Here is a 144,179-nt window from a genome sequence, read left to right on the forward strand (position 1 = left end):
AAGGACCAAACTTCTGGAATAAAAGGGAATCATGACATGTCACACATTAAATACTCCTTAACAGCTAGGATTATCATTTATCAACTGTTTACATGTACTGTATTGTGTTCCCTGATCTGTGTCTCAAACTGTAAGTGATCTTTCTTTTTCCATTAACTCTTTAGTATATATTTAAAATCTATATTCATGTCCAGTTCCTATACTCCTATAATATAACTCCTTGTGTATGTTCTTTTTTTTTCATTCCCCCCTCGGGTTTTCTGCTCATTTGGTTTAGTTTGTAGTTTTACAGCAGCTGCTGAGCTGATACAACAGTCACAGCTACAAAATAATATTAAAAGGTGGGAATTTCAATACAGACATCGTAAACTCTGTCTCAGTCCCACAATAAGGGCTTTAATCCCCCTACCCCTCAGTCCCACCGAGCGGCACACCTGAATTTAAACATGAAACATATCATTCCTGGAAATAAAGAAGTTTTTATTAATTCCTTTATTATCAAGTTACTTTATGAACCCAACTGATTCCTCTCTTGCAACTGTGACTAGTCTAATACTATCCTTACCTTTTGTGTCACTTTACCCCACTCCCTCTAGCATGTAAGCTCATTGAGCAGGGCCCTCAATCCCTGTGTTACTGTGTCACAATACCCCACTCCCTCTAGCATGTAAACTCACTGAGCAGGGCCCTCAATCCCTCTGTTACTGTGTCACTATACCCCACTCCCTCTAAAATGTAACCTCACTGAGCAGAGCCCTCAATCCCTCTGTTACTGTGTCACTATACCCCACTCCCTCTAGCATGTAAACTCACTGAGCAGGGCCTCAATCCCTCTGTTACTATGTCACTATACCCCACTCCCTCTAACATGTAAACTCACTGAGCAGGGCCCTCAATCCCTCTGTTACTGTGTCACTATACCCCACTCCCTCTAGCATGTAAACTCACTGAGCAGGGCCCTCAATCCCTCTGTTACTGTGTCACTATACCCCACTCCCTCTAACATGCAAACTCACTGAGCAGGCCCTCAATCCCTCTGTTACTGTGTCACTTTACCCCACTCCCTCTAACATGTAAACTCACTGAGCAGGACCCTCAATCCCTCTGTTACTGTGTCACTATACCGCACTCCCTCTAACATGTAAACACACTGAGCAGGGCCTCAATCCCTCTGTTACTGTGTCACTATACCCCACTCCCTCTAACATGCAAACTCACTGAGCAGGGCCCTCAATCCCTCTGTTACTGTGTCATTTTACCCCACTCCCTCTAGCATGTAAACTCATTGAGCAGGCCCTCAATCCCTCTGTTCCTGTGTGTCTAACTTGTCTGGTTACAACTACATGGCTGTTCGTCCACCCATTGTACAGTGCTGCGGAATTTGATGGCGCTATAAATAACATAATAATAATAATAATGAACAGGGAAAAAATAATAAAACAGAACTTTTAACAGTAGTAATGCAATGGTCTAATATATCCTGTGGAGCCATTGCAGCCAATCACATTGCCACAATGTAATTTAATTTTTATTCCTATTATGACAGGCAGGAGATAAGGCGTTTCCAAGCTGGATTTATTGAGCTGAAATTATTTTTATGAGAATACATGACTTCCCACAACTTCATATTTTAGGGGCATAAGGGACTGAGGGACTTTTAGATGATTCCATAAAAACCAAACCCAGGTCTTCTCTGGTTAATAACCCCCATGACAATTTTTAGTAATCCATTCCCTTGCCATATGGGAGACGAAGGAATAGGGGAATATATTACGTCTCCCCTCGTTAATTTGGGGCTGATTGATCTCTGCTCATATATTTGTGGCTTGGAGAATACAAAGCAGTGCATACTGAAATCAGCTCTGTGCTCACAGGTTTTTGTACTGAGAGTAAAATAAATGTGTTTATTTTGAACTTTAGAATTCAATCACCATAGCTTATATTATCATATATAGCGCGATACAAACAGTAACGCATTTCAATCTTCTGGAATCCAGTCTATTTCACAAATTTTCTGGATTTATCACAAGCAATGGATTATGCGTATCATTTCAGATGTGTCAGTAGGAGCTATTTTTGTAAGAGTGCTTTGGTTCTGCTCATACTAGTGGTGTCCTTATCACAGAATAACCTGTACAGATACATCTGACATTCTGGGGACACATAGTAATAAAGGAGTGGGTCAAGACAACAGCTAATACTGCCAACACAGACACACAGGATACTGACAAAATGCAGATTGTCATTGACAATGTCATTCAGTAAATTCACATAGTGAGATAGAAAGATGACATTGGTTGTCCCAAAACACATCACAAAAATGCAAAACACGATAAGTGAAAGAAACACAGCTTGTCTTCTCTTTAAAGCATTACCGATAGTTGAGGATCTGAGGCTGCGAATGATTCCAATATAAGACATGGTTGTGAAGATTAAGGGAATGAAAAAGAAAAGAAAACAAAAAGTGTCTTGTCTTTTTAAATCTACCACATCGTGACAGGTGATGATGTTCAATACCGCAATGTTTTTTGTTTGCTCGGTTATGAATACGGATACTGTACTAGCTATTGAAATCGCCCAGATTAGAATGCAGACCACCCAGGAACGACGCACGGTGCGCCAGGAAAGAGATTGGATTGGAAAGACCACTCCCAGGAACCTGTCCACGCTGATAGCCGTAATGAGCAGAATGGAGCAGTACATGTTATAGTAAAAGGTCGCTGTGACAAAACGGCACATTCCGGAACCAAAGATCCAGTTGTTTCCAGAGAAATGATAAATTATTTTGAAAGGTAATGTACTAGCAAACAATACATCAGCAACTGCCAGGTTCAACATATAGACCACGGCCGGCTTTCTGATCTTCATCTTGACGAGGAAGATGATGATTGCCATTATATTCAGTGGCAGTGACACAATGAATACTACTGTGTACACTGATGGAATAAACTTAGTCATCCACACACTGGTCAGATAGAACGTTCCAAGTTTAGACACTGTATATAAGTTTACTCCAGTGTTTACTACTAAATGATCGACTGTTTCATTTTGATTGTCAACTGTCTCATCTGTAAAGAGAAATAAGAATACTTATTAAAAAGTTAAAATAAAAGTAGAAAACAGCAACAGTCGGAAACATAGAATAATTATTACTTCAACGTTTATTGTTGTATTTTAGTTTAATTGAGCAACCTCTTTTAAAATCAGAAACATACCACTAAGTGACAACAATACTGCAGGCTTCAGTTGTCCCTGATTTAAAAAGAGTAAGAGTAAAGAAAAAGACTTGTTTGCACAGTTTCTTGATTGCAGTCATGAAAGTGGCTGAAGCATTTTCAGCCGGTCAATGCTGAAGTACAAATCTATGGAAGTTGCACTTGTTACCATGACACCGCGAGTGGGGACACAAATTACAGATTTTAGTTCATTACGTGTAGACTCCTCAGACTGTTTAGTCTGTTGTAACAGGATTTCAGCATCACCCATTGGCTATAAATTGGGCCTTCAGATTCTGGATGTCCTAAAAGACAGACCTGCATTTTGTCCTGTCATCTACAACTTGAATGGGAAGCAACATCAGAGGTGGTGTCAGACAGGGACGGACTGACAGCCTTCTGGGCCCTCGGGCAAAATTAGATCCTGGACTCTTCAAAAACCATATTAAGTATTAAAGGGACACTATAGTCACCAGAACAACTACAGATTAATGTAGTTGTTCTGATGCCCATAGCTGGTTCCTGCAGGCTTTTTAACGTAAACACTGGATTTTAGAAAAGGAGGTGTTTACATTGCTGCCTAGGAACACCTTTAGTGGCAGTCATTCAGACAGCCACTAGAGTTGCTTGATAGGTCAGTGCTGCTGATGTTTAGTATCTCCACACTCTGCATGGAGACACAGAATGCTACCATAAGGATTGAGTCATTACATCTCAATGCAGAGGTGATAATTGGTGTAGTGTGGCATTTTGCTGCGCATGTTTTTCTATGAAAAATAATTTGTGTAGTGCCAGAGAGTATAAAATGCAGACGTCCATGTAAATGGGTAAATGCATTGTTCCATGAGTGAGTAGAGCAGATGTTTGTAAAAGCAGGAGTGTATTTGTATGGAATGTTGATGTGTGAATGTAAGGGTGTATTTATGTTGAATGTGAATACAGGGGTGTAATTTGTGGAGGACTTGTGTGTTGGTGTATGAATGCCAGTGTGTATTAGTATGAAATGTCTGTGTAAGAATGTAAAGATAGATTTGTATGGACTGTTTGTGCGTGAATGCAGTATGTTTGCACAGTATATATGTGAATGCAGGAGTGTATTTTTATGTGTGCAGAATTTAAGCATGTGAATGAGGGGTGCATGTAACATTTGTGTAAGAGTGTATGTGTGAATGAGAGGTGTATTTGAACCTGTGTCAATGTATGTGTGAATGAGAGGTGTATTTGAACCTGCGTCAGTGTATGTGTGAATGAGAGGTGTATTTGAAACCTGTGTGTGAATGAGAGGTGTATTTGAAACCTGTGTCAGAGTGTGTGAATGAGAGGTGTATTTGAAACCTGTGTCAGAGCGCGTGAATGAGAGGTGTATTTGAAACCTGTGTCAGAGTGCGTGAATGAGAGGTGTATTTTAAACCTGGGTCGGAGTGTGTGAATGATAGGTGTATTTTAAACCTGTGTGTGAATGAGAGGTGTATTTTAAACCTGTGTATGAATGAGAGGTGTATTAGAAACCTGTGTTAGAGTGCGTGAATGAGAGGTGTATTTGAAACCTGTGTCAGTGTGTGTGAATGAGAGGTGTATTTGAAACCTGTGTCAGGGTGTGTGAATGAGAGGTGTATTTGAAACCTGTGTCAGGGTGTGTGAATGAGAGGTGTATTTTAAACCTGTGTCAGTGTGTGTGTGAATGAGAGGTGTATTTGAAACCTGTGTCAGTGTATGTGTGAATGAGAGGTGTATTTAAAACACCCTGTGTGCCTCTGCCCTATCTAAGCCCTTCCTCCCGCCTATTCCTCTCCCCTTCTCTCCCCTAGCCTGCTTACCTGCACCAGTTTGATGTTTCTTTTCCTTCCCCCAGCTTTCTCAAGCAGCACCTGGGGGCTTGGAGGGATCTACTGTGCCAGGTGCCAGTCCTCACTATCCTTCCATGCTGTGAGAGCTCCGTGTGAGAGGAGAGGAGAGCAGGGGTAAGATGTCACTTCCTGCCCCCTCCCATCCTCACACGGAGCACTGTGTACTGATCACAGGCATAGAGATGAGACCTGGCAGTGAGAGCAGATATGCTGCCAGGTCTCACAATTAACGGGGGATTTATTTGCAAGTGTGTGTTGCAGGGGCCCTCCTATGTCATCATGGGCCCCTGCAACCTTCCTTTTGACTATGGAGATCTCTGATCTCCACTTCAGAATCTTGTGTGCAGCCAGCCGGGCCCCTGACTCACTCGGGCCCTCGGTCCATGACCGATCTGCCCGAGTGGTCAGTCCGCCCCTGGTGTCAGACCTTGTTAATGTGATAGTTGGTTCCAAAAGACATATATCTACAGGATTACAAAGTTCACCTGGGCATAACATCTAATTGATTCAGCCAGGGTTCAGCATATGGAGTTAGGTGGGCAGAGATGTTTGTCTGTAAGTGTTAGTACTGTGTTAAAGTGAATGTCTTTGAGGAACATTTTTAAAAATTATTGAGTGTGTTTTAAGAGATTATATCATAAGCAGTGTTTTCTATAGTAAAATTATATTCTATGGAGAGATAACGATTACACGAAACTATAACGAAACTGCTATGTTTACACTGCAGGGTTAATTCAGCCTCTAGTGCACTGCAGGCTTAATCCAGCCTCTAGCCTCTAGTGGCTGTCTCCCTGCCTGCACATTTGTTTCGAGCTGTACGGTCTTTGTCAAGCTTGACAAAGACCTTTCAGGTTAAAACGTTATGATTGCCGGTGGGTTTAATAAATTTACCATCTTTGTATTCTGGAGTGCCTGGACCTCTTTCTTAAGTATTTGGTTCTTGGTACTGGGACCGGCCTGGTTGCACCCAGATTCAAATCACCATGGGGATTGAGTGCAGTTCCACACCCCTGTTTCTTGGCAATACCATATGGCACACTGACATAGAATTCCAAAACCACACAATCTATCCAATAACTCTCCTAGATATGTCTTAAAATGTTGTTGGTCCTCCTGCATAAAATATTTAATATTCAAATCAATGAGAGAAATGGTGTTGCAGGACCCATTTGACCAATATTAAAATGTTTCTAGATTTTTCTTTTTAGACAAGAGCTAAAAGAAGATCCTTCACTAAATTAACAGAGATTCTCAGAGTCACATAAATATAGATGACGTTTTCCTATGACAATCATTCTGAATATAGATGCCAAGTCTTTTGTTTTTGACACACCGAAAAAACTGAAGACTTGGCTAAAAGAAAAATATCTAAATGTTATTTGTAAATGAAGATCTTAGAATTTGTTTATGTTGCATGTTTTTGTTTTTTATTCCTCTCACAAAGTTCTGAGCATGTAACACGGTTCACACCATCACGTTTTTCAACTGTAATGCTCAGGGCCGGCCTTAGGCATTTGGGCGCCCTGTGCGAAAAATCTTCACAGTGCCCCCCCTTCCTGTCCCCCCCTCCCCCACTCCTTCCCCCTTCCCACACACCCTGTCACACACACACACAGGCAGACAGCCATACACACAAACACACGCAGGCAGTCATACACAGACAGCCACACACAAACACACAGACATAGAATGTGACGGCAGATAAGAACCATTCGGCCCATCTAGTCTGCCCAGACAGTCACACATAGGCAGACAGCCACACACACAGGCAGGCAGTCACACACACAGGCAGACAGCCACACACAGACACACAGGCAGGCAGTCACACACACAGACAGACACACAAACACATAGGCAAACAGTCACACACACACACACAAGCAGACAGCCACACACACAAGCAGGCAGTCACACACACACAGGCAGACAGTCACACACACAGGCAGACAGCCACACACACATACAGTCACACACGCACATACAGTCACACACACACATACAGTCACACACACACATACAGTCACACACACACACATACAGTCACACACACACAGACAGTCACACACACAGACAGTCACACACACACAGACAGTCACACACACACAGACAGTCAAATACACACACAGTCACACACACAGGCAGACAACCACACACACAGACAGTCACACACACAGAGAGTCAAACACACAGTCACACACACACAGGCAGACAGTCACACACACACACACACACACACAGACAGTCACTCACACACACAAGCAGACAATCACATAGTTACCTCTGTTCCTTGTGGAGGCAGTGCAGGTCCTGGATTCTGGTTGTTGGGGGAAGCAGGGACTCCTTCCTGTTTCCCCTGCAGCAGTTACATGGCATTTTAGCTCCGCCCCCGCCACACCGTAAGCCCCGCCCCCGCCTCACGGTAAGCCCCGCCCCCGCCTCAAATATTTATTTATTTTTTATCCCGGCCGGCCCTTGTGAGCTGTGCGGCCGCCCTGGTAATGCTAGAATTAAAGTAATGACACGGAAAAGTGTAAAAAAAAGAATGGGGAAAGGAAAATTAAGGACAATGTAACCGTTTATAATGTATTAATAATGTTAATATTCACTTAAATTAGGCAGCCATTTCTCACGTTATAAATATTTTATGGAAAGGAGAAAATAAATGTATTTGTTTGATATAGGTGTAATTAACATCTGAAATATTTCAATATTTATTTTTTCCATTAATAGTTTATAGGCATTTTGAGGCAATTGTACATTCAATTAAATATAGTTAATGCTTCTTTGATCCGTACATATACAAGCAATTGGGCTATACAGTTACAACATTGCCATTTTAGCGAAAAAAAACTAAAAGAAAGTAAAACAGTAACCAATGAAGGAACCAATGAAGGAACCAATGAAGTGCCCTGGGTTCCATGCTAGCAGAAGAAGTCATACCATACCGCTACCGGACCTGGTACAACTCTGCATTGTAATTGCATTGTAATTGCAGGAGCTCCATTAATAAGAGAAGGTTTTCCACCTCTCTCCAGAGTTCCCATTTTCGACATGACCACCAGATGTGGAACATGGTTCCTTCTTCCAACCCACATCTTCAACGTATTGGAGGCACTGAGGTGTAGATTTTGTGTAGGCAAGCAGAGGTTAAGTACCACTGATATATTAGCTTGCTGTGTGCTTCAACATGGTGATAGCATTGGGTCACCCTCTTTAGGGTGTTCAGAGACTCTAGCCAGTCCCCATCTGAAAAGGCCTTGCCGGAAGTTGTCTCCCACCTTTCTTGGAAATAATATATTTTTGGGGCAGTCAGTCTTTTGGGTTTAGGGGGCACTTCCAACATCTATCTATGAATAGATATAGTTCAGGTGGCATTTCCCTGTGGAAGTATTGAAGCACAGCCAGGTGTGAGTAGGCCCTTTATCTGTATATACCTGAATATGTAACTAGAAGGGAGGTTGAATAGGGTTACATGATTTGGAAATGTGATGATGGTGTTGCCTACTAATAATTGGGACATTTTATAGATTCCTGCTTCTCACCATTTTTGAACATGTAACCAAGGGGATATGGACTGTAGAGACTAGAGAGGAGCGTCTGGAAGAAATAATTTACCTAGTTTTGGAGCAGTGTGTCCCATGTGCATCGCATAAGTGTAGTAGTGGGGAATAGGGTAGGCATCGCTAGCCTATAGTCTTTGGGTGTCCAGAGATACTCAATTAGGGAGATGCCTGGTGTGTGTTGTTTTTCCATATCTACCCATCTCAATGTGCGGTTCGACGCATGAATAGTGGTCACTGCCTGCAAAATGGAGGCCTTATAATACAAGGAAAAGGCCCATGCAGTCTTTCTGGGTTGGCTGTTGAAGTAGAGTCAATGGGAGTCTGGCTTTTTGTCAGCCCAGATAAATTGTGTGAGTTCCTTCTGCAGTAGTTTGCAGTTAGAAGGGGGGCCAGAAATGGGGAGTAGTCTAAATATATAAAGATCCTTGGCAGTATCATCATCTTTATTGTGTTGATTTTTCCTGCCCATGATTTTTAATTTATTAAAGGAACACTATAGTCACCTAAATTACTTTAGCTAAATAAAGCAGTTTTAGCGTATAGATCATTCCCCTGCAATTTACTGCTCAATTCACTGTCATTTAGGAGTTAAATCACGTTGTTTCTGTTTATGCAGCCCTAGCCACACCTCCCCTGGCTATGATTGACAGAGCCTGCATGAAAAAAAAAACTGGTTTCACTTTCAAACAGATGTAATTTACCTTAAATAATTGTATCTCAATCTCTAAATTGAACTTTAATCACATACAGGAGGCTCTTGCAGGGTCTAGCAAGCTATTAACATAGCAGGGGATAAGAAAATATTAATTAAACAGAACTTGCAATAAAGAAAGCCTAAATAGGGCTCTCTTTATAGGAAGTGTTTATGGAAGGCTGTGCAAGTCACATGCAGGGAGGTGTGACTAGGGTTCATAAACAAAGGGATTTAACTTCTTAATGGCAGAGGATTGAGCAGTAAGGCTGCAGGGGTATGTTCTATACACCATAACTGCTTCATTAAGCTAAGTTGTTCAGGTGACTATAGTGTCCCTTTAAGCTCAGTTTTGCACATCAAGAGGAGCGGGTTGACGTGGTATTAGTGAGATTTATTCCTAGGTAAGTGATATATATTGTGGCAAGGTCAGAGAGGCTTTCTATGTTAGTAATAGATTGGAGCGATCTCTATTCCCAGCTTGATGGGGTTAATTTGGGGGAGTCACCCCTTGAATGTTATCAACCAGGTGAATGTAATTAACCAGCCCAAGGGTTTTAAAAGGTTAGCCTCTGAAGACATCAGGGAGTCTAACAGCTGGGAGAGAGGAGGTAGTTAAGCCTGAGACTCTGAGAAAAAGGTACTGTGTGAAACCTGCTAAAAGTGGTGTATTTCATTTTGTTTAAAACTGGGAACTAGCTTAGCTGGCCAGTTGGATAGTTAGTGATACTGTTGTTTAGTAAGTCTCCAAGTTGGAGTAGGATTTATTTTCTTTTTGTTTTATTTTGTGGGAGAGCACAACCTTGTATAAATTGTGGAAAGTGACAATAAACTGCAGTACTATTTTATCCTGACTGTTGCACTTGAAGTTTATTGTGAAGAGCCTGGCCATCCTGCCACAAGTGGTGTTAGAAGTGGGATTAGCTGTTTGAACCCTGTATTAACATGGAGGATGTGTTAAAGGCCTTGCTGCATGCTACCACAGTGCAACAGGAAGCTAACCGGCTGATAACTGCTCAAATGGGGGTTGTGTTGCAGGCACAGCAAGAGGACAGGACTGTCCTGAAGGAGATTGTGCAGCAACTCTCAAAAACTACCAGAGAGGAGCAAAGCAGCGGTTCAAAGCCAATACGTGCAAATCAGTATCTGCAAAAGATGACGCCACAAGATGATGTGGAAGCATATCTCATTGCTTTTGAGCGAACTGCTATCAGAGAGCAATGGCCTCATGCTCAATGGGCTGGCATAGTTGCACCTTTTCTGCTTGGTGATGCTCAAAAACCTTACTTTGACCTAGTGGAAGAGGCGGCTGCAAGCTATGAGGTTCTTAAAGCAGAGATTATTGCAAGGACTGGCGTGACTCCAGTGATCCGGACCCAAAGGTTCTACAATTGGAAATTCCAGGAACAAAAGGCACCCAGGTCACAAATGTTTGACTTGATTCATCTGGCAAGGAGATGGTTAAAACCAGAGAGTTCAACACCTGCACAAATAATTGAGACATTAGTTTTGGATCGGTTCTTGCGAGGATTACCCCATGGTCTGCGACAGTGGGCAGGACAGGGTAGCCCTACCACTTATGATTCAATGGTGGCGCTGGTTGAAAGATATACAGCAGTGAGAGAGTTAAAATCTACAGCACCACCTGCAGTACAACATAACCAAGGACTGATTCCAGGCTCAAAGACCTTGAACTATGGCACAATTCAAAAGCCTTTGATACAGACCAGGAGAACCCCAGTTACCTGCTTTGAGTGTGGGGAGCTAGGACACATAAAGGCTGTGTGTCCACATTTGCAAGAACCTATGGAATGTGGGTATAATTCTGTAAATGAGGACTTTTGTGGACTGATCTGTTTGGTGGGGAAACATACTGAAACATGCATATATGATAAAACTGTTTTGTTAAATGGGAAGGCAACCATGGCTCTTGTGGATTCAGGTAGTGACATTACCCTAGTGACAAGCAGTTTGATTCAGCCTTCTCAATTGATCCCAGAAAAGAAGGTTTAAGGTACTTTGTGTGCATGGCTGTACTGTATCATACCCTACTACCTCTATAAAAATAGGCTGTCTTGGCCAAACATACCCAGTATTGGCAGCAGTTGTGCCTAAATTGCCACATGCTCTTATTCTCGGGCGCAATTTCCCAGGCTTTGAAAGCCTTATTCAGACCCAGTGTGAATCCATAAGTGAGAGCCCTCTATGTATTTTTCCATTTACACACCCTGACTTGTTTTATGATCAATGTAAAAGGCGCAAGTCAAGGCGTGAACGAAGGGAAGATAAGCATAGGGGAACTATGAATTTACAAATGGCTTTGATTAATGAAGCTAAGAGTAATGAAGGTGTGGTCTTACCTAGTCCAAGTACTAATTCCACACCTTCAACTGAAATATTGATTGAACCCCATGTCCAAACCCTACAACAGGTTGATATTGAGGACTTGGGCATTGGTTCAGGTCAATTTGGAAGGGAACAAGTTAATGACTTAACATTGCAAAATGCCCGTAACCAAGTTATAGAAATTAATGGTACTATGGTTGATGGGAAATCCAGAGAGATGTATCCCCGTTTCATTCTTAGAAATGACTTGCTTTATAGAGTGATCAAAGATGAGGGGCTAGAGATTGAACAGCTTTTGGTACCCAGATCTTTCAGAAGGAAGGTGTTAGATTTGGCTCATTCTCACTTATTTTGGGGGTACCTGGGGGTTGAAAAAGCTCAGGAAAGGATTCTAAGGAGATTTTTCTGGCCTGGGGTATATGAAGAGGTCAAGAGGTACTGTTCCTCATGCCCAGACTGCCAACTAGCAGCCCCAAAACCTAACTTAAGAGCACCCCTAATCCCATTGCCTATAATTGAAACCCCTTTTGAGCGAATTGCTATGGATTTGGTGGGACCATTGGAAAAGTAAGCTAAGGGTAATCAGTACATTCTGGTTGTATTGGATTATGCCACACGCTATCCAGAAGCTATTCCGCTTCGCAATACTGCTTCCAAAACCATAGCAAAGGAATTGCTCCAGGTATTTTCTCGGGTAGGGTTACCAAAAGATATTTTAACTGACCAAGGTACCCCTTTTATGTCCCGACTAATGAAAGAGCTATGCCAATTATTTCAAATAAAAGCCTTGAGGACATCAGTGTACCATCCTCAAACCGATGGCTTAGTAGAAAGATTCAATAGAACCCTAAAACACATGTTGCGCAAGGTTGTAGGTCGAGATGGGAAAAATTGGGACACTCTCTTACCATACTTGCTGTTTGCTATTCGGGAGGTTCCCCAATCTTCTGTAGGGTTTTCCCCTTTTGAGCTCCTTTATGGTAGACACCCAAGGGGTCTATTAGATATAGCAAAGGAAGAATGGGAAGAACAAACAGTACCTGGAAAGAATGTGATTCACTATGTAGATCAACTCAAAGAGCGCATTACACAAATTTCTCCAATAGTCAGGCAATACCTGGAAGAAGCTCAAAGGAGCCAACAGGTTATCTACAACCGTCAGGCAGTAGTAAGGTCCTTCTAACCTGGGGACCGAGTGATGGTACTTGTCCCCACAGCTGAGAGCAAACTCCAGTCTCATTGGCAAGGCCCGTACGAGGTTATTGAACAAGTAGGGCCAGTAAACTATAAAATTAGACAGCCTAATCGTAGGAAAGTTGAACAAGTTTACCATATAAACTTATTAAAGCCCTGGAAGGATAGGGAAAGCTGTATGATTGCTGTAGACAAATCCCCAATTGTTGACGTTAGTATATGTGCTGATCTCACCCCTGAACAGCAGATGGAAGCCAAAGAAATGATATCCAGAAATAAAGATGTATTTTCTAGCATTCCTGGCAGAACTAGCGAAATCTGCCATGACATTATCACAGAACCAGGAATTACAGTAAAATTAAAGCCCTATAGAATTCCTGAGGCAACAAGGGGGGGCGATACAAACAGAAGTAGCAAAAATGCTTGAACTAGGAGTTATTGAGGAGTCACATAGCCAGTGGTCTAGTCCCATAGTTTTAGTACCTAAACCAGATGGGTCAGTGCGTTTTTGTAATGATTTTAGAAAACTTAATGAACACTCTAAATTTGATGCCTATCCTATGCCCCGAGTGGACGAGCTTATTGAGAAACATTTTATTATTGAGAAAGGTTTTTAAGTGTTCTAGACCATAACAAAAGGATATTGGCAGATCCCGCTGACAAAATCAGCTAAAGAGAAGACTGCGTTTGTGACCCCTGAGGGTCTATACCAGTATATGGTCTTACCATTTGGGCTTCATGGAGCCCCAGCAACCTTTCAGAGGTTAATGAACAAACTGCTAAGACCTCACTCCAGGTATGCTTCAGCATACTTAGATGATGTAGTCATCTATAGCCAAGACTGGGCCTCCCATTTGGAAAAGGTAGAAGCAGTATTAAACAGCATAAGGAAAGCTGGTCTTACTGCTAATCCCTCCAAATGTTCCATTGGTTGTATGGAAGCCAAATATCTTGGCTATACTGTAGGGAGAGGACTGGTAAAGCCGCAAATGACTAAAGTTGAGGCAATTGAAAATTGGCCACGCCCTCTAAGAAAGAAACAGGTTAAAGCTTTCTTAGGATTAGTTGGCTATTCTAGACGCTTCATTCCCCACTTTGCAACCCGAGCTGCCCCTCTCACTGATTTGATTAAAGCAAAGGCACCAGATACAGTAAAATGGAATGATAATGCAGAAACGTCTTTTACAGATTTGCGTACAGCTCTATGCATGCAACCCGTTTTGGTAGCCCCAGATTTTAAGAAGCATTTCTTTTTGCAAACCGATGCTTCCGATGTAGGCCTGGGGGCGGTACTATCTCAGATGATTGGTGATGAAGAACACCCAGTGCTATTTCTAAGTCGCAAGTTACTGCCAAGAGAGCAAAACTATGCGACAGTAGAAAAAGAGTGTCTAGCCATTAAATGGGCAACAGAAACATTGAAATATTATCTACTGGGCAGATCTTTCACCCTTATCACGGACCATGCTCCACTACGGTGGATGCAGAACAATAAAGACAAGAATGCTAAGGTCACCCGTTGGTTCCTCTCTCTGCAACCATTTAAATTCTTTGTAAAGCACAGGGCTGGTCTACTGCATGCTAACGCGGATGCATTATCTAGAGTGCATGACTTTTCGGCTAAGGCCGCTTCACACACCAGTGTTAAGCTGGGGGGAGGATATGTGGCAAGGTCAGAGAGGCTTTCTATGTTAGTAATAGATTGGAGCGATCTCTATTCCCAGCATGATGGGGTTAATTGGGGGGAGTCACCCCTTGAATGTTATCAACCAGGTGAATGTAATTAACCAGCCCAAGGGTTTTAAAAGGTTAGCCTCTGAAGACATCAGGGAGTCTAACAGCTGGGAGAGAGGAGGTAGTTAAGCCTGAGACTCTGAGACAAAAGGTACTGTGTGAAACCTGCTAAAAGTGGTGTATTTCATTTTGTTTAAAACTGGGAACTAGCTTAGCTGGCCAGTTGGATAGTTAGTAATACTGTTGTTTAGTAAGTCTCCAAGTTGGAGTAGGATTTATTTTCTTTTTGTTTTATTTTGTGGGAGAGCACAACCTTGTATAAATTGTGGAAAGTGACAAAATGCAGTACTATTTTATCCTGACTGTTGCACTTGAAGTTTATTGTGAAGAGCCTGGCCACCCTGCCACAAAATATATATATATATATATATATATATATATATATATATATATATATATATATATATATATAAATACAAAGTAGATGGCTGCACTCACGGTAGTTTCGTTTAAAACATAGCTTTTATTCCAATTCCATAAAAATCGACGTTTCAGTCCCTCTTGTGGACTTTCATCAGGATTCTGATGAATCCTGATGAAAGTCCACAAGAGGGACTGAAACGTCGATTTTTATGGAATTGGAATAAAAGCTATGTTTTAAACTAAACTACCGTGAGTGCAGCCATCTACTTTGTATTTATGGACATTTGGCCCTGGTAATGCACCCGGTTTTGATTTGCTGGAAAGGTTAGCTTGTGTGCAAGGTACAACATATATTTATATATATATATATATATATATATATATAATGTGACATTCTAATTAGAAGGTGGATTTCAAATGTGTGAGTTCCATTGTAGTTAGCTAAATGGGCATCACTTGGGATTTTGAGTGGCTTAACCTATACAATGAGACTGAGCCATATAGAGCCTGGAGGGAGAGGCTAGCTGGTAATGATTGACTTGGGTTGCTTAAAGTGAGAATGATGTCAACAGCAAATAGTGAGAGCTTGTCTTCTGTGTTTCCTATGGTAATTCCACAGATGTCTATCTCTAATAGCCTGTGCCATGGTCACCAGGGATACGATAAACAAAAGGGGGGACAAGGGGCATCCCTTTATATTCTTGAAGTTGGGATTGTAGGGAGAGAGGTTTGGCAAGTTTGTCCTGAGTTGGTTGTAGGTTATTGTCATGGGAAAGGTCGTTTAGCTCTTTAAGGTTGTTTAGATATTTCTCTATCCTTTTCTTTTTTGCGGAACTAGTGTGTTTGATCATGACTCCGCGAATGAAGACCTTGTGAGCCAGCCAAACTGATGTGAATTGAACATCTGGTGTGACATTAGAGTGAAAATATGTTTGCAATTCATGCTTGATATCCTGTGTTACTATCAGATCTGACAGGAGTGACTCATTAATTCACCATGTTCCAGAACCCCTGCTAGCATAGGCTTCGGAGATGGTGATAGTTATAGGAGCGTGGCCAGACCATATAATCAAACCAATAGTCGACTCCTGGATCCTGGCTAGTAAGGAGGTATGTGTGAAAAATCTGTCAATCCTAGTGTATGAGTTGTGGACTGTTGAATGGAAACAGTGTGCAGTCCACCGCTGGCAAGCAGGGTCGGATTAACATAGGGTTGATAGAGCTGCAGCTCCAGGCCTATGCCCATGGAACAGGCCCATTGATTTAAAAAATATATATATATCACAATGTTTTTTCTTTACACACTACTCTTAGGGTTGCCACCTGGCTGGTATTTCTCCGGTATTTCTCCGGTATTTGAGGCTGTCTAGCTGGTGCCGGTATTGCACTAATACCACCAATACAAATGTCAGTCTCAGTATGAACAGAGATTATTCTGCAATCCCAGCGCCGGCCAGTAAGGGTTGCTGTGTATGAGGAGAGACTCAGGGATAGGACGATACAGCATCTCCATCCCTGCTTCTCTCTACTCACTGATCCCCAGGGGAGCAGCTCTGCACAGAGAGTCCAGCCAGCAACTCAGAACCTGCAGAGCCTGCAGCTCAGGTAAGTGAGGAATGGGGGGAAAGGCTTCAGGGAGACATGGGGACACAGACACTGGGAGACACTAGGGGACACTGGGAGACATGGGGATACTGAGACACTAGGGGACACTGGGAGACATAGGGACACTTGGGGACACTGAGAGACCTGGGGACACTGAGACACTAGGGGAAACTGTGAGACTTGGGGACACTGACACATGGGGACTCAGTGTCCCCATGTCTCCCAGTGTCCCTAGTGTCTCTCAGTGTCCATAGTTTCTCATTGTCCCTAATGTCTCAGTGTCCTGAGTGTCCCCTAGTGTCACGTCTAAACATTTGTTATGTTTGTAACACAACTGCAGATTTCTTATAGTTTGAATATTTATTATAAAAAGTAAAAGGTATTGACTTTAAGTCCAATTTACAGGTACTGTAGCTTTAATTAGTAAACGATAACTGAAGTCCACAATTACAGGCACTGTAGCTTTAAGTAGTAAACGATAACTGAAGTCCACGATTACAGGCACTGTAGCTTTAAGTAGTAAACGATAACTGAAGTCCACAATTACAGGCACTGAAGCTTTAAGTAGTAAACGGTAGTAATTAGCAGACACTGAATCAGAAAGAGTCTCTTAGTAGTATTAGGTGATAAGAAGTTACAATAGCTGTTCCATAGGATTTAACTGAAGCAAGACAGATGCAGCTAACTGATATAGAGTATGAGTTGAAGTTAGCTCTAACTGGTTTGTTTTATCGAAGGACTTTGGAGACAGGAAATAACAGCTTTGAGATGCAACGCTTATCACAGAGGTTTTGCTTAGCTTCCGGCACATAGAACACTGGTTCCCGAGATCTCCTCAGAGGCGGTTATCAGGAGTGAAGAGAGTTCAGCTTTAGTCGTGGATGAGGAGAGGTGAAGGGAACTTGAAGTCTTCCAGTCCGGTCCGGTAACAGAGGGCTTTCACAACGATGTTGTAGCCGGTTCGTGAGTACGGAACGTAGTTCAATAATCCAGCGTCGGTCAGCTGGTGCGGTCGGATTAAATAAGGAGACCGTGTCATAAAGGGGTGTGGCTAGGCTCCGTGGAACCAGGAAGTAAGAGGATACCATAGTTAAGGCATGACACCTAGTCTCCCAGAGTCCCCATGTCTCCCAGTGCCCCACAGTGTCTCAGTGTCCCCTAGTATAAAATAAATAAAATCTCAGGCACTCACTGTGATAGATTTAAGCAGGTTTATTGGACACCGCACGTTTTGACCTGTACCCAGATCTTTATCAAGTATTCAGTGTCCCGTAGTATCACAGTTCTTCAGTGCCCCATGTCTCCCAGTGCCTCCAAGTGTCTCAGTGTCCCCTATTATAAAAGAAAAAAATCTCAGGCACTCACTGTGATAGATTTAAGCAGGTTTATTGGACACCGCAACATTTGACCTTTATCATGTCTCCATTGTTCCCTATGTATCACAGTGTCTCAGTGCCCAATGCCTCTCAGTGCCCCCTAATTTTTCAGTCACCCAGTGTCCCCATATATCTCCCAGTGTCTCCCAGTGTCCCCAAGTGTCTCAGTGTCCCTAGGTCTCCCAGTGTCCCCATGTCTCACAGGGTCCCAATGTCTCTCAGTGTCCCCTAGTGTCCTAGTGACATGGGGACTAGGGATCAACCGATATTGATTTTTTAGAGCCGATACCGATACCGATAATCTGTCAACTTTCAGACCGATAGCCGATAACTTGCCGATATTCTGTACATTTACCATTTGGAAAAAATAAACTATTTCTGAAGGTAAATGCACAAAATATACATGCCACATAGTGGATGCAGTGTGCTTAGACAGTGGAGCTGTGTGCTTGTCTGGTGGATGCAGTGTGTATTTGTGTAGTGTGTATATAATGAATGCAGGGTGTCTTTGTGTAGTGTGTATAGTAAATGCAGTGAATGTTTGTGTAGTGTGTGTATATATAGTGAATGCAGGGTGTGTTTGTGTAGTGTGTATATATAATGAATGCAGAATGTATGTAGTGTGTGTGTGTGTAGTGAATGTAGTGTGTAGTGTGCGTAAAGTAAATGCAGTGTATTTGTGTAGTGTGTGTATATAATGAATGCAGAGTGTGTGTGTGTTTGTATAGTGTGTGTGTATATAAATAATTCGTTTTAGATTAAAATTATTTTAAAAAAAAATATATATATATATATTTTTTTCTATTTTATATTAAATTATGATAAATAGATAAATAAAAAGGAATAGGGATGGCTGAGCCACAAATCATATCAAACAAGGCACCTTAACGTCTAAAAAAATCTTGTAATAGCAAAACTATATAAAGAGAGACAGAGATAAAGAGATAATCAACACTACAGTAGATGAGAACAACTGGTCCCACATATTCAGCAAAATGCTGAAAACTCACCCGAACATCCCATTACAAGAAACTAACTACAAATTTCTTACGAAATGGTATGTCACGCCAGTAGACGCAAGCAAATATGGTACCCAATACTCACCTTTATGCTGGAGGTGTGGGAAAGAACAAGGTACATATCATCATATCTGGTGGCACTGCAGAAGGGTAGTGGGTTTCTGGAGGGAAGTACCACGAATAACTGAACAACTTAGCAAGGTGCCCCTAGTATTCAAACCCGAGACAATACTTTTCTTTCACATTCCAATCTCACAAAACAAATTTAAACATTCCCTCCTATACTATCTTTTGACAACAGCAAAGGCTGTGGTGACAGGGAATTGGAAATCCCAGATCAGACCCTCAAGGAGAGAATGGTTCCTCAAAATAGATAATGTACACAAGATGGAGGAACTGAGAATGTCGAACTTAGGCAAATATCATCTGTTTCAATTGATGTGGCACCCTTGGGTGTCATTCACACAGGGTAGGAAAGACGCACAATATGGGAGTACACAAAGGTGATATCGCTACAAATCGAGACATCACGACAGAAGGATGCACACCCATTGTCAGAATTAAAGTCCTGTATGAATGTAGCGGCTCTATAAAGTGCTCAATACTTAGGTACACACATTCTGAGTCAATGGAGAGTCGGAAAATCTCGCTGGCATACATACATTAGGTTGAGGGGATTTATGCAAACCTCATAAAAACGTTTTCCAGACCAACCGGAATGTAATCTTGCCCTTCAAATGTATTAAATTGCACAGTATGTTTACCTGTTAAATGTATTTGTTATTATACATGAACGATTGTAAAATGTATATTCTCGTGATTCTTTGTATGCGATCTGAAAATACCTAAATAAAAACATAATCAAAAAAATAGGAAAAAATAAAAAATAAATCTCATATATTGCACCAGGAAAAAAAATAAAATAAAAAAAAGAGATAATCAACAGATTTATTTTTGAAACTGGTAATTCCAAGTGACTTCAAATGAATTTCACATTTTCGGCTAGAGTAGCCAAAGTGAAAGCATAGCGGATTTAAATAATTTTTCCAGTTTAGCTATTTGATCTTAAATTTGAAATTTGCTTTGAATTAATTTTGAATTCTCACTTTTCTGAATTACCCTGATTATGTAACAGAGGGGATATGCACTTGACCAGCTTTAACCCAGCATTGATATTAATTTATCACTTGCTGTCAGAGTTATACAATTGTAATCAAAGTTATTCAACCCCCATTAAAAAACAGGTTTATTGTCAATATTTACAGACTTTCAGCTGTTTTCAATGAACAAATCAAATAAAGCAATTCAAATAGTTCAACACAACGATTGAACTGAAATTCTGGTCTTTCCTCCCTCAAGTGTTGTTACTTCTGTGTCTGTCTCCACCACCAGCTCCACCACGCAGGCTCGCTGCCTAGGTGTTCTCTTTGACTCCGACCTCTCCTTCAAGCCTCATGTTCGATCTATCGCCAAATCCTGTCATTTCCATGACATTTCCGCCCCTACTTAACGTCCATTCCACTGTCCTTTCTCGCATTCACTACTGTAACCCGCTTCTCAGTGGTCTTACGTGCTCCCAACTTGCGCCATTACAGTCCATAATGAATGCGGCAGCGAGGCTCATCTTCCTGTCCGCCCGCACCTCCCATTCCTCATTCTTCTGTCAGTCCCTACATTGGCTTCCTATAAGATATAGAGCTCAATTTAAAATTCTGGTTCTTGCTTTCAAATCGCTACATAATGCTGATCCCACCTATCCCACCCATCTATGCTCCCTTATACACAAGTATGTCCCGTCTAGGCCTTTACGATCTGCTGAAGACATACGTCTATCTTCTGTCTGTACTCCCACCTGTGATGCTCGCCTTCAAGATTTCTTGAGGGCTGCACCGTTCCTGTGGAACTGCTTCCCTCTTCCGTTAGATGCTCACCCAGTCTCCACTCCTTCAAAAAATCATTAAAAACCCACTTCTTCATAAAAGCGGATCAATTAAACTGTTAATGGCTCCTGACTGATTCCTCTTCTGCAACTTTCACTAGTCTAATACTATCCTTACCTTTTTGTGTCATTTTACCCCACTCCCTCTAGCATGTAAACTCATTGAGCAGGGCCCGCAACCCCTCTGTTCCTGTGTGTCCAACTTGTCTTGGCGCTATATAAATAACATAATAATAATAATAATAATAATAAGTGGTTTCCCAAATTCAACCGAAAATTCTACTTATAGTGACTACTCCAGTCTCAAAATAATTCAACTGCCTGAATAGAATCCCTCACAATATCACAAATGTGCAATCCAGGTGTTGTCTCAAGCACACCTGATGCAACTAATCAAGGGCTTCATTAATTGCACCAAATGTGCTTGAGCTGTAACACTTGAAATACCTGGACTGGCTAGACCTTTTGTCAGGATCCAAACCCTCATTTTTGAACTTTATGCATTTTTATTCAATTTTGTTCCAGTCTGCTTTGTTACAAGCCTGCTTTGTTACCTACCTGCTTTACTTTACCAGCCAGGTACAAACCATTACTACCTAATCTGCATAACCCAACACCTGAAGGCTATAAGGAGTTTCTTTCCTGATTCTACGAATAACCAGAGACTCCCTAACATAAGTCAAGTAACTCTTCTACAGGTTATTATATGTATGCATGTGATCCTAAATCTGTACCTAGATTTCTTTATTTCAGAGTAAATAAATTACCTGTATTATCAGTACGTCTCCCAAACCAATGGACTGATTGCCTAAACATCTATTTTACTTGCTTTTCTGAAACCGTACTGTAATGTTCTGTTCTGTTCTGTTTTACTTGTCGCTCTATAGAACCTATACTTTCATCTATAGGTTTTCTTCTCTGTCTAAATATTTTGTTATTTACCTGTGTGGGGCATATTACCTAAATCGCTTTTTCTGTTCTCCCTTTTTACTTACCTCCTCTTTATAGTTTCTCCTCCCTCTTTGGTTTGTTACGTATACTAATTTTGTGTAACCATGTCTAAAGTTCCCAATAAAGAGCCAAACGTTAACCCTGTCATAAGTCTCTTACCTGACCTGCTCAAGACCGTGACACCTTTGTTGAGTGTCACATTTGAATGCATGTTAGAAATATGGCTAAATCAAAAGAAGGGTCCACAAAGTTTAGAGAATAGACCATTGCTCTTTACAAACAATGAACAGGAAACAAAAAGATAGCGAGGGGCCGTGCCGAGAGTCTTGGTCAAATGGCTATCTGTTTACCAGGCAAACAAGTTGTTCAGCTCAGAGACTTCCTGCCCTCTACTTCCATCCCCCAACTAGAAACATACCTTACCACAAGCAAGACCTCACATCTTTACAGACCAGTTCAAACACCACCACTTAGTCCACTATCTTCAATCCTTTTGAACCCACAATGACACATTATGACAACTTAGAAACTTTGGGAAAGTGTGTATTGCTCAAGGTAAATGTAAAAGACCACTTTCTGGCTCATATAGACTCTTAAGAGACTCACAAGAAAAAACTCTCCCTTACTACACTAAATTATGGTAATGAGATTTAAATATATCTTTATCTCCCAGTTGAACCCTATGGTCCCAGATATCTGCCTGAGATGTGGTGCAGACAAAGGCACCCTTTTGCACACCTGGTGGCAATTAAGCAGTATTGGGAGACTATACGCCTGGTTTTATGCACCGTCTGTGGGCTCTAGATATCCTTTGAGGGCATACCCCCTTGGACAGTGAAAGGGAAAGCAAGGTCCTCTTACAAAACTTCCAGACATGGATAGCGGAGGGAGAGGCCTGAGGTGAGAGGAGGCAAGGCCCAAAACCCTTAGAGCACAGGTAACAAGAGAAAAGGCGCCCACCACAAGAAAGGGCACTCAGGGCAGGGATACACCAGGAGAACCCCAGGAAAAAACAGACACAGAATGCAATCAGTTGAACCAATATGAGAAGCAAAATCAGGCATTAATAACAACAAAAACAAGAGGGACTGCAATACTCTAAACTGATCCAGTAGTGGAGCAGCAAAGAAAGAGGAGGGGCTTACTTCACTGTCTGAAATATATGTGCTGTTACTGTTTCGTGATTGGTTATTCTGTTCCTATGTTAATTTCTTTGTTGCTCTAAATATGAGCCTCCTGTCGTCTAGTAGAATTATAGTTTAATGTATGTATACTCTGCAACTATGTAAAAAATATAAAATATAAATACGCATAAATATCAAGAAGTTGGATTAAAAGAAACAGAATGAGAGAGGAAGAGGGCTATACTATAAAAGCTGAAACAAATATGTACCCACAACAGCCGCAATAAGTTCCTCTTGTCTCACATATGTTTGTAAGAAATCAAGGATTGGTTAGACCCAAATAGTGATGTACCGAACTGTTCGCTGGCGAATAGTTCCCGGCGAACATAGCGTGTTCGCGTCCGCTGCCCTGGGCGAACACATGGGCGGTTCGATCCGCCCCCTATTCGTCATCATTGAGCAAACTTTGACCCTGTGCCTCACGGTCAGCAGACACATTCCAACAAATTAGCAGCAGACCCTCCCTTCCACACCCTCCCACCTCCCTCCCAGCATCCATTTTAGATTCATTCTGAAGCTGCATTCTTAGAGAGAGGAGGGAAAGTGTAGCTGCTGCTCATTAGATAGGGAAATTGATAGCTAGGCTAGGGTATTCAGTGTCCACTACAATCCTGAAGGACTCATCTGATCTCTGCTGTAAGAATAGCACCCCAAAAAGCCCTTTTTAGGGCTAGAACATCAGTCTGCTTTTTTTTTTTGTGTGTAATGTAATTGCAGTTGCCTGCCTGCCAGCTTCTGTGTCAGGCTCACAGTGCATACTGTGCCCATTTGCCAAGTGCCACCACTCATATCTGGTGTTACAATAGCTTAAAGGGAAACTCCAGTGCCAGAAAAACGATCCGTTTTTCTGGCACTGGAGGGTCCCTCTCCCTCCCACCCACCAATCCCCGGTTACTGAAGGGGTGAAAACCCCTTCAGTGACTTACCTGGGACAGCGGCGATGTCCCTCGCCGCTGTCTCCGCCTCCGCGACGCTCCTCCTAGTGTTTACGTCGGCCGGTGGGTGAGACTAATCTCGCTCACCGGCCGAGGAGACCTAATGCGCATGCGCGGGAATTCCGCGCATGCGCATTACGTCTCCCCATAGGAAAGCATTGAAAAATCATTTCAATGCTTTCCTATGGGGTTTTGAGCGACGCTGGAGGTCCTCACACAGCGTGAGGACGTCCAGCGACGCTCTAGCACAGGAAACCTGTGCTAGAACCCAGGAAGTGACCTCTAGTGGCTGTCTAATAGACAGCCACTAGAGGTGGAGTTAACCCTGCAATGTAAATATTGCAGTTTATGAAAAACTGCAATAATTACAGTTGCAGGGTTAAGGGTAGTGGGAGTTGGCACCCAGACCACTCCAATGGGCAGAAGTGGTCTGGGTGCCTGGAGTGTCCCTTTAAGCTTGACATTTAAAAATAAAACATTTTTTTTCACTGTAATAGATTGAAGAGCAGTTAGTTGTCTGCCAGCTTCTGTGTCAGGCTCAGTGGATACTGTGCCCATTTGCCCAGTGCCACCACTCATATCTGGTGTTACAATAGCTTAAGCTTGACATTTAAAAATATTTTTTTTCACTGTAATAGATTGAACAGCAGTTAGTTGTCTGCCAGCTTCTGTGTCAGGCTCAGTGGATACTGTGCCCATTTGCCCAGTGCCACCACTCATATCTGGTGTGACTATAGCGTGCCTTTAAAAACAAAAAAAGTGTTTCACTGTAAGCTAATAGCAGTTAGTTGTCTGCAAGTGTCTGGGTGTCAGGCCTTCAGTGTGTGCTCTGCCAACCTCAGCAAGTGTAATTTGCCACTCATATCTGGTGTCTGTATAGCGTGCTTTTACAAAGAAAAAAAGTTTTTCAGTGTAAGCTAATAGCAGTCAGTGTCCTTAAAGCGGGTGTCAGGCCTTCAGCGTGTGCTCTGCCAACCTCAGCAAGTGTACTTTGCCACTCATATCTGGTGTCTCTATAGCGTGCCTTTACAAAGAAAAAACTTTTTTCACTGTTATAGATTGAATAGCAGTTAGTTGTCTTCAAGCGGATGTGTCAGGCCTACAGCGTGTACTCTGCAGACCTCTGCCATTGCACATTGCCACTCATATCTGGTGTCACAATAGCGTGCATTTAAAACTCAAAAACTTTTTTCACTGTTATAGATTGAATAGCAGTTAGTTGTCTTCAAGCGGGTGTGTCAGGCCTACAGCGTGCACTCTGCAGACCTCTGCCATTGCACATTGCCACTCATATCTGGTGTTACAATTGCGTGCATTTAAAACTAAAAAACTTTTTTCACTGTTATAGATTCAATAGCAGTTAGTTGTCTTCAAGCGGGTGTGTCAGGCCTACAACGTGTACTCTGCAGACCTCTGCCAGTGTACTTTGCCAGTTGCCACTCATATCTGGTGTCTCTATAGCGTGCTTTTACAAAGAAAAAAAGTTTTTCAGTGTAAGCTAATAGCAGTCAGTGTCCTTAAAGCGGGTGTGTCAGGCTTTCAGCGTGTGCTCTGCAGACCTCTGCCAGTGTACTTTGCCACTCATCTGGTGTCACAATAGCGTGCATTTAAAACCAAAAAACGTTTTCACTGTTATAGATTGAATAGCAGTTAGTTGTCTCCAAGCGTCTGTGTGTCAGGCCTACAACATGTACTCTGCCAACCTTTGCCAGTTTACAGTGCCACTCATATCTGGTGTCCCAATAGCTTGCATTTAAAAACCAATAAACGTTTTTCACTGTTATAGATTGAATAGCAGTTAGTTGTCTCCAAGCGTCTGTGTGTCAGGCCTGCTCATCTGCCCACAGTCAGGTGTCTGTCAAGGACATGTTTGAGCGTAAGAAGCCAATGTCAGAAAGTCACCCCCTTGCCCGGCGTCTGACAGCTGGCTTGTCTGTACTATTAGCCAGCCAGCTTTTACCATACAAGCTGGTGGAGTCTGAGGCGTTCAAAAAATTTGTAGCTATTGGGACACCGCAGTGGAAGGTACCCGGCCGAAATTTCTTTTCACAAAAGGCAATCCCCAACCTGTACTCGATTGTGCAAAAGGAAGTAATGGCATGTCTGGCACACAGTGTTGGGGCAAGGGTCCATCTGACCACTGATACCTGGTCTGCAAAGCATGGTCAGGGCAGGTATATCACCTACACTGCGCATTGGGTAAACCTGCTGACGGCTGCCAAGCATGGAATGCGTGGCTCTGCAGAGGAGTTGGTGACACCGCCACGACTTGCAGGCAGGCCTGCTGCCACCTCCTCTACTCCTCCTACTCCATCCTCTTCCATAAACTCCTCGGCTGAGCCCTCTTCTGCTGCTGCGTCTTGCTCCACATCAACGGCACCCCCAGCTCCCCAGGTACTATTCCACATCCCGGATACGGCAGTGTCACGCCGTCTTCTGTTTGACTTGCTTGAAAGCAGAGAGTCACACCGGACAAGCACTCCTGTCCGCCCTGAACGCACAGGTGGAAAAGTGGCTGACTCCGCAGCAACTGGAGATCGGCAAAGTGGTTTGCGACAACGGAACAAATTTGTTGGCGGCATTGAAGTTGGGCAAGTTGACACGTGCCGTGCATGGCACATGTGTGTAATCTGATCGTACAACGCTTTGTGCATAAGTACACAGGCTTACAGGACGTCCTTCTTGTCTCTGTACTTAACTGCCAACAGCTCCTCTTGGCGCAGAGCTGAGGTCTCCCCCCTTCGTAGCCGGGTGCGTGCAAGTTGTCCTGGGAAACCTGTGCTGTTCTTTTTAATTGTGCCGCAAGCTACTGTATCAAAACAGTACAGTAGCTTGAGCAAAGGGACACTTGTATAAAAATTGTCAGTATACAAGTGGTACCCTTTGTTCATCAGGGGGAATATCAGGTCCCAGACAATCTTGCCACTGGTTCCCATATGTTCTGGGCAACCTGGAGGGTCAAGGTGGCTATCCTTTCCCTCGTACACCCGGAAGGCCTGAGTATACCCAGTCTCGCTATCACAGAGCTTATACATCTTTACACCATACCTAGAGTGCTTGGAAGGAACATACTGCTTGAATCCCAGCCTTCCCTTATACTTCATCAGGGATTCATCCACGCATATATTCCTTCCAGGTGTATAAGCCTCTGCAAACCTGGCAGCAAAGTGGGTAATCAGGGGGCGAATTTTATACAGCCTGTCAAACTGGGGATGCTCCCTAGGGGGGCACAGGCTGTTGTTGCTGAAGTGCATGAAATGCAGAATCATTTCATACCTCTTCCTCGACATACATTGGTAGTAAATTGCGGTAGAGCAGATGGGGCTACTGCTCCAGTAGGAGCGGATGGAGGGATTCTTTATGATGCCCATCAGCATAGTCAATGCCCAGAATCTTTTAAATTCTGGCATAGTGTGTATCTTTGCCAAAAAAGAGTCCAGATTTGTAGCTCGGAATTGATGGGCATATAAATTAGTTTGGGCGACAATGTTCCCCAATACAGGGATTCTAAGAACAGGTGTCAATCCATACCTGCCAAGTGACCCGATGTAGGGGGAACAGTCTCTATTCTGCTCTGTGTCAGTGTGTATCATGGTCTCTGAGGACAGGTGTCAATCCATATCTGCCAAGTGACCCTATGTAGGGGGAACAGTCCCTATTCTGCTCTGTGTGAGGAGTATGAACAGGAAATGAGTAGCTCGGCATCCAACCTTGTGCAAATGGGGTCTTTCATGCTGTCGTGCCTGTTGAGGGACCCTCGTATAAAAAGGCTGAAGGAGAACGACCTGTGCTCGGCGTCCACGCTACTAGACCCCCGGTATAAGCAGACAGTGGCGGAAATGTTACCGAATTACAAGTCGGAAAGGATGCAGCATTTGCTAAATAAATTAAAAAGTATGCTTTACACAGCGTATAAGGGTGATGTCACAGCACAACGGGAATCTAACAGGGGAAGAGATGAAAGTCATCCTCCTCCTCCCACGACCACGCCATATCTGCCAAGTGACCCTGTGTAGGGGTAACAGTCTCTATTCTGCTCTGTGTCAGTGTGTATCATGGTCTCTGAGGACAGGTGTCAATCCATACCTGCCAAGTGACCCTATGTAGGGGGAACAGTCTCTATTCTGCTCTGTGTCAGTGTGTATCATGGTCTCTGAGGATGGTGAACAGTCTCTATTCTGCTCTGTGTCAGTGTGCATCATGGTCTCTGAGGAGAGGTGTCAATCCATATCTGCCAAGTGACCCTATATAGGGGGAACAGTCTCTATTCTGCTCTGTGTCAGTGTGTATCATGGGCTCTGTGGACAGGTGTTAATCCATACCTGCCAGGTGACCCTATGTAGGGGAAACAGACTCTATTCTGCTCTTTGTCAGTGTGTATCAGGGGCTTTGAGGACAGGTGTCAATCCATACCTGCCAGGTGACCCTATGTAGAAGGAACAGTCTCTATTCTGCTCTTTGTCAGTGTGTATCAGGGGCTTTGAGGGCAGGTGTCAATTCATACTTGCCAAGTGACCCTATGTAGGGGGAACAGTCTCTATTCTGCTCTGTGTCAGTGTGTATCAGGGATCCTTAGGATAAGTGTCAATCCATATCTGCCAAGTGACCCTATGTAGGGGGAACAGTCTCTATTCTGCTCTGTGTGAGGAGTATGAACGGGAAATGAGTAGCTCGGCATCCAACCTTGTGCAAATGGGGTCTTTCATGCTGTCTTGCCTGTTGAGGGACCCTCATATAAAAAGGCTGAAGGAGAACGACCTGTGCTGGGTGTCCACGCTACTAGACCCCCGGTATAAGCAGACAGTGGCGGAAATTTTACCGAATTACAAGTCGGAAAGGATGCAGCATTTGCAAAATAAATTAAAAAGTATGCTTTACACAGCGTATAAGGGTGATGTCACAGCACAACGGGAATCTAACAGGGGAAGAGATGAAAGTTATCTTCCTCCTCCCACGACCACGCCATATCTGCCAAGTGACCCTATGTAGGGGGAACAGTCTCTATTCTGCTCTGTGTCAGTGTGTATCAGGGTCTCTGAGGACAGGTGTCAATCCATATGTCAGGTGTCAATCCATATCCATTGCGATTTAGGAATGTTAGGTGATTTCTGCCCTTTATGGATTAAAACCAGACTCTGCATCAACTGTGTAATTTTCCATGGGAGTTTTGCCATGGATCCCCCTCCGGCATGCCACAGTCCAGGTGTTAGTCCCCTTGAAACAACTTTTCCATCACTTTTGTGGCCAGAAACAGTCCCTGTGGGTTTTAAAATTCGCCTGCCCATTGAAGTCAATGGCGGTTCGCACGGTTCGGAAACGTTTGCGGAAGTTCCCGTTCGCCGTTCGCGAACCGAAAATTTCGTGTTCGCGACATCACTATACCCAAATATCAACATCTGGATTTTAATGACACAATTGTATAATATAAGTATATATTTTATTAGAAAATGTATTGTTACTAAGGGACAAATCTTTTCAGACTGTAATTTGAATTTGTTTGTTCTCTTAAATGGTCTCTATAGGTACCAGGGACGTATTAGCCACGAGGCAAACAGGGCATTTGCCTTGGGCAGCACTTTCCAGGGGGCGACAAAAAAAGCTGCCCCAAATAGCCAGGCAAATGTCTTGTTAGCCTAGTGGCTAACTAAAAATCTGGTCGGGCGGGCGGCGCTGGCGAGGGAGCACTGATTAGTGAGCTCTCTGCTCAGCTCCCTTGCGCGCCTGGAGCCAGAATATGATGTCATATTCCGGCTCCCAGCAGCCCCACTGGACCCCAGGGAAAGGGATAACCCCCCCAAAAAAATTCCCCAAGGTAAGGAGGCTGGGGGGATTGAATTTTTTTTTTAAAAAATGAATGTGTATGTCTGCTAGTGACTGTATGTGTCTGTTAGTGAGTGTGTATTTCTGTTTGCTAGTGTATGCGTGTCTGTCAGTGAATGTGTGTGTGTGTATTTAGAAGGCGGGGCAGGGGGGAAGCGGGCGTTTGAGTTTTGTCATGCCTAGGGCAGCACAAGACCAGACTACACCACTGATAGGTACCCAGACCATTTCAACTCATTGAAGTAGTCTGGATGACCTGTCTCTGTCCCACTTAGTTCTGCAATGATAAACATTGCAGTTCCAGAGAAACCGCAATGTTTACATTTCAGGACTAATTCCAGGAGTTTTATGCTCTGCATGAGGACATCCAGGCAGGGCCGAACTTGGAATAAAAAGCAGCCCTGGAAAAATGTTATACCAGCCCTATCATTAATTGTGCCAGCTGTGACAGATATACAGTTACAATTATTTAACCAACAAGAAGGAGCGCACTCACAGAACTTAAAATAAACAAAAGAGCTGTTTTATTCTAATCAGATGTGCAACATCTTACTTCAACGTTTCATCCTTATAATTTTGAAAGGTCCAGTAATGGGAATGAAACATTGACTGAATGCTGCTGTACGTCTGATTTAAATTAATCTTATTTTGTTTAGTTCTCGCGAGCAGCATTGACAGTCCACTTTTGAGTGCTTGCTGCTCGCGAGTGCATAAAGTACAGTGCCGATCTAAAGCTGAGAGGGGACTTTCACTCCTCAGCTCATCAAGCCCCCGACATGACTGTATGCAGGGCCGGTGCTAGGATTTTTAGTTACACAGGCGAAGATGCATTTTGGCGCCCCCAACCCTCATTAAAAAAAAAAAAATGCATCTTCACCTGTGTGTCTTTCCTCCCAAGCCACAGGCACACAGGCATAATTTTTCAGTCACACAGTCAAAGTCATACAGGTACACTGTCATACAAAGACAGAAATAATCATACAGAGACATACAGACACATACAGTCAGAGACATACAAGCAGAGATATACATGCATACAGAGACATGCAGGCATATAAAGACATACATGCATACAGAGGCATACCGTCATACAGACACATACATACAGACAGGCATACAGAAACATACATACAAAGACATTCAGGCACATACATACAGACATACAGGCATAAAGAAACATACATACAGAGACATACATGCATGCAGACACATACATACATACAGAGGCATACCGTCATATAGACACATACATACATACATACAGAAACATGCATACAAAGACATACAGGCATACAGAGACACACACATACGTACATACAGAGACATAAAGGCATACAGTTACATACATGCATACAGAGACATATATACAGACATTCAGAGACAAACATACATCCAGTTACATACATGCATACAGAGACATACAGAAACATACGTACAAGACATACAGACACATACATACATACGGAGGCATACCGTCATACAGATACATACATACAGACAGGCTTACAGAAAAATACATACTCACACACACACACACAAACTCACAGACACATACTCGAACACACACACACTGACAGACACACATACTCACATGCACACACACACTGACAGACACACACACACACACACTGACAGACACACATACTCACATGCGCACACACACACTGACAGACACACAGACAGACACACACACACTCACTGACAGACACACACACACACTGACGGACACACACAAACTCACAGACAGACACACACACTCACTGACAGACAGACACACACACTCACTGACAGACACACACACACACACTCACTGACAGACACACACACATACTCAAACACACACACACTGACAGACACACACACACACACACACTGACATACACACTCACACTCAAATGCACACAGACACACACAGTAATTAATTAGCTAAATTAAATTTAAATTTCCCACCCAGCCTCCCTACCTGGTGTGCTGGCGTGGGTCTTTCATTGGTGGTCCTGTGGGGCTGCTGGGAGGCGTGCGGCTGAAGTTCATTAGGAGGCGGCGAGGGAGCTCTCTGACCTCTCTGACCGGCTCCCTCGCAGGCTGTTTTCTGATGCCGCGGGAGCCGGAATATGACGTCATATTCCAGCTCCCGCGGCATCAGCAAAAGGCGCGCGAGGGAGCCGGTCAGAGAGATCAGAGAGCTCCCTCGCCGCCTCCTAATGAACTTCAGCGCCGCTCCGGGGATCCAGGAGGTGACCAGGCAGGAGGGAGCACTTCCCTCCTGCCGGTCACTGGAATTTTGCGCCCCCAGAGCCGGTGCGCCCTAAGGCGGCCGCCTGTGCCGCCTTATGGACGCACCGGCCCTGACTGTATGTTCTGGGTGGGGGGAGGTGAAGATTCTGCACTGTGCGGCCCCAAGTGCCCCGGCCCACCGGTAAATTTCCCGGGATCCCGGTGGGCCAGTCCTATGAGTGCACTCTTTGTTGTATGTAGTTTGATACCAAATTTAGGCTACACTAGTCAAGCTGTCACTATACCCAAGTTGAAATTTTGTTTCAAATCCGCTATTTTGGTTTAAATTATGAAATTAATTTCCAAGTGTATTATGCATGAATATATTATAAACATAATTATGTTTATAATATCTAATTATTATTGTGATATATATATGCATACACACATACACACACACACACACACACATATATATATATATATGTATATATATATAGTGATATAATACCATTTCTTCCACAAATCACATAGATAAAGCAAAGCTATATTTAATTTTTTTAATTCAACATGTCATTTAAAAAACAAAACAAAACATATATAGGCATACACACAGATTTTTGATTAATGGATACTCACTGGCACGTACTGATGCCCACACATACACACACTCTCATACACTGGGGCACAATGATCCATACTGACACACATACAATGATCCATACTGACACACACATTGACACATACACATACAGTGACATATACTGAAACACACCGTCATCCATACTGACACACACATTGACACATACACATACAGTGACATATACTGACACACACCGTCATCCATACTGACACACACAAACAGTGATCCATACTGAAACACACAGACAAACACAGTGACCTATACTGACACAAACATTGATCCATACTGATTGACATACACAGTGATCCATACTGACACACACACATACATGGATCCATATTGACACATACATTGATCCATACTGACACTCTCACACACACACACAAACTAACCCATACTGACACATACATTGATCCATACTGACACACACACACAGTAATCCATACTGACACATACATTGATCTATACTGACACACACACACACACACACACAGTAATCCATACTGACACATACATTGATCCATACTGACACACACACACAGTAATCCATACTGACACATACATTGATCCATACTGACACACACACACACACAGTAATCCATACTGACACATACATTGATCCATACTGACACATACATGGATCCATATTGACACATACAGTGATCCATACTGACACTCGCACTCTCACACACACAAACTAACCCATACTGACACATACATTGATCTATACTGACACACACACACAGTAATCCATACTGACACATACATTGATCCATACTGACCCACATATTGATCCATCATGACACACACACACACTAATACATGCTGACACACTCATAATACCTTTAAAAACACCTCCCACACACAGTTACACACTCAAATATACCCACCCTAAGAAACTTGGAAATGAACATAAAATACCTGGGTGCCACTGCTCACTGAGCCCACCTTGCTCCCAGATCTGTGCTCAGCATCTGGCTGAGAAACAGCCTGAGCGCAGCTCTGTCTGGCCCCTGCTCAGTCCTCTCCCTGCCTCCCAGCACTTTACACACAGGAAGCAAAACGTCAGGACCCGCGTGGGCTGCCCTGCTCTGCCTGATTACCAGGTCACATGCTTCCTGTGTGTGAAGGCTGTCAGGCAGGCACCAGGACTACCTCCCTCCCTCCCCTGCTCCTTAGGCTTCACTCGCGAGCAGCATTGACAGTCCACTTTTGAGTGCTTGCTGCTCGCGAGTGCATAAAGTACAGTGCCGATCTAAAGCTGAGAGGGGACTTTCACTCCTCAGCTCATCAAGCCCCCGACATGACTGTATGTTCTGGGTGGGGGGAGGTGAAGATTCTGCACTGTGCGGCCCCAAGTGCCCGGCCCACCGGGAAATTTCCCGGTATCCTGATGGGCCAGTCCGGCCCTGCATCCAGGGTCCTTGCAATGCTTTCCTATTGGGAGGGCATAATGTGCTTGTAGCACTCGCCGCACATGCGCATTAGGTCTCTTTGTCGGATGACATTGGTGTAGGTATAGCGCAGTCCCAACACAGAGGGACAGATTTTGTACTCCTAACACTATAGAATCCCATAATTAAATGTAAAGCAAATAGTATCAGTTTGATAACATCTTACCTGAATAATTAGGAGGGCTTTTTTTAAATTCAGCCAATGAAAAAGGATGTGCTCGATATCCGGCAGCTGAAAAAACACAAAAATAAGGAAGAATTAACTTGATAAGAGAGGATCCTACCATAAAAGTATATTCAATAATAGTAGTAGAACTTAGATACTGTTTTTATTTTTTGTTCCCATAATTATTCATATTACTTATATCTACTTTCTGAAGTCTTACCTCCTGGAAGTCCATAAATTTTTGTGCGGTTTCTAAATCCTGGACCTGAAACAATAATAAAACAAAAATTTATATAAAACTGGTACTTGAAACAAGAAAAATAATCAAACATTGACAGAAAGAATTGTCAGAGATGAGAGATAAGAAAGATTACGCCAGTAATAGTGACAGAAATTGATAATTTGGTGACCAACGAATATAAATAGTAGACATGTGTAAATATATCAACAACACGGTAATTCATTGAATTGAGAAAGTACATTTCAAATTCAAGGTCAGAGTAGCTGAACGTAAATCATAGCTGACTTAACCCCTTCACTACCAACTGATTTGCAAATAAAAAACACATGCAGAATTTGAGTATTTTACATAAAATTAGCTTGCCAGATTCCCTGGTGTCTTCCTTTTTCCCCTCGTGTGACGAAAAGAGTTCCAGGCACTCGACGACCAAGTGCTGCTGCCCACATTCAGGAGACAAGATGGCCATTCCTTGGTCGACCAAGTGCGTTCGGTTATACGAAATGGCGGCCACCCAGGGGAAGCATTCATTAATTACTTCCCTTGTGGTTTCGCACTTAAGTTGCTGGTGTGAATGATTTAATGGGGTACAGGGGTGGTCCTCATTTGGGAGATGAATGGATGGAGTTCGTATATAAAAGCTCCCAAACGGAAAAGGGAAAAAGCACACGAAAGAGGGCGAAACTGGTGGTAGGTTCCGCCACAGGAAAGCATTGTGATTGGCTGCAATTATCTGTTCTGAATATGTCAGTCAAGGAGGTGGATTGGGGGTGGGGCCACTGCCGGCGGACCCAAGCGGCGCTGGAATTAAGATACATTTTTAAGGAGGTGAAGGGGGGCAGGAATACACTTTGTGTTCCTGACCCTGTAGTTTTCCTTTAAGATGATTAAGTCACCCTACTCTTTGTTTATCTTTTGCCAGGAAGTGGAAAGGCTTAAAATATAATTTCCTGCTCCCTCCCTCAACAGCTTCCTGATATATTGCAGGGTGCAAGCCAGTGCAGGCAGGCAAGTACAGACCAGCTTCTTCACAGGGTTTCAACAATTATGCAGGCAATCTCCTAGCCACCTGCAAAATTATCTGATTCTCACCACCTATGCTGGTGCTTCCTTTCCCTCCCTTGAATCTGCAGCTGTGTTAGGAGTGCCTTGCTCATGCGGCTCCTTCCCCTCTACTGCCTGCCTCATGCTACAGGTTCTGCTCTCCAGTTAGGTTAGTTAATGAGCCGCAATGCTCCAGTGAGCGAGAGGCTTTAGACAGCAACCTACATTGCCTAATTAGAGATTAATGAGATGGTGGCTGTAGTGTGTGTATTTGATGATGTTTTGGTATGAAAAATGGGTCTGCAGTGTATGTGTTTACGGAACAGGGACTAAAGACAGCTCCTTCTGGCCGTCGGCGGAGGATTGTATAAGTGTTGCTGCGGTTACCTGCAAAAACACTGATACAATGTTGAGTTCCAGCCATGCTGAAGACCTCCCGTTGAGATCTTTGATCTCCCCATTGGCTGTGCAGCCTCTAAGCCATGGTCTCATTCAAATTTGGCCCTGTTACAGTTAAGGTAAAAGTGTTGTTAGTAAATAAATATATATGTATTGTATACTTATAATATATGTTGTCATGTTAGAATGACATTGCCCATACTAAATCACTTTCATTGCAGCCATGTTGCCTTTTTGGACACACACACATACATGCACACGCATATTTCCTGGCTAATCATGGCTGCATTTAACCAATGGGTTTGCTCTTCCCTCTAGCCAATAGGAAAGGAAAAAAACCTAATGAAAGAATTAAGCGGGCAGGTATACAGTCCCTCAGTCTTTTTTTCCTGTCCTCTTAGCCAAGGATAGACCGTGTAATCGGTTAAAAATTTTATTTTTGTTCACATGACTATTTATATACTCTTCACCCTTGGCAGGTCAGCCTCCCTGCCAAGGAAGCTCCAGGTAACATGTAGCCCACCTCTGTGTAGATGGGAACCCCTGGAGACTACAGGGCTTAGCATCTCTATAGTGCAACAATGGGATCATATGGATTCAGAATGTCCACAGCGTGGGAAAGTGTTTAGGTTCACCTCCCATTTCAGCAGGGCTCCGGGACTCGCAGATGCAATTTCAGGTGTTCTCGTAAGTTGGGCATTTTAAATGCTTATTTTCTTGTTTTATTTGGCTACTTTGGGCTTATTTTTGGTGATTGATAATTAGTGTAATTTACATTTATTTTTCATTTGAGAGGGGAGGTTGTCTTCGGAAAAGTTAAAGGAGGCTTTTTGGGAACACGGAGGAAACGTGAGAATTGTGGGAAAGTTGCTCTGACCACCGGAAATGAAGCACACTTTGCTACTCCGCTGGTCAGAGATGGTCAAGCGTAGGAAACCTCCATAAGACAAATAGTCCCTACTTTGTCCTATTTTTTAAAGAAACTTAGAGCAAACAGGAAGAAATGAAGAACAGATCCTGACAGTGGGAGAGAAGAGGAATCAAATAAAGAAAGGTAAGTTCGGCATGACAGTGCCGCTTTAATAGATTTTAAGTCCCCATGGCATGAGTGCCCCAATAAAATTATTAAATTTTCCAAGTCCCTTACATCCCTAAAATATGAAGGTGTGAGGAGTTGTTTATTATATTTTCTTGACCCATAATAAAAATAATTTAAACTCAAAATCTTCTGCCTATTATAATAGGAATCTTTAAAAATGACATTGTATTCTGGCTAGAATGGTTCCGCTAAAATATTTGGCCATTGCATCTCTCTTACATTATAACACTTATAATATATATCACATAATGCTGACATTATAACACTTATTATATATGACTAAATTGTAAGCCTGCTAATATTTCTGAATATCTAGAAAGTATAAGAAGACAAGAATACGATGTTAGCTGTTAAATGCCCTACACAGGTATCTTGCTACAAATAAAATAATGATAAAAGGAAAAAAATGTTTAATCATTTCCTCGCTACACAGTATCATTGTCACAGAGAAACTGGTTAGGCTCTATTTTTATGCTAATAATTTTATCAGCTAATTCTGAAATGTCCTGTTTTCTTTCTATGTTTTTAACTATCATTCACTATATGGTTGATGTTTTTATTTTGACAATATATAGTGGTATTGGCAGAGGGTGAAACCATAATTTATCTGTAAACTAATCCAATGTATCGTAAGTATTTGCTTGTTGAGATCAGTTTCCATTACTCCATTTATTCTACAGGTTTTCAAAATGGTCACTTAAAATATCATATGACTTTAGACACTGTCAAATAATTAGAATGTATATTTTGTAACTCTCTCATTGTATTTGTAATGTATATTGAGTTTTATACAATGTGGCATTGTGCATGTAATTTTGATCATGAAATGTTAAATTGAAGTTTATAAACAATTGTGTATTTTATTATATAATAAGTGAGCTATCTCTTGGTAGGGTGGTCTATATTTCCGCTATAGGAAGGGCGAAAGCGTCATTACTTCTCTGTATCTGCTCAAATCGGCAGTGGGAATCGGATATATTGTCAGGTATTTTGCCAGACATTTAGTGATAAGATTGAAATTAAAAATGTATACTGTAAAATTACTACTTAGCAGATGTGACTCCATTTTATAACAGAATGCAACAACCCAGACCCTTTTTTGTCTGTGATAATGTATCTTCTTACAAGAAACCTAAGTGTTTGGAACAAGGGGGGTTGAGAGCCCAGCCCACACATATAGATATATATCAGAGATACATATATATCTATATTATACTAACTATATAAGTATGTCTATTCATATACAAATAGTACCATGTTAATAATATTGAATATTCATAGATAGAATATAATGAATACATCTCATATTATTAAAAACTAATACTAGCTGAATGTCTGTAAAAGACATAAACTTATCACATGTTGTCACATATTATGAATACAGACACATTAGCTTCCTACAATAAGACAGTGTAACTGAGAAAACCAGACACAGAAGAGATATTCCCTAAGTAATTAATTTTACTTTTCAAATTTAATGGGATTCCTACAAAAACCCACTGTAAGAGCAAGTTTAACAAAAGTCCAAATGCATCAAAAATATACTTTATGGCCCAAAAATGAGACTGCAAGTCTCACAAAATCCCTTGAAGTTTGACAGTTAGCTTGATGGATGCGCCATAGCGATAAGACATTTTTGAAGTCATATGCATCACAAAATTCAATTAACCCCTTAGATAAAGTGGTAGTTGGAATTTGTAATGAGAGGTTAGTGTGATGCTACAACGCCATTTACTGATCAATGTCTATAAGTAGAAGGGACACCCACGTAATCCCACTGGTCAATTTAAATTAGTGACTTACAGAAATTTAAGATAATAAATTCTTTAAATTAGGAACAAAGGAGGAAAAGAAAATATAGAAAATTAAGGAGATCCGGTCAGTTCCAGAGGTTTGGATTCAAGATCATCAGATGAAACGAGGCAAAGAAACACTCTGGACACCCTTAAAACTCGATATTTCCGAGGGACTTAGTTAAAATTCTTTGCTAGTCAGAACTGTCTATATGTCTACACTTCTCTATGCAAACATTTTCTACTTGCATTCACCATCACAGGATTATATCTCAAAGCCTAAAGAAATTTTGTACCAATAAAGCTGGTAAAAATGCTGTGTAACGGAACCGCTGGCACCCCGGCCGGGTACCTTCCGTTGATGGATGCTCCTAGTGCTTCCCGAGGACTCCAAGCACTCCACCAGACACTATAACCACTGTAGACTCCCACGAACCGCCGCAGCTTGGTTGGGGTCTCGCCGTCTCCACCCACTCTGGACCCAAGACCAAGTCCAGCTTCCAGTAGGTCAACCTCTCCGAATTCCAGAGAGCAGGAACAGGAACAAGCTCTTAGCAGAGCTTAGTGATTATACCCTGGGGAGTATAGTGATTATAGCAATCCCCAGAGTGTAGTTCTCCAATCCCACATGAGCCGAAACTTCATGAAGGTACAAGATGATCTGATTTTAATGACCATAAACTGGCTTTCATGCAAGTCCCCATGCAAGGGGAGATCCCACAGGGTGGGACACAGTACAACCAATCATTTACAGGAACACCGTAAAACACACCCAGCACAAACATACAATCCCTCCCCTCTGCCTGTGATATAATTACTGAACACAATGGGTTAATGTAATTTATCACAGGCAGGAAAAATACACTTTTTATACATATCCAGAATCAGCATACTTTAAATATAAACATAACCAAAAATCATACAAATCCCCCCAGTACATAAAAAGTTAGGTGGAAGTCCTTTATTACCAACCGCAAGCACATTTTCCTGCCCAAAACAGTTCCATAGATTTGGGCTGTTCGGCCGGTCAATTTTATACAGAAAAATGCGTTAGTTCGAACTGCCGAACGGGACTTGCAGCTTAAAATTCAGTGTAGGAGAAGGTAAGGGTCAGCGGTGTTCGGTGAAATGTGTAGCCGATTTCAGTTCCATGGATTTGGCTGCACATACCACTGACCTCGTTCGAATGAACAAAGATGGCCGCCGCCACGTGTTGGTTTGCACGAACAGCTGCCACCCAGCGCTCGGCAATTAACCTGCAGTAACCTCACAGCCTGGGAGGTAAATTAGCCGCACCCTTCCACTTCTGGGTGGTCCGCCTGTGTGGTACTTGGTTCAGTAAGCCCCATTTACTGAACCAAGTGGGAGATAGCCAGGAACAAAATATTTTAACTAAGTCTGGGGACACCATTTTAAAGGGGCATTGTCACACAGTCTCAATATGTCCCCAGACGGTTCTTAAAGGGCCAGTATGGTCCCATACAAGTCCATAAGCCACAATGCAGTTCTTAAAGGGCCAGCAGCAGCATAATACAAATTCAGTAGCCCAAATAATGCTTGTAAAGGGCCATACAACCCAGGGCCATAGTCATGAGGCAGGAGACTGGCAATCATGCTCCTCCAACAGCCAGGGGAAAAGGGCAGCTTGTCACCTAAATATCCTTTGACAAAAGGCGTTTCGTCACATTTACATTCAGACACTCCCATACAGTGTACACAATCCCTCCCCTCTGCCTGTGATACAATTAACGAAGACAATGGGCTAACTCAATTAACTCTAAGCAGAAAAAAACATAATTTTATACAAACCCAAAAAAGTATCCCAAAATACAACATATCGCCCCTGATAGCCCTGATTTGGGTGAACAACATATCCAAAAATCACCCAGATCGGTTCAGGGGTCCAGGAATTCCATGGAAGTCTTATTTTTGCCCCACCGTGCACATAGTCCCATGCCCAAAACAGTTCCATACACTCAACGGCAAAACACTGCTGGACAATTTAAGATGGCCGCCGCCACATGTTTGAATCAGTTCCAGTTAAAAGTCCAAGGGGCAGAAACAGTACTTTTGAACATGGGTTATCACAGGGCCCATAGTCCCAGGGTAGAAGGCTGGCAAGAAGGCCCCTCCAAAAACTCATGGCAAACTCCCTTAAAAAGGGGAGTTTGTCACACTATGTTTCACTCTTCATTCTCTTTGTAAAACCAGTTGGCATTCTTTCACTGTCTGGTATTATATAAAAAAAATGTGGCATTATTTTATAGTGACTCAGTATCATTCATTACCTTGAAAGGTTCTGTTAGTGATGTAAATAATAAGACTGTTTGTTCTTGTCAAAGGTAGTTTATTGTTAACACAACAGACTTAATAAAAAAATCGCTTTGGTGCAAATTCGGAGGAATCATAGCAATACCATTTATGATATTGTAGATAGTTACAATTATTAAAAAATATAACTAAAAGAAAAGAGAATTTTCCTCAGCTTGCTGGTACCCAGTACAAAGTTTTCCTGGCTAATTACAAGGCTGTTCTAATTTTTAAGAGCTTGAATCAGTCTCTAATGGTTTAATATTTAAGATCTTACTTGTGGACAGATGAAAATTATGTAAAGGAACACTCCAAGCACCGACACAACTCCCTATCCCCACATCTGCTCAGTGAGAGCTGGGAACTCTTATCACTGCAGTGCAGGGCTTAGCTTATTGGCTGAGAACATTCAGCTGGCTCTGAGTATGAGCTTCTGGTTAGCAAAGTAGTGGAAGCAGGGAACCAGTGGACATCAAACTGTTCTTTAATGGTTTGATTACTTACAATGGGTGGGGGTAACCCTTTAAATTTGGGCACAAATATTAATCCATTTAAAAAATCTGAAAAAAAATGAGAAAAAAAAGCCAATTTTTTTCACAGTTTCGCTTACAATACATTTTACATATAAAAAAATAAATAACAAAATAAATGTGTGTGGAGAGGTAGATTGGGCTATAACATTTGTGAGGGGAGTCTGCTTGCTCTCTCATATTTAAAAAAAACAGCTACAACAAACGCTTTAATCCTTGTAAGTTTGGGGGTCATTTAAAGGGACACCACACACCCCTAAAACACTTCAGCTTGTTAAAGGGATATATGGGTGGAGCGTATCTCTTTTTATATCTTTACAAAAAGTGCAGGTTGCAATAGAAATTATCCCTGTTACAATCAGACAACCAGTCCTATTACTTACTGGTAGTTTATCTCAGTGCCCAGAGCACCTGCCTTGCAAAGACTTCTCATTGAGCTGCATTGGGAAGTCTGTGATTGGACAGCCACAGAAAGTCTGGGTGGGGTTAGAAGGGGATGGCTTGCAAAGGATTCTCTGCAGCCAGAGACAGATTACCCATTAGACAGCCAAGGTGGGTGACAGGTGTTTGGAAATGAGATAATATTATTTTGAAAGTACTTTAGTTGGATGTATGTGTGCATAATACAAAAATATGTTTAATATTATATTAAACATAATATGGTGGATATAAGAAACAATGTCATATTTTCCTGTTGCTGTATAAAGTCATTTATCTTTTTTTATTATTATTTATTTCCTTTCCATTTTGCATTGTACTAAGAATTACGGTATATTTTATTAGCAATGTGACCGATAAGACTGTCAGCTCTGTCATGTTGGAATAATATGGATCAGAATGCTATTATTTATTTCTTTTAATTTTCCATACCCAGTTTCTTCCCATATAATTTTGTTCAAATATTTTTTATTCAGTTGGTCTAATAGAAACCATCCTGTTTCCCTCAACTCCCCTTTAGTTACAGCCTGTATATGGTAAACTATACTGGCTTCATAATATTTTTTGATATTTGCGAAATTTTCTCCTCCCTGGCTTGGGTTATTACTCAAGTAGTTTAGTCTAATCCGAGATTTTTTCCCCCTGCATACAAAATTTCTAAAACTTATTTGGATAAGTTCCAGCCAACTATCAGGAATTTTCAAGGGTAGCATCTTAAAAAGATAAGTCCATATAGAGAGAACGTACTCATTTATAATATTTATTCTACCTAACCATCTCATAAATACATTTTCCCATTTTGTTAAAAAGTGCGGTTAGTTGATCTAATGGTTCTCAAAAAATTAACTTCCATTATTCTTTCTACTTTAATGGCAAGCAATATACCCAGATACTCAAAGCTCTCTTCTACGTCAGGAAGCCTATAATAATCCATAATTATTTTTTTATTTTTTTTAGTTCTTTTTAATTAAGTTTTTCCTCTCATATCATGTATATGAGCACTGGGCACTGGTGGTTTTAGCACCATGTTAATCACCTAATCTATATTCTATTTCTTTTTTTTCTATGCCTGTCTAGCTAGATTAACAGGGAGAGAGGTTTTCTTAAATTTAAAACTAGCAGTCCGAATTTGACTGCTATTAACACTTTATACCTTCCTCGATCTCCCTTTACCTCTGTACTAGCTCCATTTGGAGCCTCTTTTTACTTTGTATCTATTATTAACCTTTTTTAGGAGGTATTTATGGTAGGGACTTAGGGATTTATACTTATCTCCTTATAGTGCATTATATTAAAGCTGATAATTAGGGGTGAGTTGTTGATGTCATATGGCATAATTTATCCCTACCTATATGTACCCCTTTATGGACGGGCATGGAACTCTAGTATCACTTGTATATACTTTATTTCTGTATTTAGCAGCATTATTATGATTTCTTCTGTCACCTTTAGCGGTTCACAGTGACACCTACAACCTACAGCCAGGATTGTAATTTTAGACACTACCGCTATAGATATTTCCAGAGATGCGGTTAGTTTCAAGTTACCTTTGAATCTGACCACATTTTTTCATTTTGTTGTTTGACCTGTTATAAACTCTGCTTTAAATTATTGCAATGGATTTTATATGTCTATATTTATATTTTTATATAATATCAAAAAGACAAAACTATTGCTTCCAAGACAATCCTTATTTTATATTGTATTTTCAATTATTTATATATTTTAAATAGAGGATCTCTTACACAAACTATATAAAATTATGGCTAAGATATCTGTATGGTTAGCCCTGCTAAGTTCTATGCTTTAAGACGTTATAGTGGTTGGCGACCACAAAGGGACCTTGTACTTGGAAGCTTTAATTATAAAATAATAAATACCTAGGTAACCTCTTATACGTTAGAGAAGACACAATACTTTGTCATGGCACAAGTCTTGAAATATCAAGAATCTAATGAGCTGTTTGTAGCCCAGACTCAGAGAGAGATCTTCATCATTAGAGAGGATTTTAATGTGAACTTGTAAAAGGCCCTTTGAGTTCAGGTGCCAGGTACATTGGAATTTAGCATACAATGCTGAAATTGTGGATCTTAATATCATAAGAGAACAAATATACATATTTGGTAAACTCCCTAATATGCCTAATACACCAGCATAGCATGGTCCATTAGTTCCAGGACAGTGGATTGCAGGCAGGGGGATTTGTTCTCTTTGTAGCTGCTTAGTATGCATGTGCAGGAAAAAGATTAATTCCAATAATGCAAAGAAAATTGCGTTATGGCTTAATGAAAACATTCATGACACACACAGCGCGATCCCTCGAGACCCGAGGGGACCCAGGGGTGCTGAAACATATCTCACCCTCCTACTCCCTCCTTCCCTCCCCCTTTACTCTTTTTTTCTTCTTCTTCTTTTTCTTTCTCACCACATACATTCACAACCTCGCGAGCCAATGCCGAAGTCAGTCTAATAAGTGTCCGGGGCGGCCGTGGCCGGGAGGTACCGAGATCTGTGAAACGTGTCATATATCCAGGACACACCTACACACAAATTCAAATTGAGCAATCACATACACACTGATGAAGCAACAATAGACAAGGGAGGACTACACAACAGAGATCTACACACAGTCCATTTGGAGAAGGGGAGAGGACGGAGACACAGACAGACTATCACAGGCAAATTATGAATAAATAGACTCATGTAACATAAGCTAGGAAATGTAACAACACACTCTCACACAGACGAGCAAACCTAAAACAATATAGCCTGAGTGAATCTGATTCAACCCCAGAAGGGAGCTTCCGACAGCGATAAACACCCAACCGTAAACATTAAAAACCAGAGACGATACGTACGCTTAGACGCAACATCTGAAAACACACCAGACATAGGGCAAGGGAACGGAGACAAGCTCGACACGAGACATATCCCAGAGACCCAAACACAACAGACCCCAAACGACCAAGGAGGCCATCCGGCTCCACATAACACAAACCCACTCACGACTTCATAGATATTTGCCAAGTTACTCCCACGGGCGGGGACAAAGGATAGACTGTAGGGCAAAATACGAACAGTGAGGGACCAACCTCAAGCAGATACACGCACAACGCAAAGTACTAACGCGTTCCACACTCACAAGCTCCAAAAACACTAGAACACACAACGCTAGCAAACGGGGAACAGTCAGTTACGTAATTAGGACCTGCGTGCCCATCAACATTGTGGGCCTGTGAGCCCGTATAACCATTTGCATTAACATAGGGAAGGGAGAAAGGAGGGAGGGGAAAGGGAGAGAAGGGAAGAAAGAGAGAAGAGGGAAAGAATAGAGAGAGGGAATAGAAAAAGAGAGAAAGGGAGAAAAACTACTCCTGCACAGGTGAAATGGGCGGTATGGGAGAAATTAAGCTTTGATAGAAATGAGAGTCTTGAAGCTGCCCATCCCTGACAAAGGGCGCACTCACTTAATGCACATATGGCAATTACAAATGTTACAAGACCTTCATGAATCAGACTAAGCAAAGGTCATACAAGCTCGGACAAACACTCAATATTGCATAACTTTGTTTCCGCACAGATTGTACATGTTATGATATGTATTACGCTGATGGGGACCTGCGAGTCCCATGGTTATTGCTCAACCTTGTTACCACGAATAAAAATCGTATTTACAAAAAAAAAAAAAAACATTCATGACACATGCAAAGCGACAGACAGACAGGATTTTAACATCCACTATATAAGAAAGGTTTTATAAAACAGTGATAATTTCCATATTGTCAGTTACGCTAGCTGTTGATTGAAAATCAGGAATTTTAACAGCATAACTATTTTTGGAGTCTGGAGTTTCCAGCCAAGGTTGCAGAGATAAACATGTAAACATTGCTTCCATTTCAAAGAATTGAGAAGTCGTTTTTTTTATTAACATTATTACATACAGCCATAAATAATGGCTTTTAAATACATTCAGTGCAGTACAATGCAGTACAAAGCAGCATATATTTTATATAATATATGATAACTAGCTCAAGTTTTTTCCTAAACAGAGTTGAAATTACACTTCCCTCCTAGAAAAAAGCAACAGGTGGCTATACATCCTTTGCTTCTCTAAATGCTCTGCAAAAATAAATATGTATAATATGATTAATGTAGAATATTGCATATTCTATGTTTCTATTGATTATATATGGATGTGTGGATTGACATAAGTAACAGATGGTATCAATAAGTCACACGGCTTTCTTTGTCCGAGAGCTCTGGAATGTGGATTTGGGCGTCTTGTCCTTATATAGCAAGAGTTATGCTCTGACGTCAGTATGGGCACTTCTACATAGTAACAGAGGGACACGAGGTCTCTCTATCTTGGCTCTTGGCTCTCTCTTGTCTCTCTCTCTCGGCTCTCTCTGGCTCTCTTATAAATGTAAATATGTAAGGATGTAAAGAAGTCCAGCAATTACCATCTGCTGTTGAATGTCCATTATCCTGTAACATCATTTGTTGTTTTATTATGTATCAGTAACTAAGAATAAACCTGAAGAAACTGTAAGTCAGATTGCGTATTAGTACTTTTCATTAATATAGACATATATTATTGTGGCGAGCATTTGGCCCAAGACTATATACACAAGACGTGTATATATATCAATCAACTGAAGACAAGAAGAAATTAAGAAGATTTAACAGTGACGATCGATTCCAACCAGTTTTTACATTGGCTAGCCAGCCAGTTTTCTATTCAAGTTTTGTTCCCACTTCAAGGGGGGAGAGAGAAGAATCGAGTTACAAAGCTGTTTTGGAACTGGGAAAACAAACTTGAAGAGGAAAAAAAGAATCTAGACTGTCACAGAAGAACTGTCTTTGTAAGAAAAAGAGTTTTCAAATCACAAAGACTGTACAAGATTATTTTCTACAACTGAGACAAAAAGCACAAGATACAACGTGAATTCTAGAAGCAAGCACGTGGCAGAGATTGGCAAGCATCCAGAATCAAGCCCAGAACTGCGCAGCTGTGTGGATGAAGCAACGAAATAGACAGAACTAACTGATCTGGTAAGGTGACAGATCCTTGTGGCAATAAATCAGGAAAGCATTCCTTCAGACAACTGGACATCGACTGTTTGAAAGAGACTTTTCATCTGATCTGCAAACTGTGATGGAAGATTCTACAGAGTTCATTCGATACAGAAGATTAACAGACTTACAAAGAAATAAAAGATTGACACTAACATACATATATATTCCTAAATATTAACGGAAAAGAAAACAGACAATGAAAAGTTATTGAACAGTAATGAGTATTAATACCAAAAGAGTATTCATAAATGTGTAACACATTAAGTAAAATTATGATAGGATAGTATTATGAAGAGAACTATTACATTATTACCTATACATAGAATGAGAAGTATCAGAAGTAGATAAAATATGAAGTTGATAACACAATAAGGATCATGGTTACTTAATACTACAAAGATTGAGTTCAATAGTATTTCATAGATTCACTCGAATAAATATTTTGTTTATAATCGAGTTGAAGTTAAACAAACTATGGTAACATAAGGAAGAAAACTATGGAAGGATAATTTATATTGATTAATATTAAGTAATGGTATACATTAAAGGGAAACTCCAGTGCCAGGAAAACGATCAGTTTTCCTGGCACTGGAGGGTCCCTCTCCCTCCCACCCCCCAATCCCCAGTTGCTGAAGGGGTGAAAACCCCTTCAGTCACTTACCTCAGGCAGCGACATGTCCCTCGTCGCTGCCTGCTCCTCCCCCGCCGCTCCACCTTCTTCCTCTGTCGGCCGGTGGGCGAGACTGATCCTGCCCACCGGCCGAGGAGACCTAATGCGCATGCGCGGTAATGCCGCGCATGCGCATTAGCGCACCCCATAGGAAAGCATTGAAAATGAATTTCAATGCTTCCCTATGGGGAATAGAGCGACGCTGGAGGTCCTCACACAGCGTGAGGACGTCCAGCGACGCTCTAGCACAGATAATCTGTGCTAGGGACCAGGAAGTTCCCTCTAGTGGCTGTCTAGTAGACAGCCACTAGGGGAGGACTTAACCCTGCAAGGTAATTATCGCAGTTTATAAAAAACTGCAATAATTACACTTGCAGGGTTAAGGGTAGTGGGAGTTGGCACCCAGACCACTCCAATGAGCAGAAGTGGTCTGTGTGCCTGGAGTGTCCCTTTAAGAATGCCTTGGATATAAGAGTTCAGAGATCCAAGAGGAATTGAATTGAAGTTTAGTTAAGAGTATAGTACACAATTATATTTGACCTAAGTCCAGGGCCGGATTAAGAGCCCAGTGGGCCTGGTGCTGACAATTATGATGGGCCTAATTACGGAATCTTATTGACCAAAAACACTAAAACAGTCATACCTCCCAAAAAGGGGGCATGTCTGTCCAAAAAATTTGAAGGACAGCCTGGCATGAATGCATGTCAGGCTGCCCGCCAACCCTGCAGGCTGTCCAACTAAGGGCATACAATGCAGGCAGCACCCTGAGCTTGACATAAATGCGTCTAATGATGCGCTCACTCGATGCTTTCTAAAGACTGTCCCCTAGCACTCACATGTCCACTTGTCTCCTTACCTTCTTACTAGCAGGCAGAAGTTCCTGATATATAGTCTGAGAAAGAGAAAAGGTGTATGTAGTGAGTGTAGAAGAAAGGGGACATGCCACAGTGCTAGAGAGACCAGCGTCTGCATTACCTAAACTAATTTTATTGTCAGAACGCCACACAAGTTTTGTTCCCATACATCCCTCTTAAGCTTCCAAACTTAAAGGGACACTATAGTCACCATAACAACTACAGCTTATTGTATTTGTTCTGGTAAGTAGAATCATTCCATTCAGGCCTTTTGCAGTAAACACTGTATTTTCAGAGAAAATAACTCCACTGGCCACTCCTTAGATGGCTTCTAGAGGTGCTTCCTGGGGCAGTACTGCCTAATGTGCAGCACTGCCATTCAGTGTCTCCACCCTCTGCATGCAGACACTGAACTTTCCTCATACAGATACATTGATTCAATTTATCTTTATGAGGAGATGCTGATTGGCCAGGGCTATGTTGGACTTGTGCTGGCTCTGCCCTGATCTGCCTAGTTGATAGTCTCAGCCAATCCTATTGGGAAGTATTGTAATTTGCTCAGACCACCACTTCTGATGATGTCAGCAGACAGTCAGTTCAGAGGCAGAGCCAGCAGCTGCAGACTTGAATACAAGTTATATTTTACTATACTTAGGGAGTACTTGCCACCTTTCTTGGAAAAAAAATACCAGCCTTAATCATTTGTATAATCACAAGGAGTGACATCAGAGAAAATTCTGTAAAATCACCAACAAACTACTCACAGTTTGATTCTGCTGTATAGATGGATTGCCCCCAGTGTCTCAGTCTCGCAAGTCACTCAGTGTCCATATGTATCACAGTGTCAGTGTCCCCATGTCGCCCAGTCCCCTAGTCTCCCAGTGTCTCAGTGTCCCCATTTCTCCCAGTGTCCCAATGTCTCTGTGTCCCCATGTCACTAGGATACTGGGGACACTGAGACATTTAGGGAAACTGGGAGAAATGGGGACACTGAGACACTAGGGACACAGACACTGGGAGACATGGGGACACTGAAACATTTGTGGACACTAAGACACTAGGGACACAGAGACATGGGAACACAGACACTGGGAGACTAGGGGACACTGGGAGACTAGGGGACACTGGGAGACTAGGGGACACTGGGAGACTAGGGGACACTGGGAGACTAGGGGACACTGGCTGGGAGACAGACACTTGGGGACACTGGGAGATATGGGGACAGTTGTGGACATAGACATGGGGACATATAGGGACACATGGGGACACTAGGCACACTGAGAGACATGGGACACAGACACTGGGAGACTTGGGGACACTGAAACTAGCGACACTGGATGGGGGACATTGGGAGAAATGGGGACATAGTGTCTCCGTGTCCCAATGTCTCAGTGTCTCCCAATGTCCCTATGTCTCACAGCATCCTCATGTGTCTCAGCATCCCCATGTGTCCAAGTGTCCCCAAGTGTCTCAGTGTTTCCAGGTCTCCCAGTGTCTGTGTCCCCAAGTGTCTCAGTGTTTCCAGGTCTCCCAGTGCCTGTGTCCCCATGTGTCCTAGTGTATCAGTGTCCCCTAGTGTCTGTGTCCCCTAATGTCCCCTAGTGTCTCAGTGTAGGGGACACTGAGAAACTAGGGGACACAGACACTAGGACACATGGGGACACAGACACTGTGTCTCAGTGTCCCCTAGTGTCTCAGTGTCCCCCTAGTGTCTCAGTGTCCCCCTAGTGTCTCAGTGTCCCCCTAGTGTCTCAGTGTCCCCTAGTGTCTCAGTGTCCCCTAGTGTCCCTGCTGCCTTTCCCCTCATCCCTCACTTACCTGAGCTGTAGAGCTGCTGTCTGGACTCTGTGCTGTGTTGCTGCTCCCCCGCGGATCAGTGAGTAGTAGAGAGAGGCAGGGATATGCTGTAACTTCCTGTCCCTGCCTCTCTCCAGTGACAGTGACCCCTACTGGCCGGTGTTGGTATTGCTGAGTAATCTCCATTTATTCTGAGAAAAATACCTGCATTTGTATTGCCAGTATTACTGCAATACTGGCACGACCAGGCAGCCTCAAATATCAGTCAGGTGGCAAACCAGTAAAAACCCAGTCAGGTGGCAAACCTAACAGTAGTGTGTAAAAAAAAAATAAAAAAATTTTTTTTTTTTTTTTTTTTTTTTTTTAAATGGGCCTATTCCATGGGCCTGGGCCTGGAGCTGCAGCTCCATCAGCCCCTATGTTAATCCGATATATACAAAACACAACGAGGGAACCGGCTGGTAGCCTAAATTGAGATAAATACAAAAACAAAATATAGTGTAATAAAGTTTGACAGAAATATCATTTGCGCAATATGAAATGCACTCACAGGATCTTGGACAGTTCAGGCATATATGGTGCCTCCCCTGATGGTATGGGGGGCTGGGGGGAATTCCCCTGGACACTTCCCTGGATCTTTCCACCAAAAAGCAGGACTCCGGGTGAAGGTATGAAAAAGCGGCTTTAATTTTCAATCAAATATATAAAAAATAAATACAATAGAGGTCCTACGCGTTTCGTCCCTTCTATAAAGTATGGGACTTCCTCAGGGACCAACAATATTAAAATTACAATTAATGCAGTACAAAAAAGCAGCCTATGTTAATCCGGCCCTGCCTAAGTCTATAAAGGTATGGACTAGGGAGAATAGGTTTCTGGATATGGTGATATCCAATGAATGAATACGTTATTTGATGATTATCCTGAGTTTGTAAGACACAGAATAGGAATAAGAGTTTCTGGGCAGTATGCCCCCAAGTTTATTTTATTTTAATTTAGTCAGTTGTAGTGTACTAAGGAATATGGATTGGTCAGAAGAAATGTTTGGGTTACATTAGGACAATCCTACCTTTAATTTAAGATGTGTTACATTAATAAGTCATCACAATTAAGGTCTAATGAGAAGAGTGATGATAATTCATTTATATTATTCTTTCCAAGTTATTTTAAAGTAAACTATGTTTCTGTTGAATGAAAAGTTTGTTACTACAAGGTGGAATTTAGTGAAAATTATAATTATGTAAACAAAAACAAATCTATGATAGAAAGATTTCCGGGTGGAGAATTTCTAGAACAATAAGTATTGTCAACACCATGAACATTATTTGAAGAATTATTATGGAACTTCATGGTTGATAACAACACATCCTTTGAATTAGTCTTATAAGTAGTGTTGGTATATTTTAGTTAGTGAGAGCCTACTGAATATACAAATTAAATACTATGATTGTAAAGTACTGATACAATCATCACTAGGTGGATTAATGGTATAGGAATGTAATTCATGAATACAAATGACCTAAAGAGTTTAACTTCACTAGAAAACATATGATTCATGGAAATATAATTGGACAGGATATTATAGTAAAACATGGATTGGTGCTTAAGTAATATCAGGTATTGAGAATGAAAATACTATGCTGTATATATCTGTAGGAATATGATAGTGATACACAGTTATTATTTAGAAAGTTACGATCTTGATTTTGTTGTCTACAAAGACATGACTGTAGCTGAGCAGGTTGATCTTTCTCATTGCTTTACATTGTTTATTGGATCAACATTTGTAAAGATTTTTTTTATTCATTTATTATTGTTATATATATGTATATATTATGTTCAAGTAGTTATGATGTAACATGTATATGGATATCAATACATAGCTGAAACAGAGGGAGTTTGAAGTGAAGTAAGCAGTATAAGGGATAGAAACACGACCTTCTAAGAACTCTCATATAATAGAAAGTTGTGACTACATCTTGTTCTATGTTCAATGACTGTGATACGAGTGATGTATGAATGGACAGGTTAGTGACATTGTGTTATGGTTTTAAGACAAACCATAAACAGAGAGAATGTAGAATATTGCATATTCTGTTTCTATTGATTATATATGGATGTGTGGATTGACATAAGTAACAGATGGTATCAATAAGTCACAAGGCTTTCTTTGTCCGAGAGCTCTGGAATGTGGATTTGGGGGTCTTGTCCTTATATAGCAAGAGTTATGCTCTGACGTCAGTATGGGCACTTCTACATAGTAACAGAGGAACACGAGGTCTCTCTCTCTTGGCTCTTGGCTCTCTCTTGTCTCTCTCTCTCGGCTCTCTCTGGCTCTCTCTCGATGTAAAGATGTAAGGATGTAAAGAAGTCCAGCAATTACCATCTGTGTTGAATGCCCATTTTCCTGTAACATCATTTGTTGTTTTATTATGTATCAGTAACTAAGAATAAACCTGAAGAAACTCTAAGTCAGATTGCGTATTAGTACTTTTCAATAATATAGACATATATTATTGTGGCGAGCATTTGGCCCAAGACTATATACACAAAAGACGTGTATATATATATCAATCAACTGAAGACAAGAAGAAATGATTTAACAGTGACGCGTCCAAACCAGTTTTTACAATTAAAAATAATATATATGTAAGATAAATCAGGGCAAAGTAAAATTGTAAATATATAGGATCTCTGATAACTTTTAAACTGAAATTATTAAAGGTTTATTTAAATAAAATGTTAAATACATTTACAGCTTTAAATGTGACCAAAAGATACTAAATGATGTGTTAAGCAGCCAGCCCAATTCACTAGAATAGCTTAAGTATTCTACTATTTAAAGTGCACAATTCCTGCACATGATGACTTTGCTTACTCAGGTACAGTCTTTAGTCTATTCCAATGGCAGGATTAAAGTCCACCAATTTTGAAAGGGAAAGCTTACTTAAATCAGTGGTACTATCCTACTGTACCTGTAGTGCCAGCAGTAAGGAAATTAGAACAATGGTATTGTACTACTGACTGTAATCAGATCAGACACATGTAATCTCAGTGAATTTCATAAACTAGGTTTTCATAAAATATAAAATTAAATTAAATATCAGAGTTGATTATATATAAATATATCAATGTTGTTTGTAAATAAATGTATATACAAGATGACAAGATAAAACAGAGGACGACAGAAATGCCACCAGAATCATAGCCACTAGAATCATAGCCACGTAACAGACTGAATCATGATCTGACATCTGAACCTGCAAATGTGAAGGAGAAGGATGAACAGACAGACGTGATACATTCACAGTTAACATGGAATGTATGAAAAATGAATCATCAACATCATTATAAGAAAGACTCTGGAGAAAACAGACTGAACCTGAATTATCTTATACAGTAAGAAAGAAATGCAAAGATGGAAGCAAAAGGATGCTAGAAAATTGGTTATGGTGTCTCCTTCTTACAACCGGCAGCATTATCATAACATCAACCCTAGCTGTCGTTTTAAAACTGCATTGGAATTATGTTAACAAGCAGGAAGCACCTGAACTGAATTGGACTGCACATTATACAAGTTCTTTGATCGTGAGGACTACCTCCAAGAACCATCTCAAAAGGAGAGACATAGCTCACAGTGAAATGATTGCTAATGTGACCTACACTGGTATTTCACAAGGAACCTATTGAGATCATTCCAAAAACCGATTATACATGAGAAAGATGTGATTGGACTATTACAAATCCTAATAATGGACTCAATGAGGATGGCAAAGCATGCTGAAAACAGAAAAAGATGGGATGCTTGTGTGAAAGACTTTGGATGCACTTATGAAGGTGATTAAGAAAAGACTTTGCCATATAGTTTATCATTGAGTGACTACTGCAAACAGCCTTCTTATGCTGAAAAGAAGTGCTATGCTAATTCTGGACATTGCTATTTTGTTTCCAGACAGAAGATGACCGGAAAAATAAATAAAGGCTGATAACTGTCAACACCCAGCTGTTTCTCAAGATGGAACATGGTACTGAGAAATTCTGATTGACTATCAAAGCACCTCACAGTACAAGACACAGATTGTTACCTACAACTCAGAAAAAGTGGTTAATAGGAAGGAGCAGAAGAAAAGGAATCTAGATGTCCTACTGAAGTGAAAAACCATCCTGTAACAATATTCTGTAACAATGAACTTTACAATGACATTTGGTGGCATGTGGATTTGAATTCGGCAGAAACATATCAATTAACGAAAGAAACCTCTATGCAATTAATAAATAATAAGACCAGCCTACTAAGAGCAGATGCCCTGCCAAGAGAATGGAATATAAAAGGCCAGCAAAATCTTTCAGAAACCTGACATCATGGCACACTTGTACTAAAGCACGATTTGCAGCTTTTCTTAACCCCTTAAGGACGGAGCCAAATGTACAAGTTGTGATCAAAACAAAACTTAAACAAACCACAGAATTTGGCTCTATGTCTGTTCAACTATAATTTACCTATTTCATACTAAGTGCACCCACACTTATTATATATTGGTTTGTTCAGGGGAAACAGGGCTTTGATTCCATATCAAACATTCATATATAGAACTACATTTTATATGAATAAAATCTAAAAAAGTTTGAAAAATTAAGAAATTTTGATATTTTTCAATTTCTGCATGTCAATTTAACTGTTAATGTCACAATACTGTTTGGTTTTACTGCAATAAAACATACATATTTGTATTCAGAAATGTCTCATGAGTAAAACAGTAACCCCCATGTATAGGTTTTATGGTGTTTTGGAAAGTTACAGGGTCAAATATACGTCTTGTCTATTTATTTATTTTTTACATAGAAATTTCACAGATTGGTTTGCTGGGCCTAGGTTGCCTTTGAGACCGTATGGCAGCCAAGAAATGTAAGTTACCCCATCATGGCATACCATTTGAAAAAGTAGACATCCCAGGGTATTCAAAATGGGGCATGCCCAGTCTTTTGTAGTAGCCACTTGGGCAAAAACGCTAGCCAAAGTTAGTGTTCATTTTTTTTTTTTCATTTTTCAAATAAAAACTGTACTTTTACTGATAATATTATTGTCAGTGTATAGTTAACCATAGGCGTGCGCACGGGGTGTGCCAGGATCCCCCCTGTCGGCTCATGCAGAGCCGGCTCTATCCAAACGCCGGCTCTGCTCTCAGCCTCCCTCCCCACCGGCCCACAGGCAGTGAGGGAGGCAGGAGAGGACCGGCGGAGCTCTTGCCAGCAGCTCCGCCGGGTTACTCTCGCGAGATCTGAGCGTTGCCGCAGCAACGCTCAGATCTCGCTAGAGTGAACTCTAGCCCCGCAGGCTAGAGTTCACTCACCACTGGACCACCAGGGAAGGATGGCCGAACAAGGATCCCCCTCCCAGGCATAAGGTAACAAGGGAGGGGGGATATTAACTGATCTGCCCCCACCTCCACTGGACCACCAGGGAAGGCAGCAAGGAACAAGAATCCCCCTTCCCCACATAAAGTAAGAAGGGAGGGGGGATATTGAGTAATGTACCCCCACCTCCACCCCCCACAATCACCCACACACATACAGCACCCACACACATACAGCACCCACACACATACAGCACCTACATACATACAGCACCTACAGACATACAGCACCCACAGACATACACAGCATCCACACACACATACTACACCCACACACAACACACACACACATACAGCACCCACACACATAAAGCACCTACACACATACAGCACCTACAGACATACAGCACCCACAGACATACACAGCATCCACACACACACAAACAGCACCCACACATAGCACACACACACATACAGCACCCACAGACATACAGCACCCACACACATACAGCACCCACAGACATACACAACACCCACAGACATACACAGCACCCACACACATACAGCATCCACAGACATACACAGCACCTACACACATGCAGCACCCACAGACATACACAGAACCCAAACACAGCACCTACAGACATACAGCACCTACAGACATACAGCACCCACACACATACACAGCACCCACACACATACACAGCACCCACACACATACAGCACCCACATACATACACAGCACATACACACATACAGCACCCACAGACATACACAGCACCCACAGACATACAGCACCTACAGACATACAGCACCCACAGACATACACAGCACCTACACACATACAGCACCCACACATACAGCACCCTCACAAAAACACACAGCACCCTTACACACATTACACAAGCAGCACCCTAACACACAGAACACAAACAGTACCCTCACAAACACAAACAGGACCCTAACAAACACACACAGCACACTACCAGTACCCTCACACACAGTACATTAACAGCACCCTCACAAGTGCACACACACACACAAACAGCACCCTCACACACAGTACATTAACAGCACCCTCACAAGCGCGCACACACAAACACGCTCACCCACATAGTACACTACCAGCACCCTCACACACACATCACACTAACAGCACACACACACACAGCAGTGTATGTGTGTGTGTGCATATATGTGTATATGTATATATACACATATATATATACATACACACATACATATATATACGCGGCGTGTGCTTGTGCTTTAGGGTGCACACCCTAATGCAATAGGCTGCGCACGCCTATGTAGTTAACTACCCTGAAACACTCCTACTTCTATTCAGTGATGTTTCACAAGCGCCACGGTACCCCCCATGTATAGGTTTTATAGGGTTTTTCAAATTTAATGGGTCATATTTACGGCTTATCCATTTATGTTTTTTCACAATGGAATTTGTCAGATTAGTTTGCGGTGTCTAGGCTGCCTTTGAGACCGTATTGCAGCCAAGAAATGAAAATTACCCCTTAATGGCATACCATTTGAAAAAGTAGACATCCCAAGGTATTCAAAATGGGGTATGGACAGTCTTTTGTAGTAGCCACTTGGGCACAAATGCTAGCCAAAGTTAGTGTTCCGTGTTTTTTTTTTGCGTTTTTCACATAAAAACTGTACTTTTACTGATAATATTAACATCAGTATATAGTTTACTGCCCTGAAACACTCCCAGTTCTATTCAGTGATGGCTCACGAGCGCCACGGTGCCCCCCATGTATAGGTTTTATGGGGTTTTCAACAGTTACAGGGTCATGTATACGGCTTATCCATTTATGCATTTTCACAATTAAATTTGTCAGATTAGTTTGCTGTGTCTAGGCTGCCTTTGAGACCGTATGGCAGCCAAGAAATGAAAATTACCCCTTAATGGCATACCATTTGAAAAAGTAGACATCCCAAGGTATTCAAAATGGGGTATGGTCAATCTTTTGTAGTAGCCACTTGGGCACAAATGCTAGCCAAAGTTAGTGTTCCATGTTTTTTTTTGCGTTTTTCACATACAAACTGTACTTTTACTGAGAATATTATTGTCAGTATATAGTTTACTGCCCTGAATCACTCCTAGTTCTGTTCAGTGATGTCTCACGAGTGCTATGGTACCCCCCATGTATAGGTTTTATGGGGTTTTGGAAAGTTACAGGGTCAAATATACGCTTGTCCATTTTTGGTTTTACACATTGAAAATTGGCAAAGCGATTTTCTGGGCCTATCTTGCCTTTGAGAGAGCATGGCAGCCTGGGTAATAACATTTCCACTATTATGGCATACCATTTTCAAAAGTAGGCAACCCAGAGTATTTCAAATGGTGCATTTTAAGATGTTTGATCTAACCACTTTATCAGAAATGAAGGTTCCACATAGCGGTAATAGTTTTATTTGTGCTTTTTTCCACACATGAACTCACTTTTCACAGGACATTTCTTATTCCTGGTATGAGTTATTGCAACAAAGCCTCACAATTGTTTTTTAAGATTGTCTCCTGAATATAACAGTACCCCCATGTACCGGATTTTCTGATTTTTGGGGGAAGTCACAGGGACAAATATATTAGATGTCAATTTCAAAGTTGGAAATTTGACAAGGTGATTTCCTGGGCCTATTTCGCCTTTGAGAGAGCATGGCAGCCTGGGTAATAACATTTCCACTATTATGGCATACCATTTTCAAAAGTAGGCAACCCAGAGTACAACAAATAGCAGACCTTCAGATGTTTGGTCTAGCAATTTTAACAGAAATGATGGGCCCATGTAGCAATTTCTACTTTTATTTTTGTCTTTTTAATCACATAAATTGCATTTTCACTAGAAATGTCATAATCCTGGTATTAGTTAGTGCACTAAAACCTCAGTATTTTGATTTAACACTGTCTTCTGAATATAACGGTACCCCCACGTATCATTATTTCAGATTCTTTCCGATAAGTACAGGGCGAAATATATTAGATTGCCTTTTAGCTTGTAAGTTTGACAAAGTGATTTGCTGGGCCTATGTGGCTATTTAGAGAGCATGGCAGCCTGGGTAATAACATTTCCACCGTTATGGCATGCCATTTTCAAAAGTAGGAAACCCAGAGTACAACAAATGGCAGACCTTCAAATGTTTGGTCTAGCAATTTTAACAGAAATGATGGGCCCATGTAGCAATTTCTACTTTTATTTTTGTCTTTTTAATCACATAAATTGCATTTTCACTAGAAATGTCATAATCCTGGTATTAGTTAGTGCACTAAAACCTCAGTATTTTGATTTAACACTGTCTTCTGAATATAACGGTACCCCCACGTATCATTATTTCAGATTCTTTCCGATAAGTACAGGGCGAAATATATTAGATTGCCTTTTAGCTTGTAAGTTTGACAAAGTGATTTGCTGGGCCTATGTGGCTTTTAGAGAGCATGGCAGCCTGGGTAATAACATTTCCACCGTTATGGCATGCCATTTTCAAAAGTAGGAAACCCAGAGTACAACAAATGGCAGACCTTCAAATGTTTGGTCTAGCAATTTTAACAGAAATGATGGGCCCATGTAGCAATTTCTACTTTTATTTTTGTCTTTTTAATCACATAAATTGCATTTTTACTAGAAATGTCATAATCCTGGTATTAGTTAGTGCACTTAAACCTCAGTATTTTGATTTAACACTGTCTTCTGAATATAACGATACCTACATGTACAATGTTTCCAGGTTTTTAGTATATCACAGGAATAGTACAGTACCCCCACATACACTTTGATCTGAAGGCAGAGAGAGGCAGATTTTTTTTTTTTTTTTGAGAAGGCACATTTCAAGTACTACAAATGTAGTACTTTGAGTTGTTTGGTGTAGCCACTTTAGAATGGCTAGCATAAACAGGGACAGGCCAAGGTCAGGGGAATACAGAAATCAGAGTAGTCGGTAAAACAAGCCAATGGGTCGGTACAGGCAGCTAACGAAGCATAGTCAGGACAAGCCGAGGTCAGGGAATCCAGGGAAATCAAGCAAACAAACTGCCAAAGTACCATACAGAGTGATTTAGTAGTTCAGCTCTGTATGGTAGACTTTGAAACAGTCTGTTATGCAGAGGGCGGGTAGGGATGGATAGGAGGGGCAATAATAACTGGAGTCCTTTCAGACTCCTCTTTTCCAGCAAACACGGCATCTTCGTTGGGGTGACTTTTTACAGGGTGTGGGGGGGATTCGGGAAGGGAAATGTTTGCTGAAAAGTCGTTGGACATCTTCTGATTCCAAAGAAGGGTTAGGATTTGGGGTCTGGGCAAATATAATTTGGGACAAAATTTGGACCATAAACTCTAGAAATGGGCATGGTCTACCTATGGCTTCCTTTTTATAAAGCACATAGGCATTGAAAATTGCAATCTGGGTTATGTAGACTGCAATTTTCTTGTACCAGGTCCTACTCTTCTGGTTCACCAGATAGGGCTGTATGCACTGATCAGCCAAGTCTACTCCCCCCATAAACTTGCTGTAATCCACAATGCACTTCGGGTTCTCCAGCTGCTCAGTTCCACCTCTCACAGACACTGGCACTGAAGTTTCGTCGTGCATTGTAGACAACATGTACACATCTTTCCTATCGGTGAAGCGAAGGGCAAGCAACTCATCCTGGCGGAGCGCTGAAAGGGAGCCTCTACTGCGTCTACCTCTTGCCAGGGTTTGGGGGAAACCTCTACGATTCTTACGCATTGTGCCACAGTGTAATAGTTGTCGACCCATAGCCTGTATCCCTTATTTAACAAGGGAAGGATTAGGTCCCATACTATCTTGCCACATGTACCCACAGAATCAGGGCATCCTGGTGGGTCAAGATGGCTATCCTTCCCCTGATAAATACGAAACGCCCATGTATATCCAGATTTTGATTCACACAATTTATAAAATTTTACACTGTATCGGGACCGTTTAGAAGGGATATACTGTTTAAAAAGTAATCTACCCTTAAATTTCATTAAGGACTCATCTATACAAATATTTTCTTCAGGGACATAATTTTGGGAGAATTTGTCTGACAGGAGTTCAATTAGGGGCCAAATTTTGTACAGCCTGTCAAACAATGGGTCGTTTCTTGGGGGGCACAGTGTGTTGTCGTTAAAGTGGAGGAAACGCATCAGCTGCTCATAGCGATCCCTCTTCATAACCCCAGGGAAAAGAGGGGTCGCCAGGATGGGGTGCTTGTACCAGTAGGACCTGATACTCGGTTTTTGTCAATGCCCATAACTAGAGTTGGGGCCCAACATTTGCACATTTCTGCGAGATCCGTGGGGTGCCACATATTACGCCGATTGTAATGTGACCCCGGATTCGCAGTCAGATATCGGTTGGCAAATAAATTGGTTTGCTCAACCAATAACTGAAATACGTCCTCTGACATAAACAAATCGAAATATTTGAGGGGCTCCCAAGCATCCACTATAACCATGATGCCAGGGGTCGCCGTAAATGGGGGAATATCTGGGGCCGTCAGGTTTGGGGGCACCCAGTCTCCATCTGGCATTGGGGTTGCTGAGCGTCCTCTTGGTGTTGGTGGTGGGGCACCATCACTAGAGGAGTCAGTCATAGCCTCAATGTCAGAGGCAGTGATAGTGTCACTGTCTTGCAGAGTGTCACTATCACTGCCTGCCAGAATGCCGTACGCCTCCTCGGCCGAGTAGCGACGTGCCATTCTAGGGGGGGGACTACTCAATAATTAATTTTAAAAAAGGGGGAAATTACTGAATTCCTACCTGCCTAACACCCTACTACCCACCCTCAAAAACCCACAAAAAATAAAATAAATGTACTGATCGCAGTTTAGGCTGCTGCGACCAGTACAGAAAGGGTTAATTTTTATTTTATTTTCTGTTTTTTTAATAAAAATAACCCCACAAAAAAGTCAGCCTGATCAGAGAGCCCTCTGATCACAGTGATCACTGGTACAATACTGTACAGTAGCGATACTGTACAGTACAGTGATCACGGCAGCGGGGAAAGGGTTAAGGGTGATTTGGGTTGCTGCGGCTGACAAAGGGTAAAAAAAAAAATGTAAAACATTTTTTTGACCCTAAAAAAAAAATGAATAATAGTACAAATGTACTAAGATCCCTAAACAGGCTGATCACAGTGTAAAATGCTGTGACCAGCACTGGAAGGGTTAATTTTTTTCTTTTTTTTAACTTTTACTTTCTTTTGAACAATTTTCTATCCACAGCACTCTCCAGCTACGGTCTCTCTGCCACTCTCTCTCAGATCGAAGTGAGGTGAGGAGAGGGGCAGAGACAATGTGTCAGCCAGTGATTTAAAATCATTGGCTGACACATTGTAACAGTGATCGCAGTGACTGGCTGTCACTGTGATCACAAACTGCAGATCACTGCGGATTGGCCACAGGGGACCTGCCTGGGTTGCCAGGCAGGTCCCCCAACCGTGATCTGCAGTTTGGGAGGGATCGGGAACATGTGGGTGGGCTTAAACGCCGCGGCGTGCTATGCCGTCGTGAAGGCGTTTAAGCCCATAAACGCCGTGACGGCATAGCACGTCGTGACGGCACGAACGGGTTAAACTCTACATATTATGTACATATCTGCAAAGCAAGGAACTCCTGTAAACAGAAACACAGAGACATTGATACAACAAGAAATCTGTAATGATTCTGTTGCAGATGTGATTTACCGATGTACTCCTTGCTCTTTTGGTATAACTATACCAATCAAAACGTTAAATGGCTCCATAGAATCAAACGACAAAGGATTCTTGCTATATTCTGGACTTCCAGGAATGTGGTGCATGGACAGAAAAATTATAATTACTAAAGCAATCATGCTATTTTTTTTTCCTGCATCAGAAATGTGTCAGTGGCAATGTGTAATAACATAATGTGTTAATTACAAAGGTGGATAGACTTTGTGAATATCTGAAACGCAATTGAAGATTATTGCTAAAATGCCATATGCAGCTGCAGTCTGGCCTACAAACAAATATAGCATAACAGCTAGCATAATTACCAAGATGAATAATGGAATCATGATAGTTAAAGATCATATGATTACATTAACAACTGCAATAATGAATGTTTTAACCTTAAAAGAAAATGTGAAATGTTTTTATTAAATCAGAAACTACTCGATATTCATTTAAGTTTGCAGAGTGGTATAATTAATACAATCTAATTAATATAAGTGAAGTACTTCAACAGTTAAAATTTAACTGAAAGACAGGCAGAAACTTTACTTCAACTATCACAAAGTTTATTTATAATGATAAACATATTCAGTCTGCCAGAGCCAAGGCCAGTCAATGGAAGGTAAAAGAGTATTATGGATTAACCCATCCAGATGATATACATGATGATTTTGGAAATTGATCATTTAGGTCAACTATTGCAAACTGGTGAAAAGATGTCAAAGATATAAATTCAACATCCATGCCACTCTATGTATATATATTAAAATACACATAATCAAATATTTTATCGGTGTTTCAAATACCAAGAAAATTTTATTTGGTTTGTGATGTTTAAAGGTACATATACCTGGTGGCAATGATCCTGCCACATCTATTGATTGTTGAATCAATACATCATGCACGTGATTATTAATTCATATTCTGATTGTAACATACCCCAACTTCAACCAGTTATATTTATAACAGATTCTGATATCTATTGTTATGGAAGTGTTAAAACCACTTTTACAAAGGTAGAGCTAAAATATAAATACCTTCAATATTGTATCTGAGTGCTTTCTTAACTCACTTTTAGAAATAATAAAAAATCCAAATCATCTTAAGTTACACCCAACAGCCGCTGGTAAATATATTTAAACAATTAAGATTCTCATTGTTAAGCATCCAATCTCACGAATGTAACTTTACACAATAGCTGTCAGACCTTGGTAAAAAAATATGTTTTTAATGTTTTTAAGACAATTTGTGGGTGTTTCTGGTATTTTAAGCCACTAATAACTGTAGTTATTATATTTGCTAATATAGGTCTTCTACCTAACAGGACAAAGAAAGATGAATAATGTCATATTTCCAATTAGTAACTATTCTAAATATATTGAGAGATTTTGAATAAAGGAGTATTTTTAACATTTAAAGAGAATTTTTGTAATTTTATATACCATTGTGAACAAAGGCTGTAAATACTTTGCTGCTTCAAATTATCCTTATATCATATACAGTGGGACCTCAGTTTACAAACGACTCGGTTAACATAATTTTCGGTTTACAAATGAAAATCCATAGAAAATAATGCCTCGGTTTACAAAAACATTTTGCAATACAAAGCAAGTTTCCCCAGGATGCATTGCACCTGAGAGGTTTATATCACCTCCCCCTGCATGCTGGAGCCTGTGGGTAGCACGTGGCGTGGAGTGTGGAGGTGTTGGAGCGGCTTTTGCATTTAGTTTATAGCCATTCTGGAAATTGTTTGCAGTTGTTTTGGGACTTTTTGGTGCATTTCTCAAGCTGTGGAAAGGTAGGGAGCTGAGCTTCATCGTTTGCATGCTTTTTATTGTGTGTTCTGCATTGTGGGTTGGTTTCCATGCCAGCTCATTTTGACTTTTTTCTGACTTCCAGAACGGATTAATTGGTTTTCAATGCATTCCTATGGGAAACCGTGTTTATGTTTACAAATTTTTCGCAATAAGAAATGTCCCGGAGAACGCATTCAATTCGTAAACCGAGGTCCCACTGTACATTAGTTTTTATCTTTAAAACAAAACACTAGAAAGATTAACTATGTTACTATTTCATCTATCATTATTATACAAAGTATAACAAATGTAAAGATTTTTCCACAGATTTTACCTGTTAACATTTTTAGCACAACAACACCTGATGTCATTGAGATGTCTATCACTGAGATGTTACAAAGATTCCAATACAGCAAAAAGAGGCCTTCTTGAGTATCCACTTCGATTGCTGTATCAACATAACATTTACTATAATGGGATCCATGTCACTTAAGACAATGTCTTGGAAATGCTGTCAAATTTATTCCGTAAAAGAATATCGGAGAGTATCCAATCTATACACATCATAAACGGTGTAAAAATGTTTCATGGAAAAAAAAAAATAAAAATAAAAAACCTAGACTCTTGGAGAACTTTGGTTTACTAATTTAAGGAAGAAATGCGCTACAATTCCCACAGTTTAATGGAGAGGGTGTTATGGGCAAATGCAAATATTACAAGTTTTAGAATGAAATGTTTTATTTCTTAAACTGTGTACTTTGTCTTTAAGAGATATTGCAAACTGACAAGTTGTTATAAATGGAACATATGGTTTTTCATAGATGTTTCTTTAAGCAATAACCTCAGTGCATATTATGTTTACGCCATTTTGTCCCAGACGAATTACAATAACAATCATGCATAAACAAGCTTCAAGGCTAAGCTACGACTCTTTCAGTACGTAATATACTGTGATAACCTTAGTAGATAAGGACGTTCAGACTTTAAGATGCCATCTTGAACCAAGTCAGGAAAATTTCCATGACGTATACACCCTTTAGTTATGGCCTTGTATGTTTGCCAAATTAAGGGAGGTCCTAAAATGAATAAAGTAAAAGAAGTGTTACTTTTTCATATATGAACTACGGTGACCCTAAAATGGAGACACCTAAGGAATAAATAGGTGTACTTTTAAAATGTTAAGACACAGAGGAGAGACTTGGAGACAGACGCTGCTCCATCTTAAAATTACAGAGAGGCTGACCTATTAATGATATTTGCAAGCATTTAGTTTAATCTTATAAACTCTGCTTTAAATTATTGCAATGGATTTTATATGTCTATTTATATTTTTATATAATATCAAAAAGACAAAACTATTGCTTCCAAGACAATCCTTATTTTATATTGTAATCTCAATTATTTATATATTTTAAATAGAGGATCTCTTACACTAACTATATAAAAATATGGCTAAGATATCTGTATGGTTAGCCCTACTAAGTTCTATGCTTTAAGACATTATAGTGGTAAATAAGGGAACCAGCCGCGGTTACATTACGATCTGCTGAAGACTTACGTCTATCTTCTGTCCGTACTCCCACCTCTGATGCTCGCCTTCAAGATTTCTCGAGGGCTGCACTGTTCCTGTGGAACTCGCTTCCCTCCTCCGTTAGATGCTCACCCAGTCTCCACTTTTTCAAAACATCGTTAAAAACCCACTTCTTCAAAAGTGTATCAATTGAACTGTTAATAGCTCCTGACTGATTCCTCTTCTGCAACTGTCACTAATCTAATACTATCCTTACCTTTTTGTGTCACTATACCCCACTCCCTCTAGCATGTAAGCTCATTGAGCAGGGCCCTCAACCCCTCTGTTCCTGTGTGTCCAACTTGTCTGGTTACGACTACATGTCTGTTCTTCCACCCATTGTAAAGCGCTGCAGAATTTGATGGTGCTATATAAATATAATAATAATAATAATAATAATAATAAAGGTGAGAATTGTGGGTGCTCTGACCACCGTAAATTAAGCACACTTTGCTCCTCAGCTGGTCAGAGATGGGCAGGCGTAGGAAACCTCCATAAGACAAATAGTCCCTACTTTGTCTTATGTTTTAAAGAAAACTAGAGCAGACAGGAAGAAATGAAGAACAGATCTAAGAAAGGAAGAGAAGAGGAATCAATTAAAGAAAGGTAAGTTCGGCATGACAGTGCCGCTTTTAATGGGGGGGGGGGCTACTTACTGTGGGAGAAACTTAGAAGCAATGTTAGAGGGGTAATGAGGCAGACCTGACCACAAGGCCCATACTACAAGAAAAGGAACCATAACCCAGGTCTCCTCTAATTAACCCCTTAAGGACCGAGGGCGTGCTATGCCTTCCTTGGGCTCTATCTACCAAAAGGCATACTTAGCCGGTCGCCGGCGATCCCATGCTGGCGATCGCGGTATGGGGACTCACCTGGCAGTCCAGGGAGTCCCCCTCCATGCATTCCTGCCCCCCTGGGCCATGTGATTCCGAGGTCTTTGCGAGGACCTTGCAATCTCATGGACGGCATAGCCGTCCATGTCAGTGCCAGCAGGGGGAGTGCCTCTAATGACAGGTACTCCCCCTGCTGCCTGAAAAAAAAAATTAAAACAGCTTAAAAACTATTTAAAATTAAATTATATATACTTAGATCATATATATATTTATTATGTGTGTGTATATATATATATATATATATATATATATATATATATATATAATGTACAGGTAGAATGATATTGAGTAAATATATATATATATATATATATATATATATATATATATATATATATATATATATTAGAGAAAATTTATTTATACTTACCGTAATTTTCTTTTCCTGGCTATTATTCATGGCAGCATTTAACATATGGGTTTAGCTCCTCCCTCTAACCCTCAGGACAGGAAACACAATCAATCAAACAATTAAGCCTACCTTCCCCTACTATATTAGGTACCCCAGTATCCTCCACACCTCAGTCCAGTAACAAGACAAATAAACCAAGAGAGGGCGGGAGACCAAATGCTGCCATGAATAATAGCCAGGAAAAGAAAATTACGGTAAGTATAAATAAATTTTCTCTATTCCTGGCTAATCATGGCAGCATTTAACATATGGGATTCCCAAAGCAATAACCACTCAGGGAGGGTAAGTCATGCTACAAAAATTGTTTAATATCCACTTAAGGCTTATAAGAGTTCAAGACCGAAAGGCCAAACTCTGAATCAGAATGAGAAGAGACATCCACTCTGTAGTGACGTACAAAGGTCTTCAAAGACGACCAATTGGCAGCTTTACAAATGCTCTCTGCAGAAACCCCTGACTCTGCAGCCCATGAAGTAGCAATGGACCTTGTGGAATGAGCTTTGATGTCCTTGGGAACCGGAACCTGTTTCGACCTGTAAGCTCTAGAAATAGCCTGAACGGTCCAGGAACGAAGGGTAGCGACAGAGGCTGCTTCACCTTTACGAGAACCCCAAGGAATCACAAACAATTGGGGAGACTTTCTCCAATTAGCTGAACGTCCAATATATGTGGAAAGACACCTCCTCAGGTCTAGTGTATGGCATCTTACTTCTTCAGGAGAAGATGGATCCTGAAAATACCCCGGCAGGACAATCTCTTGATTTAGGTGGAAGGAAGTAACAACCTTAGGAAGGAACTCAGGTCTAGGGCGTAGCACAACTCTATCATCGAAGAAGGTAGTGAACGGTTGCTCAGAAGACAGTGCTCTGATATCTGACATTCTCCTAGCAGATACCAAGGCCAGTAACAACAGGGTCTTTAGAGAAAGAACCTGCATAGGGACATCATCGATAGGTTCGAAGGGATGTTCCGTCAAGGCCTGCAGAACCAGAGGCAGATTCCAAGGAGCCGAGAATCCCTTGATAGGAGGTCTAATCCTAATGACAGCTTTGAAGAAACGAATCACAATAGGATTTAATGCCCAACGAACACCAGAAAGAGCTGAAAGAGCCGAGCAGTGCACTTTAAGCGTGTTAAGTTGAAGGCCTCTCTCCAGGCCTGCTTGAAGAAAACCCAGAACCTGAGACACGGAAGGGGAACTTAAATCTTGAACCGTGGAATTACACCATCGTGCAAAGGCTTCCCATACCTTATGGTAAGTAGAAGAAGTAGAAGGATTCCTGGAACGTAACAGGGTTGAGATCACCTGGTCCGAAAGGCCATGTTCAACTAGAGACTTCCTCTCAATAGCCATGCATGGAGCCTGAATTTGTGAGGCTCCGGATGAAACACTGGACCCTGAATCAGCAGGTCTTCTGATATTGGAAGTTCCCAAGGCAGGTCCATCGATAGTCTCTGCAACCGGGGAAACCAAGGACGACGAGGCCAGAAGGGAAGAACAGCTATCACCTTGCAACGTTCTTTGGAGATCTTTCTCAGAACAGCGTGTATGAGCGGAATCGGAGGGAAGACATAAGCCAGATTGAACACCCAACTGATGGATAGAGCATCCTGAGCAACCGCCATTGGATGGTATCTCCTTGACACAAAGCATGGAACCTGCGCATTCCGATAGGTTGCCATGAGGTCTACTTGGGGAAGACCCCACTTCTGGACCAACTGGGCGAAGATCCTCTTGGAAAGTTGCCATTCTGAAGCTTCTATCAGGTGTCTGCTGAGGAAATCCGCTAATACATTCTCCTTCCCTGGAAGATAGGTGGCACACAGGCCTTCCACATGATTCTGAGCCCAGGTCATAATGGGAACGATCTCTCTCATCAGGGCTACACTCCTTGTTCCGCCTTGATGGTTTATGTAGGCAGCAGCTGCTTTGTTGTCCACTCTCAACTTGACCCAGCAATGCCTGATGACCTGTTGAAAATGAAGAAGAGCCAGGAAAGTAGCTCTTAGTTCTCTGATGTTGGAAGGCAAGCATTGAGTTTTCGGTGGCCATTTTTCCTGAAAAAATCGATTGCCTAAATGTGCCCCCCAACCTGTCAGACTGGCATCCGTCGTAATGACCACCCAGTCTATTTCTCGTAAGGGGAATCCTCGGGAGATATGTCCCCACGACATCCACCAAAGGAGCTTCTGTTTCAGAGCCGAAGGAATGTGAATCAGTGACTCCCAATCCCTCGAGCTGGTCCTGAAATTTTTCAGAAAAAATTGTTGAAGAGGGCGAAGGTTCCACTGCGCCCACCTGACAAGCTCTATCGTGGAGGAGAGAGTCCCCAGGAGCCTCATAAACTCTCTTGCCGAGGCCGAAGTCTTCAGTCTGAAGTCTCTTATCCGATCTTGAAGTACGATCTTTCTGTCGTGTGCGAGAGATACGATCGCCGTGTCTGTATTGAAATTCGCTCCCAGGAATATTAGTTCTCTTGAAGGATGCAAGTGACTCTTCTCGTAGTTGATGAGCCAACCGAAATGAGAGAGAGTGTCGAGGACTAGTTGTCTGTGTTGAAATATTATTCCTAGGTCCGGGGCCACTACCAGGATGTCGTCCAGGTAGTGAAACACCGCTACACCTTCTTTTCTGAGCAAGGCAATGATGGTGACCAGAACCTTCGAGAAGGTCCTTGGGGCCGTGCTTATACCAAAAGGAAGGGCCTGAAATTGAAAGTGTTCTTTCCGGACACAAAACCTGAGAAACTTTTGATGGGCGATCGTGATAGGGACATGAAAATAGGCATCCCTGAGATCTACTGATATCATCCAATCTTGGTGATGAACAACAGGGATGATGGAGCGAATGGATTCCATGCGAAATCCTCTGACTCTGAGGTAAAGGTTGAGCTGGTGGAGGTCTAGAATAGGTCTCCATTTTCCTTCCGGTTTCTTGACCAAAAACAGGGGAGAATAATAACCCTGGAATCTTTCTCTTATGGGTACAGGTACGATGGCCTTTTCCATAAGAAGATTGTAGACATAGAGACTCAGAATCTCTCTTTTTTGGATGTTGGCAGGAAGCCTTGTGCGAACAAACCTTGGTGGAGGCGGATATTCTTCAAATTCCAGATGATAACCTCCGCTGATAATGGATCTGACCCAAGCATCTGGAATGATTTCCCAGGCCCTCTGAAAGAATGAAAGACGTGCTCCCACTCGAGGAACCTGGAGTAAGCCACCTTCAGAACTGCTTGTTGGGGCGAAAGGAAGAAGTCTGCGTCTTGCCCCTAGAGGATTTTACATTCTGGCCGCTCTTCCAATTGGAATGCCTAGAGAATTCTCTGCCTGGTCTGTAGGTCTTACTTTCTCTAAAGTAGCCTTGATCCCTAAAAGGTCTGCGGTCCAAATGAGGTCTCTTAGGACGTCTATCTTGAGGCAGCATGACCTGTTTAACCTCCGCTGCTTTCTTAATAGCTTCATCCAGCGGTTTCCCAAAAAGTACTTCTCCCATAAAGGGAAGTGAGCATAAATTATTCTTAGAGGAAAGGTCTGCCCCCCAGGACCTTAGCCAAAGCGCCCGTCTAGCGGTGACTGAATGGGCCATAACCTTCGAAAGAATTCTAATAAGGTCAGTGGAGGATTCCAAAAGCCAGTCACTGGCGAGTTTGATATCCCTTAAGGATTCTGCCATCTGACGTCTACTAACACCTTTATCGATGTCATCCTCCAAGTCAAGCAACCAGGAACGCATGGCTCTAGACAAAGCAGAGATGGATACGGCCGGGTGGCAACCTAAACCCGCTGTCATGAAGGCTTTAGATAAATCAGCATCTATCCTTTTATCCATGGGCTCCTTAAGGGAAGCATTGCTATCAATCGGAAGCGTAGATCTTTTAGCAACCTTAATGATAGGAGCATCCACTTTAGGGACCGTAGTCCACAATCTGGAATCCTCCTCTTTGATCGGGTATAACTTTGAAAGCCTTCCCTGACTAGTAATCCTTTTACTAGGAATTTGCCACTCGTTCCTCATCAGGTCTTTAATCGAGCTGTGAACTGGGAAGGAAGGTCTTTTCTTATGCAAATCTCCAAAATGTCTGTCAGAAGCCGAACATTCTTTGGCCTCTTCCGGCAAATCTAATGTACGTCTAACAGCCATAATCAAATGCTCCATAGCTTTGGAGTCCAAGGAGCAAGGTTGTTCCATATACTCCTCTTCGCTGGAAGAGATTGGCTCTAAATCCTGGTACGCTGAAGGTTGTCTGTATTCGTCTTCAGACTGATCTGAATCCATGCCGAAGGTCTCACCTCTTGATCTCTTATTCTTGTGAGATTCAGCAATTCCCTCTACCACTGCTTGCTTAATCCAATACGCAATATCCTTTGCTGAGGAGGTAGAGGCTTGCGGTGACTTCTGGCGATCAGATTCACCTGCGACCATGGCTAAGCATCTTCTGCAGAGCCTGCAGTTATCCATAGGCCTTGCTCCACATCCCGGGCAGGCTGCCGGTTTTTCCCTTCTCCTCGATGGGGATCTGGGACAGGACCGGTCACGAGGGCTGTAAGAAACAGAAGTCATAAGACTGTACCCTCTATGCACTCTTTTTGTAACGTGAAGAAAACATAAAAAACATTGCTCACCTATGACCTATAGCAGATCTTGTTGATTTTGCAGAAGGGGATGATGGATCCATACTGACTGTAGGGCTAAGAACATTAAAAAAAAAGGTAATGTATTCCCAGCCCAATATTATGAAGATTTTAAAAGAAAAGTAATTCACTTACCTGCAGAGATTTAAGAACAGTCTACTAGAGCACTGTATCTGTAAAGGGAACTGAAAACAAGCGTTTTTAAGTCTGAAAACCGCCATTTCAAATTTCCCGCTCTGAACCTTTAAAGGATCGCACATGCGCACTTGGTCGCGAGATCGCGAAACCGCCATTTTGGACATGGGCAAATTTCACTCTGAGTCCGGTCGGACGCATTGCGCATGCGCGAGCGTCTTACCGTTATGCTGATCGTCTGATCGAGGTCTGAAGCACACACAGGACGCCAGAGGATTCCCACAGCCTGTGGAACTAACCACCCAGGCTCCCAGGGGTTCCCAACTCCATGGAGATTGGGCTACATGTGCCTGGGCTTCCTGAGGAGGGAGGCTGACCTCCACAGGGACAAGACCATATCAAACATGGTCAGGTGAGCAAAAAAAAAAAAATATTTCAGATAAACTGAGAGAAAAAGAAAAAAAAAAAAAATATATATTAAACTGTCCTAGGGCTAGGAGGACAGGAAAAGACTGAGGTGTGGAGGATACTGGGGTACCTAATATAGTAGGGGAAGGTAGGCTTAATTGTTTGATTGATTGTGTTTCCTGTCCTGAGGGTTAGAGGGAGGAGCTAAACCCATATGTTAAATGCTGCCATGATTAGCCAGGAAATATATATATATAATATAAAATAAATATATATGTATATACTGTGACCGAAAGCAAGGAATTGTGCTGGAAGGAACCTATATACCTCCCCAGATTTTGCAAGGTACTTACTTTGTGTAATTAGCCCCAGGGAAATGTGTTATGTTATAATGAATGTTGCACTTTAAATATGTGTATATTTGGGCCCTGGGGTGGAGCACTTGGAGAGTAGGGAGGGCCAGTGCTCCACTCCACATTTCGGAAGTTGCTTGTAACCTACAGGTGAGAAGTCCAGTTCCAGAGTTTGAATCCTAATCTAACTCACCTGAAAAGGATTGTCAATTAGCAGTGCTTTTAAGTACTCCCCTGCCAAGGAAGGAGGGAGATTGTGTTTGGTTTCTGTGAGTGGAAACAGAGAGCTGAAAACCCTGAAGCAGTAAGGTTGTTTATGTTTATGTTGGGAAATGGACAAGCCATCCAACCCAGTTAGCTGATTATTTTGTTTAGTTAGTGCTCAGAAGAGCAAGGCTTTTGTTTGATATATTTTTGTTACCTTTATACCTTACTGTGCATTTATTTTGGAGCCTCAATAAAAGAGCAAGTCAATTTACTTCATCCAGCGTGTGAAGTGTCTCTAAAGCCTGAAAAGACTGTGTGTAACACCCCAATCCCAGGACAAAGTACCAAGGGAAAGGAGTACTTTTGTCACAATACGGAAAAAAATTAAATACAATGTAAATGTAATTTCGTTCTAACTGTATTTTAAAATATATATATATATATATATATATATATATATATATATATATAGATATAGATAGATAGATATCAAAATACACATAGAATGAAATAAAATATATATATATCTATATACATAAGTATATACGTTGATATCACTATATATATATATATAGCTTTACATAAATAAAAATAGTTTAAAAAAAAATTATGTACATATATATACACATATATATATTTATACACACATTTATAAATATATATATATATATAATAATTCTACATATATATTTATGTAATAATTTTACATAATTAGGTCATTTTATTAATTACAATTAGCGGGACCTGCCTGACAACCCAGGTCGAAAGTCCAGGGAATTTAATTTGCTAGCACTATATTTAACCCTGTAACTTTCTAAGACACCATAAAACCTGTACATGGGGGGTACTGTTTTACTCGGAAGGCGTCGCTGAATACAAATATTAGTGTTTCAAAACAGTAACATGTATTACAACGATGATATCGTCAGTGAAAGTTTTTCACACAAATGGCACTTACACAGATGATATAATTGATGTGATACGTTTTACTGTTTTGAAACACTAATATTTGTGTTCAGCGAAGTCTCCTGAGTATAGCAGTAGCCCTCATGTACAGGTTTTATGGTGTTTTCAAAAGTTACAGAGTCAAATATAAGGCTTGCGTTTCAGTTTTTTCACATTGAAATACGCCAGATTGGTTACGTTGCCTTTGAGACCCTATGGGAGCCCAGGAATGAAAATTAAATTGGAGTTCACAAAATTGGCGTTCAAATAGTTTTTTTTTTTGCATTTTTTAAACACAAACAAATATTAACACTAACTTTGGCCAGTGTTTGTGACCAAGTGGCTACTAAAAAAGACTGGACATACCCCATTTGCAATACCTTGGGTTGTCTACTTTTGCAAATGGTATGCCATCATGGGGGTAATTCTCATTCCTTGGCTACCATACAGTCTCAAAGGCAACGTAACCAATCTGGCGAATTTGAATGTGAAAAAAATGAAAAATTTAACATGCTATATTTGACCTTGTAACTTCCCAAAACACCATAAAACCTGTACATAGGGGGTATTGTTTTACACATGAGACATCGCTGAATACAAATATGTGTATTTTATTGCAGTAAAAGCAAACAGTATTATGACATTCACAGTTAGAATGTCACGTAGAACTAAAAATAAAATTTCAAATTCTAATTTTCTCCCATTATTTTAATATTTTATTCATATTAAATTATGTTTTATACCTAAATATTTGATGTTAAATGAAAGCCCTATTTCCCCTGAATTAAATGATATCTAATAAGTGTCGGTGCATTTAATATGAAAGAGGCGAATTATGCCTGAACAGACATATAGCGCAAATTCCAGTTTTTGTTCACATTTTGATTTGATCACATGTACATTTGGCTCAGTCCTTAAGGGGTTAATAACCCCATGGCAATTTGTAGTAATCAATTATTTGCCACATGGGAGATATTCGAACAAGGGGAACATATTACACATCTCCCCTGGTTTGTTGGAGGCTGATGGATCTCTGCTCATATGTGTGGCTTGGAAATAACAAGCAGTGTATATTTAAATCCGCTCTGTGCTCACAGGTTTTTGGACTGAAATAGTAAAATATATGTGTTTATCCTTGAACATTATGATTCATTCACCATAGATTATATTATATTATATACAGTAATGGAATATACTGCTACTATTATCTTATATACAGTAATGGAATGTGCAGCTATATTATCTTATATAGAGAAACAAACAGTAATGCATTTCAATCTTCTTGCATCCAGTCTATGGATAAATATTTCATACCTTTTCTGGATTTGTCACAAGCAATAAATTATGTGTGTAATTCAAATGTCACAGGGAGAGCTATTTTTCTAAGAGTGCTTTGGTTCTGCTCAAACTAGTGGTGTCCTTACCACTGAGTAACTGGTACAGATATATCTGACATTCTGGGGACACATAGTAATAAATGAGTGGGTCGAGACAACAGCTAATACTGCCAATGCAGACACACAGGATATAGGCAAAATACAGATACTCATTGACAATGCCATTCAGTAAATATAAATAGTTAGATAGGAAGATCACATTGGTTGGCCCAAAACACATCACAAAAATGCAAAACACGATAACGGAAAGAAACACAGCTTGTCTTCTCTTTAAAGCATTACCGAACGTTGAGAATCTGAGGGTGTGAATAATTCCGATATAAGCGATGGTTGTGAAGATCAAAGGAATAAAAAAGAAAACAAAACAAAAAGTGGAAAAATAAAAAACATAAAAGAGTTCTTTTTTGTTTACATCTACGACATCGTGACAGGTGGTGATATTCAATTCGGCAATGTGTTTCGGTTGCTCGGTTGTGAACAATGGAACAGTAGTAGCTATGGATATCACCCAGATTAGAATGCAGACCATCCAGGAACGACGCACAGTGCGCCAGGAAAGAGACTGGATTGGAAAGACCACTCCCAGGAACCTGTCCACGCTGATAGCCGTAATGAGCAGAATGGAGCAGTACATGTTACAGTAAAAAGTCTCTGCAACAAAACTGCATATTCCGGAACCAAAGATCCAGTTGTTTCCAGAGAAATGATAAATTATTTTGAAAGGTAATGTACTAGCAAACAATACATCAGCAACTGCCAGGTTCAACATATAGACCACGGCCGGCTTTCTGATCTTCATCTTGACGAGGAAGATGATGATTGCCATTATATTCAGTGGCAGTGACACAATGAATACTACTGTGTACACTGATGGAAGAAACTTGGTCATCCATGGACTGGACAGAAATATCTTTGCAAGTTTTGAAACTGTTTTTATTTTTTGTACTGTGATGTTTATTCCCCATATTACAAACTGATCGACTGTTTCATTTTGATTGTCAAATGTTATATCTGAAAAGAAAAATAATAGTGAAAAAGAATAAAAAACTATTAAACAAAATCACATTCTTAAAACACCTTTTTTTACAACTATAATATAACACTAGGTGTGAACTTGAAGGATTACTCTAACCTTATTCTATGTAATATGCCCTATTACACACTAGTGATTAGGTACCCTCCCTTCCTCCAATTTGTTGTAAACCTGCAAAAAAAAAAAGGCTTTTACTTACATGAAATTCAAAATTATGTGAAGTTCGCAGCACTGCCTTCCATGCCCCCTACTAATCTCACCCAGGGTTTCATGCTGTCCTTACAGACAAGCCTGTGATTGGACCGTTTTGTTGGGTCTTAGCGCATGCTTACAATTTGAGCTCTCCCAGACAGAGAGGGTATAGAAAAAAAACCACAGCACTACTAATTGTATAGGAAGGGAGGGGACACATATGTGTCTGCCTGTAAGGAAGAAGCCCAAAAGGTCTGTTGCCAGCATGCTGTGTGCACTGACGACTGATGTATTTTTATGCACAGCATTGACATTTGGCAGCCTGTAGTTCTGAGCTGCGAAACACACATGTGCCGTGATTGTAACAAGCCCCAATACACAACTGCAAATAACTCTCTGCGTTGTTTTCAAAACACATGTATCTATAAGCTTATGGAGTAGAACTAAATTATAATCAATAATAATCAATAATAATAATAATAATTTTCTAATTTTCTAATTTATAGGAATGAAGAGCAGCAAATCATATCGCACAAGGCACCTAAATGTCTAATAGCATACATATTTAAAGAGAGAAAAAAATAAAATAAAGTATTACCCAAAGGGTATCAAAAAGTATATAAAAATATATGAAAAAAAGTATAAAATTGGAATATAGACTGCTATTGGAGTGCAAAAACTCCAAACCCGGATGACATAGAAACATAGAATGTGACGGCAGATAAGAACCATTCGGCCCATCTAGTCTGCCCAATTTTCTAAATACTTTCATTAGTCCCTGGCCTTATCTTATAGTTAGGATAACCTCATGCCTATCCCACGCATGCTTAAACTCCTTTACTGTGTTAACCTCTACCACTTCAGCTGGAAGGCTATTCCATGCATCCACTACCCTCTCAGTAAAGTAATACTTCCTGATATTATTTTTAAACCTTTGTCCCTCTAATTTAAGACTATGTCCTCTTGTTGTGGTAGTTTTTCTTCTTTTAAATATAGTCTCCTCCTTTACTGTGTTGTATTCCCTTTATGTATTTAAATGTTTCTATCATACCCCCCTGCCTCGTCTTTCCTCCAAGCTATACATGTTAAGATCCTTTAACCTTTCCTGGTAAGTTTTATCCTGCAATCCATGAACCAGTTTAGTAGCACTTCTCTTAACTCTCTCTAAAGTCTCAATATCCTTCTGAAGATACGGTCTCCAGTACTGCGTACAATACTCCAAGTGAGGTCTCACCAGTGTTCTGTACAATGGCATGAGCACTTCCCTCTTTCTACTGCTAATACCTCTCCTTATACAACCAAGCATGCTGCTAGAATTTCCTGCTGCTCTATTACATTGTCTGCCTACCTTTAAGTAATCAGAAATAATCACCCCTAAATCCCTTTCTTCAGATGTTGAGGTTAGGACTCTATCAAATATTCTGTACTCTGCCCTTGGGTTTTTACGTCCAAGATGCATTATCCACATTAAATGTCAGTTGCCACAACTCTGACCATTTTTCTAGTTTACCTAAATCATTTGCCATTTGACTTATCCCTCCTGGAACATCAACCCTGTTACATATCTTAGTATCATCAGCAAAAAGACATACCTTACCATCAAGACCTTCTGCAATATCACTAATAAAAATATTAAAGAGAATGGGTCCAAGTACTGATCCCTGAGGCACCCCACTGGTGACAAGCTTAGAATATACTCCATTGACTACAACCCTCTGTTGACTGTCACTCAGCCACTGCCTTACCCATTCAACAATATTGGACACACTACAGTACAAAGAACTAAACAAACTAAGAATAATGGACGGACACTAACAATATATTAAGTACAATCTGCCTATAACAAGGCACCTGTATGCTCCTTATTTAGTTGATACTGAGGCTCCCAAATGAGAGCTATTTGTTTTTATGTGGTGCTGTGAGTTTTACTCATAACTGTGTGGATGTTAGACATTTTATAGTTTTCCAATGTAGATCTATCAATGTCTGGCAGCCAAAACTGCATAAGAGGGCAATGTCTGCTCAGTAAACGCTATATGTTGTGGAAAGTCAAATCATAAATACATTGATGGTTCAAAGGGTAATTTAATATTTATCTCATAGAGTAGTTTGGAAACTTCTTGCCACACGGGGTAAATGCATGCACAGTCCCACCAGATATGGATCATGGATCCTATCTGAGTTTGGCATCTGCAACAAGCAGCAGGCAATGTTTTCTATATCACATTTAACCTGGATAATATATGAATAGCGTCTGACAATCCCTCTGAGTACATTCAGTAATGTGTGTCATTTATTGGATCCAACTCATGCTTTCCCATTGATCCATAAAGGGAAAAACATGGTGTTCAGGGTAATGTAGCAATAGTAGCACAGAGCACACAGGCAACATCTTCTGTAGCATTGTGGAGTGTTAGCAACACTTGAAAAATCCATGTATGACTAACTTCTGTTTTGTCTCCACTTCCCACATGAGGTACACATGTCAAGTTATGACAGCTTTCATTTGCAAATACCAAAACGCATATCTAGGAGGCAAGTCAAAAAATTCCTCAGTTCCTTAAATGGAATGAGGTGACTCCCTGATAAGAAGTGTGAAATGCTGTCAATCCCTTTTTGTACCCACAGGGATCTCGTTAACCATGAAGAAACCTGTAGTAATACTGAAGGGAGGGGGGATGGAGGGTTTAAACTTTTCTGGAGTGTCCACCCTCCCCATCACTGAGTCCCCTACTGAGAAAGTAGACAGTGTTGTTGCATATAGTACCTTTCCTCTGCCCCTCAACATTGGGGCATCCAAAAATAGGTCACCAACAAACCGTTCGGTATTTGAGCTAGCTCCACACCCACGCATTTTATTGCTGCTGTAGGGCTATGTAAGTTAACCGCATGTGCCAGAAGTACTGCTTTGTTATATTCTAAAATTTGAGGTACTCCCATACCCCCACCTAAGCCACCAGCCATTTAAGTAAGTTGTTGGACAGTCTTGCCCTTTTATTATACCATGTAAAGGAAGAAATCAGGATTGGATATCATACAGTATGACTTAGGCATAGCGATTAGATGTATGCAAAATATGTATAATAAATTTGGCAGCAGCATCATTTTGATCACGTATATTCACCCTGCCCATGATATCATCACCTATTTTCAAGAATGCATCTCCTGCCAAATGGAGCTCATTAACAGTATATGATTGTGCCTAAATAAGGCTGGGACATTGCCAGTGATTTGTACCCCCAGATAGACCACATACTACGTCCTCAATTCGAAAGGCAAATTAGCCTTCATAGCTCCAAGGTGTCAGTATTGTAGATTTATAGGTAGGGATTGGGTTTCAGTAACATTGAGTTTGTAATAAGAGATTTTACCAAACTCAGCCAATTCCTTTAACAGATTAGGCAAGGAAATATGAGGTTCAGTGAGTGAGCAGTATATCATCAGCAAATAGTGACAACTTGTTTTCCATCCCCCTCAATCAAGATACCGTTTATATTTAGGTTTCCCCAGATCACCTGCACAAGAGGCTCCAAGGAGAGAATAAATACCAATGGGAATAAGGGGTATCCCAGAGAAGTTCTATTTGTAATAGTAAATTGAGTAGAAGCAACCCCATAATTAAGAAAAACATGTCCATTATGCAGCAATAAAGTGCTATAATCTTTGCAATAAATTGTTTTGTGGAAACCCAACCTCTTCAGTACCATTTGCATATACTTCCTATTAAGTCGCTCAAATACCTTCTCCGCATAGAGTGCCAATGGTAGACACTCCATCTGATTCGAAGAGGCATGACTGAGAATATTACGATAATATTCTATAAGGTCTTGGAAAAGGGTTTTTATATCTGGCAGAGAAACCATCTGGTCCTGGCACTTTATGATCTGGGAGTGAGGTCATTGTGATAAGAATTTCTTCCAATTTGATAGATTGAGTTAGTGACTCTATAGCTGATGGCCCTAGGTGAGGAAAATACTCTAAATCATAAACTCCAAAATTTGTGTGGGTGTAGGAACTGGTAGTGTATATTCCTCTTTTGAATTATACTATTGGATGTAATATTTAGCAAATTCTTCATCGATAGGGTGGAGGATTTTGTCGCCACCTCCACCACATAACTCCGAGACCAAGAAGACCAACCGAAAGAAAAAGGACTATAACATAAAAATCAACAAACTTATATACAAATGACTAAAAATTAAGACATCACAGTAGTGTGTCCCATAAAGGCACGTAACACCTTGATGCACTCTAGAACACATCAATGGACTCCTTAATAGAACCTATGGAGGAGACTATTAACTGTTATAAAACACATTATAATCTGCCAGTGTTTGTGGCTTAGTGCTGTTATAGTAAACGACAGATGTTTAATATGATGTCTAGTGTTCACCTATTACTAAACGGTGGTATTTCTTGCAGTTAAGGATGTTGTAGGTATCCGCTGAGAAGATTCCTACATGGGAATATTTATATGCCATTGTTTCAGGGTCTTGCGGCATTCTTCCACAGACAAGATCTGCTTCTCAGCTCCATTCCTGCGGAAACTTAATTTTATGGGAACCTCCACTTATACAGGATCTTCTCCCCTCGCAGTGCTCAAGTGATTGGCCTAAATGCCCTTCTTTTTGCTATTATGGCTAGGAGAGGTCTGCAAACAGCTGATTGCCCACCAGCTTCCCAGAGAAACAGCCTGGTTCTTGGGCATCTTGCATTAACGGAACACTATAGTCACCTAAATTACTTTGGCCAAATAAAGCAGTTTTAGTGTATAGATCATTCCCCTGCAATTTCACTGCTCAATTCACTGCCATTTAGGAGTTAAATCACTTTGTTTCAGTTTATGCAGCCCTAGCCACACCTCCCCTGGCTATGATTGACAGAGCCTGCATGAAAACAAAAACTGGTTTCACTTTCAAACAGATGTAATTTACCTTACATAATTGTATCTCAATCTCTAAATTGAACTTTAATCACATACAGGAGGCTCTTGCAGGGTCTAGCAAGCTATTAACATAGCAGGGGATAAGAAAATCCTAGTTAAACAGAACTTGCAATAAAGAGCCTAAATAGGGCTCTCTTTACAGGAAGTGTTTATGGGAGGCTGTGCAAGTCACATGCAGGGAGGTGTGACTAGGGTTCATAAACAAAGGGATTTAACTCCTAAATGGCAGAGGATTGAGCAGTGAGGCTGCAGGGGCATGTTCTATACACCAAAACTGCTTCATTACGCTAAAGTTGTTCAGGTGACTATAGTGTCCCTTTAATTGTTCTTTGATTGAATAAAAGTTGACACATGTAATTACATCCCTGGGTACTGTCGCTGGTAAGTTTCTCTGCTTCACCATGCAATGTATTCTGTCCAACATTAATCCTTGATCCATCATGAATGCAACAATGGTCTCAACTGGAAAAACATGTATTACATTATATTCAGACACAAACTTAGAAAATAACTTGTATGCTCGATTTTATGATTTCTTAGTATTTTCAGACAGACCTGCCTGAGCAAGAATTTTACTTTGTGAAATTAGCCATTTTAGTTCATGATTAGATCCTTGAACTGTGGAGGATCTATGAAATTTAGATTTGCCGTGGGATACCATCCGAAGAAGTCCTGCAAATTAAATCATGAGAGGGTATCAGCGGCTTTAATTTGCACACCAGGCACATGAAAAAATTTCATAAAGAAGTATGCCTTTGCTGCTAACCAGGAAATTCATGGAAATGTACAAAAAAAATCTACTAAATGGAAAATTAACCTGACAAAGAAGAAAGGGACAGGACTCTGGGAACAGGTCAAAGGACAGGAACCCGGAAGCGGAAACAGGCTCTTACCTTGAACGGCTAACACAAAGAAGAAAAATACTGATCATGAAGGACCCTCACGAGGGAACACCACCACTAACCTGCCTCCCCACAATAAGGCAACTCCTCTCAGGCATCGTAGCTTCCAAGATCCATCTTGGGCATGTGAGTTAATATATGAGCAATACTCAGAAGCATCCACACACATGGATACTGAAATGCTTGGCTCTCTACAAGGTCAACAAGAACCTTGTAGAGAGCCAAGGATTCTAGTATCCATGAACTCGTTGGACAAGTGGACTCTAGAAGCCAGTTCCAGGATAATAACACAAGTGAACATCAAATGTGGCAAATACCAAGGTGATGCAGTATCTCCAATGCTGTTCTGTATAGGCCTCAAACCCTTTAGCCAGCTCATCAAGAAGAGTGGATACGGATACAGGTTCAAGAGTGGCCATCAGCCACCTACTCTACATGGACAACATCAAGCTGTATGCCAAGAAAGAGCAGGACATTGACTCACTGATCCACCTTACTAGGATATACAGCAAGGACATGTATGCTCGATTTTATGATTTCTTAGTATTTTCAGACAGACCTGCCTGAGCAAGAATTTTACTTTGTGAAATTAGCCATTTTAGTTCATGATTAGATCCTTGAACTGTGGAGGATCTATGAAATTTAGATTTGCCGTGGGATACCATCCGAAGAAGTCCTGCAAATTAAATCATGAGAGGGTATCAGCGGCTTTAATTTGCACACCAGGCACATGAAAAAATTTCATAAAGAAGTATGCCTTTGCTGCTAACCAGGAAATTCATGGAAATGTACAAAAAAAATCTACTAAATGGAAAATTAACCTGACAAAGAAGAAAGGGACAGGACTCTGGGAACAGGTCAAAGGACAGGAACCCGGAAGCGGAAACAGGCTCTTACCTTGAACGGCTAACACAAAGAAGAAAAATACTGATCATGAAGGACCCTCACGAGGGAACACCACCACTAACCTGCCTCCCCACAATAAGGCAACTCCTCTCAGGCATCGTAGCTTCCAAGATCCATCTTGGGCATGTGAGTTAATATATGAGCAATACTCAGAAGCATCCACACACATGGATACTGAAATGCTTGGCTCTCTACAAGGTCAACAAGAACCTTGTAGAGAGCCAAGGATTCTAGTATCCATGAACTCGTTGGACAAGTGGACTCTAGAAGCCAGTTCCAGGATAATAACACAAGTGAACATCAAATGTGGCAAATACCAAGGTGATGCAGTATCTCCAATGCTGTTCTGTATAGGCCTCAAACCCTTTAGCCAGCTCATCAAGAAGAGTGGATACGGATACAGGTTCAAGGCTACCATCAGCCACCTACTCTACATGGACAACATCAAGCTGTATGCCAAGAAAGAGCAGGACATTGACTCACTGATCCACCTAACTAGGATATACAGCAAGGACATTGGAATGTCATTCGGACTAGAGAAGTGTGGGCGGATGATAGCAAAAAGAGAGAAAATGATCAGGACAGAAGGAGTTCAAGTTCCAGAAGGCCAAATAGAAGATGTAGAGAACAGCTACAAATACCTGGGGTACCACAAAACATGGCAACCATGAGGGAGAGACAAGAAGGGTAGCAACATCAAAGTACCTCCAAAGAGCTAGAAAGGTCCTGAAGTCCAAGAACAAGATCCATGTCATCAATACATATGCCCTACCAGTCATCAGGTACCCAGCTGGAATAATAACCTGGCCAAGAGAAGAACTGGTCACCATGGATGTCAAGATCTGGAAACTACTCACTATGAATGGAGGATTCCACCCAAAATCCAGCACCCAAAATCCAGCACCCAGAGACTGTACAATAGCCGGAAGGAAGGAGGTCAGGGTCTGATGAGTGTCAAGGCCACATTCCTGGATGAAACACAGAGCATCCACAAGTGCATCATGAAGATGACTCCCAAAGATGAACTGCTAAGGGCATGCCTGAGACAACAACAGATAGACGACGCAGAAAAACAGGAGGTTCCTTGGCAAGATAAACCTCTCCATTGGGTGTACCACCGGCAGATAGTGGATGTAGCTCACATGACAACAGCCTAACAGTGGTTGGAAAAGGCAGGACTGAAAGACAGCACTGATGCACTAATCCTAGCAGCACAGGAACAGGCACTCAGCATAGAAGCTGGAGTCTACCACACCAGGCAAGACTTAAGGTGCAGACTGTATAAATAGGCCTCTGAGACAGTCCAGGACCTAGTAGTCAGATGCAAGATGTGAGCAGGAACAGCATACATGGAGAGGCACAACCAAGTTGCTGGGAATGTGTACCAGAACATCTGCACAGAATATGGATTGGACCTGCATAAGTCCAGATGGGAGATAGCAGAAAGGGTAGTTGAGAATGACAGGGCTAAGACCCCGTGGGACTTCAAGATCCAGAAACACAAGCAAGTGCTGGCCAACCAACCTAACATTGTGATGGTAGACAAGGAACAGAGTCGTGGTAGATGTGGCAATACCCAGTGATTATAACATCAGGATGAAGGAACATGAGAAGGTGGAGAAATACCATGGACTGAAAAAAGATCTAGAAAGGATGTGGAAAGTAAAAGTGAAAAAAGTAGTAGTCCCAGTTGTGATAGGAGCACTTGGGGCTGTGACTCCCAAGTTGAGGGAGTGGCTTCAACTGATTCCAGGTGGGACATCTGAGATCCCTGTCCAGAAGAGTGCAGTTCTAGTAACAGCTAAAATACTGTGCAGAACCCTCAAACTCCTAGGCCTCTGGTAGAGGACCCGAGAATGAGGAATAAAAACATACCACCCAGGAGGAGTGAGAAAATCATATTACTATTTTTTTATGTCTTTTACATTTTTTATGATAAAAAACTATTGATTCTCTAATCCCTACCTCCTTTTTTATTGTATTGTGAACGAAAATCAGAATTCATATCCGTAAGTTGGCTGTAATATAATGGGCATTCAGATACTTAAAGCTGGTGTCCAGATCATCACTGCTTTGTGAGGCTGGATGTGTGATGCTGCCAGCCGCCAATTACTAGTATGTGCCAACAGAACAACTGAGCACAATGACGTAAGATGTCAAAGGGGAGGAGTCAACATACAGAATCGGGAAGAGAACAACAGAAGATTAAAATAGCGTGTGGAACCGGGAATTAAGCTCGCCAAAGCTGGACATACAATGGGAAGACATTTAATCAGCTGTACATGCACTTTGATAAAGACTATTGAATAGTCCAAACTAGACATGTGCAATTAGTTTCGGTCCGAATATGAATTCGGACTAATTTTGGGCAATTCGGACATTCAGGTACTTCCGAAGAATGTTGCACTGTATACAATTTTAAATAAAAAGTATACAAACATAGCCAGGATTCAGCTGTAAGCATTTGCAACACTTACAACAATCAAGTAACATACATAGAAACATAGAAACATAGAAACATAGAATGTGACGGCAGATAAGAACCATTCGGCCCATCTAGTCTGCCCAGTTTTCTAAATACTTTCATTAGTCCCTGGCCTTATCTTATAGTTAGGATAGCCTTATGCCTATCCCACGCATGCTTAAACTCCTTTACTGTGTTAACCTCTACCACTTCAGCTGGAAGGCTATTCCATGCATCCACTACCCTCTCAGTAAAGTAATACTTCCTGATATTATTTTTAAACCTTTGTCCCTCTAATTTAAGACTATGTCCTCTTGTTGTGGTAGTTTTTCTTCTTTTAAATATAGTCTCCTCCTTTACTGTGTTGATTCCCTTTGTGTATTTAAATGTTTCTATCATATCCCCCCTGTCTCGTCTTTCCTCCATGCTATACATGTTAAGATCCTTTAACCTTTCCTGGTAAGTTTTATCCTGCAATCCATGAACCAGTTTAGTAGCCCTTCTTTGAACTCTCTCTAAGGTATCAATATCCTTCTGAAGATAGGGTCTCCAGTACTGTGTACAGTACTCCAAGTGAGGTCTCACCAGTGTTCTGTACAATGGCATGAGCACTTCCCTCTTTCTACTGCTAATACCTCTCCCTATACAACCAAGCATTCTGCTAGCATTTCCTGCTGCTCTATTACATTGTCTGCCTACCTTTAAGTCATCAGAAATAATCACCCCTAAATCCCTTTCCTCAGATGTTGAGGTTAGGACTCTATCAAATATTCTGTACTCTGCCCTTGGGTTTTTACGTACAAGATGCATTATCTTGCACTTATCCACATTAAATGTCAGTTGCCACAACTCTGACCATTTTTCTAGTTTACCTAAATCATTTTCCATTTGGCTTATCCCTCCTGGAACATCAACCCTGTTACATATCTTAGTATCATCCGCAAAAAGACACACCTTACCATCAAGACCTTCTGCAATATCACTAATAAAAATATTAAAGAGAATGGGTCCAAGTACTGATCCCTGAGGTACCCCACTGGTGACAAGCCCAAGCTTCGAATATACTCCATTGACTACAACCCTCTGTTGACTGTCACTCAGCCACTGCCTTACCCATTCAACAATATTGGAATCCAAACTCAAAGATTGTAGTTTGTTGATAAGCCTTCTATGTGCAACAGTGTCAAAAGCCTTACTGAAATCGAGGTAAGCAATGTCTACTGCACCACCCTGATCTATAATTTTAGTTACCCAATCAAAAAAATCAATAAGATTAGTTTGGCATGATCTCCCTGAAGTAAACCCATGTTGTCTCTGATCTTGAAATTCATGTGTTTTTAGATGTTCAGCAATCCTATCCTTTAACATGGTTTCCATCACTTTCCCCACTACTGAAGTTAGGCTTACTGGCCTATAGTTGCCCGACTCCTCCCTATTACCTTTCTTGTGAATGGGCACAACATTTGCCAACTTCCAATCTTCTGGGACTACTCCTGTTATCAATGATTGGTTAAATAAATCTGTTAATGGTTTTGCTAGTACACCACTAAGCTCTTTTAATAGCTTTGGGTGTATTCCATCAGGTCCCATTGACTTATTTGTCTTTACTTTTGACAGTTGAAATAGAACCTCTTCCTCTGTAAACTCACGTGTAATAAATGACTCATTTATCCTTTTTCTTAACTGAGGTCCCTTTCCTTCATTTTCATCTGTAAATACCGAACAAAAATATTCATTGAGGCAGTCAGCTAGACCTTTATCCTCATCTACATACCTTCCTTCTTTTGTTTTTAATCTAACTAATCCTTGTTTTACTTTTCTTTTCTCATTTATGTATCTAAAAAAGGTTTTGTCCCCCTTTTTTACTGACTGTGCTATTTTCTCTTCTGTGTGTGATTTGGAAGCTCTTATAACTTGCTTAGCCTCTTTCTGCCTAATCTTATAGGTCATTCTGTCTTCCTCACTCTGGGTTTTTTTATAATTACTAAATGCTAACTTTTTGTTTTTTACTATTTTGGCTACATCTGTGGAGTACCACAGTGGTTTCTTGAATTTTTTGCTTTTACTGACAAGCCTAATGCAATTTTCTGTTGCCTTCAGTAGTGCAACTTTTAAATAATCCCATTTCTTTTGGACTCCATTTAAATTGCTCCAGTCTGATAATGACTCCTTTACACATATTCTAATTTTGGAAAAGTCTGTTTTTCTAAAGTCTAAAACTTTTGTTTTTGTGTGGTGTGACTCGGTCACTGTTCTTATATTAAACCACACTGACTGATGATCACTGGATCCTAAACTTTCACCTACAGTAATATCTGATACCAAATCTCCATTTGTTAACACTAAATCTAGTATGGCCTCTTTACGAGTTGGCTCCTCAACGACTTGTTTTAGAGACAATCCCAGTAGGGAGTTTAGAATATGTGTGCTCCTGGGACAAGTAGCTATTTTTGTTTTCCAATTTACATCAGGAAGATTAAAGTCACCCATGATGATAACTTCCCCCTTCATTGTCATTTTAGCTATTTCTTCAACTAGTAGATTATCTAACTCTTCAATTTGTCCTGGGGGCCTATAAATCACACCTACACGAGTTACTGTGTGATTACCAAATTCTAACGTAACCCAAACTGACTCTATGTTCGCCTCACTAACCTTTATTAGGCTAGATTTTATGCTATTCTTTACATACATTCATGTAAACTGTAAGTTACTTAGCTATTTAATGGAATGACAGGAATGAATAAGTAGATAACTCTACTAAAAGGCTGAAAGACCTAAATTGGTCTTTCAGACAAATTTACTAATACTAAGTAAGTGCCGAATTGCCGAGGTCCCGAAGTTCCGAAGTGTCGAAGTGCCGAATTGCCAAAGTGCCGAAGTCCCGAATTTCGGAATGCCGAACCGAAACAAAACATTTTCCCATGCACATGCCTAGTCCAAATGCGTTAGTGCTGTAGACTTTTTTTTTTGTTAACATTCTTTATTTTTCAGTGCACATAGGTAGGTACAGTCATACTTGCATTGCCACAACAGCAACGTTTTATAGTAAAAAAAAAAACAGGATGCTAGCTATGGCATAGATTTCAGTCAAACTATTTAACAATAGGTTACTGCATCACCAGCTAGTGGTAGTAATGAAATTTTGAATGGGTAGCTAGTTGCTAATATAGCATAATACTGGCAATCTATTCAATTAGTATGTAATATAGCATAAGGACTTCATACCTCAACCATCATCAAAGCAAAGGCTAAATCTGCTGCATAAAATAATTATAATGGCAGCTGTTAGTTATATGGCATGGTCTCCCCTGTCTCACATATGTATTGACAATACGTGCAGTTGGTCGGGAACATGAAATGTCAATAATGAAAGGAACAAAATAAATACTTAGCATGTGCTAGAATTTTATGTGGTGGGCAGGCACTATGCCAGAGATAAAGTCCTCATCTCCATTCAGCCGATGCCCTGCTGAGGTATAGCACAGTCCCCGTATGGTAGACTCTTCTGGCCCAAAGACTGTACAGTCCTCCCATAATTGTATGGGTAAGAGTCTCTGGGAGAGATAAGGGAATCAGCCGATGCCCGCTTGTGAGGCAGGGCCACCAGGTGTTGCTGCTGGGTATCGCCGCCAGGTGTACCACAGAGACAGCCTGTCAGGGCACTGTGTGGAAAAGGACCAAGCTTGCTTCAGTAAAGGCCCCTGTTCTGCTGTGGGGGGCAGGGTGAGGTGGGGTTCGATTCCGGCGCCTCTCACTAGCACAGTGTTTGAGCCGTCTTCTCTGCCGGGCACATATACGGCGAGCATGTAGAGGGTTCCCACTCTCTCCCCTGCAGCTCCTCGAGGTTACACCGTTCCCCTTCAGCTTCCCTCCAGGAACACAAGGTTGCTGAGCTAGTCGGCTCTGTGGGATCACTGTGGACTCTTTTATTACTTCATATCACATTTTATTTTATAAAATGCAGAAAAATTTTAATTGGATGACTTAAGACAAGGTGCTGAAGCAACTAAAGAAAGTTAATATAAACAAAGCTCTAGTGCTAGACGGTATTCATCCACGAGTACTTAAGGAACTAAGTGTGACAATAAGGGAACCTCTGTTTTTAATCTTTCAAGATTCTTTTCTTTCAGGAAGTGTTCCGGAGGATTGGAAGAAGGCAGTTGTCAGTTCTATATAAAATGGGTTTAAAATCCTTGCCTGAAAATTATAGACCTATGAGCTTAACTCCTGTAGCTGGGAAAGTATTTGAAAGGTTATTAAGGGATAATAAACAATAATTAATTGAGCAGAACATGGTTATCAGCTAAAATCAGCATGGTTTTATGAAATATATGTCATGTCAAAAAAACTTCAATGCATTTTTGCAAAGAAGTAAGTAGAATTATAGATCAAGGTGTTGCAGTGGATGTGATCTACTTTTTGCCAAGGCGTTTGATACAGTTCCACACAATAGATTAGTGTTCAAACTCAAATAAATTGTTCAAGATGGACAGAGGTGGTAAATGGTGTCCCTCTGGGTTCTATTTTGGGACCCCTTCTGTTTATTTACATATTTATAAATGGTCTTGAAAAAAGCATTGTGTAACGGACCGTTTCACTTACAAGAGGATAAAACCCAGTTTAGGCGATAATCCCCTTTCCAGATGCACAGGCAGCTACTGCAAACACCATTCTCCCGACTGGAACCACACGAACACTGGAACAGCTGAACAAGAAAAGCAGACCTCGGCTTACACTCTTGGCAGTCAGCATACAATCCCATTCCCCCAAAGACCGAGACGACACATCGCTTTGAGGGTTAAGCAAGAACTCTGGACTGGGACACCCAGTCTGGCTTTTATTACAAACAAGTACATACAGGACACTCCCAGGGGGAGGATGAATTTAACCAATCACATGGATGTACCTCCTCCACATTTCCTCCCCTTAGATTAGCACTTAACATAATTATACCGTACACCCTTTTCCCCAATTCCTGGATGTACCCCAAATACATATGCTACACCTCCAAAACAGGTATCCCCTGATAGCCCTTATTCAGGGGGACAACATATCCAAGAATCAGGTCATTCGGATGAATGGTTCGGGAGATATGAGGTTCCAAAGATTTGACCGACCGCATGGGTAAAGTATCCGAAAACAGTTCCATGCATTTTGGCCCTGCGGTCGGTCATAAACAAGGGAATGAAAACAGACGAATTGCCTGTGTTATAGAGCCTGGAGAGGGTTTGAATGAATTCCCTTGTTTGTGGGGTTCTTTCTACCGAACGGCTGGTCATTCGGTAGTTTTTATACGAATTTCTGGAAGTATGGAGGTCTCAGCGGTGTTTGCCTAGTCAAGTGTCCGATTTTAGTTCCAGACACTCGACGGCAAAACACGTGTTTGTTTCCCGAATGGCGGCCACCCAGAGGACAAAGAATACATTACATGGATTGCCAATTACCCGTTCGCAACATTGTTGCAAACTGTAATTGGAGGCACACTTATTCCTGGGTGGTCTGGTTGTTCGGTAGTTTCACTCAATATAATGAATGGAGTGATTCTACCGAACAATCAGGTGAATGCTGCATACATATCCCAGGTTAAACTGCATACACAAATACATACATGACATTAAAGTATTAAAGGCAGGATTACTGTACTACGCTCCACAGTCTTAAAGGTACAGTATCCCAAAAGTCCCCATAGATCCACGGATGGCCCTTAAAGGCCCAGTAGCAGTAATATACATTATTACATGCCCAAATATAGTTTTTCCAGTACAATATGTCCAGGGGCCATAGTCGCAGGGCAGGAGGCTAGCAGCCAGGCCTCTCCAGTTCACAGTGGCGAAGCTGGTTTCGCCACACATTGAAAGTCATGTTTCAGTGTTTACAGGTTATAAACCAAAATCACATGGAGAGACAAATAAATAGTCACAAAATGGCAGGTGCAAACCATATAAACACTCCTTCAAGTATTTAAATACAAAGATTCATATATAATACAGAATGCACACTAGAGCAACCACAATTATCAAGTACAAAACTTTAATAAGTAAGCAAATTACAATGAATAACAAAAAATAAACTTAACAAAATTAGGCAAATAGTAATCAAGAGTAATTTACCCAAGTTTTTCAAGCCTCAAGGCAGAAACACAAGTCACCAACTCCCCTCAATGTTTCGGCACCAACTGGTTGCCTTTATCAAGCTTAATGGTAATATCCTGAATAAATAGACCCACTTAGGTAAGACATATGCCTTTATAATGTTAATTCTTCCATACCACGACAACTCTTTGCTACTCCATTATTTTATCATTATATTCATGGATCTAATATTAGCAAAAAAGTTACATTCAACTAGCTTTTTTATGTCTGTTGGAATAATAACTCAAAATCAAACCTATAGCTGTTGCTAATTCACTCTTATTCTTTTTTTTATTTAGATTATAAAGTTGGGAAACTGTTTTGTTCATTTTTTTAATTATAGCCAGATATGGAACGGAATTTATTTATTTCTTCCAACAGATTGTTTAATGATGTATCTGGGTCAGTCAGAAAGATAAAAACATCATCTGCATATAGACAGATTTTTGACTGTTGATTATTAATTGGGTAACCTTTTATTTTTTTATTGTCTCTAATTTTTGTGGCAAATGGTTCTATCAACATAATGTATAAGATAGAAGATAGTGAGCAACCTTGTCTGGTTCCATTTTTTACTTCAAACCACTCTGAACAAAGGTTCATATCCACTATCCTAGCTGTTGGAACAGTGTATAATGATTTTATTGCGGCTATCATCCAATCACACACTGATTGGTGTGGTGAACATGTATTCCTATCTGACCCTGTCAAATGCTTTCTCTGCATCTAACGACAGGGTAAGGATACAGGGTACACGTTCTTTTGGCCGAATCCAGAAATTTTATTACCCTTCTAATATTATTGCAGGATGACCTTCCAATCATAGCCAATCTGGTCATGATGTATTATGTCCAACAAAATGTTCTTCAAGCAGTCGTCTAGAATTGAAGAGGATAGCTTTGTATCTACATTTATTAATGAGATTGGACGGTAACAAGTTAAATCTGCTGGATTTTCCCCTATGTTTTTGAATGGGTAGAATATTTGCTTTTAACATCTCTTGAGGGAAGGAACCTATAGTCACAATCTCATTAAATGTATTGACTAAATAGTTTGCAATTTTGTTTTTGTATAATTTAAAAAAAATAGCAGAATATATCTGTGCCTGGTGTTTTATTTTGTGCTAATTTTCCAATTGCTCTTTCTACTTCTATTTCTTTTATTGGTAGGTTTAGTTTGTTCATCTTTTTGTTTGGAATTAGAGGTGGAATTATATTTTTCATATATTTATTAATGTCCTCTTTTGAAGCTTTCTTAGGGAGATTATACAATGGTTTATAGAATTCAGTGAACGCATTTGCTATGTCTTTTGGTGTCATATAATCTTGATCTTTGACTTTTATTAACCCCTTAAGGACACATGACATGTGTGACATGTCATGATTCCCTTTTATTCCAGAAGTTTGGTCCTCAAGGGGTAAAAGAGATTATTTCCTTATTTTTTCAAGTTTGTTTGTTAGCATTTTGTCCACCCTATTGCCTTTATGGAAGAATTTAATTTTAAGGCGGTCCAAGTTTTAAATTGTTGTTTCTAGTTCTTTGATTCTATTTAGAGCTTCTTCCAGATTTTTTTGAGTTACACGTGTAAAGTTGTTTTTGATTATAGAATTTTATATAAAGCTCTGATAAGGAAGCACCTCTCGCTTTGGTAAGATTAGATTTTATTTTAATAATATGGCCTCTAACAACTGCTTTGAAAGCACACCAAACTGTGGTGTGTGTAATTTCCCCTGTAGAATTCTCTTGAAAGAAAAGTTTAATTGTATTGCGGATATAATTTTGATTTAATTGATTCTTAAGAATATAATAATCCAGACACCATGTGGTTCTGGAAATTTTTTTCAATGCATTATTTAATTCTAGGATTACCAGGCTATGATCTGACCACGCATTATCTTTTATGTATATCCTTTTGGTATTGTTGAATATTGACATATCAACCAAGAAAATGATAAATGTACTCTCCAAATGTCTGCCAGATTTGCTCCATGAATACATTTATTTAACTCTTTTGGTTGTTTAATATGATTTAACTCTTTTGGTTGTTTAATATGATTTTTATCTATAACATTAGAAGTATTGTTTTGTTTATCTAAATAATGGTCAGGAACACAGTTTAGACCACCTGCAATTAGAAGCTAGCCTATTCTGACTTGCTTGATTTCTTCTAAAATAATTTCAAAACAACATACTGGATATACATTTGGTAAATAAACATTTACCAAAATAAAAAGCTGGTTATTTATCTTGCACACTAAGATTATATAATGACCTTCTGCATCTTTACTCATATATTTCACATCTACCTGTAGAGTATTCACCATAATAATGGCTACTCCTATTTTCTTGTTCTCCGGTAAAGATGCAGAGTAAAAATGCCTAAATTTGTTTTTCCACCATTTTTGTCTCCTCATTTCCTTTCCAGTGGGTTTCTTGGATCATTAATATATTTATAGCCTCATTTTTCATAGTTTTTAGCACAAGTCTTTTAAAATTAGAGTGTAATCCCTGTACATTAACTGTCAGGAATTTGACCATTTTGTTAGTTTACGAAAAGAAAAACCTGACCCCATTCTTCGCCCCTTTCTGGCAGCCACAAAACTAAACATATATACAAACATATAGGCAAAACACAAACATGTGGATGCCATCCTGAACTTCAAAATAGGCATCCCACAATGTTTACCCTCTCAATAGAGAGCTATAAGTGTGACCTAATTCTCTCAGACAGACAAGAAAAAAAGGGTAGACTTCTAAGTTCTAAGAACCTACGGCCTAGTTGGGGCGAACAGTTACAAATTGTTATCTCTTAATATAAAGCCGTAAGCAAAGAGAGAGAGAGAGAAGTGAAAAAAAAATAAAAAAATAAAATTTTATTTCGCTTTAAATAATAATATTATGTCGAAAGACTTACTACTAGAGTTGAGTGAACTCAAACTGCAAAGTTCGGGTTCGTACCGAACATTATGATTTTTGGTCCCGGGACCCGAACACGGACATTTCAGTGTATGTTCGGGTTAGAGTTCAGTGTTCGGCAATTTAATGATGCTTTTTGAAAAGCTGCAGGGCAGCCAAACAACAAGCGTTTGACTCGGGTGCCCTTTGAAGCCATCACAGCCATGCCTACTAATGGCATGGCTGTGATTGGCCAGTGCAGCATGTGACCCAGCCCCAATATAAGCTGGTTACTGAGAAATAGTAAATTATGCCCCTACTCCCGTGAGTAGTGGCATGTCTATTAGTGGCAGCCTGTGGCTGCTCACTGATAAAAAAAAACCCAAAACATTCCCCCCCTCCTGAGCCCCCACCCGCGATGCGAGAGTGGGGGCTTTTAAACTAAAGGGGGGACCTATTGCCCCCCCAGCCCCCACCCCTGAGCAGTGTGTGGGGGCCCCAAATATCAATAAGGGGCCCCAAATATCAATAAGACCTAATGTCCTCCCCCTCCCGGCCCCCACCCCTGAGCGGTGGGTGGGGGCCCCCCAGGTGACTAGGGGTCCCCAAACCCCTAGTCACCCCCTCCTTAAAAAAATATAACCCCTACCTATACCCCTCATCCTAAAAATAATGAGGAGGGAATCTTATCTAAATACCTGTAAAAAATAAAAAATAAACTTACCATTTGATGTCTTCTTTCTTCTAAACTCTTCTTTTTTCAGCCCCAAAAAAGGGCAAATAGAAATCCATAATAACCGACACAATTAAAAATAATAAAAATATCACCCATAGAGGGCTCCGCGCAGACTGAGCTCTGCAGGGCGGGGTAAGGCTTATAAAGCCTTACCTGTCTGCAATTAGGCTCAGAGCACACTGATTGGTGAGTTTAAGCCATCCAATCAGAGTGCTGTGGCAGGTAAATGTAGAGGCTTACCTGTCAGTCTCTTCATTTACCTGTCAGAGCACTCTGATTGGTTGGCTTGAAATCCACCAATCAGAGTGCTCTGTGTCATTTTGCACAGCGTGGGAAAGTTCTTTGGAATTTTCCCATGCTGTTTAATTTGACTCATAGCTCTCTGATTGGTTACTTTCAATCCACCAATCAGAGTGTTGTTATGAGTCAAATTACACAGCATGGGAAGATTCCAAAGAACTTTCCCACGCTGTGTAGAATGACACAGAGCACTCTGATTGGTGGATTGCAAGCTAACCAATCAGAGTGCTGTGACAGGTAAATGTAGAGACTTACCTGTCAGTCTCTTCATTTACCTGTCAGAGCACTCTGATTGGTTAGCTTGAAATCCAGCCAATCAGAGTGCTCTGTGTCATTTTGCACAGCGTGGGAAAGTTATTTGGAATTTTCCCACGCTGTGTAATTTGACTCATAGCTCTCTAATTGGTTACTTTCATTGTTTTCAGTGTTGTTATGAGTCAAATTACACAGTGTAGGACCTATAAAGCCTTACCCCGCCCTGCAATTAGGCACAGAGCACTCTGATTGGTGGACTTCAAGCTAACCAGAGTGCTGTGACAGGTCAATGTAGAGACTTACCTGTTAGTCTCTTCATTTACCTGTCAGAGCACTCTGATTGGATGGCTTAAACCCACCAATCAGAGTGCTCTGAGCCTAATTGCAGGGCGGGGTAAGGCTTTATAAGCCTTCCCCCGCCCTGCAGAGCTCAGTCTGCGTGGAGCCCTCCATGGGTGAAGATGGATTTATTTTTTATTTTTATTTTTAAGTGCGTCGGTTATTATGGATATTTTATTTGGCCTTTTGGGGGCTGAAAAAAGAAGAATTTAGAAGAAAGAAAACATTGAATGGTAATTTTTTTTTTCTTTTTTTTTTACAGGTTCTTAGTTAAAGGTCCCCCCCTCATTATTTTTAGGGTGAGGGGGGTAGGTAGGGGGATATTTTTTTTGGAGGGGGGGAGGGGATGACTATGGGTTTGGGGACCCCTAGTCACCTAGGGGGAAACTTTGCTAGGGCACCCACCCGCCACTCCCAAAAAAATGGGGGTAAGAGTAGGACAAGTGCCCTGCAAACAAATGTGGATAGGGAAATCACTTAACATACCTTTAAATAAGCAGCCTCTTAGTAGATGACTCCCTAAATCCCACGGTATTAGGAAGCTATCTACTGAAAGGCTGAAAGACCTAATTTGGTCTTTCAGCCACATTTACTAATACTAATTTACTAATTTATGCAATTAGGCTCAGATCACTCTGATTGGTGGGTTTAAGCCATCCAATCAGGGTTCTCTGACAGGTAAATGAAGAGACTGACAGGTAAGTATCTTCATTTGCCTGTCACAGCACTCTGATTGGTTAGCTGATTCTTTGGAATTTTCCTACACTGTGTAATTTGACTCATAACACTCTGATTGGTGGATTGAAAGTAATCTATCAGAGAGTTATGAGTCAAATTACACAGTGTGGGACAATTCCAAAGAACTTTCCCATACTGTGTAAAATGACACTGATCACTCTGATTAGTGGATTTCAAGCCAACCAATCAGAGTGCTGTGACAGATAAATGTAGAGACTTACCTGTCAGTCTCTTCATTTACCTGTCAGAGCACTCTGATTGGATGGCTTAAACCCACCAATCAGAGTGCTCTGAGCCTAATTGCAGGGCGGGGCAAGGCTATATAAGTCTCCCCCCCCCCCTACATAGCTCAGTGTGCGCAGAGCCATCCATGGGTGAAAATTTATTTATTTATTTATTTGCGTTGGTTATTATAGATTTTTATTTGGCCTTTTTTAGGCTGGAAAAAAAAGCTTTTAGAAGAAAGAAGACATCAAATGGTAAGTTTTTTTTTTTTTTTACAGGTATTTAGCTTATGGTCCCACCTCATTATTTTTAGGATGAGGGGCGTAGGTAGGGGTTATTTTTTGGTGGGAGGAGGGTGACGGGGTGATTTAAATGTTTATTTAGGGCCCCCACCCACCACCCAGGGTGGGGGCCAGGGTGGAGGACAATAGGTCCCCCCCCTATTCTAACTTAGGGCCCCCACCCACCGTGCAGGGGTGGGGGCTGGTGGGGGGGGAGGACAGTAGGTCCCCCCCTCATTGGTATATAGGGGCCCCACCCACCATGCAGGGGTGGGGCCAGGGGAGAGGACAGTAGGTCCCCCCCCTTATTGTTATGTAGGGCCCCCACCTGCCGCCAGGGGTGGGTGACAGGGGGGAGGACAGTAGGTCCCCTCCTTATTCTAAATTTAGGGCTCGCACCTGCCGCTCAGGGGTGGGGCCGGGGGGGAGGACAGTAGGTCCCCCCTTATTGTTATGTAGGGCCCCCACCCGCCGCGCAGGGGTGGGGGCCAGGTGGGAGGACAGTAGGTCCCCCCTTATTCTAAATTTAGGGCCCCCACCCGCCGCTCAGGGGTGGGGCCGGGGGGAGGACAATATGTCCCCCCCTTACCGCTTTTTTTACTTTAGGGCCCCCATCCGCCATTCAGGGGTGGGGGCCAATAGGTTTTTGTTTTGTTTTTTGTTTTTTACAGTGAGCAGCCACACGTGTTTACTAGACACGCCCCTACTCACAGTATAGCAAGTAGGGGCTGAATTTACTAATACTAAGTAATCTTTACTTAGTATTAGTAAATGTGGCTGAAAGACCTATTTAGGTCGTTCAGCCTTTTAGTAGATAGCTCTCTAATACTGTGGGAATTAGGGAGATATCTACTAAGTGGCTGCTTATTTTATGTTATTTTATGTTATTTTAAGTGATTTCCCTATCCACATTTGTTTGCAGGGCACTTGTCCTACTCTTACCCCCATTTTACTTCCTTTTGCAGCCTCTAGCCCTTTCCAGGACTTTTTTAGAGCCATTTTTGTGCCCAAAAGTTCGGGTCCCCATTGACTTGAATAGGGTTCGGGGTCAAGTTCGATCCAGAACCCGGACCCGAACATCCAGGTGTCCGCTCAACTCTACTTACTGCCCTATTACTATGTTATCATATTGTTTTCCCTTTTTCCCCTCTCTCCTTCTTCTCTCCTTCTCTCCCTGGTTGAAGCTTCTGCTCAGAAATCTAAATACTAATTAGTGGATGTGTTTCCAGTAATGTATTTACTCTGTTCAAAATAGTGACTATTTCTATTATCGATACACACGTGTCTTCCTTTTGTGCACTCTATATAATAAGATAAATGCTAGTGTAAACCTGACAAAGTGCTCTTGTTATCCCATTTAAAAAAAAAAAAAATCCAGTTCCTTCTCTCTCACACCCCTCTTCTACCTTTTCTTAATATATCTCCCCCCCCCTCGTTCTTTTACCCTCTCTTCCCAGTAATCCTGTGCTACAATTGTCTTAAGTGAGTGACTTATTTTTGTGTTATACATGTTTCGCAATAAAATATGAAGGAGATGTTGAGCCTCCTGTGTAACCATTTGCTCTGTTATATCCATTACAATTTATGTGTATTGATTAGTACCTTTATAGCAGCACCTCACAGAGAGAGAGAAAAAAAGGAAATGTACATATATATATATAATACTTAAATAGATATGGTTTCCTTAACCCCTTAAGGACCAAAGTTCTGGAATAAAAGGGAATCATGACATGTCACACATGCCTTCCCAGAATAGGTTGATGGAGGTTGGGAAACCCCAGTTATAGCTAATATTGTTTTGTCCTAATCTTTGCAGAGTATCCGCAAATGATTTGTGGCGTATTCTTGTCTGATATAAAAGGGCTAGGAAGATCAACACATCTTTAAATTTTTCATTCAGATTTTTTCCTCTTCCCGACTTTAGAAAGTTCTCTTTAAATAAGTAAGACTGAAAGTTGGCGATGACATCTCTGGGCGAGTTGCCTTCAGCGAATTTGGTTTTGGTAAGAGGTATATTCGCTCAATTGTGGAATTAAGGTCTTTATCTTCGACTCCTGCCTCTTTAAAATATTGGGTTAGGAATTCCCTCAGTTGTTCTGGGCTGATTTCTTCTGGTATGTTTCTGAAGCCTAGATTATTTTTTCTTGCACGATCATCCAACGCCTCTAGTTTTAGATCTTGTTTATTTACTCTGAGGAGGAGGGAGTTTTTCTTGTAACATCAGTTGTTGTGTGTTCATTTTCTGTACGTTCACATCAAAAGTTTTCATTATCTCTACTAGAACACTTTCCTTTTTGATTTCCAAGGTGCTTTTAATGTTAATTTCTGATTTTAATTCTTGTGAAGTATTTTCAAAGCATCTTTAAACACAATTCTTGTAGTGTATTTTGCATTTCCTGGTCGGCTTTGATATTCATTGAGTCATCGATTTCTTTAAGGTCCACATCTTGTGGGACTTTGGTAGCTTGAGGGGAAAACAAATCATCAGCAGATACTCATTTTTTTGGTTTTCTTTTCATTTTTTTCTTTCTTTGGGGCAGTGTTAGCTTTTTAGATGCCATTTTTCAGCCTTCTATTCCTTTTTCCTTTCCTTTTTCCCCCTTTTTCTTTCCCCTGTTCCTTTTTTATTTTTTATATTTTCTTGCTTTTTTTTTCCTAATACACAGCGATTAGTTCAGTCTCAAATTTACCAGATTTGGGCTATGGAATGCACAGCTTGAATACCTTTCCAATCTCTTCTAGCTCGCAGCAAACTTTTTCTTTTTCTTACTTTTTTTTAATTAGGTGTCTTTAAGAGTTTTTCTTTTCTTTCTTTCCTTTTTCTTTTTTCTTCTTCTTCTTTTTGTCTTTATAGAAGAGCTTAGCCCTTTTGGTCTTCCTTTTCAGCTTCAATTTATTTTATTATTATTATTATTATATTTATATTGTGCCAACAAATTCCATAGCGCTTTACAATGGGTGGACTACCAAACATGTAATTGTAACCAGGCAACTTTGAAGCACAGAAACAGAGGGGTTGAGGGCCCAGAGAAAGACACTAAAAGAGCGCTGGGTGAGGTAGGAGGAGCACCAGGAGAGAGCAATATCTCGTAGACCGAGATTACAGAGGATGAGAAGAAGCTGTTGATGATCAACAGTTTTAAAAGCAGTGGAAAGGTCAAGGAGAATTAGAATAGAGTAGTCACCATGACTAGATAGTTTTGTTTATGAGAGAAGATTTGCTTTATCTTTCTACACTAAGTGGTGTGTCTTTTTGAAGTGTGAATAATTTTACAGAGGGGGTTTTGTCTCGCTATTCCTTCTCACCACTGAATTTCTTGTTTTATTATCACTCTCTTCTCCTCCTCTCTTCTTTATGCCTTTCTGCCCTTTTACTTTATGTCCCCTTTATCTTCTTGTTCTCTTGCATTCCCCTTTCATTTTTTCTTTTCCTTCCCTTTTCTTTTCCTTCCTTGAATCTTTACTTATTAATATGTGGTGTATTATAACTCACTGCATTCAGCATACAGGGCTGGACCCTCTAGTTGCGGTCGTAGGCTCACCTTCGTGCTGCTTCATACTGCTTTGGATGTTTGTACTTCGTACCACTCGGGTCCCCTCTTTCCCTCACCTTATGTTCGGCATCAGATCTTAATGTTCAGTTGGTATACCGGTGCTCTCGTGTCTCGTCCTGCTTGCCCTTCTCACGGATCGCTAGTCTCTCACCAGTTTTTAGTGTCTTGTTCCCGCTAGGGCGCTTTCTGCCTGTTCTCGCACCCAACTAGCTTCCCCCCGCCTCTCACAGCGTGCATGTATACATCATCAAGCTACCCCTAAAATGTTCTAACATTGACCAGCATTGATCTTAAATATATTACTTGCTCTTTCATTTTTTTAAATTTCAATTGTTGTAGTTTGTAACTGGACATAAATTGCAAATTTTACAACAAAATAGCAAATTCCTGACTATACATGGAAGCATTAGTGTTTGGTAGCCCCTCTGTTTTCCATCCATAGTATAGTAAGATAATTAAACGTATAAATGTAGTCCTCTATAAAATAATCTTTTTTCCTGTACTCTTAGCAGACTAGGTCCGGAAGTGAATGTTAAGGATCATTAGATCAATATGTTATACTGAGAAATCTATCCTGTTCTTTGGATATGTTGCTATGAATGAGCAGACTTTCTACCCCTTATGTCTTAGAATAATATTCTGCCAATAGTTTTTTCCACTTAACTGCATTTCTCTGTGTGATTTGTTATAGGGGTTAGGTTCTCCAGGTAAACTATGGATTCTACAAGTTATATAAAAGGCCCAGTGATGTTGCAGTTTCAAATCCAGTCTTAATCTCGTGGTTTCCTTTCCTGTTGTGTTAAGGGTCCTTTTCTTCGTCAGGAAAGGCTTCCTGTAGATGCCAGCAGCATCACTTAAATTCACAGGCAGCTGGCCAATCAGTTGCCTAACAACTAGTTGCAAGTGACATCAGATGCAGGGATGTCACTTAAAATCAGGGCTTTCTCTTGTTGTTCATCAAATTTACTTTGTCTACGGTTTCTTTTTCTAGAATCCTCTCTGCTGATTTGGTTCTCTTTTTGCTTTTCTTTTTCCTTCCTCTTTTCCCTTCTCTGTTCTTTCATTCGGATAAGGTGGTGCTTCTCGTAATTCTCCAGTTTCCAGTTTCAAGAGCCATTCCTGAACTTCATATCAACTCTTGCTGTCCATTTTTTTCTGAATCCTGCGACCACAAAGAGTCTAAAGGGCTCACATAGGATTTTGTGAGATGTCTCTTGGTTTATCAATAAAAAATTAAACCTTCTATAATTTTTCTCCATTTTGACTGGGAAACAGTGGACTGATTTCTCTTCCACTATGGGTTTGTGTCTGCCATCACTCCACTTACCTACTGATTGGTGGAAAATGTCAGCTGATACTTTTAGCCAACCAGCCTCCTCCCTTTCTGTGGCTGCCTGAGGCATCTTAAATCCAGCCTCGGACAAAAGCGGAAAATGTTGCAGAGCTAACAAGCTTTGGATTGAACTATTTTGGGTTAAACTTCTCATTAACACTTTAATCTCTGAAGGTAAACTGGCACCAGGTACCTTTCGGACACCATGACACCATTCTGACTATGTTGTTATAATGCACACAGTGTTCCATTAAAGGACCACTATAGGCACCCAGACCACTTCAGCTCAATGAAGTGGTCTGGGTGCCATGTCCCCCTAGTTTTAACCCTGCAGCTGAAAACATAGCAGTTTCAGAGAAACTGTTATGTTTACACTGTATGGTTAATCCAGGGAGACAGCCACTAGAGGCGCTTCCACGATTTACACTGAGTAAATTGCACTTATTTGACGCTGGAAGTCCTCACGGACCACCAGCATCAAAAAAGATCCCCATAGGAAAGCATTGAGTAATACTTTCCTATTGGTGGGTTTGAATTTGCGCGACACTGGCAGCGCATAGGCATTTGGCTCCACTCTGGAGCTGACGTCGATTGAGGGGGAAAGGTCACTTGCGCCGAGAGAGCCACTGGATTAAGGTAAGCAAATAAATACATATTTGTATTCCTATCCCTATAGTGTTCCTTTAATTAAATTTGAAGCTAATTTTATTAGTTTGATAACTTCTTACCTGTATACATAACACGTACCACTGGATTTGGATCATATGCTTGAAAGAGAAATACTGCGGAATCTAAAGTAATACAAAAATAAAAAAAAGAATTAACTAGATAAGAGATAACCCTATAATGAAAAGCACTCATAATAAAAATTACAAATAAAAAGGTGTCCTGAAGAAGTAGAGAAAGAAATAGACACATTAAAATCAGTTAAAAATCCTGGCCCGGACGGATATAGCAACCATTTTTATAAAATTATTAAAAACGGAAATTTACCCCTTTACAATGAGATGGCAAGTAGTTCTAAAACCCCAAGATAATTATTACAAGCCAACCTTCTTACTATATTGAAACCAAACAAAACTGAAACCGACATTAGTAATTATAGACCTATTTCCTTAATAAACGTTGACTTGAAAATATATGCATCAATTTTAGCTTCCAGATTAAAGTTGATTATTGTTAAAATTATTCATCCTCATCAAGTCGGTTTTATCCCGGTAAGATCTTCCGATACTTGTACTAGGAGAAGTTTAATAATTTGGAGTAACAATTCCAGCACAGATTAAGAACACTATGGAAATAAACGTATTTAGCCTTTTAAAATATACCAACAAAGCATTAAAAGAATGGCGGATGTTAGAATCTTCTTGGACAGGTAGGATCAACACAATAAATGCCAATATGGTCATACCTGTTTAGAATGCTTCCTTTCCGAATGACAGAAAGCTGGTTAAGTATGATTCAATCCAGTTTCCAGGCTTAAACCTAGTCGAATGTCAATTTAAGATAATGCATAAATGGTATTTGACGCCTCATAAAATCTCAGATGATGTATCCAAATCATACTTCACACTGTTGGTGATGTGAGAGTCTGGATGGATCCTTCCTACACATATGGTGGTACTGTAAATTGGTTGAACCTTTATGGTCCTGGACATATAACTTGTTTAAATCTTTAACAAATATAGATCTTAAATGGAAACCTGATTATTATTATTATTATTATTATTATTATGTTATTATTTATATAGCACCATCAAATTCAGCAGCGCTTTACAGTGGGTGGACGAATGGGCATGTAGTTGTAACCAGACAAGTTGGACACACAGGAACAGAGGGGTTGAGGGCCCTGCTCAATGAGCTTACATGCTAGAGGGAGTGGGGTAAAATGACACAAAAAGGTAAGGATAGTATTAGACTAGTGACAGTTGCAGAAGAGGAATCAGTTGGGAGCTATTAACAGTTTAATTGATACGCTTTTATGAAGAAGTGGGTTTTTAAAGATTATTTAAGGAGTGGAGATTGGGTGAGCATCTAACGGAGGAGGGAAGCGAGTTCCACAGGAACGGTGCAGCCCTTGAGAAGTCTTGAAGGCGAGCATCAGAGGTGGGGTTACGGACAGAAGATAGACATAAGTCTTCAGCAGATCGTAAGGGCCTAGACGGGACATATTTGTGTATTAGTTAGGATAGATAGGTGGGAGCAGCATTATGTAGAGATTTGAAAGCATGAACCAGAATTTTAAATTGAGCTCTATATCTTACAGGAAGCCAATGTAGGGACTGACAGAAGGGTGAGGCGTGGAAGGTGCGAGCGGACAGGAAGATGAGCCTCGCCGCCGCATTCATTATGGACTGTAACGGTGCAAGTTGGGAGCACGTAAGACCACTGAGAAGCGGATTACAGTAGTCAAGGATAGAAAGGACAGTGGAATGGACCAGCACATTAGTCGCATCTGGCGTTAAGTAGGGTCAGATGCGTGCAATGTTTTTGAGATGGAAATGACAAGATTTGGCGATAGACCGAATATGAGGCTTGAAGGAGAGGTCGGAGTCAAAGAGAACACCTAAGCAGCGAGCCTGCGTGGTGGAGCTGATGGTAGCACCGTTGACTTTGAGGGAGACAGACGCAGGAGTAGCAACACTTGAGGAAGGAAAGACCAGAATTTCAGTTTTGGTCAAGTTGAGTTTAAGGAAGTGGGCAGCCATCCTGGTAGAAATAGCAGAGAGGCAGTCAGAGACATTAGTCAAGAGGGAAGGGGAGAGATCAGGAGAGGACAGGTAGATTTGCATGTCATCCACACAGAAATGATATTGGAAGCCAAAGGAGCTAATGAGTTTACCAAGGGAGGCAGTATAGATGGAGAACAGTAGGGGACCAAGGACTGAATATTGGGGGACACCAACAGAAAGAAGTTGGGGAGAAGAAGCAGAGCCAGAGAAAGAAACACCGAAAGAGCGCTGGGAGAGGTAGGAGGAGCACCAGGAGAGAGCAATATCTTGTAGACCGATGTTGCGGAGGATGAGAAGAAGCTGTTGATGATCAACAGTGTCAAAAGCTGCAGACAGGTCAAGGAGTATTAGGATAGAGTAGTGACCAAGAGATTTTGCACCGAGTAGATCATTGGATACTTTGGTCAGTGACGTTTCCACAGAGTGCTTAGCGCGGAAACCAGACTGAAACGGGTCTAGCAGAGAGTTGGACTCGAGGAAGTCTGTCAATCTCGCATACACAACTCTTTCAAGGATCTTGGATGCAAAAGGCAGTAGCTTTATTACATCTGATGTGGCTTTATTACATCTGAATGGGGACTTAACATCCATGTCTATAAAATGTATAGCCATGCATTGTTTATTAGCTACTAAAATCATTATAGCTAGACAATAGAAATCAAATCTCCTTTTCTATAAAAAAAACTCCTAATTGACCAACTCACATATCAACTTCGAATGGAAAGAGATTTATATGGCTTATCCTTAAATTCACCTAATAATTATGAACGATACGACAATTGGTTGAAAAAAAATAGATACATTCAAGTTGACACTCCCTCTTAGAATCAACTATTATATCAATGTCTGTATGGGTTCTGGATAATTCAGGTAGGAAAGACCTGTCACTCTTGGACTCATCATGATCTTAAGTACTGTACTGTGCACTTTATTGTATTTGTTCTGGGATTGCTAATGACATTGTAGGAGGTTGAGTAACATCTCTGGGAGTCTAATAATGCCTAGTAATGCAAAGTAATACAGTAGTACAGTACGATAGTAATAGTTTATTTCATATCTCCATTCCAAAAACTCATAACCTCTTGCAACATAAGGATATATATATTATTATAAATCCTTATCCTTAAGGACCGGACTTTTTTTGCGATGTTGTACATTTGCGACCAGGCATCTTTTTGACACTTTTGTGGTGTTTGTGTTTAGCTGTAATTTTCCGCTCTCTCATTTACTGTTCCCATACAAATTATATATTGTTTTTTTCAGGACAAAAGGGGCTTTCTTTACATACCATTATTTATATAATCTCATGTAATTTAATTTAAAAAAAATGAAAACATATGATGAAAAATTGAAAAAAAATACACGTTTTTTGAATTTTATGTGAAAAATATTTTACTCATCTACAAAAGCAAATGAAAAAAACTGCTAAATAGATTCAAAATGTTGTCCTGAGTTCAAAAATACCCAGTGTTTACATGCTTTTTGCTATTTTTTTGCATGTTATAGGGCTATAAGTACAAGTAGGATATTGCGGTTTCAAAACATACATTTTTAAAATGTATCAATAGTGACATTGTAACACTATTATCTGTCATAAATTGCTAAATAACACCCCACATGTACATATTTTTTTAAAAGTAGACAACTGGAAAATGTATCACAACAATTATATCATCAGTAAAAGTGCTGTTTGTGTGTGAAAAATGCAAAAAAAGTCACTTTCACTGACAATATCATCGCTGTGATATGTTTTACTGTTTTGAATCACTAATATTTGTGTTCAGCGAAGTCTCCCGAGTAAAACAGTACCCCCCATGTACAGGTTTTAGGGTGTCGTAGAACGTTACAGGGTAAAATACAGTGATAGCAAATTAAATTCTCTGGACTTTCGGCCTGGGTTGGCAGGCAGGTCCCTTAAATTGCAATCAATAAAATAACTTAATTATGTAAAAATATTACATAAATACGCACGTAGAATTTAAATATATATGCATATTTATATATTTGAAGTCTACGTGTATATTTATATAATTATTTATGTAATTTTGTATATGGACATATGAATAGTTCGCATTCTTTTTATTTATTTATATATACATAGATATATATACAATTTCATTCTAAGTGTATTTTGATATAAATATATATATATTAATATCAAAATACAGTTAGAATAAAATTTCGTATAGATATATAATTTGTTTTTAATTTTTATTATTATTTTTTATTTTTTTAATTTAATTTAAATTATTTATTATTCGTATTTTATAATAATATATATATACAATATATATAGTTATTATATATATTATATATATACGTGTGTAAATTAATTATAAGTGTATTTTTATATTAATATATGTACATATTAATATAAAAATACACTTAGCATGACATTATATAAATGATATATAGACATATATTATATAGGTATAATATATGTCTATATATCATATATATACACATATATAATTATTATTATTTTTTTTATTAACTTTCACTTTAAATTTTTTTTGATTTTACACATGCAGGGAGACTGCCTGTCAGCACAGACAGTCCCCCTGCAGGCAGAGACTAGGACACCTATTGTGACCATGTGGTCGCCCTGTTGGGCGATCACATGGCCACAGGGGTCCTAAACCGCCATGGGGAGACTGTCTGGGCTGCAGGCAGTCTTCCCACACCGGGACCAACGCCGATCGCCGCCGGGGGAACGACGGCGATCGGGTAAGTACATTGGACGGTTAGGACGGTTCAGGACCGTCACCGGTCGGCAACGCAAAAATGCCGATGACGGTCCTGAACCGTCCTCCGTCCTTAAGGGGTTATATTCTTGCATTGAATAGCTTCACATTACAGAGTGTAATCCCCTATTTTTATGTAATGTTCTCCATTCCCTTCTCATTTCTTTTTTTTTGTTAGCTAAAAGAGAAAATTAATTGGTAATTTATAATTTAGTTTGCTTTTTCTTCTTAGTTATTTTTTTTCCTCCCACTCTCTAATTCTGTATTCAACTATATGAAAAAAGAAGAAGAAAAAAAGGATACAGACAACCTCAAACTGGAAACAGTGTGCAATTTTTGCGCCTATCATAAACCCCACCCCCCCTTTCAGAAATGGAACAGTTTTACACAACTCCTGTGGGTTGTCTGGTCACTTGGCCATGTTCACACGTTGCTAATCCATGGTAATTCTTGCAGGTGAGGATGCTGTAGGTATCTGCTAAGAACTATTCCAGGGTCTTGCAGCTTTCTTCTAGAGACAAGATATGCTTCTCAGCCCAATTCCTGCGGACAATTAATTTTGTAGAGAACCCCCGCTTATACAGAGTACGAAATATTTGGCACAACGAGATCTTGTTTTTGTGAGCTCTGTCCTCCAGATCTGCTATTTTAGCCTTCTGGTGATGCATTTTGGCATACATAGCAGTGTAAGCCTTCTACCAAAGCATTATGGGGAGTAATGATTTCCTCCGTTTTGTCTTTGAAATGCTCAGTGTGCTCTGATAGCATGCATATCCATCTTGATTTCTGAGGCTAACATTTTGAATTCATTCCACATTGTGCTTTTTATGTCTTCAAATGCCTATAAGGAGAGCTCTTTCATTGGAGGATGTATGCCCATGGAAATAGAGGTAATATTGCCATGGTCTGGCTCTGAAGCTGGCAATGAGGCCTCATCAACGCCATCTTGACGGCATTTGAGCGGCAAAGAGAAGGCCGTGACTTGAAGCTACAAAATTTTTAAGCTTCAATATTCTAGCTAGTTTAGTGGCCATTGGAATGTAGCAGTGCTTTGCAATAGGTATTGGTGTTGAGGTCTAACCGATAGCTGCAGAATCACGCTGTAAGTTTTCTCCACCGGCGAACCTCGACTCTTTCATGACTAGCACGATCAATATCCAGGCCAAGCACCCTCATGTATATATTTTTAAAAATTACACCCATATACTATATATATGAAGGCTTGGCCTGTTGTTGTGAGAGGGGCTTGGTTTCCCTATAAAAGGGCTACCAGTCCACTCTCACATTACCGTCAATGGTCTGGCGAGTCTGAAACGTTACTTCCGGTTCAGACCGCCATCTTGGATTTCGTCTTACCTGTTCCTCGTGGTCTCCTGGTCCGGTGCTCTCCTGCGTTGTCCGGGCTCCCCAGGGTTTCTTTTTCCCGCCGCCGCCGTCTGCACAGTTTTCCGGTACTCGCTGCCGCCGAAAAAAACGTAAGTTGGGCCCGCCGTAAAGCAAACTGCTTCTTACTCACGGCATACACGGCGGAGCCCTTTCGCATTCGGTACTACTTTTGTTTAAATCACTCCGCCGCTCAGTAAATTAATCCATGGCATTTTAACTTCTAAACGAACGCTGCATTCGGCTACATACTAAAAATTTTGCTACCAAACTAAACGTTTTCATATGTACTGTAGTAACACTCTATTTAAATTCACACTTTAATATTGAATTTAAACACGATCCGGCACCCACTTCTTAGGTGGAATCTCGCCCCCTACCGGTCAAATAACGATACTACACCCAAACATTATTATTATTTTTTTTCTCTCTCTTTCTCTCATTATATATACATAAAATTATGCTACACCTAAATTGTGATTTCTGACATCTTCCCACAGGTTTCCTTATCAGAAGGTTATATTAAGAATTGGGCACCTGATTCGGTACCATTTATACTTTATTTATAGGTTGGTAATATTGTCATATGATTTACGTAATGGCCATATAACATATGATATTAGTTTAAATATATTATTTACTCTCCTAGGCTTAGTCAGCGGAACGGTAGCTTTTACAAGCAAGAAGCCGGTTTCTCTCAGTTATATCTCCTCTGCAGTTATCGGGTAGGTTCTGGTTCTAAGGTCCACGATCTGGCCTAACCACTACCCCAGATTCAGATATTTATATATCATCTTATACCCACAGGTTAACCACCCGACAAAATCACAGTTACTCTACATTTGAGAGATCAAGCCTGACTCACTTTTCAGGTACTACGCCAGATCCCACTATTTCCTAAAAATATTATTTGAGGGGTACTGGTCCTAGGTTAGGTGGCCCAATTAGATAAAATATTTTCTGGTCTTAATCCATAGGCTAGTGGTCCCGCGAGGCCAACATCCCTAACCTCACACTCGGAGGTAATACGTCCCTCGGGCCAAATCATAGCTAGCCGCCTCGCATCAATGCAAAGAGAGGGCCTCACCTGTCACTCCCAATCTTTCTTATGCTTTAAATGACACCGAGAGGCCAACACCCCGCCACAACGTTCGGTGGCCTCAAACGTCCCCTCAGGCCCACGCATAGATAGTGCCTCTCAAGCCGCTTGGCAACTAGCAGGGCCTCATCTGTCACGTTCAAAAAGCTTAATTGTTTCACCGCTTGGTATTTTGCTAGCCCACCAGTACCCACCCACAAAACAATTCATACGACTGACGATATATATTTATAATTTCAGTTATGTCACTAACGCCAGATATTCCTGAAGAACTGTCACTACCTAGCACACCCGCTAGGCCTGCCACCCCTGGTCCAGGTACAGACGTGAATAGCCCTGCATCCCTTAGATCGTGGACCATACCACGTCTTACAGCTGAACTAAGAAGACGCTGCATCCCTTTCCCAGCTACAGCTAGAAAGGCGGAGTTGTATAGGCTACTGAACGCTACCACTGACCACTCCGAGGCAGGGGAAGGCCCTAGCGGGTCTCAAGTACCAGCATTTCATGCTATGATGACGTCCCTTATGACATCCATGGGGAAAATCAGCGACAGGCTGGACAAATTTGAGGCCGGTAGTGCTACTCACTCCACTACAAATACAACGGTCACCACTCAGCCTCTTGCTAATACCTTACCCGGTAATACCCTACCAGCCACGGCTGACATAGAATCTATTGATCCCTCACACATGGTCCCAGCTCACCTTAAAAAGGACATTCTGGAAGGCAAGGACGTTAACCTAGCTTCATTGCTCATTGCCTCCCAGGATGTCCTTGAGAACAGGACCTTTGCTTGTGGGGACATTTCTGTAGTCCTAAAAGCTAGGGACCCTCGCCTGAACAAAAAATTGAACATACCAGAATTTGTGGGTTTTGGCATCTATAGGGATGTATATTGCACTGTATACCCAGGGAAAAGAGCCGAGCTAGATGCGTACATGCACAAGTTGGTGGATCTGGGGCACAAATACGGTGGTACAGCGTTTTACGATTACCACCGTTCCTTCTCTGCAAAGGTGGCCGCAGCTCTGGCTCAGTTCAATTTAAGCATTAAGTGGAACAAGTTGGACACTGAGCTATTCTGTAGGCACTTTGCAGGCCTCAAGCCCCCAACTTGTGCAGTATGCTCATCAGCAACCCACAGCACTAATTTCTACCCTAATACAGCTAAGGTAGAACAAAACCAAGCAACAACTAACCACCCAAGATCAAATAAAGGTTTGAAAGACAAACTAGGAAGAGATATTGTCTTCTTAGGGAAATCCCAAGTATGTAACAATTTTAATGCTGGCAATTGTGGGTTTAGTTCTTGTAGACTAATGCATGTTTGTTCACACTGTTTTAGGGCTCATTCCAAGACAATGTGCCCAAATAAAGCTTTCCCAAAACCCTATCTCACATGCGTGAACCTCAGCTTATTCACCGATTTGCTACATCTACACCCCTCACGACATTTCAGTGACTATCTCATAACAGGACTATCGAAGGGTTTTCACACAGGGTTGATACATTTACCTACAGGCACACTGGAATGTGACAACTTACTTTCCACACGAGATGACCCACAGCTGGTACATAAACTTATCACAACCGAGGTGAACCAAGGGATTTTGCTGGGTCCTTTCCTCTCACCACCTTTCACTTCTTGGAGAACCAATCCCATTGGGATTGTCACGGGGAAAAACTCACTTAAACCCAGGCTGATCATTGATTTATCCGCACCACATTCCTCCACGGTCCCTAGCCTAAATTCCCTCATACCATCGGAAGAGTTTTCACTACATTACGCCACTATCGACCATGCCATTGGGGCTATCATAAAAGCAGGCACAGGGGCATGGCCTTCAAATTACTTCCTATGCACCCTACACTTTGGCACCTTCACGGCATTAAATGGGAAGGGTTATACTATTTCTTCACCCGTCTCACTTTTGGCTCTAAAAGCAGCCCGCGTATTTTCGACACATTTGCAGAGGCTTTATGTTGGTTGTTACTCAATGTATGCAAATGTCCCTCAGTGATTCACTATTTAGACGATTTCCTCACAATTGAGAACAACACACTTCCACCCACAAGTTTAATACACATGTTGGCATTATTTGTGTCACTTTCTATCCCAGTCTCCCCACAAAAGACCCTGGGGCCCGACATTCAGATGCAATTTCTGGGGATACAACTAGACACAGTACACATGCAGGCTAGCCTCCCTCATGAGAAAATTGAGTGTATCCTGGCAAGCATTGACCATTACCTACAGCAAGGTTGTTGCACAAAAAAAGACCTACAATCATTGCTGGGATCGCTTAATTTTGCAATGAGAATCATCCCCCAGGGGAGATCATTTATTTCACATTTGCTGTCACTATTTCCACAATTTACCTCAGACACATCTTACATTTCATTAGACAACCATGCAACATCTGATTTGCGCACGTGGAGAATTTTCCTCACTTCTTGGAACGGGCGTGCCATGTTTATACCACCTCACTCAGACACTTCACCTACACCAGGGATAGGCAACCTTCGGCTCTCCAGATGTTGTGGACTACACCTCCCATGATGCTTTGCCAGCATTATGTGTGTAAGAGCATTATGGGGGATGTAGTCCACAACATCTGGAGAGCCGAAGGTTGCCTATCCCTGACCTACACTATGGACAGACGCTGCAGCAAGCACAGGGTTTGCAGCCATATGGGGAGACCAATGGCTCGGAGGGCCGTGGCCAACTGAGGTCAAATCACTCACAAAATTCACAGAGACCTCAGCTTTATTCGAGTTGTACCCCATCGTGGCGGCGGCCGTTACCTGGGGCCACCAGTGGTCCGGTCACACGGTTTGGTGCTATTCTGATAATATGGCTACTTGCCATATTGTCAATAAAGGCCGGTCATCATCCCTGGTAATTATGAGGCTCTTGAGACTACTCACATGGGTAGCAGCCACTTGTCAATTCTTTCTAACATGTATTCACGTTCCAGGGTGCACAAACATCGGTGCTGATCACTTGTCTCGATTTCGTTTTCAGGAATTCTTCACGACACTACCAACCGCCTCCAGACGGGCAACTCCGGCCCCACTTTTCACAGACATGATAATGCATTAAAAGCTTTGTTAAATCACGCACGCCACATTTCTCACCTGACACTTTCTGTAAATACTAGAAACACTTACGACAGAGCATTTCACATATTCAGGAAATTCATCACTGATTTTCACATTCACGACATGTTCACGATAGAATCAATATTGGGTTTCACTTCTTTTTGCCACATCAACCTAAAACTATCATTTAACACTATTAAACTATACCTCACGGGAATTCAACACCACATGCTTATTCAACAACCCAAAGCCACGAGTTTCCTGTCCTCATATCAAATCAAGACAGTTCTTAGAGGCATTAAAAAATTAGACACACATGTCCCCGCAAAACGACTACCTATAGATAACCATATATTTCATGCACTAGTCAACTTGTTAGATTCCTCTCCTTTTGAGCCCAGGACAAACACGGTAATAAAGACAGCCATATATCTAGCTTTTTATGGATTCCTCCGTCCCAACCAATTCACAACTAGGACTATTCCGACCCCCGATTACTTAAGAACCATGGACTTAGAGAAACAGAACGACCATTACCTACTCATACTTAAACACTCAAAAACCAGCACAATGGGTCATACCGTTATGATCCCCTTGTACCCTACTCATAACAAATGGTGCCCGGTACAACATTTTGACAATTATCTGCAATCACTCCACAAACAACCATTACAACCTTTGCTAGAACTGCACGGTAACGTTCTAACTACAGCAAGGTTTATGCTCTATGTAAGACTGCTGTTGACTAGACTCGGCTTGAACCCTAGTCAATTTTCAGGTCATTCTTTTCGAATCGGGGCAGCATCTACAGCCTCTGCTAACCACATACTGTAACGGATCACCTGGCACCCCGACTGGGTACCTCCGTTAATGGATGCTCCTAGTGCTTCCTGAGGACTCCAAGCACTCTGGCAGACACCACAATCACCGAATCCGAGAAAACCTTTTAAATTCTCCCAAGCATATGAATGCTGTAGACCATTGAATAGGAACCATACGAATAGGCTTGTACTCCTAGCAGTCAACTGGAACAGCATGCAATAAATCCTACCCCCCAATAATGAGACGACACATCACTTTGAGGGTAAAACAGGAACTCTGGACTGGCTCATCCAGCCTGGCTTTTATTTCCAACTCACACATACAGGCCACACCCAGGGGGAGGCATAAAAGAACCAATGAGTGTGACACATAATCCCATTATGCATACAGTGTAAAATATACTTTTACACAACTTTCATAACTTTAAAACCATACATCACATTCACATAAAAATACATATCCACAATCAATCCATACAGGGGAACAACATATTAAAAAATGGCATGAATCCGACCAGGGGTTCAAAAGTTACTAAAAGTATCTTTTGTTCCTTTCTGGCTGGCAGAAAAACATCCCCACAATGCACCCTGGTTTCCTCCCTTCTGCCCTGGAGTTAATTGGAGAAGTAATCCAATTACCCAGGACTAAAGGCAGACTCCATTAACCACATGGTTGCAAAACAACATAAAACACTTTAAAATACATAAAGTCACATTTACACATAACACACAGACATTTCACCTATCCCCAGATAGCTGGGATCTGCACGCACAAAACTACCGAATAGCGCGCAGATCCTACTCACACAGTACAATTGCCATGGAGCTAAAGTCTTTCCCATAGTCTTTCATTATATGAATAGGCTCCATGGTATGGCTATCTGGGGTATCACATTCCCATAAAGTCTGGTCCATAGTCCAAAGGCAAGAGGCGGGCAATCAGCCCCCTCCAAGGACACGTGGCAAGGTCGGTTTCGCCACACTTCTCCCCTTTACCCCCCAGACTAACACGGTACTTGACCTCCTGCCGATCAGTGCCCTTGTTAGTCCAGCAGCCCACCCACAAGACAGAAACAGCAGAGCAGCCCACCCACAATAAACAGTTACTACACCTGGGTGAGGGAGAATCTTGTCCAGGTTCAGGTGCCTCACCACGGCTGTGTGGGGGACTGGTAGGCTGCCTTGGTAGGTTGCTGAGGGGGCAGAGACCAGCGGTACTCTGTCCTGTTGCCAGCACTACCACGGGAGTAGTCTGGTTGGAGCCTGGTTGCTGGAGACCGACTGTCTCCCCTTTAAATACACCGCTCTGCTGCTGGAGACCGACTGTCTCCCCTTGAGTTACACCGCTCTGCTGCTGGAGACCGACTGTCTCCCCTTGAGTTACACAGCTCTGCTGCTGGAGACCGACTGTCTCCCCTTTAGTTACACAGCTCTGCTGCTGGAGACCGACTGTCTCCCCTTGAGTTACACAACTCTGCTGCTGGAGACTGACTGTCTCCCCTTTAGTTACACAGCTCTGCTGCTGGAGACAGACTGTCTCCCCTTTGGCTAAACAGCCCTGTTGTGGGGAGGCAGGACCGACCGTCCCTACCCCCTGTGCTGGAAGTGCAGAGACCACGGTCCCATCTGCACAGGTGTGGGGCTTACAGTCTCCCCCTGGTGGGTTAGGCTGCCGCTGGAGAGAGGGTGTAACAAGCTCCTCTCTCTGAACTGTAACCTGCCGCTGGGGATCTGGGCCGACTGCCCAGCATCCCTGTAGGGCCGGTAGAGAGACCTCGATCCCATCTCCACCTGCCATCTGTGGGTCTCTCCAGGACCAGTCTATGAGGTCCCCTACTTCTGCAACTGGTAGTGAAGCAGGGGGTACCTCTGCCGCGTTTTCCCAGCTATAGGCTAGCAGGTCTGGGTCTGCCACCCAGTTTTCCCGGTCTGCGTCCCTGCTCTGCGGCTGGCAGGAATTTAATAGTTCTACATAGTCCATCTCCAGCTCTCGTTCCATGGCAGCGAAACGGCGGAGGTCTTCTCCCAGTCCAATAGATCTCGGGCCCTGTATCATCTCACCTCGGTAATGAAAGATAGCCCAGTACCGTGACTCTGCTGGACTGCCGAAGTCGACATCCTCCACTAAGGCTTTCCACAACAGGCCAGGGCTTGTGTAGTTCTCCCCCTCTGGCTGGATGCCCTCTGCCCTCCACGTCTCTGGCTGGACAGTGCACCACCACAGTGCCCGGTATGAGGCGTCCAGGCTCAGTTCCCTTTCCACGAGGTACTCGAGTTGTCTTACCCGCTGCCCTCCAGGTTGATCTCCCAGAAGTGGCATCCGCCAGGCCATTTGTTCCTCCAACTGGTATGCGACACCAGGAAGGCGCTGCTGCCGTTGATACTGGACTTCCTCCAGGGCATCGTACCATAATTCTTTCCGGGCATTATCTCTCCATTCTAATTCACTCTCTTCCTCAGGTGTGTGTGTTGCCCAGGGGTCTACGAACCCCATTTTACCAAATCTTTGTGTAGACAGGGACGCTGTAGGCACACTAGCGTCGCCCTCAATTTGTAAATCCAAACGTACTGTGTCTCCGAGCTGCTTTACCTCGCACTAGGACGCCATCCCACCGCTTGCCACCAATGTAACGGATCACCTGGCACCCCGACTGGGTACCTCCGTTAATGGATGCTCCTAGTGCTTCCTGAGGACTCCAAGCACTCTGGCAGACACCACAATCACCGAATCCGAGAAAACCTTTTAAATTCTCCCAAGCATATGAATGCTGTAGACCATTGAATAGGAACCATACGAATAGGCTTGTACTCCTAGCAGTCAACTGGAACAGCATGCAATAAATCCTACCCCCCAATAATGAGACGACACATCACTTTGAGGGTAAAACAGGAACTCTGGACTGGCTCATCCAGCCTGGCTTTTATTTCCAACTCACACATACAGGCCACACCCAGGGGGAGGCATAAAAGAACCAATGAGTGTGACACATAATCCCATTATGCATACAGTGTAAAATATACTTTTACACAACTTTCATAACTTTAAAACCATACATCACATTCACATAAAAATACATATCCACAATCAATCCATTCAGGGGAACAACATATTAAAAAATGGCATGAATCCGACCAGGGGTTCAAAAGTTACTAAAAGTATCTTTTGTTCCTTTCTGGCTGGCAGAAAAACATCCCCACAATGCACCCTGGTTTCCTCCCTTCTGCCCTGGAGTTAATTGGAGAAGTAATCCAATTACCCAGGACTAAAGGCAGACTCCATTAACCACATGGTTGCAAAACAACATAAAACACTTTAAAATACATAAAGTCACATTTACACATAACACACATACATTTCACCTATCCCCAGATAGCTGGGATCTGCACGCACAAAACTACCGAATAGCGCGCAGATCCTACTCACACAGTACAATTGCCATGGAGCTAAAGTCTTTCCCACAGTCTTTCATTATATGAATAGGCTCCATGGTATGGCTATCTGGGGTATCACATTCCCATAAAGTCTGGTCCATAGTCCAAAGGCAAGAGGCGGGCAATCAGCCCCCTCCAAGGACACGTGGCGAGGTCGGTTTCGCCACACATACCTCCATACATCATCAAAACAATGGGACGCTGGAAATCTTCCGCTTATACTCTCTACATACCCAATCCTGTTAAAGAATTAAGACTAGCTTTCTGTGACTTATCTAAATAAAGTTTTTGGCCATGTATTATGTCTTATGGTATTTTATTTTTGCCCACTTTTTACAGGCCTACTGCTCTGTCGGTTTCGGCACACCACAACCGACTAATTCCAACTAATTGGTATTTATGTTATTATATGCTATGATCTCATGTACGGCTATATTGCCACGACCACAAATATGAAGGCTTGGCCTGTAGTTGTGTGAGGGGCTTGGTTTCCCTTTAAAAGGGCTACCAGTCCACTCTCACATTACCGTCAATGGTCTGGCGAGTCACCCCACCCACCACTCCCTCTATTACAAACACCCTCTAAGGTGGGCCCACTTTTTACAGGCCTACTGCTCTGTCGGTTTCGGCACACCACAACCGACTAATTCCAACTAATTGGTATTTATGTTATTATATGCTATGATCTCATGTACGGCTATATTGCCACGACCACAAATGTAATATATATCATTTGTATACACATGATTTACACTTGTAGCAATATCTGTGATATACCATCATAAAATTGTATGAAAATAAAATAATTTAAAAAAAATACACATATTTTTGAATCAAAAGATGTATGAGGAGATATCGGTAGAAGGAACCAAATAAATCACTGTAGACATTGTAAATAGACACAATGGTGACACCCAAAGGCTGACCCAAAAGCGTGCATGCAGGTGTCCAGTAATCTAGATGGACAAGTATAGCAACAATAACTACCGTATATAAAAACATACACAAATCTAAAGGAAATTCAAAATAAAGCAACATCCATAATTTCATTTAAAACCCCTGGTCCTAGGGTGCCCAATCTATAAATCCATGTTCATTCAGTCTTGAGTAATCTCCTAGCCCAGTACTGTTTATCCAATCTCAGAGGGATCCACTGCAATCCAATTATTCTAAGTCCATGAACATCAGACCTATGATGTTGTCTAAAATGACAAGATAAGGTAGTATTAATTCTAGGGTTCCCCACCAAGGCTCTATGTTCCAGGAACCTTAAGGGGTCTTGAAGTCCACCCACATACTGTAGCCCACAGGGGCATGTAAATAGATACATTTCAAAAGATGTATCACATGTTGTACTGTGGACCACAATATATCGGTTGAGGGTAGTATTAGGAACGCAATGCCCAACCTCTTGTTCTATATAGTTACAAATTGTGCATCTCTAGGCCCCCCTTTTTTGTCTGTCTCATACTTATCTTAATCTTAATCTTCATCTCATTTCTTTATTCAGAAATTATTTTTAAGAATTTATTTAATATATTTTTTCAATATAGAATGAATCTATTTTGTTTTTATTAATGTGTATTGAATATATATAAAGAATGTACGTTTTTTGAGACTATTTAGTATGCTTATGAGATTTTTAAATTGTATGTGTATATATATATATATATATATATATATATATTTATTTGTGGTTGGGATTATTAAGCTGAATATAATTTAACCTATACAAACTAGAATACACAAAAGTAGGTTGAGGTGTGCCGAAACCAGCGATAATAATTTCATAATTACAAAGCAATGTTCGTGAAGGCCAGTATAAGTTCCTTCTCTACATGAGGAATGTAAGTGCTGAAAGCTGTTTATTTCCATCTACCCATTTTTTTAAATAATGTCAGTAGGCATATTGTGACTGGGATACAAAACACAGTACTTAATAAAGCAAGAAAAAAATACCAAACATGAAATACATCTTAAATTATAAAGAAAACAGCTTCTCAAGGTACAAAAAGAGAAGTCCTGCGCTTAAGCTGCAAGGACTACAACACACATCAGCCCCAATATATAGTAAAAACCAAAGAAAAGAAAATGTTACTTGCGCTTTTTCCTTAATCCCTATGTATATTTAGACAAATGGAGGTCATTTAGTTGCTCCAATGGCCATTGGAGGGATGCCCGCCTGCCAACGTCAAGGCAGACCCCCCCTAAGCGGGTCCTAACACTGACCCTTCAGCCTGCTTCCTTGAGCTTCTGGCAAAGATATCTCTAATGAGACAGAAAGGGGTATTTTTTATATACACCCCTTTACTTATTAACCCTTAATAGGGAACACATGGGATGGGTAGCAGCATTGTAACCAGGCTGTGTGATACAAAGTAAATACAAATACAAAAAGAGAAGTCCTGCGCTTAAGCTGCAAGGACTACAACACACATCAGCCCCAATATATAGTAAAAACCAAAGAAAAGAAAATGTTACTTGCGCTTTTTCCTTAATCCCTATGTATATTTAGACAAATGGAGGTCATTTAGTTGCTCCAATGGCCATTGGAGGGATGCCCGCCTGCCAACGTCAAGGCAGACCCCCCCTAAGCGGGTCCTAACACTGACCCTTCAGCCTGCTTCCTTGAGCTTCTGGCAAAGATATCTCTAATGAGACAGAAAGGGGTATTTTTTATATACACCCCTTTACTTATTAACCCTTAATAGGGAACACATGGGATGGGTAGCAGCATTGTAACCAGGCTGTGTGATACAAAGTAAATACAAATACAAAAAGAGAAGTCCTGCGCTTAAGCTGCAAGGACTACAACACACATCAGCCCCAATATATAGTAAAAACCAAAGAAAAGAAAATGTTACTTGCGCTTTTTCCTTAATCCCTATGTATATTTAGACAAATGGAGGTCATTTAGTTGCTCCAATGGCCATTGGAGGGATGCCCGCCTGCCAACGTCAAGGCAGACCCCCCCTAAGCGGGTCCTAACACTGACCCTTCAGCCTGCTTCCTTGAGCTTCTGGCAAAGATATCTCTAATGAGACAGAAAGGGGTATTTTTTATATACACCCCTTTACTTATTAACCCTTAATAGGGAACACATGGGATGGGTAGCAGCATTGTAACCAGGCTGTGTGATACAAAGTAAATACAAATACAAAAAGAGAAGTCCTGCGCTTAAGCTGCAAGGACTACAACACACATCAGCCCCAATATATAGTAAAAACCAAAGAAAAGAAAATGTTACTTGCGCTTTTTCCTTAATCCCTATGTATATTTAGACAAATGGAGGTCATTTAGTTGCTCCAATGGCCATTGGAGGGATGCCCGCCTGCCAACGTCAAGGCAGACCCCCCCTAAGCGGGTCCTAACACTGACCCTTCAGCCTGCTTCCTTGAGCTTCTGGCAAAGATATCTCTAATGAGACAGAAAGGGGTATTTTTTATATACACCCCTTTACTTATTAACCCTTAATAGGGAACACATGGGATGGGTAGCAGCATTGTAACCAGGCTGTGTGATACAAAGTAAATACAAATACAAAAAGAGAAGTCCTGCGCTTAAGCTGCAAGGACTACAACACACATCAGCCCCAATATATAGTAAAAACCAAAGAAAAGAAAATGTTACTTGCGCTTTTTCCTTAATCCCTATGTATATTTAGACAAATGGAGGTCATTTAGTTGCTCCAATGGCCATTGGAGGGATGCCCGCCTGCCAACGTCAAGGCAGACCCCCCCTAAGCGGGTCCTAACACTGACCCTTCAGCCTGCTTCCTTGAGCTTCTGGCAAAGATATCTCTAATGAGACAGAAAGGGGTATTTTTTATATACACCCCTTTACTTATTAACCCTTAATAGGGAACACATGGGATGGGTAGCAGCATTGTAACCAGGCTGTGTGATACAAAGTAAATACAAATACAAAAAGAGAAGTCCTGCGCTTAAGCTGCAAGGACTACAACACACATCAGCCCCAATATATAGTAAAAACCAAAGAAAAGAAAATGTTACTTGCGCTTTTTCCTTAATCCCTATGTATATTTAGACAAATGGAGGTCATTTAGTTGCTCCAATGGCCATTGGAGGGATGCCCGCCTGCCAACGTCAAGGCAGACCCCCCCTAAGCGGGTCCTAACACTGACCCTTCAGCCTGCTTCCTTGAGCTTCTGGCAAAGTTATCTCTAATGAGACAGAAAGGGGTATTTTTTATATACACCCCTTTACTTATTAACCCTTAATAGGGAACACATGGGATGGGTAGCAGCATTGTAACCAGGCTGTGTGATACAAAGTAAATACAAATACAAAAAGAGAAGTCCTGCGCTTAAGCTGCAAGGACTACAACACACATCAGCCCCAATATATAGTAAAAACCAAAGAAAAGAAAATGTTACTTGCGCTTTTTCCTTAATCCCTATGTATATTTAGACAAATGGAGGTCATTTAGTTGCTCCAATGGCCATTGGAGGGATGCCCGCCTGCCAACGTCAAGGCAGACCCCCCCTAAGCGGGTCCTAACACTGACCCTTCAGCCTGCTTCCTTGAGCTTCTGGCAAAGATATCTCTAATGAGACAGAAAGGGGTATTTTTTATATACACCCCTTTACTTATTAACCCTTAATAGGGAACACATGGGATGGGTAGCAGCATTGTAACCAGGCTGTGTGATACAAAGTAAATACAAATACAAAAAGAGAAGTCCTGCGCTTAAGCTGCAAGGACTACAACACACATCAGCCCCAATATATAGTAAAAACCAAAGAAAAGAAAATGTTACTTGCGCTTTTTCCTTAATCCCTATGTATATTTAGACAAATGGAGGTCATTTAGTTGCTCCAATGGCCATTGGAGGGATGCCCGCCTGCCAACGTCAAGGCAGACCCCCCCTAAGCGGGTCCTAACACTGACCCTTCAGCCTGCTTCCTTGAGCTTCTGGCAAAGATATCTCTAATGAGACAGAAAGGGGTATTTTTTATATACACCCCTTTACTTATTAACCCTTAATAGGGAACACATGGGATGGGTAGCAGCATTGTAACCAGGCTGTGTGATACAAAGTAAATACAAATACAAAAAGAGAAGTCCTGCGCTTAAGCTGCAAGGACTACAACACACATCAGCCCCAATATATAGTAAAAACCAAAGAAAAGAAAATGTTACTTGCGCTTTTTCCTTAATCCCTATGTATATTTAGACAAATGGAGGTCATTTAGTTGCTCCAATGGCCATTGGAGGGATGCCCGCCTGCCAACGTCAAGGCAGACCCCCCCTAAGCGGGTCCTAACACTGACCCTTCAGCCTGCTTCCTTGAGCTTCTGGCAAAGATATCTCTAATGAGACAGAAAGGGGTATTTTTTATATACACCCCTTTACTTATTAACCCTTAATAGGGAACACATGGGATGGGTAGCAGCATTGTAACCAGGCTGTGTGATACAAAGTAAATACAAATACAAAAAGAGAAGTCCTGCGCTTAAGCTGCAAGGACTACAACACACATCAGCCCCAATATATAGTAAAAACCAAAGAAAAGAAAATGTTACTTGCGCTTTTTCCTTAATCCCTATGTATATTTAGACAAATGGAGGTCATTTAGTTGCTCCAATGGCCATTGGAGGGATGCCCGCCTACCAACGTCAAGGCAGACCCCCCCTAAGCGGGTCCTAACACTGACCCTTCAGCCTGCTTCCTTGAGCTTCTGGCAAAGATATCTCTAATGAGACAGAAAGGGGTATTTTTTATATACACCCCTTTACTTATTAACCCTTAATAGGGAACACATGGGATGGGTAGCAGCATTGTAACCAGGCTGTGTGATACAAAGTAAATACAAATACAAAAAGAGAAGTCCTGCGCTTAAGCTGCAAGGACTACAACACACATCAGCCCCAATATATAGTAAAAACCAAAGAAAAGAAAATGTTACTTGCGCTTTTTCCTTAATCCCTATGTATATTTAGACAAATGGAGGTCATTTAGTTGCTCCAATGGCCATTGGAGGGATGCCCGCCTGCCAACGTCAAGGCAGACCCCCCTAAGCGGGTCCTAACACTGACCCTTCAGCCTGCTTCCTTGAGCTTCTGGCAAAGATATCTCTAATGAGACAGAAAGGGGTATTTTTTATATACACCCCTTTACTTATTAACCCTTAATAGGGAACACATGGGATGGGTAGCAGCATTGTAACCAGGCTGTGTGATACAAAGTAAATACAAATACAAAAAGAGAAGTCCTGCGCTTAAGCTGCAAGGACTACTGATACCGGAGAAACTGACGGAAGCCAAGCACAGAGAGATGGACACAGGTTTCTTCAGGAAGGAAGAGATTCTTTATTGGATCACCGATCGGGACTCAGAGGGACTAGCGTCACCAAAATACAGCAAAGTCTGAGCCCCGGACAATAGTGCAGGCTCCTTATATAGGCATATAACTCCTCCCATATTAAGCTCCACCCGCACATTCTCTTGACCAATCAATACAAATAAGAATTAACTTCCTGCTTGACCGCATGGCTTGTCCAGCACAATGGAGGAGGGGGAATACTATATCCTGTATTCTTGCACATGCTCCGTACACTACTGATCGTATCTTGCCACGTGCAACCAACTGATCGATACGTCAGCATATGCACGTACACATGCCACGTGGTAATCTCGGCCTACTAAATTTATTTTTACCGAGATTCCACCACATTCCCCCCTTTGATGCCTCTTGATATTTTACAATTACTTGAGGCATCACTTAACCTTGGTTTTCTTACACCGCAAGTTACCTTGAACCAGACCAGACTTATCTTATGATGTGAATCTTCAACATTCATCTTCTTGCATTGGTTCTCCCTGATCTAGAGCCTTATATTTATATATCGCCATTATCTGTGCAGCAGCCTTCCTCTCTGCTATACTTCCTATCAGGCTTTGCACAGACCTAACTACTAAGGGTATAAGACACGGTAGGAGTAGACACAACAGTAAAATCAGTAGGACTCCACCTACCACTGCCTTAAGCCCTCCAAACCACTCATACCAGCTACCAAACCAACTACTTGGATTATACCCTTTCCATACCTGAGTAGGCACATGCGCTAGTTTAACCATATGGCTAGTAAGCTCAGCTATTGCTTGCCCTTCGTCATCTATTTGAAGACAGCAATTGCTTAGGTTAAACTTCCCACATACACCTCCCTCTACTGCCAAAAGGTAATCCAAGGCTAATCTATTTTGGTAGACTGCTGTCCTCATCCTGGTGTTATGCTTCGCTAGAAGATTGAGCGCCTGTGATGTCTCATTTGTGATAATCTCAACCACCGCCTGTAATCTTATAATGCGGTTGAGCATATAAATAGGGGTTCTATAACCAAAGGTACCATCCTCAGCCCACGTGGCTGGCCCATAATAATCTATGATACGCTGGGGAGGCCATTCATTATCTTCCCAGGTGCCTATCTCTATGGGTCCCCTTTTCTTCCTATGATTCACATCATACACTTTAACACCTAAAGTCTCACCTGTTTCAATCGGTAACAAGAAGAAGGATGGTTTGAGCATACCCAACACACATGCCCCTTCCCAGTCCTGTGGCAACTCCGAATAGGCTTTCTTACCACAGATCCAGTACAAATTTGCTGGGGCTCTCCAGGTAGATGTGATGGATAGATCAAACCACACGTCCTTTAAATTGGCGTATCTAGCAAACGGGTTAGATGGTTCTGAGACATTTGAAGCCGACCACCAAGTTGTATTTTTAGTATCATCATCATAAGCTTTTTGCCCTAGACAAGTTAATTCTCCTACAGAAGTATTATACATTATTCCTTTCCTTGCTATGCAAACATAACCTATGATGGAGGTCTTTAATCTCCACTCAGATTTACCTCTAACACTCAAATGATAATCGGCTTGTGCAGATATTAGTTGGTCAACTGCCTCAGAACCGGACATTACCTCCTTTGCTTCCCAAGGCCATTGGTCTCCCATGTTAGTACCTCCACACACATAGCAGTTGGTAACATTAAGACTACCGGCAATACTTTCAGCTAGGTCAAGGAACAGGTTCTTAGCGCTATGGGGGATCTTATTATCTATACTCATCTCTTCATAAAAGGAATGGTATACTTGATGAGTCTGGGAGGATACCGTATCAGTCTCTATTACTATAAACAATAATGTCCCAGGATCTAAACCCGTCCCGTATATCTGAAACCCAAATAAATTTCCATACTTATCTAAGAACTTGTCGGGGTTATTAATGAGTATATGGACTGGGTTGCATTCCATAGACTTACAGTAAGGGCTAGTCGGCAACTTAGTCACTATCATGTCTTTGTCTACTGTCTGTCCCCAAGTCGCCCACCCCACACAAGACCAATATGGACAAAAGTTATAGTCTTTATTTGGGCATCTAGGACTTACATATTTATTTTTACTACTGGGACAAATGTATTTATCGTTAGACCCATACGTCCTCTCCCATCTAAGATCCCCACATACATTCCACGGCTTTCTACCACTCGATATCGCTTTACACGCATCAAATAGCAGAACACCCGAAGAATGTATGGATTCTAACACTGTCTTATTAATTAGAGTCCCCTGAGGATCTCCATTCCTGAGAGTCAACCAAATTGTACGAGGTTGATACTCTGGACTGAAGCACTTAGGTTCTCCTACTCCTAAATGGCACACACTATAGTCTATATTTAGGTATCTACATCTTGATATCTCTCCTTTACACTCGTATTGTGAATGCCAAATTAGGGTTTGGGAAATATGGTTACCTGTTCTCGTAGTCTTAATGCATACCTCACAGCTAGGAGTGTCGGTACCTCTACCTTCCTGAATATAAAAACACATATAAATAAACACAATCAAAAGCACATCTTTCGCCGTCATCCTCAGTCTTCGTCCGTGCGATGGAACCTCAGCTTCCAGGATGTGAGGGCTGCAGGGAATGGAGTTCTGCTCGTCTTCACAGGTGTCCCTTCGAGACTTTCCTGGCTTATACACTATGTGATGGTAAGCGGACAGGCTTTATTATGGCCTTCTCACTCACACCTGTAACAATAAAATTTGTAATCCACAATAATTCCTCGTTACTCCGACTGAGTAGTGCGTTTCAACCGGATCTTGCAGGGATTCTCTGGATCTGCTGTAACTTGCCAAGAATCGACTGCTGCTGGTTTAACCCTGGAGTGATGTATCCACGGAGTCACTTCTGCTACTTTTATCGCTGTAGGGGTAGACAAAAGAACAACATAAGGACCTCTCCACTTGGGCCCTAACGGTACATTATTCCACTCTTTAATCCACACTTGGTCTCCTGGATGATAACTATGAACAGGGGGATAAATATTCACAGGTAATCTATCTTGTACCCATTTCTGTACCTCCTCCATAGTCTTACCCAACTCTACAACCTGCTGCCGGGTAATTCCTTCTCCCAACTGACTCAAATCCCCCCTTAAGTTACCAAGTACGGGAGGTGGTCGCCCATACATAATTTCAAAAGGAGAGAGGCCCATCCTTCTGGTAGGGGTACTGCGGATTCGCAATAAAGCTATAGGTAAGAGAACGTTCCACTTAAGTTGGGTTTCCTGACACATTTTAGCCAACTGGTTCTTTATAGTTCTATTCATTCTCTCTACCTTACCAGAACTCTGGGGTCTATATGCAGTATGAAGCCTCCACTTTATACCAAGCATATGAGTCAGTTGTTGTAGGCACTGGTGAACAAAAGCTGGACCATTGTCCGATCCTATAGAACAGGGTAGTCCATATCGGGGTATTATTTCTCGTAGCAGGAATCTCACAACTTCTCCTGCTTTCTCTGTACGAGTAGGACATGCTTCTACCCAGCCTGAATAGGTGCACACAATTACCAGCAGGTAACGATGTCCACCCGATTTAGGCATCACTGTAAAGTCTATTTGTAGATCGGACATGGGGAGTCCCCCCATAAACTGGACTCCTGGTGGCTTTACTGGTCCTTGTCTTGCATTATTCTTAGCACACGTTACACATCTGCGTACAATGGCCTGAGTCAAGTTGGACAATCTTGGTATGTAGAAATGTTTTCTAAGAGATTCTTCAGTACTGTCTCTCCCAGAATGTGTCCCGTTGTGATAATTTTGGACAATTTCTACCGCTAGCGATGCTGGTATAACTATTCTTCCATCTTCTAGCTGATACCATTTGTTCTCCAGATACTTTCCCGGTTCAGTCTTTAACCACTCCTCTTCTTGAGCTGTATAAACTGGAGTCCATTGGGACAGTGGAGTTGGTATAAGAGCAGCTATATGCCCCACATACTCCTGTCTTCCTGATTCAGCAGCACGCTTAGCTGCACTATCTGCCATCCGATTTCCCTTGGTTACATCACCATCTCCTCTCAGATGCGCTCGACAATGTATGATACCGACTTCTTTCGGCTCCCACACTGCTTCCAATAGTTGTAGGATTTCAGCTGCGTACTTGATTTCTTTGCCTTCTGAATTCAGTAGTCCTCTTTCTTTATACAAAGCTCCGTGGGCATGAGTGGTTAAAAACGCATACTTAGAGTCCGTATAGATATTTACTCTTAAACCTTCAGCCAATTGTAACGCTCGTGTTAGTGCTATTAATTCTGCCTTTTGTGCTGATGTTCCTTTTGCCAGTGGCCGAGCTTCTATCACCTTGTCTATTGTTGTTACTGCATATCCTGCATAGCGGATCCCTTCTTTCACATAACTACTGCCGTCGGTGTAATATTGAACATCGGGGTTCTGGATGGGAAAATCACGAAGATCTGGTCTACTTGAAAATACTTCATCCATTACTTCCAAACAATCATGTTGACTTTCAGTAGGTTGTGGCAAAAGGGTAGCTGGATTTAAGGTGTTTACAGTCTCTAAATGCACTCTTGGGTTTTCACACAACATTGCTTGATACTTGGTCATACGGCTGTTACTAAACCAATGATTTCCTTTGTAATCCAACAACGTCTGTACTGCATGTGGGACTCGTACATAAAGTTCTTGACCCAGAGTGAGTTTATCGGCTTCAGCTACTAGCAGGGCGGCTGCAGCTACGGCTCTTAGACAAGGTGGAAGTCCGCTGGCCACTGCATCCAGTTGCTTAGACATGTAGGCAACAGGTCTTTGCCATGATCCCAAGTACTGTGTCAATACTCCCACAGCCATTCTTCTTTGCTCGTGTACATATAAGTAGAATGGTCGTGTGTGATCAGGTAGACCTAATGCTGGGGCACTCATCAAAGCCTTTTTTACATCTTCAAATGCCGTTTGCTGTTCTTGGGTCCATAAGAAGGGGTCGTGCTCTGTACCTTTGATGGCTGCGTACAGAGGTTTTGCTAGTATCGCATAGCTGGGAATCCATATCCTACAGAAGCCTGCTGCCCCCAAGAATTCTCGCACTTGTCTTCTATTCTTGGGTATTGGTATTTGGCAGACAGCTTCTTTTCTCTCTGGCCCCATAATCCTTTGACCTTCAGAGATATGGAATCCCAGATACTTGACAGTTGGCAAACACAACTGAGCCTTCTTTCTAGACACCTTGTATCCTGCCTTCCAGAGAATGTGTAGTAGATCGTGCGTTGCTTGCTGACAGATTTCTTTTGTAACTGCTGCTATCAACAAGTCATCTACATACTGTAACAATACACACTCTCCTGGGATGGACTCGAAATCCAGTAGATCTTGACTTAGGGCTGAACCAAATAGGGTAGGTGAATTTTTAAACCCTTGGGGCAGTCTTGTCCAAGTCATTTGGCGTTTTGAGCCCGTTACAGCGTTCTCCCATTGGAAAGCGAAAATACATTGACTTTCTGCGGCAATTCGGAGGCAAAAGAAGGCATCTTTGAGATCTAAGACTGTGAAGTAAGTAGCCCCGCCCGGAATTAAAGCAAGCAGGTTATATGGATTGGGTACAACTGGATGTATACTAACAACCGCATCATTGACTGCTCTTAAGTCCTGCACAGGTCGATACTCATCTGTACCGGGCTTTTGAACAGGCAGCAATGGGGTGTTCCAGGGGGAAGTACAGAATTTTAGGATACCATACCGTATGAACTTATCCAGATAGGATTGGATGTTCTTCTTAGCCTTCTGCGGGATGTGGTATTGTCTTAGGCTCACTGGATAAACCCCATGTTTCAGTTCAATTTTTATAGGTGGAATATTGCGGGCCAGTCCTGGTGGGTTGTTCTCTGCCCAAACTCCTGGTATGTTAAATAATGTCTCATCACTCCTAGGGTTTTGGCTAGTCAACACTGTATAAAGTCGCCACTCTTCTTCCTTTGGTACGGATAAAGTCATAATACCTGAAGGTCCATTAAACTTTAAAGATGTTGTTCCATTTGGTAGGAACGTAATCTGCGCTTGTAATTTTGATAGCATATCACGTCCCAGCAATTGGACTGGACATTCAGGCATATAAAGGAATTGGTGTTTTACTACGTGGCCTCCCAATGTACAGAGTCGACTTTTAAGAACCGGTTTTTCAGCACTTCTTCCAGTTGCTCCTATCACAGTAATAGTCCTTCCAGATGGAGGAGCAACTAGATTAGTCACCACTGAATGTTCAGCACCAGTGTCGATCATGAACGCACTCCTTTTCCCCCCTATTGATACATCGACCATAGGCTCCGCTCGACCAAGGGGGATGGAGCCCGGTCGGTATCAATAGTCCTCCATGACCGTGTCAGCCAATCCTACGAAGTCCCTACCTTCTCTATCACGGGACCTTTGCGCTGCTGGAATATACCTGTCTTCCCTAACACTTCCTCTGTTCCCATTACTCCCTCTATAACCATTACTCCCTCCGGGGCCTCCTCTACCTCTCGCTCTGCCTCTAAAGTTTCCGTAACCTGACCTAGGTCTGTCTCTCTCAGACTGTTCTCTTCGCGGACACTCATTTCTCCAATGCCCTTCTTCCCTACAGTAAGCGCACTGATTCCTACTTAGAGGTTCCTCATTCCACTTACTATCGCCTCTATCTGGGCCCCGTCTATCTACGCCTGCGATCGCTACCGCTAGCATATCAGCCTTTTTACGCATTTTGCGCTCTTCCTCTTTCTTATTTTCTGTATCCCTGTTCATATAAACCTTATTAGCTACCTCCATTAGTTGGGTGATGGACATACCTGCAAACCCTTCTAACTTTTGTAGCTTGCGCTTAATATCTCCGTATGCTTGGCTGACAAAGGCGGAGTTAACCATTCGGGAATTGTCTGCGTCTTCCGGATTAAAGGGGGTATACAAGCGGTATGCCTCCAATAATCGGTCATAAAAGACACTGGGCGCTTCATCGCTTTTCTGGATCACCTCAACTGTCTTCGACATGTTAATGGCTTTCTTTCCTCCGGCTTTCATGCCAGCAATTATAGCGTCTCTATAGGCTCTGAGTTGAACCATATCAGCACCATTTACGTTCCAATCGGGATCAGTGTTGGGATAATGTGTTGCGGCCCATGCTGCTGGATTAGCTTGGTTCAAAGCACGGGCTCTATCCTCTAATGCTTTAATGGCTGCTTGATTTATTCTTGTCCTTTCCTCATTGTTAAATAAAGTCATTAGTAACTGCTGGCAATCAGCCCATGTCGGATTATGCGTCTGTACTATTGAGGTGAACAGATCAGTCATGGCTTGTGGTTTCTCAGTATACGAGGAATTATGGGTCTTCCAGTTTAAAAGGTCGGTAGTGGTAAATGGGACATATACGAAGACTGGGTCAGCGTGTGCCATTTGACCTGCGGCATCGATATAAGCTGACCCGGGATTTAGGCGAAGAGGCATCTGATAGTGCTTTAATTGTTGGGCACCAGTCAACTGTCGGGTTTGGATAGGGCTACGTAGAGAGGCGTCAGTCATGGGTTCCGGTCGGGGAGAGATAGGGTATGGGGATGTGGGAGGTTGGTTTTGGGAAAAGGTCGTAAATAAAACACTTCGAGCCGAGCTAGATGAAGCTTGACCGGAAGTCTGAAGTGGCGCCAAATCAGGATATTCGTTTTTAATGGGGGTGGGTTCTGGTTCCGGAAGGGGAGATTTAGTACGAGGGGGGGTGGATCCTGTACTGGAGGAGGAAGTGGAAGTGGATGAGGGTAATGAGGGGAGGGGTGCAGGACTTCCTGCGTTTGCGTCACTTCTTCTTAACGGAAAGTAAGGGGGCGGCAAAGGGATCTCGGACTCAGGGGGCGTGTCCAAAATGGGCCTAACACCAGTCCTAGTGGACGAACAAGTCCTAGCTACCATGAGGCGACACTGCTCCTCGTGGCATGTCCGGAGCCATTTTGGCGAGTCATTTACGGCCTGTCTCCAACAATCAATATAAGGAAACTGGCCGTAAAGTTCAGGCCTACCTGATACAGCCACGTGTAAGCGCTGTAGCAGAGTTGGATCCAAACTGCCACGTGGCGGCCATGCCGCAACCAAAGTAGGCCACTCCCTAGTACACAAAGTGACCAAACGTACAGAAGACATCTTTACCCCAAAATCACAAATTTTGAATCCCTTTTTAAAATTCTTAACCATACATCCTAAGGGATCCGGAATCGTTGACTGCGACGCACCCATTTTTAACAATGGAACGTCGTCGACAACGATTACTATACACGCGTACTATTCAACAGTCACACCCGTTTCCTCTGGCAACAGCACCACGTGGTACGGTTACCAAGTGAAACGTACACAATAACAATAAACACTCAGGGAATTCCCGTACACACACAGCTGTTACACCAGTCACTATATAATCAATATTATGCCCTTTGGCGTAACTATACAGTCACCCACGCTATAATTCTCTATATACGAATTACCCGTCTATAACACACCCCAGTAACATCGTCTTTTACAAATAGCGGTTACAGTACGGTTAGCATAGGTCAAAGCACAAGTTAAGGTCACAATACAATTATTAGTGATTATGGTGTTAAACATGCAATGGACGACAATGATTAGTACTTATTATACAATGTCAGTAAATATACAGGGTTATGGTACCGTGCACTATAATACAGCAACACACTATTAACACTCTCGCTAGACGGCTGAGCTCGCGCTATCTAACAAGATATACACTTTACTAAACAATCGCTAACACATTTACAATTCCCAACTAAACTATTGGCCAGTACCTTGAATGGACTACCTAAAAACAATCTACATACGTTTTGGTTAGCCACACTGCCCAATCACCACATATATAGCGAGCTAGAGAACCGAATTTACACAGACGCCTCTTAGTCGCACTATACAACGAGCTAGAGGACCGAATTTACACAGACGCCTCTTAGTCGTACTATCAAAAGTCTAGTGGGTTCCAAATTTACACGCCTTCCCACTTAGCCCAGATAGGATGAGAACTAGCGAACCGGATTTACACAGACGCCGCTTAGTCTCCCGGTCCCTCCGACCTAGCGAACAAAATATACACCCTAGAACGCTAGTCTAGACAAGACACCGGTGTCCGGCTAGGGCTATTTTACACCAGAGCGCCCCGCCTGACTAACAGAATCAAACGGTCTGACTAAAGAGCGTTCGATCGAGCGGTGCGCCTTCGCTCCTTCCCTCCGACAGAGGGGGCAGATACAGATTCAAAAACCCCTTTGGGCCTACCGCACAATCGGTATACCCCTAGCGGGTCCTGCCGTCTAAAACAGCAGTTGTCTTACCTCCTCGTTCCTGAACCTGAGTTCACACTCATCGACGGGGACACCCCAGCACTTCTCACGTAGAGGCCGATGATCTCCTGGACAACAGACCAGTGGCGCCGAGACGAAGGGAGGTCCACGCAGAAGTTCAGGGGTGCAGCCGTAGAGAACGTGGGCAAAGATAGACCGTCTCACGCCTCTGCCTCTCAGCTACCGTTGAACGATGAGCTTCCCGGCCAATGCACCAAATGATACCGGAGAAACTGACGGAAGCCAAGCACAGAGAGATGGACACAGGTTTCTTCAGGAAGGAAGAGATTCTTTATTGGATCACCGATCGGGACTCAGAGGGACTAGCGTCACCAAAATACAGCAAAGTCTGAGCCCCGGACAATAGTGCAGGCTCCTTATATAGGCATATAACTCCTCCCATATTAAGCTCCACCCGCACATTCTCTTGACCAATCAATACAAATAAGAATTAACTTCCTGCTTGACCGCATGGCTTGTCCAGCACAATGGAGGAGGGGGAATACTATATCCTGTATTCTTGCACATGCTCCGTACACTACTGATCGTATCTTGCCACGTGCAACCAACTGATCGATACGTCAGCATATGCACGTACACATGCCACGTGGTAATCTCGGCCTACTAAATTTATTTTTACCGAGATTCCACCACACTACAACACACATCAGCCCCAATATATAGTAAAAACCAAAGAAAAGAAAATGTTACTTGCGCTTTTTCCTTAATCCCTATGTATATTTAGACAAATGGAGGTCATTTAGTTGCTCCAATGGCCATTGGAGGGATGCCCGCCTGCCAACGTCAAGGCAGACCCCCCCTAAGCGGGTCCTAACACTGACCCTTCAGCCTGCTTCCTTGAGCTTCTGGCAAAGATATCTCTAATGAGACAGAAAGGGGTATTTTTTATATACACCCCTTTACTTATTAACCCTTAATAGGGAACACATGGGATGGGTAGCAGCATTGTAACCAGGCTGTGTGATACAAAGTAAATACAAATACAAAAAGAGAAGTCCTGCGCTTAAGCTGCAAGGACTACAACACACATCAGCCCCAATATATAGTAAAAACCAAAGAAAAGAAAATGTTACTTGCGCTTTTTCCTTAATCCCTATGTATATTTAGACAAATGGAGGTCATTTAGTTGCTCCAATGGCCATTGGAGGGATGCCCGCCTGCCAACGTCAAGGCAGACCCCCCCTAAGCGGGTCCTAACACTGACCCTTCAGCCTGCTTCCTTGAGCTTCTGGCAAAGTTATCTCTAATGAGACAGAAAGGGGTATTTTTTATATACACCCCTTTACTTATTAACCCTTAATAGGGAACACATGGGATGGGTAGCAGCATTGTAACCAGGCTGTGTGATACAAAGTAAATACAAATACAAAAAGAGAAGTCCTGCGCTTAAGCTGCAAGGACTACAACACACATCAGCCCCAATATATAGTAAAAACCAAAGAAAAGAAAATGTTACTTGCGCTTTTTCCTTAATCCCTATGTATATTTAGACAAATGGAGGTCATTTAGTTGCTCCAATGGCCATTGGAGGGATGCCCGCCTGCCAACGTCAAGCCAGACCCCCCCTAAGCGGGTCCTAACACTGACCCTTCAGCCTGCTTCCTTGAGCTTCTGGCAAAGATATCTCTAATGAGACAGAAAGGGGTATTTTTTATATACACCCCTTTACTTATTAACCCTTAATAGGGAACACATGGGATGGGTAGCAGCATTGTAACCAGGCTGTGTGATACAAAGTAAATACAAATACAAAAAGAGAAGTCCTGCGCTTAAGCTGCAAGGACTACAACACACATCAGCCCCAATATATAGTAAAAACCAAAGAAAAGAAAATGTTACTTGCGCTTTTTCCTTAATCCCTATGTATATTTAGACAAATGGAGGTCATTTAGTTGCTCCAATGGCCATTGGAGGGATGCCCGCCTGCCAACGTCAAGGCAGACCCCCCCTAAGCGGGTCCTAACACTGACCCTTCAGCCTGCTTCCTTGAGCTTCTGGCAAAGATATCTCTAATGAGACAGAAAGGGGTATTTTTTATATACACCCCTTTACTTATTAACCCTTAATAGGGAACACATGGGATGGGTAGCAGCATTGTAACCAGGCTGTGTGATACAAAGTAAATACAAATACAAAAAGAGAAGTCCTGCGCTTAAGCTGCAAGGACTACAACACACATCAGCCCCAATATATAGTAAAAACCAAAGAAAAGAAAATGTTACTTGCGCTTTTTCCTTAATCCCTATGTATATTTAGACAAATGGAGGTCATTTAGTTGCTCCAATGGCCATTGGAGGGATGCCCGCCTGCCAACGTCAAGGCAGACCCCCCCTAAGCGGGTCCTAACACTGACCCTTCAGCCTGCTTCCTTGAGCTTCTGGCAAAGATATCTCTAATGAGACAGAAAGGGGTATTTTTTATATACACCCCTTTACTTATTAACCCTTAATAGGGAACACATGGGATGGGTAGCAGCATTGTAACCAGGCTGTGTGATACAAAGTAAATACAAATACAAAAAGAGAAGTCCTGCGCTTAAGCTGCAAGGACTACAACACACATCAGCCCCAATATATAGTAAAAACCAAAGAAAAGAAAATGTTACTTGCGCTTTTTCCTTAATCCCTATGTATATTTAGACAAATGGAGGTCATTTAGTTGCTCCAATGGCCATTGGAGGGATGCCCGCCTACCAACGTCAAGGCAGACCCCCCCTAAGCGGGTCCTAACACTGACCCTTCAGCCTGCTTCCTTGAGCTTCTGGCAAAGATATCTCTAATGAGACAGAAAGGGGTATTTTTTATATACACCCCTTTACTTATTAACCCTTAATAGGGAACACATGGGATGGGTAGCAGCATTGTAACCAGGCTGTGTGATACAAAGTAAATACAAATACAAAAAGAGAAGTCCTGCGCTTAAGCTGCAAGGACTACAACACACATCAGCCCCAATATATAGTAAAAACAGAAGAAAAGAAAATGTTACTTGCGCTTTTTCCTTAATCCCTATGTATATTTAGACAAATGGAGGTCATTTAGTTGCTCCAATGGCCATTGGAGGGATGCCCGCCTGCCAACGTCAAGGCAGACCCCCCCTAAGCGGGTCCTAACACTGACCCTTCAGCCTGCTTCCTTGAGCTTCTGGCAAAGATATCTCTAATGAGACAGAAAGGGGTATTTTTTATATACACCCCTTTACTTATTAACCCTTAATAGGGAACACATGGGATGGGTAGCAGCATTGTAACCAGGCTGTGTGATACAAAGTAAATACAAATACAAAAAGAGAAGTCCTGCGCTTAAGCTGCAAGGACTACAACACACATCAGCCCCAATATATAGTAAAAACCAAAGAAAAGAAAATGTTACTTGCGCTTTTTCCTTAATCCCTATGTATATTTAGACAAATGGAGGTCATTTAGTTGCTCCAATGGCCATTGGAGGGATGCCCGCCTGCCAACGTCAAGGCAGACCCCCCCTAAGCGGGTCCTAACACTGACCCTTCAGCCTGCTTCCTTGAGCTTCTGGCAAAGATATCTCTAATGAGACAGAAAGGGGTATTTTTTATATACACCCCTTTACTTATTAACCCTTAATAGGGAACACATGGGATGGGTAGCAGCATTGTAACCAGGCTGTGTGATACAAAGTAAATACAAATACAAAAAGAGAAGTCCTGCGCTTAAGCTGCAAGGACTACAACACACATCAGCCCCAATATATAGTAAAAACCAAAGAAAAGAAAATGTTACTTGCGCTTTTTCCTTAATCCCTATGTATATTTAGACAAATGGAGGTCATTTAGTTGCTCCAATGGCCATTGGAGGGATGCCCGCCTACCAACGTCAAGGCAGACCCCCCCTAAGCGGGTCCTAACACTGACCCTTCAGCCTGCTTCCTTGAGCTTCTGGCAAAGATATCTCTAATGAGACAGAAAGGGGTATTTTTTATATACACCCCTTTACTTATTAACCCTTAATAGGGAACACATGGGATGGGTAGCAGCATTGTAACCAGGCTGTGTGATACAAAGTAAATACAAATACAAAAAGAGAAGTCCTGCGCTTAAGCTGCAAGGACTACAACACACATCAGCCCCAATATATAGTAAAAACCAAAGAAAAGAAAATGTTACTTGCGCTTTTTCCTTAATCCCTATGTATATTTAGACAAATGGAGGTCATTTAGTTGCTCCAATGGCCATTGGAGGGATGCCCGCCTGCCAACGTCAAGGCAGACCCCCCCTAAGCGGGTCCTAACACTGACCCTTCAGCCTGCTTCCTTGAGCTTCTGGCAAAGATATCTCTAATGAGACAGAAAGGGGTATTTTTTATATACACCCCTTTACTTATTAACCCTTAATAGGGAACACATGGGATGGGTAGCAGCATTGTAACCAGGCTGTGTGATACAAAGTAAATACAAATACAAAAAGAGAAGTCCTGCGCTTAAGCTGCAAGGACTACAACACACATCAGCCCCAATATATAGTAAAAACCAAAGAAAAGAAAATGTTACTTGCGCTTTTTCCTTAATCCCTATGTATATTTAGACAAATGGAGGTCATTTAGTTGCTCCAATGGCCATTGGAGGGATGCCCGCCTGCCAACGTCAAGGCAGACCCCCCCCTAAGCGGGTCCTAACACTGACCCTTCAGCCTGCTTCCTTGAGCTTCTGGCAAAGATATCTCTAATGAGACAGAAAGGGGTATTTTTTATATACACCCCTTTACTTATTAACCCTTAATAGGGAACACATGGGATGGGTAGCAGCATTGTAACCAGGCTGTGTGATACAAAGTAAATACAAATACAAAAAGAGAGATCTCTTTTTGTATTTGTATTTACTTTGTATCACACAGCCTGGTTACAATGCTGCTACCCATCCCATGTGTTCCCTATTAAGGGTTAATAAGTAAAGGGGTGTATATAAAAAATAACCCTTTCTGTCTCATTAGAGATATCTTTGCCAGAAGCTCAAGGAAGCAGGCTGAAGGGTCAGTGTTAGGACCCGCTTAGGGGGGGGTCTGCCTTGACGTTGGCAGGCGGGCATCCCTCCAATGGCCATTGGAGCAACTAAATGACCTCCATTTGTCTAAATATACATAGGGATTAAGGAAAAAGCGCAAGTAACATTTTCTTTTCTTTGGTTTTTACTATATATTGGGGCTGATGTGTGTTGTAGTCCTTGCAGCTTAAGCGCAGGACTTCTCTTTTTGTATTTGTATTTACTTTGTATCACACAGCCTGGTTACAATGCTGCTACCCATCCCATGTGTTCCCTATTAAGGGTTAATAAGTAAAGGGGTGTATATAAAAAATACCCCTTTCTGTCTCATTAGAGATATCTTTGCCAGAAGCTCAAGGAAGCAGGCTGAAGGGTCAGTGTTAGGACCCGCTTAGGGGGGGTCTGCCTTGACGTTGGCAGGCGGGCATCCCTCCAATGGCCATTGGAGCAACTAAATGACCTCCATTTGTCTAAATATACATAGGGATTAAGGAAAAAGCGCAAGTAACATTTTCTTTTCTTTGGTTTTTACTATTTATTGGGGCTGATGTGTGTTGTAGTCCTTGCAGCTTAAGCGCAGGACTTCTCTTTTTGTATTTGTATTTACTTTGTATCACACAGCCTGGTTACAATGCTGCTACCCATCCCATGTGTTCCCTATTAAGGGTTAATAAGTAAAGGGGTGTATATAAAAAATACCCCTTTCTGTCTCATTAGAGATATCTTTGCCAGAAGCTCAAGGAAGCAGGCTGAAGGGTCAGTGTTAGGACCCGCTTAGGGGGGGTCTGCCTTGACGTTGGCAGGCGGGCATCCCTCCAATGGCCATTGGAGCAACTAAATGACCTCCATTTGTCTAAATATACATAGGGATTAAGGAAAAAGCGCAAGTAACATTTTCTTTTCTTTGGTTTTTACTATATATTGGGGCTGATGTGTGTTGTAGTCCTTGCAGCTTAAGCGCAGGACTTCTCTTTTTGTATTTGTATTTACTTTGTATCACACAGCCTGGTTACAATGCTGCTACCCATCCCATGTGTTCCCTATTAAGGGTTAATAAGTAAAGGGGTGTATATAAAAAATACCCCTTTCTGTCTCATTAGAGATATCTTTGCCAGAAGCTCAAGGAAGCAGGCTGAAGGGTCAGTGTTAGGACCCGCTTAGGGGGGGGTCTGCCTTGACGTTGGCAGGCGGGCATCCCTCCAATGGCCATTGGAGCAACTAAATGACCTCCATTTGTCTAAATATACATAGGGATTAAGGAAAAAGCGCAAGTAACATTTTCTTTTCTTTGGTTTTTACTATATATTGGGGCTGATGTGTGTTGTAGTCCTTGCAGCTTAAGCGCAGGACTTCTCTTTTTGTATTTGTATTTACTTTGTATCACACAGCCTGGTTACAATGCTGCTACCCATCCCATGTGTTCCCTATTAAGGGTTAATAAGTAAAGGGGTGTATATAAAAAATACCCCTTTCTGTCTCATTAGAGATATCTTTGCCAGAAGCTCAAGGAAGCAGGCTGAAGGGTCAGTGTTAGGACCCGCTTAGGGGGGGTCTGCCTTGACGTTGGCAGGCGGGCATCCCTCCAATGGCCATTGGAGCAACTAAATGACCTCCATTTGTCTAAATATACATAGGGATTAAGGAAAAAGCGCAAGTAACATTTTCTTTTCTTTGGTTTTTACTATATATTGGGGCTGATGTGTGTTGTAGTCCTTGCAGCTTAAGCGCAGGACTTCTCTTTTTGTATTTGTATTTACTTTGTATCACACAGCCTGGTTACAATGCTGCTACCCATCCCAGGTGTTCCCTATTAAGGGTTAATAAGTAAAGGGGTGTATATAAAAAAATACCCCTTTCTGTCTCATTAGAGATATCTTTGCCAGAAGCTCAAGGAAGCAGGCTGAAGGGTCAGTGTTAGGACCCGCTTAGGGGGGGTCTGCCTTGACGTTGGCAGGCGGGCATCCCTCCAATGGCCATTGGAGCAACTAAATGACCTCCATTTGTCTAAATATACATAGGGATTAAGGAAAAAGCGCAAGTAACATTTTCTTTTCTTTGGTTTTTACTATATATTGGGGCTGATGTGTGTTGTAGTCCTTGCAGCTTAAGCGCAGGACTTCTCTTTTTGTATTTGTATTTACTTTGTATCACACAGCCTGGTTACAATGCTGCTACCCACCCCATGTGTTCCCTATTAAGGGTTAATAAGTAAAGGGGTGTATATAAAAAATACCCCTTTCTGTCTCATTAGAGATATCTTTGCCAGAAGCTCAAGGAAGCAGGCTGAAGGGTCAGTGTTAGGACCCGCTTAGGGGGGGTCTGCCTTGACGTTGGCAGGCGGGCATCCCTCCAATGGCCATTGGAGCAACTAAATGACCTCCATTTGTCTAAATATACATAGGGATTAAGGAAAAAGCGCAAGTTACATTTTCTTTTCTTTGGTTTTTACTATATATTGGGGCTGATGTGTGTTGTAGTCCTTGCAGCTTAAGCGCAGGACTTCTCTTTTTGTATTTGTATTTACTTTGTATCACACAGCCTGGTTACAATGCTGCTACCCATCCCATGTGTTCCCTATTAAGGGTTAATAAGTAAAGGGGTGTATATAAAAAATACCCCTTTCTGTCTCATTAGAGATATCTTTGCCAGAAGCTCAAGGAAGCAGGCTGAAGGGTCAGTGTTAGGACCCGCTTAGGGGGGTCTGCCTTGACGTTGGCAGGCGGGCATCCCTCCAATGGCCATTGGAGCAACTAAATGACCTCCATTTGTCTAAATATACATAGGGATTAAGGAAAAAGCGCAAGTAACATTTTCTTTTCTTTGGTTTTTACTATATATTGGGGCTGATGTGTGTTGTAGTCCTTGCAGCTTAAGCGCAGGACTTCTCTTTTTGTATTTGTATTTACTTTGTATCACACAGCCTCGTTACAATGCTGCTACCCATCCCATGTGTTCCCTATTAAGGGTTAATAAGTAAAGGGGTGTATATAAAAAATACCCCTTTCTGTCTCATTAGAGATATCTTTGCCAGAAGCTCAAGGAAGCAGGCTGAAGGGTCAGTGTTAGGACCCGCTTAGGGGGGGTCTGCCTTGACGTTGGCAGGCGGGCATCCCTCCAATGGCCATTGGAGCAACTAAATGACCTCCATTTGTCTAAATATACATAGGGATTAAGGAAAAAGCGCAAGTAACATTTTCTCAGCTTCTCAAGGTAGCCTATCCAGGATACTGCATAAGACAATAAATGGATATGTAGAAAAAATGGGATATATATGTTTTATTGCATAATACCCTGAGGAAGTTCTAGTAATAGAATGAAATGCGTAGGATTGGGCCTATTTGTCACCCACACAACCTGCCCCCCACATTGTCACCCTTACAGCCTGCCCTCCCCACACAGTCACCCCTACAGCTTGCCCCCCCTCCCCCCTGCATTGTCACCTCTACAACCTGCCACCCCACACAGCAGCAGTTCATCCTAGGCAGCATTTTATCCTAGGAGGGCAGCATTTCATCCTAGGACCCCGGCAGCTCTTTGTCTTGGGCTGGCCCTGACATAGACACACAAAGGGACTGGGGCATAAAGAGACACACAGAAGGGCTGGTGGGACAAAGAAGAACCTAGAAGCACTGGGAGGGGGTTGGGGCAAAGAGACACAGAGGGACTGGGGAAAGGGTGAAAGAGACACAAAAAGAGATTGGGGTAGAAACAGACACCTGCTTGTGTAAGAAAGAGGTCTGACCAGTGGCTTACGTACCGCGGTCGCAGGGGTCGCAGCTGCGACTTGGCCCGGCACTCCAGGGGGCCCGGCCGCCCTGCAGACCCCCGCGACCGGGTAGCTGCTGCCACGCTTTGCGGCCCCGGCCCGTGCGGCAAACCGCCGGGGCCGCATGTTAAGGGGTTCATCGGGTGGCCCATGATGTCAGGGCCACCCGATGGACATGGATTGTAAGGGGGCCCGGTCTGCGCTGGGCACTTCAAGAGCGCGACCGGGCCCCCTGTGATTACATCATCACGGCTGGGAGGAAGTGACCGCACGTCACTCCTCCCAGCATACTGAGAGCCCGCGCGGGAGGAAACCGAAAGGAGGAGGGAGTCAGAGTGGGCTCCCATCAGGCTGAGCCACCACTGGACCCCAGGGAAAGTCACACATGGTAGGAAACATTTTGTGTATTTGTGTCTCTGTATGTCTTTGTGTCTGTGTGTATGTGTGTCTGTGTCTCTGTATGTGTGTGTGTCTGTGTCTCTGTATGTATGTATGTGTGTGTCTGTGTCTCTGTATGTGTGTATGTGTCTGTCTCTGTATGTATGTGTGTCTGTCTGTGTGTGTGTGTATCCGTATGTATGTCTGTGTGTGTGTATCCGTATGTATGTCTTTGTATGTGTGTGTCTGTCTGTGTCTCTGTGTGTATGTATGTCTGTGTCTTTGTCTGTGTGTGTGTGTGTGTGTGTGTGTGTGTGTGTGTGTGTGTGTGTGTGTGTGTGTATCTGTACGTATGTCTGTGTATGTATGTTTGTGTCTCTGTGTGTGTATGATTGTGTGTCTGTCTCTGTATGTGTGTGTCTGTCTCTGTATGTGTGTATCTGTATGTATGTCTGTGTGTGTCTGTGTCTCTGTATGTGTGTGTGTCTCTGTATGTGTCTGTGTGTGTCTCTGTATGTATGTGTCTGCGTGTGTGTCTCTGTATGTATGTGTCTGCATGTGTGTATGTATGTATGTGTCTGTCGGGGGTGTGCGTATGTGTTTGTGTCTGTATGTATGTGTCGGGGGGGGCACAGTCAGGGGGGAGTGGGTCAGGGTAGGGGGGGCCCACGGATCAGTTTCGCACCGGGGCCCCATGGAGTGTGTGTACGCCACTGGGTCTGACAGCCAGCTAGCAGCAACAGCCAGCCTGCCTGCCAACCAGCTACAGCAGCCTGCCAGCTGGCCACAGCAGCCACGGAACAGATTTCTTTAAAAAAAAAAAAAAAAAAAAAAAGGTATTTTAGTGTGGGGAGGCTGCTCACTGAAACAGCCTCCCCAAACACTGTAGTGTCACCCCCTCCCACTTGTCATTCCACACAGTATCACCCCCACACACACACTGACACCCCCTTTACCAAACACACTGTCACCCCCTACACACACATTGTCACCGTTTACACACACATTGTCACCGTTTACACACACATTGTCACCGCTTACACACACATTTCATTTTTTTAGTTGTATAATTTAGTGGTGGAAGTAATTAGTGCCCCTCCCCCCCCCCCCAGTTTTGACTGTGGTATCTTATGTGCCCCTTTCCACCCCCCCTATATATTATGTCCAAAGTCGACACTGGCTAAAGCCTAAACTTATCAATAATATTCTTATGTATAACAAACTTTTGGGTCGTTAGAGGTTTACCATGAATAACCCATAAGGAAAGTTTGGATCTCTAATTGGCAAGGAATTGTTAAGATGTGTTAAGACAGTTATTGGACACCATTTGTTATTAGTCAGGTAGAAACTAATTCCTACAGGAGGACTTAACTGGCTAGTTTTAGTTT

The 144,179-nt window shown here is 41.7% G+C and overlaps 2 protein-coding genes across 2 annotated transcripts; both read right to left on the minus strand.

Annotated features, from left to right (window-relative positions):
* Positions 1-2,005: 2,005 nt before the first annotated feature.
* LOC134612383 (proteinase-activated receptor 1-like) lies at positions 2,006-87,525 on the minus strand. The gene is made up of 2 exons (XM_063456725.1): positions 87,481-87,525; positions 2,006-3,068 (listed from the first exon to the last, which is right to left on the minus strand). Exon 2 carries the CDS (start codon positions 2,956-2,958, stop codon positions 2,071-2,073), a length of 888 nt encoding a protein of 295 aa, XP_063312795.1. The 5' UTR covers positions 2,959-3,068; positions 87,481-87,525; the 3' UTR covers positions 2,006-2,070.
* On the minus strand, positions 75,013-76,384 carry LOC134612381 (proteinase-activated receptor 1-like). The gene has a single exon (XM_063456723.1). The coding sequence runs from the start codon at positions 76,276-76,278 to the stop codon at positions 75,367-75,369; it is 912 nt and encodes a 303-aa protein (XP_063312793.1). The 5' UTR covers positions 76,279-76,384; the 3' UTR covers positions 75,013-75,366.
* Positions 87,526-144,179: the final 56,654 nt, after the last annotated feature.

Source organism: Pelobates fuscus, chromosome 5, assembly GCF_036172605.1.
Source record: "Pelobates fuscus isolate aPelFus1 chromosome 5, aPelFus1.pri, whole genome shotgun sequence".
Classification (NCBI taxonomy): Eukaryota; Metazoa; Chordata; class Amphibia; order Anura; family Pelobatidae; genus Pelobates; species Pelobates fuscus.

Excerpts from the sequence above, each read along its gene's own strand:
- LOC134612381 (XM_063456723.1), bottom strand. The coding sequence starts at position 76,278 with ATGACCAAGTTTCTTCCATCAGTGTACACAGTAGTATTCATTGTGTCA.
- LOC134612383 (XM_063456725.1), bottom strand. The coding sequence starts at position 2,958 with ATGACTAAGTTTATTCCATCAGTGTACACAGTAGTATTCATTGTGTCA.